The following is a 143,244-nucleotide window of genomic DNA, read 5'->3' on the forward strand; positions in this document are numbered from 1 at the left end:
CGAGGGATTTTAGTCGGGTCTTCTTGCCTTGCGGGCATTTTCTTTACCGTCTGAACCACCAGAACTTCCAGCTGACAATTTAAAAATATCAAGATTCTGTAATATAAAAAAACAAAACAAAACACCCAAACTTAGTAACGGTTCTTTTCAGTGGATGTTCCTCACAGATATTTCACGGACACACGGAACGCTGAAGTTGGAACAAGCCTTAGAAACCATTTAATCTACCGGGTATCCTCCCAAAGGCAGAGTGCTACGCGGCCCGCACCCCGCCCACTCGCCGCCGCGCGGTTCAGGAGCGAGTCGCGTCTCGCTGACGTCATCAGAGTGCGCCCCCGCCGCTGCCGTTTCCCCGGCGTGCGAGTCTGGTAGTTTCAGCTTCTCTTCGGGTCGGCCCTGCGGTAATTGCGGTCGTTCAGGTCCCGAGATCCTCAGCGTCACAGGCTCGGCGACATGTCGATGCTGGCTGAGCGTGAGTGTTGGGCGCGGAGGCTCGACCGGGCCCGAGGGTGAAGGTTCTGGGTGACACGGTGGCCATAGACGGCGCGGGTCCCCGACGCGCAGTGGGCCGGAGGTTGCCGGGGGCGGGTGTCCTGGAAGCCCATCTCGGCTCTCCCTGGCTGCCGCGGATATTTCCCGGCTCAGCCTTCCTCGAAAGTTAGCTGCAGGCCTGCTGATGAGACCGAGTGTCCACTTGGGACTCTTGTCCCCGCTCTCAAACCTGGACACGTGGGCGGTGGGTTCCAGTGAGGGGTCAGGACTCTGGTTTTGGGAACCTGACCTCTTACTTCCCCAGGCCTCAGAGTCCTTTGGCTAAAAAGAAGTTGTTGGGCCAGCAGTGAAAGCCCGTCCTTGAAGATGTATTGACTCAAGAAAAAGAAAAGCCAAGAGCTTAGAAGCAGTAAACACTGGAAGTTAGTGTTTTTAAGGGGAAGCAGGGCTAATGAGTGATTCTAAATAAAATCGCGGTGGGTGTGACTTTGGTAGTTGAAATTAGTAACAGTCTTTGAGAGGCGTGTTGGCCGCAACGCTCGAGGTGCCTGTTTGCCTTTGACATTCACTATTATTTTGTGAAGTTCGTCAATTTCCTTCCTTTGGAGCGGCTTTTAACTTTTGAATGGCACCTGTAGTTAAGGCTACTGGCCACCAGAGGGCAGTCGTGCTTTGGTCCTGAAAAGCGGGCCGGTCACTTTGAAAGTGTTTGGTGAACAAGGACCAAAACCAGCTTATTTAACAGACCAACAGCAACTACACAGGGACTCCATGAAATAAATGCTGTCGGCATCCTCTCATCTAAAGAGATGGAGGATTGGGAGCACAAAACTAAGTGGGTAAGACACTGTAAGTTTTACAGGGACAGAAGTTGAGATTCAGAGGAAATAATTCACCCCAAGTCGTTGAGGTAGAAAGTGACAAAATTGATCTAGTTGTCGCTGTTTCTTTACGTTCTTGTCACTAGGGTCAGCAGACCACTATTGGTTTTTAAATAAGAACTTCCAGATCGGAGTATGTATGTGTTAGTGTGACCCTGTGGGCTAACCAGCGTGGCTAAATCTCTCCTGGTTTTAATATTCTCTGATGTACACTTAGTTCAGCATGTACCTGGAAACATTAGCCCTAGTTCTGCTATTCATTTATGTCTCTTTCCATGATCCGTTTCTCTGGGGCTATTAAAAACATCTTTGATTATGGTCATCACTAGGTTGCCTTAAAAAAGTCAGTGAGATGGTGAATGTGAAAACAGTTCAAAACACGGATGCGCGGTGCTATCTGCGGACATCAGTAATTCAGACTGCAGGATTTCAAGAGAGGATTTTCAGTTCTCCCCCCATCCCCATGTCTCCAGATTTTCAAATCTTTGACATAATAATAGATAACATTGGGTTGGCCAGAAAGTTCACTCAAGTTTTTTCCATACCCTATACTTTGGCCAACCCAATATTCTGTGTTGCCTTGTAATATGATTTACTAAATTAGTGGCATCCCCTGATATTAGACACTTAGGACTGGTGTTCTAATTTTAGAAGTGAGAAAACAGAAGCTTAGAGAAATCCCAGTTCGCCATTTCACTACCCAGCAGTTATTTTCTCTGATAGTTTGTAAAATTGTAATAATTCTGTAGATACAGTTTTGTAACCTACTTTTTTCCGCTGATTAACCTTCAGTTACTATTTTCACTACAGTAAGTACACTGTTTCCTTCGTTTTCCCTTGCCATATGGACTAGATTGTGTTCTCTTTTATCTTCACAGGCATCTATCCTGTTTTAAAAATGTAGCACTTTTCTTTATGTTTCTCAAAAACATCCTTTATCCTGCATTTCTCTAATTGTCAAATATATTTTATTGACTTCCCCTATTTAAGGTAAGAAATCTAGCCTACTGAAACATAAGAGAAAATTTTCATTTATCACTCTCACTTCTCAATCCTTATTTAATTTGGAGTCTTAGACGCACATTTTATTAGGACCAGTGTTTGACACTTGCAATTATTACATTTTCTAATCAAATGACAGTGCTATCATTAACGGATTTTAGTGGTCATTGCATTACAATTTTATGCTGCTGTTCCCTTAATCTTGACTCTATTTCAGAATTAATCTATGCCTTAATCTATGTCTCAAAAAATGTTTTAATAAGAATACATGGGTGGGGGATATATTTTTTGAGGTCTTGAATATCTGAAAGTGTCTTTGGCCAAAAAAAAAAAAAAAGAGAGAGAAAACTTTTGCCCCTGGCTCTTGGCACTCAAAACACTTCCCAGAGTAAGCTGAATCCTGGCATAAACTTTGTGGTCCTGGGCGTGGAGTGATTAGTCCTGGCACCTCTTGTGTGCACGGTTGTTTGTTAGGGTTACCCTGAAAATATCTGGCTAGATCTCCATATAGGAGGAGTCCCTGCTAGAGGATGGTTACCCCCTTCATCCCAAAGAGTGATTCTGCAGATTCAGGACACTCTATCCTGAGTCCTCCCCTGCATTTAACATCCTTACTTGGGAAATACTGGCCTACTGCATTGCTTCCCAGGTGGTACACTGGTGAAGAATCTGCCTGCAGTGCAGGAGACACAAGAGATGCAGGTTTGATCCTTGGGTTGGGAAGATCGCCTGGAGAAGGAAATGGCATCCTACCCCAGTATTCTTGCCTGGGAAATCCACTGGACAGAGGAGCCTGGCGGGCTACAGTGCAAGGGGTCACAAAGAGTCGGACACGACTGAGCACATATGTGTGCACTCTGTTGGTTGGAGATACCTGCCATTTCCCTGGGGAAGCAAAGCTGACTTCGGCTGACTCTCTAGTCTCTTGTGCCAGCATTATAGTATATGGGTTTGTGACATAAACTCAATGCCATCTTTATTGCAGAGGGTGGGCACACACATTCTCAAAAATGTCTCTTTCACACAAGCCCCAGTCAGAGGCCCCTGGCCGACGCTAGTTTGGAGACATGGCTCCAACATGCACCTGGAAGCAGCCTTGCAGAGAGAGCCCTATTTAGCCAGGCTCATCTCTTAAGCTCTTCGTTAGCAGAGGCAACGTGAGGCTGTGTATTTACTAAGATAAGTAAGTGGTAACTTAGTCACCTTAGTAGCGTTTTGGGGTCCCCCTTTCCCTGCGAAACACGATAAATCTAAGCCCAGCTCATTTTCCTTTTTCAGTCGTCTTTTTCTGCCTGCATGCCTGTAAAGGTTTACCTATTGCTACAGTGTGGATAGTTAAAAATCTCTTAATTGGTTTTACGTGCGGTAAATCAATTAGGACACTGCTGACGCATGAGCCGCTGTTGGTACTCTGCTTCCATTGGTGCGACAGATAAATGATGATGGCATTTGACCTTCAGATTTTCCACTTGGCCACCGTTTACTTTGGGTTTCATGTGCTTGTGTAATAAACTTCTGGAGTCCTTTTTCTCTGCTGTAAGTTTCCTTAAAAGTGTAGCAGTAAGTTTGAGTTTCTAATGGTCAGTTAGTTCAGTTCAGTTCAGTCATGTCCGACCCCATGAACCGCAGCACGCCAGGCCTCCCTGTCCATCACCAACTCCCGGAGTCCACCCAAACCCATGTCCATTGAGTTGGTGATGCCATCCAACCATCTCATCCTCTGTCGTCCCCTTCTCCTGCCCTCAACCTTTCCCAGCATCAGGGTCAGTTAGTTATATACATTAAAAAACAAAAACAACTTGTAGGGACTCAAAGCAGTTTCCTCAATTCAATTATCTTCCTTTTTTCCCTTTCCCCTTTTCTTGTCGCCTTTCTTCTTCCTTCCCTCCTTTTTTTTGTTTCTCAGTCATTCATATATTCAATCATGTTTTTTCCTGAATGCCTGCTATGGGCAAATACAATGAAGCATAAGAAAGAATAAGAACATAGATGTGAGCCTTAAAGAGCTTATGGCAGCAAACATAAGAGATGGATGTAAACAACCGTAATACAGAGGAATGTTAAATAAATGCCAAAGAAAAGAAACAGGTAATTTATCGTGTAAGTTCAGAGAAGGGGTCATATATGGCTGTAGGGTGTTTCAGTGAGATTAGTATCTGTAGGTCGTGTGGAGGTTGATTCTCCCCAAGTTCATGACAGCTGTGTGCCATGGATTAAGAATGTGAGCTTTGGAGTTGGTAGGACCTTGGTTTGTATAAAGACTCTGGTCTTTGGGGGTATTAGGCGTATGCCTCCTGAAGGCCTCAGATTTTCTCATCTGAAAAGCAGAGATCAGACTGTCTCCCCTCATTGGGTTACTATGGAAACTGAGAGCATATGGATGCATTTGGCACTTCCCATGTGTGTGTAATGACGGGTGATGGCGACCTTGGTGTCCCAGGGGCCTTACATTGCTGCCAATCGCTGAATGGAAGGCCCGACTGATGCTGCATCATGTATTTCGATTTGTCACATTTGGAGGAAACATTTTTATTTCACTTTTACAAGATCAGTTTGTATGTTCAGATTATAGAGTTTTTGGGGAAACTAGGATGAATGATCCAAGCTGATATTATGTCCCAGTGGATGCCGCATCTGACATCTGTATCTAATAAAACTGTATGTTGCATTTATAGAAGTGTTGTGTGTGTGCCATAGGTGTGTGTGTGTGTTTGTGAGGTGTTTTCAGACTTGAAAGACAAGCTGCTCATGTGATACTTTGTCATTGACAGGTCGGCGGAAGCAGAAGTGGGCTGTGGACCCAAGAAACACTGCATGGAGTAATGATGACTCCAAGTTTGGCCAGAGGATGCTGGAGAAGATGGGGTGGTCTAAAGGAAAGGTACCTCGGAGAAGAGCACAGGAATTGGAGCCAGCCAGAGAGATTATAGATCAGGAGATTGTATCTTTCTTAGACTGGGAGAATTTATTTTGGATCAATAAGTGATTTTAGAAAAGTAACTAAGTTTTAAAGACGTTGTGATAGTAAAATTAGAATTGAACATACGTGCCAGCTGTCTTTGTTAATCGTTTAACCTGCTCTGATATTCGTAGATGGTGCCTTTTAGTTGGTTGCATTTGGAATCACACTTAACCATCAGAGTTTTACGTTGCTTAGAGTAAAGCTTTATTCACCCTTATAACTGGACTACACATTTTCTCCTTTTCCTCACATTTCATTTATTCCTTACTCAAATGGGGCTTCTGCTGACGTCTCTATACTTAAACGGTTCTTGCCAAGGTCTTTAAAGATCTTGTTTCCAAACCCAATGGATCCTTTTTTGGTTCTCACATCACTTCATCCCTTAGCAGCTTTGGATGTCATCAACCACCCCTGCTTGAAGTACCTCTGTCTTGGCTTCCACAATACTGCCCTCTGTCCTGGTTTTCCCCTCTGCTTTACTAACCACCCCAAAATGTGTTGCTGGCTCTTCCTCCTCTAGACTCTTGAGCTTTGGAATTCCTTGGGATTCAGCCCCAGGCCCTTTTCTGTCCTCTGCTTGGGTGAACTCATTCATTCCATGCCATGCTTTGAATTATCTAACTTCTGAGAGTTGTCACTTTTCTATCTAGTCCAGATTCAAGCCTGTCCTTTGAGCTCCAAGGTTATAAATTCATCAGCCTGCTTGGCATTTTCACTTGAGTTAGCATCTTAAGTTGATTATTTTTATTATAAAACTTTTTGATCCCTCCCAAATCTTTTTCTTCTCAAGTTTCCCTCGTTTTTGCAAACATACCCTGTCAAGGGTTTCTTTACCTAAGCCGGAAGCCTGGAGGTGGTGCTGGCCCCACCCCTCACTCACTCCCCATGCCCCCAGTCATGACTGCTCTCTGCGCGGGCCTGTCCTGGACCAGCCACCGCCACCGCCTGTCCTGACCGACACAGCGGCCTCTCAGCTGTTTACCTGCCCCCCTTCTTTTCCTTCTCTGGGCATTTGCCTTACAGCAGCCGTTGTGAGCTTTTAAAGTATAGAAATTCGATCATGTCTTCCTTTGCTTCAAAGTTCAGTGATTTCCCATTGTTTTAAAGAAATAAAATCTGGAAATTGCATGGCAGTCCTTGATTAGGACTCCGCACTTTCACTGTCACAGGCACGGGTTCAGTCCCTGTCTGGGGAACTAAGATCCTGCAAACCAGGGGGCATGGCCAAAAAAACAAAAAAATAATAGAATCCAAATTCCTCCCATAATGTCCAGGGTCCTTGAGATCTAGTCCCTTTTTATCTCTTATTTTTTTCCTCCATCCACTCTACTAGAGCCACCTCAGTGACTTTTAGTACACCAGGTGCTCAGGGACACCTTACAAATGACTGTTAATGATGCGCGGGACTTGGGGTCCCCTTCCTCAGGGTTGTTTTGTAGAATTATTTAATGGAAAGTGCCACAGACTTGTAATGCCTCTGATGGGCTTCTGTTAGTTTGGTAGTAGCATTCTGCTTTTGCGCATCAGGAAAAGGCACGTTCTCTTCAGTATTTTCATGGTCTTTAAAGCGAGCCTCAGGTTGAAGAATTGGCATTCATTACTCTGAGTGCAGGGCTTCCCAGGTGGCGCTAGTGGTCAAGAACTTGCCTGCCAAAGCCAGGGACATGAGACACAGGTCTGATATCTGGGTTGAAAGATCCCCTGGAGGAGGTCCTGGCAACCCACTCCAGTATTCTCGCCTGGAGAATCCCATGGACAGAGGAGCCCGGTGGGCTACAGTCCACAGGTTCTCAAAGAGTCGGACATGGCTAAAGCAACTTACGCAGCACCACACTGTAAGCGCATCCTTGGTGTTACAGACATATCTGAAAGAACCCACTAGACTGTCCTCTTTGAGGACAAGGATGGAGCCTCCTAATGTGAGTGATGAATCGGTTAATGAAGGAAGAGAGAGGTAATTTCTTTCCTACCTGATGAAAATGCTAACTCTCTTTATGTTTAATCTCCACAGGGTTTAGGGGCTCAGGAGCAAGGAGCCACTGATCATATCAAAGTTCAAGTCAAAAATAACCACCTGGGACTAGGAGCTACTATCAATAACGAAGTGAGCAACAGCGTGTCTGCTGGGGGGTTTCCTTGCATCGTTGTTATTTTTGTCAGTGTAAAAACAAATTAATCCAGTCAAATTGATTGATCAGTTTTAAGCTATTCAAGAGTGTGCAGTCCATGTTTTGGATAACAAGCCAGTGACTAAGCTGCTGTGCATCATGGAACATGCAATCATTTTGCCTTATTGCTTATGCATAAAAGATTCCAGGTAGCCTTATTGCTGAACTTTGCAAAAAGTGGTGTTTTTTTTTTTTTTTTGCACTTCAGGACAGAGAGGAATTTTCATCTTGACCTCTGTTGGACTATTAGCTTATATTGCTAAAATTGGTGGCATTTTGTTTTGGAAATACTGCAAGAGAGTACCGTTCTTTTCTTGTCCATTGTCTGTTTCTGACTGTTGGTGTATAGCAGTTGAGATAATTCACATTTCCTAGTAAACACCAACACTGTGAAAATATGACCCTGTAATTAAAAGTTCATGGCTTGCCCTGCCTTTCATTTTCAGTATCGTTGCTCACTGTAGGAAAGCATCTAAACTGAAAGCTTTGTTCTTACATTTTTGCAGCCAACAGAATCTGGTAGAAAATCTGGAGAATTACTTTAGGTGAACTGGATGACTTTGCTTTGTTCCGTAGCTCTGAGTGGTAGACTGGAGCAGCTAAGATTGTTTGGGCTAACAGCTGAAAGCTTAAACCTCTAAAGGAAGAGTTTATACATTTGTCAAATGATCATGTTGTACACCTGAAACTAATACAATGTTTTATGTCAGTTATATCAATAAAACTGAAACAAATGCTGTAACTGACAAAATCTAAGACCAGTACTTCAGAAGGTTCACAGTGCACACACTTAGTAGATGCAATGTGTAGCGATATCTTCTGTATTTTCATCAATTAATAAACACACCGTAGACAATTTTTTAAAAAGAGTTTGCATAAGGTTGATTTTTGCAGGTAGCTTCTTAGAGGTGGATATATAGATATACTTAATTTTTTAGGAGAAACATTGCCTATTTAATAGGCTTTAGCATTTTCAAAAATAACATATTTAAGCATTCTTTGAAAAGTATCTATGAGGCAACTTCCTAAAGGGAAACCCTGCTCCCTACATGTTGATATTATTCTGAAGATGCTCATTCTGTTTTAAGTGAGACTCTGTTATGATGAACTTACTAACTGAGCACCTTACCAGTGGGCACTTGTTGACTTGGGGGACTTGGAGCCCTTCCCTCACCCTCCCCAGTGGTGGTTTCTCACATTGGGATGGTTGTAAGCAAATAGAATTGGCATGCAGGCTCTAAAAAGTGAAGCAAAGCCCTCAAATCTATCCCTGCTTTTTCCCTTTAACCTACATAATTTTCCCTTAGTGTGAAAAAAACATTTTTTGTTTTGCTTTATTTTAATATTTAGCACAAAGGTTGCCTGCTGTTTATTTGACTATTAGTTGACTTGATAAGTTACCCACATTTGAAATCAGGGCTTAAGCTTCCAAGATGCTCAGTGGCTCAGTAGAAAAGAATTTGCCTGCAAGGCAGGAGACTGGGGTTTGATCCCTGGGTCGAGAAGATCCCCTGGAGAAGGAGATGGCAACCCACTCCAGTATTCTTGCCTGGGAAATCCCATGGACAGAGGAGCCTGGTGGGCTACAGTCCATGGGGTCGCAAAAGAGTCAGACACAACAACAAATAGATAAATACAGTTCAAATTTATACTATTTCTTCTTCATTCAAATTTATAAAGTAATGTTTCGGTAAAACATTTAAAAATTCAGATTTCCTTGATTGCAGTATATATCTTATCTCAGTGTAGGTAGATAACAGGTTTGCCTCTAATTGATTTTTTGGTATTTTTCAGGACAACTGGATTGCTCATCAAGATGATTTTAACCAGCTTCTGGCCCAGCTGAACACTTGCCATGGGCAGGAAACAACAGGTGGGGAAACCTTTGCTTTTTATCCATTAGACGCAACTGAGTGACTGAACTGAACTGAATCTCAATATAAAATATTTTTATCAACTTTTTTTTTTTTTTTACTGTTAGTGTCATATCTGAAAGTTAATTGATTGTAGCTATCACAAATAGTCTGTTTACATTTCCGGGTACTCGCATTGAATTAACATTAGTCATAAGCAGAGGCTTTTTTTCCCTGTTAAGAGTTTGAGAATGACAAGATCAGTTTATTCAGTTTACATTTCTCTGCTGCAGTTCCCTTATCCCAGCCTTACAGTGTCCGGGGCCCTGCAGTTCAGGCCTGGCCCTTTTTCATCTCTCATCTGCACTCAGTATGCCATCCGGCCTCCCAGGGGTGGGGTGCCCATTGCCACACTTCTCGCTACTGCTCCCCCCTGTCTCCTGGATCCCAGACTTGTATTGAGCCCCCTGCTCAGCATCCTCATCAGGGTTTCCTCGACTTCCGGAACTCAACATGTCCAGACTTCAATTCTGCACCTCCCCAACTCCCACCCTGCAAACTGTTGGGCCCGCATACCCTACAACCTGTTTTATCCACCATCTTCCCCATTTCAGGTGATGTCAGCTTCATCCTTCTAGTTGTTCCAGTGAAAGAGCTGTTGTCAGTTCTGCCTTTAAAATCTATTCAGACCCTGACTTCCTCTTGTCACCTACACTGTAACCAACGTGGTCTGAGCAGCTGGTATTTCCTGTGGATCATTGCGAGAGCCTGTAAAGCCTTTCTCAGCCATGGCACTGCTAATGTTTTGGGCCAGATCATTCTTTGCTATGAGGCATGTCCTCTGCATTTAGGATGATTAGCAGCATCCTTGAGCGCTATCCACTGGACACCATTTGCACCCTCTCCCTAGTTGTGACAATCAAAAATATCTCCTGATATCGCCTCATGTCCCCTGGGCACGATGCCCCAACTCTGAACTTGTCCACCCGTGGATTCACCTCAAGACCACTAGAGGGCGCTGTCTCCCTGTGATAGGTATGGTGCTATTAGCTCTGTCTCCAGGACAGTTCAAACCAGGCCTTGCTACTGCCAGTCCCAGTCATGAAAAGCCTTTAAATATTCCTTTAAGGGAAAACCTGGCCAGGGACCTGGAGAGCTGAGATCATTTTTCTGCCAGATCATCTCTGGTAAATACAATATCTTCATCCAGATGAATTTTTGGTCATATTACTTGAATTAAAGCTGATAGGATAACCTAGTAACCTATTTTTCTGCTATAATATTTTTAGTTCTTTAAGATTGCTTACCTAATTACACAGTTTGCCTGTCAACTAAACAGATTCCAAACTATTTTCTTCATAGAATCTTGCAAAAATTTTAGAAATAACCCTTATTTCCTTGTGGGACACGAGAAAACTCTATAGTCTTTAATTTAAATTTTTATTTTTAAAAATTATCCTATCTCAAGTAGTTAACGTATGACTCAGCTTGGCTTTTTGGTGGACTTACCTCATGGTTTTAAGAAATGCTTTTTACTTCTATTAGATATTTTGTTCCTTGTGATTTTAAATATTTTTGGAAATAAACTGGGATGCTGATAGCCTGTCATCCACAGAGGTGTGGTTTAGGACAAGGATCTTCAAGTTTTTTTGCTCCCAGAGCCTCTGAGGCAATTTGAAAAACAGTAAAAGACACTTACTCCTTGGAAGGAAAGTTATGACCAACCTAGACAGCATATTAAAAAGCAGAGACATTACTTTGCCAACAAAGGTCCGTCTAGTCAAGGCTATGGTTTTCCCAGTGATCATGTATGGATGTGAGAGTTGGACTATAAAGAAAGCTGAGCACCCAAGAATTGATGCTTTTGAACTGTGGTGTTGGAGAAGACTCTTGAGAGTCCCTTGGACTGCAAGGAGATCCAACCAGTCCATCCTAAAGGAGATCAGTCCTGGGTGTTCATTGGAAGGACTGATGCTGAAGCTGAAACTCCAATACTTTGGCCACCTGATGCGAAGAACTGACTCATTTGAAAAGACCTTGATGTTGAGAGAGATTGAAGGCGGGAGGAGAAGGGGATGGCAGAGGATGAGATGGTTGGATGGCACCACTGACTCAATAGACATGAGTTTGAGTAAACTCTGGGAGTTGGTGATGGACAGGGAGGCCTGGCGTGCTGCAGTCCATGGGATCGCAAAGAGTCGGACACAACTGAGTGACTGAACTGAACTGATACTCTGTCTCACATTTTTAGATTGATGGCTATAATGTTTTTAATCATAGTTTTAAATAGTTGCAAAGAATGTGTATCTGGCCTATTTGGGAAATATCGACTTTTGAAAATAAGAGCTTTTCATTAGTCCCAAATGTGTTCAATAGGTATTTAATACTAGGGCAGTTTGATATCCGTGGCCTTCTGTTTAGAAATAGAAAAGCAAGTCCTTTAACACTGAGCAATACTATATTTTCTAGTTTTTTTCCTCTGAAATAATTCCATTGCATGTACCCCATGATATTTTGTATTAATGTATTTTTTGCTTGAATTTAAAAAACTTATCACCTTGTCATGTTTCTCTGCTACAAAACAAATACATATACATTTTTGGTTTATTTCTAGTAACCTCAAGGCCTCCGTGTAAATATTTTTCCTTTGGATTCAGTTGTCATTACTGATTAGTAGGTTATAACTAGTAAACTAGTATTTTGGTCATCTGATGCAAACACCTCATTGGAAAAGACCCTGATGCTAGGAAAGATTGAGGGCAGAAGGAAAAGAAGGCATCAGAAGATGAGACAGCTGGAAGGCGTCACCGATGCAATGAACTTGAACTTGGGCAAACTCCAGGAGATGGTAAGGGAGAGAGAGGCCCGGCGTGTTGTAGCCCATGGGGCCGCAAAGAGTCAGACACAACTGGGTAACTGAACAACAATTAACAAAACCAGGAAATGCAAGTTTTGATAAACAATTGTTAGAATGGTAAAACCTTTCTGGAACTGCATCTCTTGATGAGATAGATAGGGTGGGGAGGGGACTGGCTCTGATGAAAGGAGCCCTCGCTCACACCAGCACTGCAGCTTGTTCCTTATTGATCCTGGTGCAAGGAGACCTGTGCTCCTCTGGTGTAAAGTGGGAGGAGGACGCAGAGGAGAAGCGAAGGAGGAGGACCAGAGTGATGCGTCTTCACAGAACAGAGCAGCTTTAGGTGGGCGTGCGTGTGGACAGGTAGGTAGAAACTGGTGCCCTGGGACATGTCAGGGCTCAGGTTTGCTCTGGGAAGGTGGTGAGGCTCCCAGGAGGTTCTCCCCTCCCCTAAGTGAGCACAGCTCTGCGGGGATAAGTGCACATGTTAAGGATGCACTCTCAGACGTATCTGCCTGGCTTCCAGTTCCCTCACAGCCACCTCATCAGTGGGTCTTATTTTACCCCCCATGCTTCGGTGTCCTGTGAGGTGGTTTAATAGTCACAGCAGCTATCTTCCAGGGTGGTTGTGAGATGAAATGCAGGAATGCATAGAAAGCTTAGCCCAGCACCTAGGACTTAATAAGCCTTCCATTGGTAAAAAGTACTTCAATCTGGTACGTTACTTGGTGATTTGTGTTTGGAACATCAAAATAGAGACTGTAATGTGGTATATGAAATTTTTTGCCTGCAAAAAGAGCAGAAGAAATTTACGGGTAGGATGTCTTTGAAAGAAGTTGCAAGTTGTTCTTGGAAGTGATCATGGAGAATGTTTCAGGCTGTTAATGTGATTAAGCCATGCTTAATCTGAAAACTTGAAGCATCTACCTTTATGTTGTTTGGAGACTTACTGTGTAATTTCCTGGGAAGAATTACAGTCAGTTAACATGTTTAATCATGTTAAACAACCATGCGCTTGTTTTCCTTCAGTATTAAAGTGGAAATTTCTTTTTTTCCTCCTTTCTCTAATGTCATGTTTGTGTATTTCCTTATGACATAACTATAGGAAAATTCAGTCTCTTTTCTACCTATGACGTTCTCTTTCTGCTACTTGAATTTGACAAATAGATAAAGATGAGGGCATACAGGCAGCTCGCTAGAATCCTGTCACTAACTCTCACCCCAGATCTCCTTGCTTTGGTATTTCGGGCGAGGGACTGCATTCTGCCCCCCATTTTCCTCTTTCGTCAGAGGAGTATAACCACTGCCTTCATTCCTCAGTGACTTGTTTTTGTTGCTGCTTTACCCCGGAAGGTGAGCCTCCAGCTGAGTCTGCAGTGTGAGGCGGTGGCTCAGTGCCAGCTGTGCTCCTCATCTCACCTCTGATCTGTGTTTGGATCATCATTGGTCTGTCTTACTTTTACTCACTTTTTAAAAGAACTTTTTATTTTGAAACAATTTTAGGCTTACAGGAAGTTGCAAAAATAGTTGTAGAAAGGGTGCTGAATACCTTTCATCCAGTTTCTCCAACGATGACATCTAATAGAGCCATAGCATGGTATCAAAACTAGGAAATTGACTCTGGTGTTGACTGTTAACTGGACCACAGTTCTTATTCAGCTTTCACCAGTTTTTGGGTTTTTTAGCCTTCATTTAATTGTGTGTGTGTAGTTCCGGTGCAGCTTTATCACATGTATAGATTCATGTAGCTACCACCACATTCAGGACACAGGATTGCTTTATCACCACAAAAGAGCTGTCTCATGCTGCCTTTCTGTATCTGTACCCACCTTACCCCTCCAGCTTCCAAAATCCACTTTCATCTTTGTCCCCTGTAAACCTCTCGCTGTTCTCCATCTCTGTAGTTTTTCCTTTCCAGCATGTCTGAGTGGACCGTTGAGTATGTAGATTGACTTTTTCTCTTAAGCATGATGCCCGCCAGTGAAGGCCATCCCGATTGTCACTCAGTATCAGTATCTCCTTCCTCTTTATCTGGAGTAATGCTCCCGTGTAGGGGAGTACCAGAATTTGCTTAGCCATTCACCCACTGAAGGCATTTTGGTTTATTTCCAGTATCTTATGGTCACAAATAAGACTGTCATGAACATTCACGTGGAGGTTTTGTGTGAACACAGATTTTCATTTCTCGTCTTTCAGGATGTTATAAGTTTCTGGAAAATAGCCTTGCCTGATCCATAGTACATAGTTTAAGAATATTTCTAATTTTTGGTTACAGTTCAGTAATAAATGATAAGGCTCCTAAGGGTTTTATTTCTATAAGACTGTGTCACCGTAGGGGATTGAGAATGGAATGCAGAGTTTAACATAATGCTTTTCATCCTTTTCTTTTAAAAGACTCCCCAGACAACAGGGAAAAGAAGTCTTTCAGTCTTGAGGAGAAGTCCAAAGTCTCCAAAAACCGTGTTCACTATATGAAATTCACAAAAGGTAAAATTGCATGTTTCTTTATTTGTTTTAAATCTCTGTGTTCACATCTGGGTTTCTTAGCGCATTTTTAGCTCTTCGCCAGCATCACTTGCCTTATGTACAGATTGGAAAAGGAGGGACCCCCTGACCGGCTTGATCCATAGCAGTGCTGAGGTGTCCGCACTTGTGAGTCAGCGGGGGTCTTGTTAGAGTGCAGACGCAGCCTCACTCCTGGGCCCCAGATTCGCCCTCTGACTGTATGCAAGTCCTCTGGCAAAGCTGGGCGCGGAAGTTAACTTGATATTAATATTTAGAGGAGAAAACAGACTTTTATGTGGCTAAATTTATCATCGCTCAGTACTTTTAGTTACATTCCTCTTAGTTGCATTAAGCTTTTTTTAGAGTTTAATTTTGGTGTTGAACAGCTCTTGAAATGGACCCATTTAGAGAATCATATAGAATCTATATGAGATTCATAAATATTCATGAAGTGGTCTCTGTATTGAGTTCTCTAGTATGAAAGATCTCACTCCTGAGTTGACTCTTCTATTGTTCCACACCGTTTCTCTGTTTCACGTAGTGCAAACTTAACTGTTCCATGGTCATTGCAAAGGTAGTGTTAGTCTTCCTCCATCGCCACCTCCCGACTCCGGTTCCAGGGCTGTACATGTCAGTCGTGGGTGCAGCTGTCCTCTTTAACCAGGAGGTGGCAGTCTTGTATTGGAGAGAAACCATTTAACTTGCACTCCTCAACTCCCCAGATGTTTTCCCAATGTTATGTATTATGCATACTTCCCAGGTACAAAACCCTGTTTATTATATTAATATACTTAAAGTATAAGTATGATGATAATTATGTTATCTAGTCACCATGTGATGGTTCATCTATGGAAGACTGGATGTGTATTTCTACCTCTATATGGCGAGAAAAGCACATCTCTTTGCTTTAGTCTTGTTGACGTGATTGGGAATTCCCTGACTCCTAGAACCCCCTGAGGGGCAGTAGGAGCTGGAGTTTCCACTGCTCTAAACTGTTCACGGTGGTTCTCATTTGGAGCAGGACCCCACAAGATAGACTGGGCTCAGTGTGAGGGAGGGCTCCTGGCAGAGCTGATTAGTTTTGGGGACGTGTGCAGAGAGAGACTGGGGCTCCCCCCTTCCGTCTCCCAGCAGGCATGGTCATCTAGCTCATCAGGTTGGCCCCTCTTCTTTCTCCCAGGATAGAACCTTCTCTGTCATTCTCCTGTATGGCTTCTGAGCAGGGGTTCTCTCCACGCCTGACCTGCTGCAGGACAGAAAACAGTCCTTGGTGGCCCCTCAGTCCTTTTCAGGAGGGGCTAAATGCTCACTTCATCCCCATCCCTGAAATAACCTTCCTTTTCATTAGACCCTATAGAGAAAAAAAAAAAAAGATACAGCAGAAGGGTGCCGGGCAAACAAATGAAATTAAAAGTGCCCTGTGACTTTTGGATCGCATGGCAGCCTTTTAAGCTTTCACTTTTGCAAATAGAATCTTCTTATTTTCCTTTGGTGGTAGCCTGCATGCATGATTTCACCTGAAGCATTTGCTGAAGCCGGAATAAACCTCTTCGATCTGCTTTAATCTATGGATGCCGGGAATATCTTCTATTTTTAGTTAAGCCATCCCCTTGCCAGTTCACCCTGTCAGCCTGCTTGGTGTGTTATTCCTTCTTTTTGTCTCTTTTGAAATGAAGTTTGTGGGACTTCCCTGGTGGTCCGGTGGTTAAGACTTCGCTTTCATATGCAGGGGGTGCAGGTTCATTCACTGGTCAGGCAGTTAGGATCCCACATGCCTCAGGACCAAAAAACAAAACAGAAGCAATATTGTAACAAATTCAATTGAAGACTTCAAAAAAAATTCTTAAAAATAAAATAATATGAGGTTTGCTTATTTATTAGCTTTGTTTGGGGAGAAGGGAGGATTGGTATGCAGGGATGATAATTCAAGATATATTACAAAGGTAGCAGAGAAGATTGAGCGGGAAAACAGAGGAAAAGCAGAGTGGGAATCAGTAGAAAACACAAAGGAGGCAGAAATCCAGGTAGTGAGGAAGTAATCAGTTGCCATCTATTTTAACAGTCCACAGTGTAAGTTTATTTTAAAGTTCTTTAATTTATTGAAAGAAGTCTTCCTTGCAGAGCAACTGTTGTCACTGCATGTGAATGATAAACTCTGTTTCCTCCATGGCAGACTATCTTAGGTCACAGGAAACTGGGTTCTGGCTGTGACTCTCTCAGACAAATCACTTAACCTCTTGCCTTCTGTCAGCCTCAGTTTCCTTTTTTGTGAAATGAAAGATCTTTTTAAGTCATTGTTGAGTTCTAAAGTAGGTTCTTTTTTAGAATTTATCAGAAATGATGCCATTATGTGGAAATCATGGGTGTTCAGCATAATGGATGATAAGGATTTTAGCTCAGGGATCTGCTCTTAGTTACAATAACTCACTCATTGGATGAGGAGGGTTCATATTGTAGCTCCATCAGTGGTCCAGAAAACCAAAACACTAGAAGGTAGCATTTTATTTAGCTTGGTGTGAAGAGTGAAGATAAAAATTTCACTGCAGAGAGATTACAGCAGCAAAATTTGTTACTGTTTAAATATTGGCTGTAGCATTTTAGTTCTGATACATAATTATTCCTTTCTCTCATCCTAAGTTTATAATTTAAATTTGACATAATTTATTACGTAATTCCAAGATGTTAATTCCATCCATATTTGTTTAAGGGCCTAAACTCAGTGGTAGTTTCTTTTAATCTAAAAAACATTCGGTGAGGCTGTATCTGCAAAGAAAAGAAAATTACGGAAGATGTCAATTTCTCCAAAGCTGCTTTTGGGGTTTTAAATGTTTAACAGGGAGACCTTGTCCAGAGAGCCCAGCTTTTTGCTCCCGGTCGTGCGGTGGCTGAGTGGGTGGAAGGTTGTGTAGACATTACTTGTGCAGCTTCATGTATTTAGACTTCTTTTTCCTGCAACAGTCTGTGATACTTCACTCCTTAAATAAGGAAAGTGCTTGCACTCCTCTTGCGTGTCCCCGTGGTCAGCTGCTCGTCCGACACTGACTTTAGTGTCCTGACGAGGCTGGCTCCCTGCAGTCAGACTCTGCTAGAGGTGGGTGTTCTGCTGCTTCTGGCTCTTTGCACATTTAAGTGTAAAAGGAGCACCATTGCGGGCTTTAAAAAATATTCCAGCTGTCTTAGCAGTTGTGAGGATCTCATTTCACCCCCTGTTTCGATTCTTTCAGGTTTCCTGATTTTCTCACAATATTACCCTTTCAGAGAAGTTTTCTAATCTTCCATTCCTTGGCTTATTAGCAGTTCTATATGTTTTCATTAAAAAACAAAGTCAAAATATAATATCATCTGTTTTATCCTTCTTGATTGGGGAATGCAAATTTTTGAAGCAAGTGAAGCTAGCTACCTATATAACGCTTCAGTATTTTTTATTTAACTGGTGTATTTTTCAACCTGCATTTCCTTTCCCATGTGCCTTTACTATGAGTAGAAAAACTCAGCTTTTTGCGCTCTGGTTATAACACAGTGCTCACTTGTTGGGCTCTATGACTTTTGCCCTTAAGCTAAGAGAGGCTCTGCAGCTCCATGATTCTGAGGTTCTTGTGCTGGTTTTTTACAGTTTCACATGCTTCCACATGGACTTCTTGGTGTTGAAAGTGAGTCTGGCTGTAGTGGTCACATTCTTCTCTCCAAATTGCTACACTGATAGAACACCTGAAAGTCCTCATTATTAGAAAAACAGCTAAAATGATCATAAGTAAAGTGCTGTTCTCTGAAAGAATCAGATCATCCTTTCATGACTTTGTTACATCAGCTTGGCTACTGGAATCTCTTTTTTCCTTGATTCTTGGAATATTGTGGCCAGTTGAAGACTAGTGGGGACAGAAACCAAATCCAGGCAGATGTCATATATTTCCTATTCTGTTCAATTTTTTGATGTCCTTTTCTCTAAGAGAGAAGTTCATCAACAGTATTTGCTGTGATTTGACCATGATTGAGAATGGAGACCAGTAACTTTCAAACTCATTTTTAATATACATATTGTATTCAAAACTGGCCATAATTTTATAACATTTATAAACTATTCAACCAGGACGATTAACTAATAACTATTTCAATATCACTTCCATCTTCACAGTTTTATCTACCTTTAAGTTCCTTTCCTTTGGTCTCTGACTCTTAATTCTTCTCTGTGTTTTGTTTTCCAGATCAAATCCAGAGCAAGGCCTGTAACAGTCCTGGTTTCCACATTTGCTTAAGTGAACTTTGCTAAAGGATAAGCATTTCTGATACAAGAACCCGTCACCAAAACTTTAGAGACACTTGCACCTTCATTGGTACATTCTCTTATTAGCTTGACAGCTTTCCCTTTGATTTTTAGCTTCATTTTTCATCTCTGCGTGTTCATGTTTTGACATCCTGTTTTAGAACTGTGATCTTGCATGCTCGCCCCCCGCCCCCCGCCAATCCCTCGAGCATTCTTTTTAGTTCAGTTGTTGTAAAAGTGATTGTCATTTGCATTTCTTTTAGGGTGTCTGTTCCGTTTCAGAAGCTAGCTTAGGGCTGGGTGGCCACTACATATTTTGATCCCAGTACAACTCCTTTTTCTGAAATAGAAGCTGCCGCCCTGAATGTTCTCTGCAGTGTGGAATGGGTTACACTGAGGACTAAGCTCAGAACAGACCGCAGGCCTCCTGAGGGTTGTGCACGTCTCCCCTCAGTGGCCAGATTTATTCTCCACTCTCCTGGTTCATTGTCTGCGTTCCCATCTGGGAGGCTTCATTTTGCTCACGAGTAGGCTTGCTCTGGGGTCACCTGTCTGGGCTCTGTGGACTAACCGGCTAGAAGCAGGAAGCTATCTTTACTCCCAGCTCAGAGGAGAGGTGAACGCAGTGCAGAGCCCGCCTTCCAGGTGGGAGCAGGCCGCGCCGACTGGACTCGCGAGCCTGGGACGGCAGCCTCGGAGACAGGTTTTGGCACCTGGTTTTGCATTACATTGCAGGGTGTTTTTTTTTTTTTTTTTTTTTAATTTCATGGAGTCACTGAGCAATATCACATTTGAATGCCCCAGCGATAGCCAGTGAACTGGAACCCTTCTGGGTCACGACAGTTCTGTGCCAAGTCAGGTTGCTGCAGGAAGCCAAGAAGATAACTGAGCCCCTGACAGTGCACTCAGGTTTCCAACTCAAAGCACAGATTCCTGTGTATAACCCAGAGCCTCACTCCCCCAGAGCTTTCAGACTTATACATCTACCACGAAATTGACAAATGGGAATAGATTTGGTTGGCTGCTCAAACAGTATTGTTGGTAAAAGTGGAAATTCCATAGAAGTGAATTTTAAATTAGTTGCTTTGTGGGTTTGAAATTAAGTTAAAGAGTTTAGTGTTTTTAATAAGAATCAAGGATCCTTTGGATACCATTTTTGCCAGAAGCCATTTAATTTCCTACTCATTAATTATCCTTTTATTTAAAATGATAGCACTATTACAGTGAAAAAAACAAAAAAAGTCTGAAATCTTTTCACCCTAATGCAGCAATTTTTATTTGCATTTATTAAAAAAGTTCATACATTCAATTAATTACTGAGCTTGTATGTGTCAACATAGGGTGTTCTCATTCCTGTGCACAGGTGGGGTTTTGGAGCTATGTATCTTAGCAGCATATTTTTATTCTAGAGTTTGTAACCCTCATGGAGTATAACTTCTGTCTCCTTGAAGTAAAGGAATTTTACTGTTTACTAAGGGAACCCAGAGGCCCAGAAATTATACCTTGAAAGTGTACCAGTAGTAGAGCTAGCTTGAGAATTTAGTTTTCCTCTCCACCTGCGTGCTCAGGCTTGTTTGTACCATTAAGAGGAAGTCAGGGGTTCTGGTTCACTTGTTTGATTTTTAAGTTTAATTAATTGTATTTACTGATTAAACAGTGTGACCCTGATGCTGGAAAAGATTGAAGGCAAAAGGAGAAGGGGGCAGCAGAGGATGAGATGGTTGGATTTTGCATCACTGACTCAATGGACATGAATTTGGGCAAACTCTGGGAGATAGTGAGGGACAGGGAAGTCTGGCCTGTTGCAGTCCATGGGGTTGCAAGGAATCAGACAAAACTTAGCAACTGAACAACAACAAAAATCTGTGAAAGGGAAAGAGAAAGTTGGTCGTTTACAAAATTGTTTATTTATTTTCCAAAACCCAGTTTCATAGTTTATATTTGTGCTCCTTATTCTAGAATGTATTACTGAAGGCATCATGTTTTTCTAGGGAAGGATCTCTCATCTCGGAGCCAAACAGATCTTGACTGCATTTTTGGAAAAAGACAGAAGAAGAAGACTCCTGAGGTATTAAACTGCCGACGATTGATGCATTGTGTCTCAACACTGATTTTCAGCTGTGTATAGAGCTATTTATGTTTATTACTAATAGTACTTTCCAGACAAAGTTACCAAAAAAATTTTAGAGGCTTCATACAAAGGCTAAATGTGATCCCCTTAATAATAAATTGATAGGTGATAATAACAGTTGAACAAGGAGCCTTAAAAAGAATGTGTATTATCTGGAGTTTTTTCCTCCTTGTGTGTGGACTAGACTAACCTCAGGGAAGAACTCCCGTTGCCAAAAGCCTGAGCCAGAGGCGTGCTGTTTAGAGAAACAGAGCAGGAATGCTGGGGGCACACTCTCGATCCTCTGTGTGGTTTAGGAGTATTTTCTCTAGTGATAAGGCTGAAACAGGAAACAAGCTGGATAGCGGAAGGAAACTGGAAACGTGGGGGAGGGAAAAATTGAGAGAAGGAAAAAAAAAAAGAAAGGAGTATCAGGAAGTTCAACCAGATAGGAACTAAATGGAAATAGTTTTTTAGTGTCTCTCATTTCTTGCTGATTGTCAAATCTGAAAACTAACTTCCAAGCAGACATTTTTTTGGTTGGTTAAATTAAAAAAAAAAAAGAATTATTGATTGATTAACTGATTTCACATGAAATCTTTAGTTGCAGCATGTGGGATCTAGTTCCCTGACCAGGGATGGAAACCCGGGCCCCTGCATTGGAAGCCCGGCATCTTAGCCACTGGACAACCAGGGAAGTCCCTGGTTGGTTGGTTGTTCCTCATTAGTTCTAAATTTTCATGTTCTTTTTTGTGAATTGGGTTGAGTCTTGTGAGTGGTTTGCTAGATGTGGACTCTTGAATTTGAATTTCCCTTCCTCCTACAAGTCTCTGTCACTCTGCCTCCCCCTCCTCACCCGGACCTGGCATCACCATTCATGAGTTGAGCTGCTTTCCCAGCCTAGAGTTTGCTAAGGTCATTTTACTAGGAAGCACCTTTTGGTTAGCAGTAAATTTAAACTAAGCCCACAAACAAGCTCATTAACACATTTTAGGTCTGTATTTTTTTGCCAGCAGTGATGACTTCAGTAATTTTTATCAGCATGTTGACCATTGATTTTGAATCAAGATTCATAATAATTTCTCTGAGCTGGTACATTTGACCAAAGCCAGATAGATCAAATTTTGTGAAGATGTGTAAAATCTAATTGAATCTTTGAAAAGAACTCATCTGAATGAGAATTAACTTAGAGGCTGGGAACATGTAAACTGACCACAAGTTTGACCTAAGTCAAAATAAGAAATGCAGTGTGGCAACTGTCCTGAGTTCAGGCTTGGGCTGCTTTAAAAGCAACTGGAAGCAACAGATGTTGGGGGTGTTTTCTGCACTGGTGACTGGGTGCTGTATTTTATAAGAATGTGTTCAGAGTGTGGCAGTTGGGCCAAAGATACCTGGAAAGCAAGTTTTGCACAGGAATTAGCAGATGAGCAGTTAGGAGATTCTGCCTGGACTACAGAGAGACCCTGACTTTGAACATTTGAATGGTTTCAGGGGTCCTCTAGGAAAGGAACAGATTGGTTTGGTAAACTTCAGAGGACAGACTAGTACTGGTGGACGAAATTCATAGAAAGATTTCTTCTCAGAGAAAGGAAACAGTGTGGGCTGGCAGAGCGGGCCAGCTGGGCAGGGTGTACCGCGTGGTTACATTCCTGGAGGGATTCTTGTAATAGGTGAGCATGAACTGTGTGCATGGGAGCACTCGGGTCCAAGGTTCTCTGATTCTGGAGGAAAGTGAGCACACGAAATGTGCACATCTGAAATGGTATTTGACTTGAAGGTTTACCTTTTCCTAGACCGCCAAGGAGGGACCATTACTCCAAATGCTCTTCCTTAACTTCAGGTGTGTGGGCAGTTTTGACTATCTACTTATGTCCTTTTTCCAGGAGATGAGTGTGAATTGTTTGATGTGTTTAAAGAAGAAATCAAATGAGGTTGAGGTGAAATAGCAGGTTGCCCTCACAGGGGCCTGAAGCCCTGCGTGACCAGCCCTCCCAGGTCTCACTCACCCTCGCGCTCACTGTCATCCTCAGCTGGTTCTCCCTGCGGCTCTGCCCGTCACTCTGGCTTCCAGTTCCTCCAGCACTTCAGGAGGGTTCCTGCCTTGACTTTCAGCATTGGTGGCCCCTCTGCATGGAGTGCTTGTCCCCAACTCACATTTTTGTGCAAATGTCGCCTCAGCTGGCCTTCCTTGACACCCTAATTTATAATAGCAGAAAATACAAACAATAACAACAAAACTCTCTGATACTCTCGTCCCCTCTCCTTTGCTTTATTTTTCTCCATAGCAGTTATCACCGTCTGAGGTACTAAATAGTTTGCTTGTACCATCTGTGTTTCCTCAGTAGACTGGAACCTCCATGAGGGCAGCAGTTTTTACCATCTAGAATCAGGCCCGCCATGGAGTAGGTTCTCAATGAAGTTTTTGTTGAATTGAATTCAGCTGTTGATGTACACTTTAATCCTTGGGGGAACAGCACAGACTAGGGCATCATCAACACTACTACTGGAGAAGTTAGAAACAGCTACAGAGAAAACTGATGATTGACCTGGGCCCAAAGGGCAGGAGTCTCTGAATGGACAAAGCACAAAAAAGAATATGTACCATGAGTAACAGCTCTTCCCAGGCCTCAAACTCAAGTGCCAGTGGGTCCAGGCATGTGACTGGAAATGTGTGAGTAGTCTGACTTTAAGATAACAGAGAATCAGGGAAACTCATAGCCTGGTCTGAAAGTGTGCAAGATTCACAAAATAATAACCATGATGATGGTGTCGGTGATCTCACCGGACGCAGACTGCTAGTTTGTAATCCTTCACTTACCTGCAAGTGAGACAGCTGGGCAGTGTTATGTACACAGGAGTGGAACTGCGTGGTGGAGACTAGCTGCTTGGACTGTCTTGTTGAGAATGTGTGGCAGTGTGTACTGAGCATGGGTAAGATGTACTTCCTGTCTCCTGATATGTGAATGCTCATATCTGTCCTCTGGAGGAGCTTGTGTTCCTCTGATGCTCCAAGTTCTCCTCCATGCTTTGCCTGTCAAGGGCACAGAGAAGGGTAAGAAGCTTAGGGAACGTGGAGCACAGTGGGCAGCTGCCTGTCTGCAGGGGTATAAATAGTGCCTTCAATCAGGTTCCTCGCTGGCCTCGTCTAATTCAGAGTGCGGGTGAAATCGTTCCAAGTGAGGAAGAAGCATTGCAGAGCGAGATTTTCTATTGAACACAGCTTTTCATAAAAGCAAGAAGAGCTAGGTATTGACTTTTTGGTGCCTGTTCTATCAGTAGTCTGTTAATCAACAGAGGATAAATTATTGCTCTTCAGAAGCAGGAAAGGATCCCCCTTGGCTTGAAGGCATTTCCACCCTTCTTTTCTTTGTTTTTTTCTCTATTGGTAGAGGATCTTTCCTCCAGCCATTTGCTCCTTGGGGGTTTTGTTAAGGACTGAAGGGAAACTGAAGGGAGCTCTTTTGATTTATCTTCTATCCTTTCCTTTTGGTCACTCCACGGGGCTAAAATAGCCGAGTTGGCTTTAATATGTTGCCATTAGAGACCAAACATTAGCTGGAATAAACCATCATGCCTCACAATGAAAAATGTCCCCTGATTGGCTAATTAATCAGTCAAAGGGGAATGACATGGCTCTCGGCTTGAGGGACTCTGCTGGAGAGAAACAGGCTGTTGATAAATGGTTTTCCAACAAATTCATATATCAAGGAAACTTAGTCATTTTTTAACTATAGTTTGTGTGACTGCAATTTTTTCCAACTTTTCCTTTTCTGCTGCTCTGGCTGTTTAGGCTGTATTTTCTGTTGCTGTTGATAGAAAAATATAGGATTTTAGATATGAGAAAATAAATGCTTTCTCCTTACTCGTGTCTGTTAGCCTGATTGCTTTTGATTGTCTAGGCTTATCAGGAGGTGAAAGAAAATCAGATAGCTGTCTCCAAAATAATTGATGGATTATAAATTTTCCTGCCTTCTTTCAAAGTTAAGATCTCCAGATTTAGGTCCACACTGTCTGAATTTGAATCCTGCTTCCAAAGTAATATATGCACATAGATTTAAAAAATTAAGCTGCAGTAAACATCACAAAAAACAACATTCCTCAGTCATACCCGTCACCTCTTTGTCTCCTAAGCCTGTTTCTTATAGCACCTTCATTTTTTACATGGTATCTTATATGGTATTTATCTTTACATTTAAAGCACAGATCTTACATTGACTCTCTTCATGTCTTAGTTCCTGATGTTATCTGGACTTTCATTTTGGTAGGTTAGGATTTAGGCCTTTTACCACAAAATGCTGATGCGTTATTCTTATTATAGCGTTATTTTAGTGTTTGGTGTTTATATTTTTATGACTATGTAAATAGTGTTCCCTGCTAAGCCAAGTAGTGTACCCTCACGACGTTTCTTTTCACACTCTTGTGACGTTTTCTGTGGGGGAGTGAGGTGTAACTGTGTAATGTCCCCGTACCGTCTGCTGGCCACAGCGTACAGAACTTTCTGCTGTGTCATTTATGTCTGACGGTCTGTCAGCTCGGTGTTTTCCCCAGGCCCCCGCCCTCCTCAGACTCCCTCGGCTGCTCACTCTGGATTGGCTGTTGGATTTGCCTTGTTCACTGTAGACGGTCCACTCTGCCTTGCTCCTCTTACCTGCTCTGGCCTGCATCCCGTGTCTGTCTGCTCGCCCGTCTTCCAGCAGCTTTCTGAGAAGCCCTGCAGTTCTGAAAATCTCTGTCAGAATATCATGGCACATTGTGTGGGTATAGAATTCTGGACTGAACATTATTTGCTTTCAGAATTTAGAGGATGTTGCTCTAGTGTCTTCTGATATCCATTGGTACCCTTCTTATTTCTCTCCATGACACATATTTATTTTCTTTATTTTGTCTTAAAGACTTTTTAGAATCTTCTTATTCTTGGATTTCTAAAATCTTGTGGAAATGTCAATTTTTGCATATTTTTATTCATCAGACTCTTGCTAGGCCTCCCAGTGTGAAGATTCATGTTATTCTATCAGTTCTGAAAAATTACTTTTTATTCTTTGATTCTTTTTTTTTTCTCTTTTATCTGGAATCATTAGGTAAGTGGTGGACATCAGGTTATTCCTCAGATTTTTCTTATCTTTTGCCTCCTATTTTGTTCTTCTTTTGGGGAGATTTTCTTGATTTTTAAAAAAAATTTTCTTGACTTTTATCTTCCAATTTTTCTGTTAATTTTGAGTTTTGCTCTCATATTTTTAATTTCCCCGAGCTATTTTTCATCAGCTGATTGTCCCTTTTTATTTATCTTTATCTTTAAATAGCATCTTCTTATTTCATGGATTCCATACATGTCCCCTTGTCTCTGAATGCATGATGTTATGAGACGTACAGGTTGTTTTCTGTCTTTGTCCCCGGGCTCCTTTTCTCTCTCAGTTTTGACTCGTTTCTTCGGTGCCGGGGGAGGTCCGCACTGTCTGATGCTCCTTCGCTCTGCGCTTTAAGAGTCCGTCAGTGAGCAGCGGATCGAGGGCCCAGTCTGCCTAGGCGGCACCGCTCAGCGGCTGAGTTGTGCTGTGGAGTGGTCATGGCGAGTTGGCTTTTTCCTTAGGGAACCCCCAGATGTCAGAATTCTCGCAGGTCTTTTCTTCAGCGGGTTCGGTTCCTCCGGAAAGGCACTCTTGCCCCAGGGGGCGCCTGGGGCGGGAGGTCCCTGCACGCATGCGCGGTCTTCTGCCCTCGTGGGTGGCTGTCTTCCCTGCCCTCCGGCCGCGGCCTAGCGGAGCCACTCAAGCTCAGTCTCCCTGAAAGAGTAAGCCTGTGTCTCCTCACACGTTTTTATTTTAGGGGGAAAAATTGTCTATTCCTCATTCTGTAAGTGGATAGGGACATTCAGCTAATAGTTACTAAAGGAAAGAGGGTTAGAAACTGAGAAAGCCCTTTCGCATCAAAAGAAAACTTTAGTTCAAAATTTAACAACCCTTTTCCTCATTTATCAGTTCCAAATTGTAAACTGTTCTATCTCAAAAGACTTGGGTAGAGGTGTTGTTTTCATATCCTGGCCCCAGCATTTTTCTGATTCTAAAACAAAAAACCAAAATCTTGCTTTATTTGCTGCTCAGATTTTCTTCCTTATATGAAGTATCTTTAAACAGGGTTGGTCTAGAAATAATTTAAACTGTAAGTTGTCCCTGGCCTCTCCTGTGGACTTCCTCTTCCTGCTCCCCATCCTCTTGAGTATCTTCTGCTCCCACCTTCAGAACATGAACCTGGTAAGTTCATGGTAAGAACATGAAAAAACTCCCACTTCGAAGTGAAGGAGTTTGTGTATTTTTCGTTACTCTTCTTTCCCTCGGCTCTAATGAAAATGAAAGTCGCTCAGTCGTGTCTGACTCTTTGCACCTTCATGGACTGTAATTCTGTAGTCCAGAATACTGGAGAGGGTAGCCTTTTCCTTCTCCAGGAGATCTTCCCAACCCAGGGATTGAACCCAGGTCTCCTGCATTACTCAGCTGGTAAAGAATCCGCCTGCAATGTGGGAGACCCCGGTTCGGTTCCTGGGTTGGGAAGATCCACTAGAGAAGGGATAGGCTACCCACTCCAGTATTCTTGGGCTTCCCTTATGGCTCAGCTGGTAAAGAATCAGCTCTAATATTCACCTTTGTTATGAAATTTAGCACAACGCAGTCGCTGAGCTCCTCGGTTGTCTATAGCATGTCTTGAAAATGTGCAGTTCCTAACTCAGCCCATAGTGGCGTGTGAGTGGGTTGCAGAAAGTACTCGGAGCGTCCAGAAGTACACTGTTGTTGCTGTGAGTCCAGCGCGGAAGCCTCTTAGGCTGATTCCTATAGCCGGCCAGCTGCCTCTTGTGTGTGTTCTCCATGCACACGTGGGAGGCCATGGGTCATGTCTCTGGCCCTGGCTCCATTTTCCTTTCCTGCAGAAAGAATGTGCGGTGTTCTGCTGGAAGACAGGAGCCTCACCTGCTGCAGATGTGCCTTTCTCAGAATTATCATTGCTTCGTTGGGAGAGATGCGTGGACACTAGTCATGATGCCGAAGTGGAAGTGGTCATGAGCTGAGTGACAAGAGAGTCTCCTCTTTAGTCTCAGGGCACCCTTGTGGCCCCAAGCCAAGCTTTTAACTTCTCTGGTCCTGAGTTTAGATGGAGGCATTGGCAGGGTCATTCCAGGTGAGAACAACTATGAGTAGATGAAACATGTACCCCAAGTTACAGGGGGAATAACCTAAGAGCATGAAGCATCTTTTTCATCGTTGTGGATCATACTTACCCGATGCAGTCGGATAGTGAACTTGAGGATAATATTTGATTTGCTTCTTTCCTTTAACCTTCATATCCTGTCAGACATCACCAACTCTGTTGATTTTGTATGTTTAACATAGCTACTGCATTCTTCCTGGTTTTCCATGTTTACTGATGTCCTGATCATGATTGCCCCTGAATTTCTCTCGGAACTGGCCTCCCTGACCTCAGTTTTTCTTCTTTTCAGAGTGTCCTATTGTCATCTGTTCTCTCAAAATCTCTCTCTCGTAGTATCAGCGTCTTCTCAGTCATCGCCTACGTCCCCCCCACACACTCCCTCACTGACTCCCTGTCACCAGCTCACCAGAGCCTCCACCATCTCACCCTGCTGTCTGTCCTGGTGCAAATGCCTGCTTCTCCGAGCTGCAGAGCACCGCCCCGCACCAAGGATGGCCCCCTGCGGCCCCGGGCAGCTTCTCCTCCCGCATCTTCGTGCCCCCACATCACCGCCTCCACTTTCATTGCCCTTGCCTGCTCCGCCCTGCCTGTCCGAGTCCTTCCAGTGCAGCTCTAGTCCTGCTTCCTGCCATCGAGGAAGTAAGAGGGGACACACAGTTGTTCGGTTGAGCAAGCACTGGACTTAAAGTCCTGGCTCATTCATGTCAGCAGGCTTTGACTAAATGCCTCTTTGCTGGGCACTAGTGATGCAGCCGTGGCAAAGCAGACAGGGAGTGCTGCCCTCGGGGCCTGCGTCACAGCTGCACCTTCAGGAAAGGATTCCTCGCGGCGGCCTCTCTCTTCACCCGCCTCTGCAGCTGTTTGAATTTGCTCTCCCTAAGGTGCTGCCTTAGCGAGGCACCTCTTCATTTTCCTCTTCATCGTGTCTGTCTCACTTCTCTCTTTAACTTTTTTTTTAATTTTAAGATTTTTTTTTTCATGTGGACCATTTTTGAAGTCTGTATTAAATTTATTACAATATTGTTTCTGGGGTTTTTTTGTTGTTGTTGTTGTTTATGTTTTGGTTTCTTGGCCATGAGTCCCGTGTAATCTCAGCTCCCCAGCCAGGGATAGAACCTGCACCTTTGCACTGGAAGGCGATCTCAACCACTGGACCACCTGGGGAGTCCCTGTCTTACCCCATTAGACCATGGCCATGACTTCTGTTCATTCATAGGCCCTAGCCCACTGTCTCTAATAGTTGCTTCCTAAGAAACCAGATAACTGTGAGTTAATTGGTATAATTAAATGCTTAGATAGACTGAACTTTTTTTTTAATACTCATGGGAATCCAAATGTATCATTTTAGTTACAGGTTAATTTTCCTGTTTCTTGATTGATAACTGTACATAAGAATTGATAAGCTTCTGGTTACTGCTTTAAAAATTACATTAGCAAAAAAAAAATAAATAAATTACATTAGCAAAGAACAAAAGAATGAAGTAATGATGTGACAAAATCTTGCTAGACATTGACAGAAATATTGGGAGTTCATCAATTTTGTATATATCTGAAAGTTCTCATAACACAAAATCTGTCAACGAACCCAGAATAGTTGTAATATTCTTTAATGTTTATTTCACTCTGCTCAAAGAATAGTTGAATTATTTTCATGGTAGTTCAAAATGTCATGGTCATTCTTCAAGTGCAAGGTTGTTAGCGCCCAGTTTATTTTTGTCATAATGTGTCCTAGTTTGCTCCTCCCTTAAATCCTTTCAATAAGTCTTCTTGTCATCTATGTTAATATTAATAGAAATCAAGGATGGACGCCAGTGGAGACAGGGAATAAAGGTGGATGAAGGATGCATGCCACCAGAGAATAGGTATTTTGATTCTTTCACTGAATATGATTTGCCTGTTCTCTGAGCACTTCCTTCCCCCGTACCTGGAGTTCTGCCACGGTCCTTACTTACAGTCCATCCTCCTGATGGCGTGGCACAGAGATGAGGTGTAGAGACAGCAGAGTCCTTGGTTCCTCCTGGGTCCACTGTCCTCTGCCTGTCTGTGCCTGCTTGGGAAATCTAGATCTGGGAGTAACAAGCAGGAAGAAAGATATAGGAGCATAGGGTAACTCATAGGTTTTTGTCATCATTTGGGCTCTGGCAAAGAGACTTTAGTCCCAGAATGGGAACAAGTTCAAAAAATGGTGGTTTTATTATCAGACTTAGGAGTGGAATGCAAAGCTTTTCCAGGCCTACAACATCCAGATATGATTACTGATTCCCAAGTGCAGGAAACCCTGGCTCAATTCCTGGGTCGGGAAAATCCACTGGAGAAGGGATAGGCTACCCACTCCAAGATTCTTGGGCTTTGCTTGTGGCTCAGCAGGTCAAGAATCTGCCTGGAATGCGGGAGACCTGGATCTGATCCCTGGGTTGGGAAGATCCTCTGCAGAAGGGAAAGGCTACCCTCTCCAGTATTCTGACCTGGAAAATTCCATGGGCTGTATAGTGCATGGGGTTGCAAAGAGTCAGACACGACTGGGCAACTTTCACTTTCATTTTCCACGAGTGAAAGTTGTTTTCAGAGTGAAGTTTACCCTTGTCCGTGCAGTGAAAAATTCAGAGGGAATTGTCTTTGACTCGTGAGTTACTCACTGCGTGAAGTCTCAGAGGTTTGTCTCACCAGCCCAGGGGACTGAGGTGTCGGCTCCCTGAGCTTACTCCTGAAGCTGTTCTGTGTGCTGCTGGGGAGGGAGTTCCTCCGATTTATGACTTGTTCCTCTGGTCCCCCGTCCCTCAAGCTCTTTATTTGCTCATTTCTCTGCTATCTTTGGGTTCCTTTCCTTATCTTCACTGTGCATTTTCAGCGTATTCATAGGACAGAGTCATGACTTGTCAGGCATTTAATACATCTCTTACTTCCTTTTCACGTTGGAGGGACAGTGTTGTAAGTTGGCTTCATTTCAGTGGCTCCCTTGCAAGATGCGATGTTTTCTTTACCACTCTTAGTCTATGACCAGCAGGGTCTCTTGTGGGGCTATGATGAAATCCACGATCCATAATAGAAGTGCTTTTATCTTTTAGGCAAACTTGTTTGGCTGGTAGTTAGGATTCTTGAGTTACTGATCACAGGCTTCAAACATCCAGGATCAGATTAGAAGGACAATGGATGTTCTATTTATTAGAAGGGGCTTGGCATAGTTCAGTGAGTATTGATTCTGTCAAAAGCCAGAAAACTTAGGTACAAATCCCAGTTGTGTCACTTAACCCTCTGTGTGACTTTTAGCGAGTTGTAGGGTTTTGGAACAGAAACGGACCATCTAGTTCTCCCCTTAACTTTCAGAAAAGGAAACCAGAGTCTGTAGAGGTTGGGCTCAACCACAGGCTGGGTGAGAGGATTCCATTCTTCACTTGTGGTTGAGGGACTACACCGTTATCTGGCTACTTTATTGCCCTTTGCTTCTGCTTCCTCCTCTGCACAGTATGGATGAAATTGTGTGTGTGTGTGTGTGTGTGTGTGTGTGTAAGAGAGAGAGAGAGCATTTCTTTCCGACGGAAAGCAAATGTAAAGAGTGTCATTATCTTTCAAATGATAGGAAGTAAGTACAAACAAATAACCTGGATCATATTCATTTTCTTCTACTTTAGCATATGAGAAATTGAGTTTGGGGTGCAGTTGTGTGAGTCTTCAGTCTTTATTCCCACCTTACTTCTCTTTCTGTAGGATGAGGCCAGATTAATCTGTGATATTAGGAAGAATTCACTTAAGTTTTTGTGTGTTCTAGCATTCTATTTTTAGTAGCAGTTATGTACATAAAATGTATTTGTCTCTATTTTGCTGAGTTTGTGATACTAAAATGTAGCAGACCTCTGCCACAGATCCAGCAGGGCCACTACGTCAGCATAGGCAGAGTGCAGAGAGGAGAGTTGGACAGATTTATTGTCCACATGCTTTGTTACTGGGTTCTGCTGAGCGCTCGCCTGGGGAAGTGTGGGGGGGAGGCTGTGGGGGGCAAGGACAAGAGAGCGGTGGCCTTTCCTTTTGAGGCTCGTGTCACCTTAAGAATGTGCACTTTACTCTCAACCTGCACGTGTAGATGAACTCCATCCCATTGTTTTAGTTAACCATGACCAAGAGAAACCCAGTTTACTCATAACAGCGCTTGCAGTCCCACTGACATTGTGTCGTTGTTGACACTGTATAGAACTCTGCAGTGACAGCCAGTTGCATCGGTGTAGTTTAGTGACAGTGTTGTGTTGTTTGTCACTCAGTCCTGTCTGGCTCTTTGCAGTCCATGCACTGTAACCCGCCAGGCTCCTCTGTCCACGGGATTCTCCAGGCAAGAATACTAGAGTGGGTAGCCATTCCCTTCTCCAGGGAATCTTCCCACCCCAGGGATTGAACCCAGATCTCCTGCATTCCAGGCGGATTCTTTACTGTTTGAGCCATCAGGGAAGCCCAGTTTAGTGCAGGGTCACCCTTCAATTGGCCAGTGCCTTCATACGTTTCCAGTGTCAAAGCAGCCGCGAAACCCTAAGGCTCCTACCGAATAACAGAGTCTTACTAGGTAATGTGCCTGCACCCAGGGTCTCGCTCTGTGGCAGGACAGTGTCAGCAGAAAATGTAATTTAAACTAAAACTAAGACGAACAGAAATCTTAAAGAACAGAGGTAACAAATGGAAGAGCGGTGTGGGGTAGCAGATGAGGTACAGGCTTGCTGCAGACCTGGGTCTCAGTCTTGACTCAGCCCTGTGAGTTCTCCGACCTTCAGCAGGAATTTTGCCAGCTTTCCAGGAGGCAGGTGGTGACAGATAGCCCAGCCAAGACTACCTAGACTCCAATTTGGAACAGGTTCCCTCTTCAGCTTTGTTAGAAGTTACCCTACCTTGGGGAAAAAGAACCTACTTTTCCCAATAAAATTTCTAAGATCCATGTTCAAACCCATACTCCTTGAACATTGTCCTCTGACCCTGTGAGCTGACTTCTCCTCTCCTGGCCCCCGTGCATGCTCAGGTGCATGCAGACATCTTGTTCTGTTCACTGCACCCGAGCTGAAAGTGGCAGTGGGTGACACCAAACGGCTGTGGGCTGCTTGCCCATTTGGCTTTGGCTCAAGTATTTGTGCTTCTTCCTGCATACTTCCTCTGGGCTAGTCACTCACCTGTGCATTTCGGATCCCATCAAAGATGGACTTCCATAAGCCAGGCACATGTGGTGGGAATGACCTGGAATCTTTCATAGCAGCTGTAGAATGCAGAGTAAGGTGAGTAGCGGAGCCAGACTGGGGAAAAGTTAAAACAAGAGCAGACAGGTCCATTCATCTCCCCAGCAACTGCCAGGCTTCTGGGGCTTGAAGGGAACTGTTTATTCTGTAACGTAAAAGCAACAACACTGAAATGCTTCAGGCGTGAACACACGTTTCAAACTCTTGTCAGTTTTACTGAGACTATCTTACACTGATAATGTATTCAAATACAGTTAACAGTATAAAACATAAATGCAGGTCTGTTGTATATTTATCTAGGCCTACCATTTTCTGAATTTTTTTCTTCTGTCCAAATAGTAGAATAGATTCCAAATGCACTGAAACTTAAAATATGGACAAACAGAAAACCTTTCTCAAATCCTGTAGTTTATTCAAACAAATCTTAAACATCATGCTCCACTTATTTTCTAAAAAAATAGGAAGAGTCCTCATCTCTAATTTCTTTTCTGTAAAAGTGTTTTTAGGTACAAGCTCTCACTTTCTTACAATACGTGTGTGATGGAAGGGGCAGCTTTCCTTAGAGTAGAAAGTGAGGCGCAGGCAACATGTGTAACTCAGCACAGATAATCCCTAACCAAATGAACAGCCGAGGAGAGGGGAGGGTTTTCTCACTGAGGCAAGCCTTTGGGGCGGGGGTGATGGTTGTTTTCCTAATATCAAATAATTGCTTCTTGTGCCTAATTTGGGAAAACCATTATTTTCTGAAAAAAGCTGACACTAGAGGGAGCTACTGAGCAGTGACTTATTCACAGCCCCCGGACCCCCACCATGTTAGTTGCAAAAGTAATTGATAATGATGTGGAAGGGTTTCAGTTTCCAGCAGCTTACTGCCAAAGGACTTCTCCTAAATACCCACCCAGCACAGCTTTCTAATTTCCTGGTTGACTTTTCATAAATCAGGAGTCCCAGCTGCAAGCTTGAGTGATAATAAGAAATTTTATTTTTTCTCTTCTTTGATAATTTCCATTTTATGGTTTTCTTTTATAAATATATATCAGTTGAAAGTATACCTTCATATTGACTTTTCCTTTTTGAACCACCTGCTATTTAAAAGCTGGTTAAAAAAAATGTCAGCCATACTACCTCCTTCACTGGTTATGTGTGGGGCAAATGGATGTGGGAAGGCCTGAAAGCCATCTTTAAATAAGGCCTTGGTGCTGACCACTATGCTGCTGTCAGTATTCTAGCCCTACACACGTGCACACACTTTAGTGGGCTTTGAAAGCTTTACCCAGATCACATATACTCCAGGAGAAGTTGATCAATATACAGAAACCTACATTTCTATACACTAGTAATGAGCAATGAGAAAGAGAAATTAAGAAACAGTCCCACTTATAACTGCCTGAATAAGAATAAAATACCTAGGAACTTTATAACTAGAATAAATTTAACCAAGGAAGTGAAAGACCTATAGTCTAAAAACTATAAAACATTGATGAAAGAAGCCGAAGACAATACATTTAAATGGGAAGATATACTGCACTCATGAATTGGAAGAATTAATATTGTTAGAGTCTTTATACCACCCAAAGCAATCTATAGATTTAATGCAACCACTCTCAAAATACAGAACTGTAACTAGTAATCCTAAAATTTCTGTGTATCTACGAAAGACCCCAAATGGCTCAAACACTCTTAAAAAAAAACAACGAAGCTGAAGGTATCATGCTCCCTGATTTCAGCCATACTACAAACTGTAGGACTGTAGTCATCAAAACCAGTATGGTATTGGCACAAACACAGACACATAGATCAGTGGAACAGAATATAGAGCCCAGAAGCAAACCCATGTTTATATTGTCAATTAATTTATCACAAAGGAGCCAAGATTATACTATACACTGAGGAAAAGACAGTCTCATCAATAGTGTTGGGAAAATTGGTTAGCTGTATGCAAAAGAATCAAACTGGACTACTTTCTTACACCAGATACCAAAATAAACTCAAAATTGATTAAAGACTTAAATGTGAGACCTAAAGACTAAGTAGAGTGGCAGCTGTTGTTTTGGCTTAATTCATCATTTATAGTTTTAACACATTTTAGGATGACTGAGATTCTTCTGACATTGATGTGTTAATGCAGATTTCTTCTCTCCATCAGAAACTGAAAAGACATTAGTTACAATTGTCCCATTTTGTAATTACCAAATAATTATGAATTTCTCTGTGACTGAAAGTATGCTACTAGTTTACTGTTTCTTTAAATTGTTAGAAATTACCAAAAGATGTCTTTGGAGCTTTTCATCGTGATGATGAAACGCTAGGAATAAAAGTGAGTTTCAGATATCTTTGATCCCGGGCATCTATGATTTAGATTTCTTTTCTGTATCTCTGACTCAGAGGTTCTCTTTTTATTTTGAATAAAATATTTGTGTGCTAATACTCTCAGACTGCAGTAATCTACATGACTCAGACGTGCTTTTGTCTTTAGAAAGTCTCTGTTGTTGTGAGTTTTACTGTTGTCATTTGGATAGGAATTATATTGCCTGCTGTAACCAGACACGGGTTCAAAGCTTTCACTGAGATCAGTAGAACCACTATTGACTGGTTTAGACTCTCCCTGGCAGGTCTGAACTAAATACAGAAGGTCCAGGAGTTGTTTTTGTCATTACAACAACAGTTAATAATAATGCCTTATTTTTTATGGCGCTTTTGGGTTAGCAAGTACAGTCTCAATATTGTTTCATTCTACATCATGAGATACCAACTCTGAGAGGTGGGCAGGGCAGGTGTTGAATATGAGGACAATTCAGAGATTTTATTACTTTGTTGAGGATTCAAACAAGCGTCAGGACCTGTGCCGTAAAACAGGGATTTCGATTTGAACTCAGCAGCATCCGTGCTGTAGTTCAGCCTCCTGGTGCTCTGTGCAGATTGACCTAGGGGAGCTGTGCTGAGGGTCGGAGAGAGACCGAATCAGCCTCAGTTCACACCTTGGTGCTGTTTCTTGTGGTTGGGTCTTACTGTCAACATTGCTGTCAGGGAGGGATCCCCCCAAAGATGTTCCTCAAAACACGAGACCATGTTAGTAGATATTTGACGGTGGGAGTTGATGATTGTTGTGTCACATGTTTGAATACATTTGGGAAATACCTGATGAAACATATAATTACATAAGTTTTTATATGTAGTTTTAGTTTATATGTTTTATGTAGTTTTTTTTACTGCATTCTTAAAATTCTTTATGTGGTAATAAGCATATTTTGAAGATATATCTTCAAAGCTTCTGTTACTATTTGACTGTGGACACCTCTTTTTGAAAAACCACCTGTTTATGCCTCTTGCAGAAAGTTGAGGAACACTGCTCTAGGTCACTAAAAGAAGAAATTTCCCATAAAGAAGTCTAGGCAGAGCAACAGATTTTTATGGTCTACCTGAAGTTAAACAAGTTAGTTTTCTAGAACTTTCCTATGTCCTAAACATTGTATGCTTAGAGGAAAATTTATTACCAGGATAAAACTAAACAAATAGGACAGCAGTGGACAAGGCATGCCTCACTCACTGGGTCTTCTGTATAACAGAGAATTACGGTCATTTCTTTTCCTGTTCTGTTTTCTGGAGTGTGATTTGATGGCCAAGTGAATATTAGGATGGAGGCTGTAATGTAAGTTTGAAAGTTTCTGACTCACTGGATTTCTTACAGATTGTCTTCACTCTGGTGGAAATTAACCAAATCAAAATTGCCGGCAGCTCCGTCTGGGCGGGGGACAGCACCTGTGCCCCTCACCTGCCTGCGGCCCTCTGACTTCAGAGGGGAGCCCTCCTGCAGGCTGCCCAGCACCTAGTTTTTGCATCCAGTTCCGTAGAAGTCTTATCAGTGCGAACAGGCTGCTTCATGCACTCAGTGGTCATTAGATACGCTTTGCAGCGTTAGAAACCTTCCATCTCATTCTTTTCTGAGCCCACTATTTCTCTGGATCGCTGAGCTCTTTTACCACTTGGCATCCCAAGTCATCAGCTAATTCTCTTTATGGAGTATCTTTACCTTTCTTCTGTGTGGATAATAGTTTTGCTTAAACCGCAACTGGCAATTAAAGGAGTATCTGTATTTTATTCACCCATACAAATTCTATGTTCAGTTGAAAGGAAGGAATGGTAGGCAGTGTGAAAAGGATTCAAGTAATATTTGTGGATGGGGCCTTTTTAGTTGGTTTTTGTGACTGTCATAATATTTGAAACTCCCTATCATAGACTTGAATTTTAAAAACTGTGGGATCACCTTAATTTTAACTTTACCAATTTAGGTATGATTTGGGAGTCTTGATTTTTTTTTTTTTTAAATAAGTAGTGACTATGAAGTGTGTCACAAAGTTACAAGGTAAAGACTTTCTTTTACTTAAGGTGACATTGATTGTTGAAAATGTTTGTTGGCACCTTTAGAAGGGACCCTTTCTACCTCTTGATTATAGCAGCTGAGAAAGAAAGCATACGGGAGTGAGCCAAGTTCTTTGTAACCAGGTCAGAGGAATTCTGTGAGCTTACTTGGCTGAGGAGGAAGCTTGATAACCCCTAGCCCTGTGGGTCTGGTGATATTTTTTTCCTTTGATATTAGCACTTTACCCCCGTCCAAGTGATTGTTGTTGCTGCTGTTGGGTGCATTAATCTTAGACTTTTTCACTTTTAAAATCAAGAAACTTGAATTTTCTCATTCTCTAAATGAATGCCCACTTTTTAAGTGGGCAGAACATTGACCCTCTGTAAATATTTGGAAATGTGTGATGTGCTTTTTCTGACTTCCACCTCCTTTATCACTGTTTCTCTTCTACAGTGATGTTAAAGTTCCCATTCTGACACACACAAGAAAGCTTGTCCTGAATAAATACAGTAAATAAATGGTCTTTCTCTTCCTGAGAAGAATTCAGAGCACTTTTTGTTTTGATGTCGCAACACAAAAAATGCCATCTTAAAAATACTGGTGCAGTTGGATTTTAGTTTTGAATTCCAAAAGTCTAATTTGAAAGCATACATTATTTTTCCACTCATTTTAAAGCTAGTAATAGGGACTTCCCTGATGGTCCAGTGGTTACGACTCTGTACTTCCACTGCAGGGGGTACAAGTTCAATCCCTGGTCAGGAACTAAGATCCCACATGTAGCACAGCTGAACAAAAGCAAAAGTAATAATAGGCAAAAGGTTTGATGCTTTTTACTTCGCCATATTGCTTCAGCCTTAAGCAAGTATATAACAAAGCTACTTCTTATGAGAAAACAAAAGTTCCTTTTCTTCTTAAAGGAGGTGTATGTGTGAATGTGTACAGAAGCTATATATTTGTAATTACAGATTTTAATTGGTGACAGATTACCAATCAGTGAGCATTGGTAACTTTGGTTCTTATGAGACCGTTCCTAGAAATACACCCTCACGGCTCTTGCGTTGCATTTTTATTCCTGAACAGAAAAGTCAATGAAGAGAGTTATTATAGTAATTGACAAACAACTACTAGGCCACTAGCAAATCCATTTTAACAGTTTACATTTGTTCAAATTCCTAAACCTTTGGATGTAGTTTTCTTGTACAAAAGCTGTGCTGGACTGCGTAGCTTTCACCACACCCTGTTTGAGTTATCTTGCTTCTTGTTTCAATATGTTAATGGATACTCATTGCAATAATATTTGTTTTAAGTTTATCTTAAGTCAGATCTCCACAGGTAATAAGGAACACACTGAAATGACTCATGTTACCATGATTTGTTATAACAACATTCATTAACTGTATTTATGTTGCTGCTTTTTGACAGAGGTCCCTGAGGCTAAATGACTTGTAAACTTACTCTACTTTTATTTTTGAAGATAGACTCCTTTTTGTTTGGTTATTAAAACTAATGACCTTTCGCCATAAAAGTTAAAGCAAGTGCCGACGTTCCAGTGGATCTCTGAGTGCTTCCCTTAGCATTAGCCCATTAGGAGCTCTTGAGTGGGAAATAATCGTCTGGCACAAGACATTTGAACAGACCAGGCTCAGGAACATAATTCTTGGCTCAGAAAACTCTTGTGTCATAAATAATCATTTGGCCGGACAGTTTTTACAGACCAGCTAATAGAGGATTATATAGACACTTGCTCGTTAAAATAGTTTAGGAAATGCAAGCAAGAGTGGATACACATTTGAGGGCAGGAACTACTCGAGCTTATGCTTCTAGAAAGTCCTCAAGGCAGATCTCCACCTCTAGCAAAGTCTTGGCACGCAGCAGGCACGCCGCAGATGGTGTAAGGGTTGGAGGTGTGCGTGCACTGAGATCCACCGCCAGGGGAGCATGACTGGCGAAGAAGACTATGGAACGAGGCTAGGAGTGTCAGCATCTCCCTGGGCATGGGAGATGCCTCCCTGGGGAAGAGGTGGGCAGTGACCTGGGACAGCCTGTAAGATGGGAGTCTCCAGTGAAAAACGGGTTTATTTTGTTCAGTTGTACATATGATATATTATAACTGTATGTAATTGAGAGTCCCGTGGACTGCAAGGAGATCCGACCAGTCCATCCTAAAGGAGATCAGTCCTGGATGTTCATTCGAAGGACTGATGTTGAAGCTGAAACTCCAGTACTTTGGCCACCTGATGCAAAGAGCTGATTCATTGGAAAAGACCCTGATGCTGGGGAAGATTGAGGGCAGGAGGAGAAGGGTACGACAGAGGATAAAATGGTTGGATGACATCACCAACTCAATGGACTTGGGTTTGGGTGGACTCCGGAAGTTGGTGATGACAGGGAGGCCTGGCGTGCTGCGGTTCATGTGGTCTCAAAGAGTCGGACACGACTGAGTGACTGAACTGAACTGAATATACATTATGACATAAGTAATATCACAAGTTGTAACTACATCATATATACGTGTGTTGTCTGTATACACACATGCATACAGTAGAATGCCATTTGTTGCTAATCCAGGTAATATACACTGTGGGCCGTGTGTCACACACAGAGCGAGCCTGTCCTATCCCTGTTCACGCTCAGTTGCTTGAGTCGTGTCTGCCTCTTTGTGACCTATGGACTGTAGCCCGCCAGGCTCACCTGTCCATCGGATTCTCCAGGCAAGAATACTGGACTGGGTTGCTATGCCCTCCTCCAGGGGATCTTCCTGACACAGGAATCGAACCCACATCTCCGGCGTCTCCCGCATTTCAGGCAGGTTCTTTACCCACTGAGCCACCCGGGAAGCCCACCGGAAGCACTTAATTGGTGCTTGTTCCCTGTTGTGTTCACCTGTTGATAAACTGTTAGTCTGAAGGTCCTAAAATATCACTAAACCTTATATGAGTCCCTCGTCTGCATATGGCATGCCATTTGCAAATCCCTCATAAATCCATTCTAAGACTGTCTTACTGTGAATCTGCTTTACTTCTTTCATTAATTATGAGCAACTCCTGAGGCTGCCGTGTGCCAGGCACTCTTCAATGCAGGCATACTGGAGACAGGCCTCCAGGGAACCCTGTGCAGACATGCGCCGGGAACTCAGCGCTGGGAACGCTGCATGCACTTGGAGCAACTGAGGGCACACAAAGGGCATGATCATTTCTGCAATTTAGAAAGATCCCTTGGCTGCAGGAGATATGGGAAGAAGGGTGCAGGCGGGAGGGGGCAAGACTAAACAGACCCCTCAGTGGAGAGGCTGTTGTTCCAGAGGGATCAGGAAGGCCTGGGCCAAGCTGGAGAGAAAGGAGCAGGTTTGAGTGATCCTGGAGGGCAGGATGGATGCCCCAGGACTTGGGGTCTGACTCAGCTAGGCAGCCGCACGAGTGGACGGTAGTGTGGTTCCCGGGGATGAGGAGTACTGAGCTAGGAACAGATCTGGGCTGCTGATCAGCGCAGCAGTGAAGTACTAGCTCAGCACGTGTGCGTGTCATTCTGGGCCTTCCCTGCTGTCACACGTTTTTCTTTGTTCCCACTCACTATGCATTCACTTGCCTCTCATTTCCTTGCTGTTACTGTTGTTTTTGCTCACCTTTCACCTGATGCCATGAGGTCCTTTTTCTGTGGACCCATCCACGTCTGCCAAAGCCTCTCTTCCCTTGAGCCATGTCTTCCTGCTGATCCTCCTTCCTTGTCACTGGGCTTCTTTCTCCTATCACTTCATGTGATTGAAGGCATTCTCCCTTGGGTCTCATGAGAGTCCCTGTAGACACAAGCTGGTGGGTTTGAGGGGGAGGGGCCTCGAGAGAGGCATAGGGACTCCCCTGGAGGTGCGGGGATGTGGGAGGGAGCTGAGCGAGTGGCAGAGGAAACTCAGAAGATGCTCCTGGGGTTATTAGTTCAGAGTCAAGGCTATACCTGCCTCTTGGGATGACAGTAGTCTGCCCTAAGTGTGATTATCCTGGAGGAAAGAGCACTCTGCCCTAAGCTTGTGGGCTTGTTTTTTTTTTTCCTGTTTGTGTGTGTGTGTAAATTTCAAATGATCTCTTTATTATAAAAGTGGTAAATATTCACTGTAGAAAAACTACTGCCTATAGGTATGGATTTAGAAGTGGAAAAAAGCCATGATCCAGGGACTTCCCTGGTGGTCTGGTAGTTAAGACTGCACCTTCACTGCAGAGGGTGTGGGTTTGATCCCTGGTCAGGGAACTAAGATCCCCCATGCTCTATGGCAAAAAAAAAAAAAAGACTTTCTCATTAAATTGAGGGTAAGGAAAAAAGGAAGAAAGCCATGATCCAAACACCCAGAGATAACCCTAATTAAACCTCAGAATGCAGAGGAGTGTGGGCATGCTGGAGGCGGTGTCTACCACCTCCTGGCGTCTCGAAAGCAGGATCACAGTGTACATACCCTGGTGCAGCTTTTAAAAAATGTGCACATGTCTCTTTGGGAGCTTGTGATTTTAGCCACTGAGCCTGAGAAGCATGCTGCTTACGGGCCCCATACTTCCTGGCCAGTTCCTGAAGGCACCCCCCCCCCCCCCCCCGACAAGTGTTCTTTCTACAGGGAGAGTGACCTGCCGCCCCATCGTTAGCCTACTGTTCTTCTCTTTCCCTAGGATCCCCTTAGTTCTGCTTGTTAGCTATGGAGAAGAGAGGCTTTTTCACTCCCCCATCATGTTCCCCCCCCACCAAGTGACCCCCACACCCTATCATGTTTTGATGGCCTAAAAGTTGCATGGTAATCCAGGGAGTGAAGGAGCTGGCTGGAAGGGGTGAGGCAGGCAGGAAGCTGTCCCGGGCTGGGCCCCTTTCACGAGCCCACCAGCAGTTTCCATTCCCCGCCTCCACCTTCATCCTGTGCTGTTCTCTCCCCCTCATCCTGCTTTTCCCAGTCTCCTCAGTTCCCTGGAATTACATAATATTCCTGTTAGAATCAGTTCCTGTTTTGCTAGCGAAGAGGAATTGTGACTCTTTCAGGGAAAAACCCTGTTCTAACATTAGTAGTGACTGTCGGTGGCCAATCCATGATCTCACATGGGAAGCACACCACCATGCTGGCCTCTGTGTTCCCGTCTGAGTCAGCACGTATGTGGGATTACCGCTCGGCCACGGTCGGGTTCCCCTCTGCTTTATCCCTTCTTGGAGCCCTAAGTGATGTCTCTTAGGATGATGGAACCACCAGCTTCAGTTAGGCCACTTAGATAGTGATCACTTTTACTCACCAGTAGATGCCTTGGCTTACTCACTCTACTCCAGGGACAATTCTCCTTATATACCGGCATTCACTTTTTTAAATATTTTATTATGCAAAACTTAACATGTAAAAATGCAGAATAATCAGAGTCCCTACCTATCTGTTCCCAGCTCAATCCTCAGTGATCAGTTCAGTGGCCAATATTGTGTCAGCTGTACTCCACCCACTTTTCTCTCCAGTTATTGAAGCAATTCCTAGACATCATATCACTTTATCTTATTATCGGATTTTAGCATTTCATTATTACTTCTCTAACAGATAAGGACTCTTAAACACACCACCCCAGCACCATTATCACACCTAAATATTGAACCACAATTTCTGAATGGCATTAGATCCAGTCAGTATTCAAAAATGTTCCCAGTTGCCTTGTAATTTTTTAGTTAGTGTGTGTGTTTGAATCAGGATCCTAACAAGATTTGTATATTGCAGTTAAATGATAATATCTTTAGACTCTTCTAACCTATAGGTTCTAATTCCTCCTTTCTTTTTTCCTTGTACTTTATTGTTGAAGAAACCTTGAGTTCCTTGTCCTACAGGCTTTTTCTGTATGCTGGATCTTGTTGACTTCATCTACATCCTTTAATATATTGACTACATTCACTTTTTAAGTCCCACAATGAATCCTTTTACAGCATAAATCACCATGCCTGCTGACACCCCTCTTGTATCGTAACAGAGCAACTTGCCTGGCTCTTTACCAGGTGAATGGTTCTTGCCTTCATGGGACACAGTATATTCTGAAAGACAGTAGTTAATATCGTAAGCTCTTCCAAAGTACCAGTGTCCAGAAATAAATATTATAAAGCATAATGTCAAATATAGGCGTCTCTGTTAAAACACAATGTGTGTGTTCTTGAAAAATGTTATATTTTGCAGAATTCCATGTTAAAAATAATAGAGTTTGTGGGGAACCTCAGGTAAGAGGTAAACTGCTGAAATCTATGCAGTTTTGTAACCAAGACCACACACGTTGGCCTCTCCACCCCACCTTTCCCCACCCTCCCCCCACCACACACACAGTGTTGCCTCATGAAATAATTCACTCAGACCAAGGAGGCTACTAGGGGCGATCTTTAAAACTCAAAAACAGTAGCCTGAACATATTGGCTTGTAGGTGCTAAGTTACTAAGGATGGAAGTGGAGCTCTGAACTATGGGAACACCATTAAGCCTGGTTCCCCGGGAAGCAGACTCTCAAATGGACATTAATTAGCATGAAGGAAATATATTGCGAGGTGCTGTGTGGAGACTTCGCTTTGAGGGGTGCTCAGGGGGAGGAAACGGGATCAGGCAGGGAGAGCAGCTGGGCCTCCATGATGTAGTCAAGTCCTCAGCTGGCTCCCCAGGACTTCCTCAGAATCCCTCCAGATCTTTGCAGGAGCTGGGCCTTCATGGCCCTGCAGTGAGCAGTCACTGGGGCCAGGCCCCTGTCCCCCAGGAATGGGAGTGTGACCTTAGGTCAGGGGGCTGCTCCCAGGAGGACTGACCCAGGAACAAACCCTTCAGTCCTAAAGGGCAGGTCTGGGGATGCAGCACGGGAGTTGCTGCCAGAGCTCATTTTAATTTTCTGAAAATAGAGCCAAAAGGGTTCTGCCTGAGCAACAGCCAGACTGAGAGGTTTGGGGGGTGTTTTCCTTTCCTTCAGGAAGCATGTTTCTGCACACGCTGTCCTGGCTCCCCTAGCCTAGGAAAAATCACACAGCTTCCATATTTTACCATGACTCTTCCCCTGCTCACCTGTGCCAGACAAACTGCTTGTTGTTACAGATACAGCTGTTGTCACACTACAAGCTAGGCAAGAGAAGAGAAAAGGAATAATTCCAAGGCCTCTTCACCTTTTTATTGACTTGAGAAAGTGTCGCCATCCACAGACTTGTTCTTGGTGATATTATCAGGCTTAATGCCCTGAAAAACTCACCTAGAATGTAAGGCTCCTGCCAGGGCAGCAGGTGATCAGCGGTGTCTGACTTAGGCATCCTCTCCCACCAGATGTCACAGCACAGGCTTACATGGTTAGTTACTGCAGAACAGCGGAGCAACTGAGAAAGGAGTCGTTTTTCTGGCCATCAAAACTCTCAGCTGGCTAATTCCTCTCAATGACTCTTCACGTATGTTGACAAAGAAACAAGTGATGAAGGGCTGATTCTATAGCATTGCAAGGATTAATGAAAATGTGAAAAAAACGACCAGGGTCATGAACTCCAAATGGCTTTTCAACAAGTGCTTAGTTTTATGTGTCTGACTTCAACAACCTCGATTTGGTGAGGTTTCTGTTTCTATAAACAGGGAAGCTACTTTACCTAAGCACAGTCTGAACGTTGTGTGTCCCGTGGAACCTATGCATCTTCAGTGGGAAAATGGATGGCCTCGTCTTTCCGCACAGCATGTCCTAGTTCTGCCAGGTTAACCACACAAAAGCCCTTCATCTCCTAGCCATGGCACCAGCCCAGGATCTTTTAGGTAACCAGTCCTTCCATGTTTAATTTGATTCCCCTGGCAACAAATCACTCCTTGTTTTGCTAAGGAGGAAAGAACTTTTCACAGTACATTGCCGTATTCCTTTTAGGATGCATGACTCTATCCTCACGTGGAGAATGTATACCCACATATTGATATAGAGAAAGATATAGAGAGTCGTATATCACAACGTGTATTCATAAACTGGTTATTTAAAAATTGCTGTTTCAACACTGGCTTGTTCAGTGTTGTTTAAATAAGTATTTCTCTTAGGCACTCTTTGTAATTTGGACTATTTTGTCATTAAGTCTTTTGGAGAATTGATCACTGAAGCACTGTTGGATGAAGTGTAAGAATCTTGTCTTCTGTAGACTTTGGCTGGAAAGTATTAAGGAGGATTCTGATTTGTTAATTTGCTAGGCCATAGAGATAATGGGAGAAGCTTAAACTCAGCCCTAAATTAGTAGGATTTCACCAGGAGCTCTTAGTGTAGTTTAATGGAATTCTCAATGCTTATCAGTCATTACATCATAATCCTAAGTAATTCCACTGGATCTACTTTTTAACAGCCAAAAAATTCTGTTTAAAACAGAAAATCTTTAACCTAAAGCTTTACAGGAATTTGCTGGATAATTTTTTTCTTCCATAAGATTTAAATGATAAATTCTCTGTGTTTATTGGGAGTCAGAGTTCTGGTAGGCCTTTCTTTTTTGATATTATAATGGTATTCTGTTATTTTAATTGGAGTGTATTGCTTTACAATTTTGTGATGGTTTCTGCTGAACAACAAAGTGAATTAGCTATATGTATGCATATATCTCCTCCCTCTTGGACCTCCCCCCCACCCCCCATTCCACTCCTCTAGGTCCTCACAGAGCACTGAGCCAAGCTCCTGTGCGTTACACGGGCTCCCACGAGCTTTCTGTTTTACACATGGTAGTGTCTATATGTCAACCCTAATCTCCCATTTCATCCCACCATAAAATGGTACTTCTGTTGGTCAGGGTTCTGTTACTTCTTAACTAAAACCCAGTGAGCTGCTAGGAAATTCACCCAGCTTTTTTTTTCTTCAAACAGCACTCAGTCTCTGCAAATAGCTCAAGGCCAAAGTGGCTGGGTTTTGTTTTGTCATCTGTTGCCTTTCTGATGTTTTCTGCATTAGGAAGAGTCATTTTAAGCAATGTAGTAGCTGTAGTGACAGTCAGCCTGCTCACTTGCATCCCCTGACATTTGTCCAGGGCTCCTTTTGTAATTCTCATCTCAACTCTCAAAATCACATGGAGGGTCTTGACCCTCAGTTTTACTTGACCAATTTTGAAACGTTTTGTGGGCCTGAACTTTCAGTTCAGTTCAGTCGCTCAGTCGTGTCCGACTCTGCGACCCCATGAATCGCAGCACGCCAGGCCTCCCTGTCCATCACCAAGTCCCGGAGTTTACTCAAACTCATGTCCATCGAGTCGGTGATGCCATCCAGCCATCTCATACTCTGTTGTCCCCTTCTCCTTCTACCCCCAATCCCTCCCAGCATCAGGGTCTTTTCCAGTGAGTCAACTCTTCACATGAGGTGGCCAAAGTATTGGAGTTTCAGCTTCAGCATCAGACCTTCCAATGAACACCCAGGACTGATCTCCTTTAGGATGGACTGGTTGGATGATTTAATTAGCCTTAAAATGCATTTTATGTCTGGATTTCTGTAACCTAGATTAGATGGGGTTTCAAACACGGAAGCTGACCGGAGGAAGCTGCTTTCCCTAAGTACGATCTGAACATTCTTGCCGGTGCTCTTTCTAAAAGGAAGCCTGTAGGCTTCCCTGGTGGCTCAGTGGTAAAAATCCACCTGTCAATGCAGGAGACACAGGTTCAATCCCTAGTCCAGGAAGATCTCACATGCCTCGGAGCAACTAAGCCCATGCGCCACAACTCCTGAGCCTGTGCTGTAGAGCCCGGGAGCTGCAACTGTGAGCCCACGTGCTGCAGCTACCGAAGCCTGTGCGTCTAGGGCCCTTGCTCCACAGCAACACAGGCCACTGCAGTGAGAAGCCGGCACACCACAGCTGGAGAGGGGCCCCACTGCCCACAGCTAGAGGAAGCCCGTGCTCAGCAACGGCGGCCCAGCACAGCCAAAAGTCAGTAAATGAAGTTATTAAATAAATAAAAGGAGGCCTATAATAGAGTGCCAGTTTTAGATAGTCATCTAATTCTTATTCCAAAATTATTAAAGTTTCAGATTGGACGTTGTTTACCCGCTTACTTTGTGATCCTAAGAAATTCTTTTTAAAAAGTGTGTGATGTACTTTTAAAACAGTGACATTATTCATTTAGTTAAATCAGTCATCTAATTTTAGATTATCACACCCCATGCTCATCCCAGCCCTTCCTCCTTGTTACCATGATAAACATGTTTTTATGGAGGCAAAAGCTTGGCATTCACACTATTCTGTTTTTTAATGGGCCCCAGTTACTTGGGATTGGATTAATCATGATGTATGACACATTATCATTGGTTACCATGTATCTTAGACTCTTTTTTAGAGATCCCAAGAAAAATCTAGGACTATTAGGCTGATATCTTGGAGGCACCTTCTTAAAATTATTGGATAAAAGCAGCTGTCTTTGAGTTGAAGTTACAAGTGAACTTCAGAGCCCGCTTTCTAGTCATTTAGGCTCAGCCTGGATCTTATAGTTTAGCCAATACTGTATAACAGGCTGTGTATAAAGAGGCTCCAGGGATGGTCACAACTCCCTGCAGTATAATCTCTCATTATTTCATCATTCTTCTTCTGAGTAACGTTATTTTAATTGCTTTCTTCCTTTCTAGTTCCCTTGATCCAGACCCTTCCAATTCCTTTTTCTTCTTAACTCAGATATTTCTCCTTGCCATCCAAGAGCATTGTTGAATGACAGATGATTAAACAAATAAGACACAACCCTTTTTGAATGATAAAGTATATCATGAGTTTATATTCACATTGCTCATTCAAATTCAGGACCACAAGACTTAATGTCATTAATCTTTTATTTTTATTTAGCCACAGTAAGAAATCTAGGAATTTCTCAATTTTAGAAATAAAAGCATTTAAATGACACGTTATTCATTTGCTTATTTCCCATTGAATATATAGTAGTCACAGAATAACATCAATAACTTGATTATCAAAAAAAAAAAAAAGAAAAAGTAGGTTGAGGTGTTTTTAAAAAACTATTTTTGGCAATTCTTTTTGTCCCTTATGGTACATCTATTAGGTTATGTACAGTCAAATTGCAGTGTTTCAAAGTCATTTGGAATTTTGTTCTGTAAAAGGATTCAATTGACTGGTTGCAAAATCAAGTTCATTTCATTTTATTTTTTTATTTTTGACTGTCTTGGTCTTTGTTGCTGTGTGCAGACTTTCTCTAGTTGTGGGGAATGGAGGCTACTCTCTTGCTGGGGTGCTAGGCTTCTCATTGCAGTGGCTTTGCTTATTGTGGCTCCCGGACTCAAGTTCAGGTTCAGTAGTTGTGGTGCATGGGCTTAATTACTCCACGGCATATGGGATCCTCCAGGACCAGGGATAGAACCTGTGTCTTCTGCATTGGCAGGCAGATTCTTTACCACTGAGCCACCAGGGAAGCCTTCATTTTATTTTTAGAAATTGCATTCTTAAATTTTAATTTTGTTATTTGTCTACTGATTCCTGATTATATTCTCCATTTTTATTCTCTTATGTTGTGAATTATTCACTTCTGTAATTTAAATTCTGCACAGACTTTTTGCATGGAGCCTGATTCCAAGATCTTTCTTCTTTACCTGGTTATCCCACTGGTCAGGCCGTGCAGCTCTTACTGCCCGCACATAATCCCCAAAAGAAACACTGGTTCTAAATGAAGACATGTCTACTGTACAGTAGAAACCTACACAACATTATAAAGCAACTGGACTCCAAGAAAAATTAACTTAGAAGTCAAATAAGTGGAGGCACATGTGCCCATAGAAACCATTCTGTCTGCAGCCTCTAGTTCACAGGCCTCCCGCCGTGTGCCCCCCATCCCTCCCCTTCCCCCGCCAGGCAGAGCGTCGACAGGCAGACAGGCAGATCAGACTTGTGCTACGTGCCCGGAAGCCAGTAGCACAAAGCAGTTAGGGGCAGGGCTCGGAGCAAGGAAGGTGGTAATGCATTCCAACCAGAGAGGAAGTTCTTATAAAAACGTCTACCCCTGTTGCTGCAGTTTTAGCAAAGTGAGATGTAAAATATGGGTATTTGTACCTTTTTTTTTAAGGCAATTTTATTTGGACCGAACCATTTTGAGATATATTACAAACCTCATATCTTTTCTTCATTCTGCACCCCTTCCTACCTCCCTCCCTCCAATCCCCAAGCTGCCCGCCACCCAGCCCCTGCTTAGGCTAGTTTATTGCCAGTCATGGTGCTCTCCACTCTGGAAAGTAGCAGGAAGAGCTGATAAGGTGCCGAGGACAGAAATCTCTGGTCTTATCTCTCTCCAGCACACGGTGCCGAGAGTGCGTCCTTTTCCTGTCCTCAGACAAGAGACATAAACCGACCATCTCCTGGCAGCAAGGACTTCAAACAGGGCTCGGGAGCCTGCCTCTACTTTCTGTAAGGCCAGAAAGGAGAAAGTGGGTCATCACTTTTTTGAAGATTGTTTTAGTACCACTAAAAATGTGTGTCGTCTTCCAGATCAACAAACATAACTTCATAATAAGACACGAATGAAAAAAAGCAGAAGGAAAGAAAAAGCAGCGAGGGCTGAGGGAAAGGGCTACCAAAACAGCCAGAGCTACAAGTCCCTGGGCTGTTTTGTTTGGTTAGACTTTTGCCAGGACATAGGTTTGGCCTGAAAGGATTAGATTTGGCTTTTTGTTTGTTGACAGATCAAACAAAAGGTTTAAAAGCTTTTGTGATATTAAGAAATCGACACATAGATGGCCCAGTGTTGGAGGAGACGAGTGAAATATTGACACATTTTTCCTTTGCTCCCTCTGGCTGGAAAGTAGAAATAACATTCTCTCTGAGATCTCCATCCTGTGCTGTAATGAAAATAGGATGAAGAGGAACCTTCCTTTGGGTTAGGGCACAGCTAGTGGCTAGTGAGGCGGCGCTTTGCTTGTCTTGCTGTAGTCTGAAGTGACTGGTGGGGCACTGGTGACGCAGGTCTACGAGTTAACCATTTCTCCTCTGGGTCCTCTTTGGAGCCACGCTAGGTAGGAGGCGGTCAACCTTGACTTCATCCTCAGTCATCTAGACCCTCAGCGTCTAGTTTGCAGCTTAAGACTTTACACCATCAAAGAGACCAGGTTTGGTACTTTGCTACCACTTTTGGAAGACATTGGTCACTGGCCAGTGCTCACAAACAGCCAATTGTTGGAATTCCAAAAGTTATTAACACCTTAAGAATTGTACTTATTAGGTAATGGTAAATGTCCAATTTTATTCTTGAAAGCTTCTTAGCCTCCTGTTACTGAGTGCTGTGAAATTATCTAGGCTACAATGAACATTAAAATTGTAATGGACCTGAGCAATAGCTGTTGCTTTTCAAACTGTATTCCATAGAGCACTGAGTTTGTCAAGGGCCTGACAAGGGGAGAGGAGGTATGTGAGCTCTGGTTTTCCCCAGTGACACCTCAACCACAGTTCCCCTCAGGTGTTAGACACTAACCTTCTGTTTAAGATTTTGCTTGGAGAAAGGCACACACTGCTAAAACCGTGTTTAAAGAAAGTCACTGAGTAGCCCTCCTTGCTTGTTTTGCAGACGATTTGCTTTGAGGTCCAAAAGGACAGATTTCTTGACACCTAGGTCATTGCCATTTCTATTGTACCAAACTCAGCACCTTTCTTTCCTTTGAATATTTTATACCAGTGCCACTCAAAGTATGGCCAGCTTGTGACAGGGCAAGAAATTGAGAGTAAGCATTTAGAAACTTTTATAATAGTGTGATATTAAGTTTTAGAAATTGGAACTTGCGTTTTATGTGTCTTTTTGAAATTTTGTTTTCCTAGTAATTTTTATTTTTATTTTAAACAAAAATCTTGGCCAGCAATGGATTGGAGATTTTAAAAAGAAAAAAAAGTAAAATAAAAAATGGTCCTTCTCCTTTGGTAGTTTGGGAAGTGCTGTTCTGTAGGCATTGAGTTGAGCCAGTCAGGGGTCTACAAACAAGCGGCAGCTCTTGCTTTAGGAACTTTTAGGATTCTGAACAAACAGGGAGGCAGTATATTACTTGTTCTTTCTCCCTAATAATTTTTTGGTTATAAAATAAAATTATAGTTTATGTGAAACTAAGAGATTATATATTTACATTATATGTATGATGATGTATAAGAGAAGGATTATATATTTAATAGCAGTAATAATGTTTTCTTTTTTAATGAACTCTCTGGAATTGTAATCTCAGTTTAATTGGTTAGAGGTTTTGTTGAATGGAGTTGTGTTGTAGTTAGTTTTCTTGTTTAGTTTCTGTCCTAAAAAATAAATTCTCCTGATGTATTATTAAAAAAAAATTTTATTGTGGTAAGAATACTTACATGAGATCTCAGACCATTCCCCCCCCCACCCGGCTTTTTTTTAAACTGTGTGTCTCCCCGAGGTGGGAGCTCCTTTCTGGGCCCTGGCCCTGGTCAAGTAAGCAGTAGCCACTCTAGCTGCTCCAGGAAGGGCTGGATGGCCACGTTTTTGGTCCTCAGTCTCTCTCCTTTTATTTGTATAATTCACTTTTGTTGCATGATTCAAGGACTTCAGAATTTTGTCTAATTTACTCTTACTAACTGTGCATGTGTGCTCAGTCGTGTCTGACTCTTGGCAACCCTGTGGACTGTCGCCCTGCGGGCTCCACTGTCCATGGGATTTCCCAGGCAAGAGTACTGGAGTGGGTTGCCATTTCCTCCTCCAAGGGATCTTCCCAACCCAAGGATCAAACCCACGTCTCCTGTGTCTCTTGCACTGGCAGGAAGAAGGTGCCACTGAGGCACCTTAAATATCCTTTAAACACAGAATTATTTTGCCCTTCCATATTTACTCCTCGAAGTATTTTAGAAATATTTTCATTTGCTATTTTAATTTCTGGTCAATTAAAAAGAGGTCTATAGTAGAGATTGTCATACTGAGTGAAGTAAATCAGAGAAAGACAAGTATGACATCACTTATATGTAGAATCTAAAGAAATGATACACATGAACTTATTTACAAAACAGAAGTTGAATCACAGATGTAGAAAACAAATTTGTGGTTATGGGGCGGAGGGGATAAATTGGAAGATTGGGAATGACATATACACAGTACTATATTTAAAATAGATAATAATAACCTACTGTATAGCACAGGAAGCTTTATTCAGTACTCTGTAATAACCTATATGGGAAGAAAATCTAAAAAACAGTGGATGCACATATATATACAGTGGATACACACATATAAAACTGACTTCACTGTGCATCAGAAAGTAACGTAACATTGTAAATCAACTCTACTCCAATAAAAAATTTAAAAAGAGGTCTATATGATAATTAATCTTATATAGTACACAAGAACAGAGGGAGAGGACTTAATAATAACTTCGTTCACCTAAATTAATTTATCTTTCTCTTCTTAATAATTGTGACTCTTCCAAATAACTGTTCATATTCTATTCCTTGTTTCAAAATACTAGATTCTCTAGCATCTTCATAAGATGCTATGCTTTCTATAATAAGAGGCCTAAATTTGAGTTGTTATGATTCTTAAGCAATTTTCAAGTCAGTGGAGTAAGGAAGGAGGAGACAGACCCTTCGTTAGCTGCTGTGTCTGCTTTTGGAGGTCCCAGCACAAGCCTTCAACCACTTATCAAAGCTATTTGTCCTGCCTCCAGAGAGCAGGGAACGGAACCAGTTGACCTAGAATTATAAAATACAGTCAACTTGGATTATTTTTAGGCTTCATTCAAAGCAGTTGGTACCTATGTCACATTGATCATTTCTAGCTTTGGAGGAGCCTCGTTTATCTTGTAACGGTCAGTGTGTTGTGAGCTGTTGCCACATGGATCACTGCAACTTTCCAAGCCTTGAGACCTTTCAGAGAGGCTGGAAAACCTGCTCCTTTCTTCTTTCCCCAGAGGCTGCATGACTCTTATCAGGAGCTCTGATGTCAGTTACTTGAGAGGAGTTGTCATAGAGAACCATCCTTTTAAAATATGTTTATGTTGGCTTTTCTTAATGAGTGGTCATTTGAGCAGCTGATGAGGCAAGTGGAAAAACAAAATGAACAGCTTTGTTAGCGTTGACCTTCCTATGAGGAATTTGGCGTTATTTGTATTTCTCTGCTGTTGTCCAGGGAAAAGCAAGATACTTTGTCCCTTCCAGTTCCCATTATCTTCTCTGAGATGTCCAGTTCATTTCTCTGAGTCTGTAGGTTCCAGGCAGTGTTCCAGCGTTTTAACATTAGAGAGGTGTCTGCCTGCTTACAGGGGGTCGTGAGTTCTCTTTAATATCAGATCACTTCATAACCAAACTTCTTCCTTGTCTGTCAGAAATCAAATGGCAAATAGCGGCCCTCTCTAGCACTCACCAGTATAATTCAGTAAAGTAGCAAGAGACTAAAATTAGAACTTCATCGAAGCCTCAAGCCCTCCAACTCCGTATGTGTGTGTGTATGTGTGTGCGTGTATGTACTTCACATGCATCTAACATTTCCAAATAGCAGATTATATTTCACAATCAGTTCATTCATTCAGTAGGTATTTCCTTAGCTTAGTTACTTAGTTTACTTATATACTGGAGAAAAAACACATTTCCACAATTTTTTTTTTCTGATGAAATTCAAAACTTTAAGTTTGAAATTCACATAATTTTCACATGTCATGAAATAGTCTTCCTTTGATTTTTCTTTTCCCCCTGAACTATTTATAATGTAAAAACCGTTCTTAGCACACCGTGAGGTGTGCAAAGATCTGCAGCGGTTGGATTTGGCCCTTGGGCTGTTCTCTGCTTGCCCTGTTCTAGAAAGAGCCCTCCTGGAGACTTCCCTGGTGGTCCAGTGCTTAAGACTCTGCACTTCCAACATGGGGATGAGGGGCACTGGTTTGATCTCTGGTTAGGGAACTGATATTACATGTCCCGTATGTTACATGTTGTGTGCTGCGGCAAAAAAGAGAGAACTCGAGCCTTCCTGGAACCCCTGCACAGGCCCTAGAACCTGTTTGCATGACAGATACACATTACACACACACACATAAAGTTAAGAGGTGCTGCATAATTCTAGTCCCATTGTACTTTTTTATTTTTAACCCCTCTTCAAATCAAACCTTCCCTCCGGTCAGTAGAGTCTTGTATTTGTTTTTAACTCTTGCGATACTTGCCCACCTGAAAGTGATTGTGTCTTCCAGGCAGATTCCACAAGGCTGGTTATTTCCTGAGATGTTTAGCCTAACTTTGTATGTTTAGCCTAACTCCAGATGTGAGTAAATGATAATCTTGAAAAAAAAAAACCCAAAAACAAAACACGCAAGATTTCACACTTGCGTAAACTTCTTGTGAGTGCAGAAATAGCTCTTTGTCAGTGAAACACTGTTTTCAATCATATGGAAACCAAAAAGATGCCATAGAAGGCAAGAGAAGAGGTGTCGACAGAGTCACACTGTCCGTATTTTCTAACCAGCGTGTTGATCACTTTTGAGCTTAACCTTTGGAGACAAACCATTCTGATGACTGCCTGCAGTCAGCAGCCTCACCAGTTGTGTGATCAGCTCAAGACAACCTGCAGGCTGCTGTCAACGTGGGGCTTCTCATGGAACTTGACCTGACTGTTTGTCTTCTCAGAATGTCTCCTACCTTTGCCTCTGTACCCTAGAACTCTCTTGCTTTCCAGTCTCTTCTTTTGATGGCAAGAACAGTTAGCTTAAACCTCGCAGGTTATTTTATTGCTTGTGTTCAGCTCACCACACATCATGCCTGTGACAATACCCCTACAACACACCACCTCATTTTGCTGATTTATTAATACCTAATTTTCTGGAAGGTGGTGTGATAACAAGTGGAATAACAGACCAGAGGAGACATGAGTGGATCATTTGGCAGAACTGTGCATTGCTCAGGGCCACAGGGAGTAACCAGCTGATCACATTAAAAAGGCACTGGGATGTACCTGCAGTAGCCCCAAGAGGCAAGGTGGCATCTGATTAGAGGAGCATGGTTTCATCCTGTAGGAAGAACAGCCACCTCAGAATGCCAGCTCTGTCTTTCCTTCCCACTCTTCCATACACCTTCTAGTCATTAGCCCTGCCTGGCTTGCAGGGGACCCTGAGCCAGCAGACACAGAGCTTCCGGTGCAGTGGGGGTGGTGGGAGCACGTCCCAGCCTTGATCTGCCGGGGTTGGTGCTTTCCTGGAACCCGCACTATGTCTTTGCTTTTCTTGAGAGGCTTGCTACGATGAAAGAGCAATGGTTCCTGCCTTCAGGGGACTTACAGTTTCCATGGGAAGATGCTTAGAAAGCAGACTGTACAAGACCAGAAGGTAAAAGTAACAAATTGCTAGTCACAGGTAGTAAACAGGAGAGGTCGTTCCCCAAGGGACCAGCTTCTGGGGGGAGGCGCTTTTGTACTTGATCTTTAAGGAAGTGATGCCTGTGGCTGCATACGGAGGGTCTGAAGAGCATTGCAGGGAACACAGTGGATGACCCCAGCAGTGTCCTCTGCCCCCTCTGTCGGCAAAGCGTTTTGTGCTCCCACAGTCAGGCACCGCCCTCACCTCAGCTCTGCCCTCCTCTTGATGGGACATGAAATCGCTTCTGACCTGAATTCATCACTGTCCTAAGTGGATGGGTGCAATTTCTACCTCCCACGATGACATCAAGACGTAATTAATTTGTGTTTGTCAGAACTGTCCCTCTGGAGAGCTTAGAAAATATGCCAAGTGTTCTTTCGAACTCGTCACTTGCCAAGCTCTCTTAACTCTTCCCAGACGGATCCAGCGCAAGCTGACGACAGGCCAGGGTGGAAGTGAGCTTTTGTTCTTCACAAGCCACAGCACTCAGAGCTAATGACCCCACTGCCGAGTCTATCACCCTGGAGCGCTGGTGTCTGCTTTTCCTTTCAGTGAGAAAAGCTCACTGAAGGATTACTGTTGCACCGTGATCTCTGTGTCTTGGTGTGGAAATCAAAAGGCTTCAATCATCTTGTCACTTAAGATCAGCAGTGACACATGAGAAAGGCTGGGTTGCAAAGTTTTGCCTTTAAACTTCATCCTGGACTGTAAGCTTATCACAAGTAAGATTTTAGGTTTAAGGTGCATCTGCCGTTAAACTTCTCTCTAAATTCTCCATCCAGACTGCTGTGTTTCCCTGCCTCAGACGTTACTAACAACAGTCTTCTGAGAATAATAAAGAGAACGCTCTTTATTTGGTCCTTTTACTGTTAATCCATCTGATGGGGTATTTGAGTGGCACGGAGGACAGGGAACGTCCTCCAGAGAGGCTGAGCACGTGGCTCATGGAGCTGGCAGCCTCTAGAGAGAGCACCTGACAAAAGCAAAGGACAGCCTCTTCTGAGAAAGGGTGACGGGCATCTTTCAGGCACCCAAGATGCTTGTGGGATGTGGGTGTGCGCGATTGCTCAGTTGTGTCCGACTCTTTATGACACCATGGACTGTAGCCTGCCAGTCTCCTCTGTCCATGGGATTTCACGCTCCCAATGCAGGGGGCCCAGGTTTGATCCCTGGTCAGGGAACTAGATCCCACATGCTGTAGCTAACACGTGGCACGCCTCCGTTTAGACTGTGTGTGCTAAGTTGCTTCACTCGTGTCCAACTCTGTGCGACCCTCTGGACTGCAGCCTGCCAGGCTCCTCAGTCCATGGGATTCTCCAGGCAAGAATCCTTGAGTGGGTTGTTGTGCCCTCTTCCAGGGGATCTTCCTGACCCAGGGATTGAACCCACATCTCTTATGTCTACCTACGTTGGCAGGTGGGTTCTTTACCACTAGCGCCACCTGGGAAGCCTGCAACTAAGACAAGATGCAGCCAAATAAATAAATAATAATAATTAAAAAAAAAAACAAAACAACCCTTAAGTACAAAATGGGATTGCTATTTTAAAAGTTACAGCTTCTTACCACCTTTTTTTAGAAACATTGGAGTGATTTCCAGGAAGTAAGTTTAAAATAGATTCATATTCCAGTTAATAGTCAACCCCAGTTTCTTGCTTTTATTGATTTTAGCTTCTAATATATAGTGTTAATTCTTTTAAATGTATTCTTTACAAATTATTCAGTGCAAATAGTATTTGACCCCTTCTGCTCTCCTAAGTGGATTACTAGATCTGCTCTCTGGCAGATGGTTGGTATAAAATATTTTTATACAGGTGGTTAGTATAAAATATTTTTCTGTGCATGGACTTGTGAGTGCATCGCTAGCACTTCTGCATCTTGATTTGGCAGTTGGGGTGCTCGTCCTCTCTGAGCTGAGCTCATCCTGCTGCTTGCTTCTCCGGCCCCACTCTCCCTCCTCTGCTCTCGGTGGCCCAGAGGAATGGCTGCCCCGAATATCATTTCAGAGTTCAGTAACCTTTAGACTTTCAAGTTGAATCTAATCTACTTATTTCACTTGCTTAGTAACTGAGACCCAGAGACGTTATGGGATTTATCTAAGGCTCTCCATTAGTTAATAGCAGAAATTGGAATTTTAAAAGAAGAGGTTTCCTAAATCCCTGAGGTTAATCAAATATTTGGTAAAATCATTAGTTAGCCATACCTCCCTTGCTAGTATTTTGTATGAACCAGGAAGTTTTCCAGTTAAACTTACTTTACTCATTTTTAGAACACTGCTAGCAAATTGGGATTCTCAAAGTTTATGAAGTAGTGTGAGTCACATCTGGTATTACAGAATTTATTTTTTTGAGGTTGCATTATGTGTTTAGTGGAAACCTGGGAAGAAGCAAGTGGATTCTATCTCAGTACTAAAAAGTATCTAGCGCGTTTCTCAGTACTTATTTACTTTGAAGAAGCAACTAGATATGAAAAGTATTAGTTTTCTTGAAGAAGTGTGCATTTTTCACATTTGTGGCTGAGAATATAGAAACAAGAACTGTAATCACTGCAGTAAAATTGGGTGTTGGATCTGTAAAAGCATGAAATATGAGACCAGGGCCTTCCTCGCTTCCACAGCATTCAGATTTGCAACCTGTCCCTCCTTCGTGTCCATGGTGTTTAAATCAGATACACTCTTGGAGTGTGGGAGGCTGCCCCTGGCATTCCCCAGCTCTCCCCGAAAGTCATTGTCTTGCCCACACTCTCCTCGGGATCAACAGCATTTGGGTGCCGGCACCTCTGGCTTGTCTCCATGCCCTGCTGAGCTTGATGTGCAGTGGCCCGTGATTATCAAAATCCTCATCACCAGAGGAGTTGATTATGAGCAGAGTTATTTTCTGGGACTAGAAAGGCCCACTGAATTCAATAAGTGATTCAAAAATGATCTTGTATTTTCTAGTAACTAAAAGTGTGATTAACACCAGTAATTAGTTCCTGTGATTTAACTGTTAAAAGCAGGAATTCAGAAGGTAATAAATGAGTGAACAAGGTAAGGAGCTATAGGATATGACTTGAATTTGAGCTCCTAAGACACAGAGACGCTCCAGAGGAGTTGGCCCACATAAAACAAACTCCTTTAATACTGTGAAACTAAATAAGCCCTGTTTTATATAAACAGGCCGCCTTCATACTGACTTGCTGTGTGTGGCTGTGTGCCCTTACTTCATGGAAGGCAGGACCTTTCTTGTCCATGAGACTGGGATTGGCTGGGATCAAGAGAGTCTTAAGATTTTTCATCCTGTTCTGCAAAACTTCAGATCTTTTTCAACATTTGAGGAACCAGAAGACAAAGTGACCTTGTTTTTGGCTCCTGTGCAGCTAATTTTAAATTTTCCTCAAAATTACTTCTTGGGCTTCCAGGCAAAATCGAATACTGATAGATAACATTTATTTATTTATTTATTTTGATAGATAACATTTAAAAAGCTCAGTTGGTTGATTCCACCTTGGTTAAAAGTGTTCTACATTTTACCTTTTGAAATTTAAAAAACTGACTACATGATTTTGTGTTTTTAGCCCTGAGTAAAATTAGGTTTGTATTGATCAAATAAGTTTGCTGTTGTTGGTAAGGTATCTTTGGTTACAACTCTCTGGGGCAATGGCCATTCAAAGCCCCACTGCCCACTGAAATAATACTGAGTCAGTCAGAGCTTCAGGCTGGAGGCCACTGGGCTGGGTCTGCAGTGTTGCTGTAACAAGAAGATATGTAGTTCAGTTATATGTGTTGGTTGTAATAAAGTTAGCTGCATGAACAGAGTTTTGCCCGCCAAGTTCTGAATAATTTGTGGACTCCAATTGGAAATGGATTTATTTAGAAAACTGTTTTCCAACCTGGAAAGGGTTGGACAACCAATCTCTTCCTCTGTGAATAAGTGAATATGAAGGAAGAACCCAGGTAATTATGAAAACCTAAGTTTAGCTTAATTGCTTAATGGCTTATTTTAAAAGACTGTGGGCAAAATTATTCCAGACACTGACTTTACTTAAAACACAGTCCTTATATTCTTCCACTTGAAGGTACTTCCTTTTTTACACACACCTTTTCATCTCCTTACTACCAGCCAGCCACAACCTATATGGTGTGATACTAGCATTTCATTTTTTCCCCAACCTATTAAGTTAGGGTTTTTTTTTCTCTTCTCAAGCTTTACAACTGGGAGTGTATTTATTTAAAATTAAAATGTAAACCGCAGTTAATCCCAGTGGTTACGAGTGAGTAATTCCTCCATTTAGAAGCAGAACGGACACAGCCATGAGTGTCTAGGTCACGGCAGTTGGGGGGCGGGAGGGGACATCTCCTGTCTCCCAGCCCTGGCACCTCCTCCCCTGAGTGGCTGCCAGAGGGCCACGCTTTGCCTTTGGAGGGAAAAGAAGGTGCCCTGGACACACCAGGGTCCAGGTTGGCACGTGGCTTCTGGGGTTTACATATACACGGTTTCTAAGCTTGTGGGTCAGGGCACAAAAGCCTGTGTATCCACAGCGAGCTGAAGGAGGTGTCTTGATGAAACCACAAAGCTCCGGGCTTTCAGGGTCTTTGTTTCTGAGCCTCTAGGACTTTTGTTGCCATTTATCGTGTTGTTGCCAAGGAGCTGTTCACTGAGAATTCCGTCCAGGTGACTTGCCATCTACCTTGTGAAGTTAGCGTCTTCCTGTCCGGCCTCCGGCCTGTGCAGTCCTCAGCCGGTGCACCTGGCCGCCTTGTTCCGTGTTGCGCAGCTCGGCTCTGGCCAGCAAGGAGGAGGAGACGAGGGGAGACCTGGTCCCCTAGCCTGGTCTCCGGGCTGCCAAGTGTGTGGGGCTCCGGGTGGAGGCCTCCTGGATGTGGTGAGGCGTAATTAGCTGGTAAATAACCGTTTTTCACTCTTCCCCACCCCAGGACCACCCCAGCCCGTCTGCCACGGAGGAGACGGACACCTCCCGCACGACCACCAGCGCCTTCACCATCCGCGAGTACTTTGCCAGGCGCATGGCGGAGCGGAACAGCAAGGCACAAGGCGTAGCTGCAGGGCCCAAGGCTTCAGAGACCCCAGTGGAAAGGAAAGGGAGGAAGAAGAGAAAGAAAGAGGCAAAAGATAAAAATGCGGACAACGACATCCAACCTAAGGCCAAGAAGAAGAGAAACCAAGTGGAATGTGAGCTGGGAGACCCTCGCTGGGACGAGAATCCTGGGGCTTCAGCTGGGGCTGGAGAGGGTCGCGTGGGGCCACTCGATGAGCAGGACTCCCCGCCAAAGCCCAAGAAAAGGAGAGAAAAGGAAAAGGGACCAGAGCAAGTTGAGGCAGCAGTGGGTAGTACGCTAGATGAAACACCAGTGAAAAGGAAGAAAAAGAAGAAAGGTTCCAAGTAAGTTCTCTGGGGCAGTGCCTCCCAGCTCCTCTGTGTCGGGGCGCTGCCGGGACAGACTCCCGGCCGGGCGTCAGCTGGGTTCACCCGGGGGGCCACGCCACCTCCGACATGCCTGGCCCCTGCCACGTCTCGCCCACACCATGTTTTCCCAAATCCTGTTCCCAGAACGTTTCAATGTTCCAAGTCATGGCTGTCACAGACAAATAAATTTCTCACTGGACTCTGAGTCCTTTGGCACATTTATTCACCTTCGTGTGAGCACAGCGTTATATGCACACACGCGTGTGTGTCTCTCACTGTCTGTATTTGCTCTTGGTTTCCTTCAGTAACAATGAACTGTGCTTGCTTCTGAAGGACTTAGTCTAATTAAAGGATTAAAAGGCATCCAGAGAGTTCTTTTTGTTCTATAGCCAACCCACGTGTCTCTGCCAAGTTGGTTTTATATGATTACATTCCCAAATCAGAGAGTTGCTTTGGTCTGGTTTGGTGGTGATGGGGAAATTGCGCTAATGCTCGCTCTCCCACTGAGCAGTGACAGCCGTGTATTTTGAAGTCTTCTTCCTCAAGACTGCAGATTGGAAGCAGTGAGGTGACAGTGAAGACAGTTTAACTTCCCGGCTCTCACAGGAGGCCTCTCGCAGTTCCTTAGCGGGAGTCGGAGGTCAGATACGTATCCATTTGGGGTCCCTGAGGACAGATCCCCTAGGGAGAGCTCCTCTTCACCTCTGACCATCAGGAGATCCTCAGGAGGCTAAACAAAACAAAACAATGAGACTCTTAAGTTTATGAAGTTAATTTCATCACGATTGAGACTCCCGTAATAGTAATAAAATAAATGAATATTACATAAAGTGTAAAAGATACCTTCAGCCTTGCTCACACCAACTGGTGTCACCTCCTGTGTTTATACCCGCCCCGACACACCCTGTCTGCCTGTGTGATGGTTCAACTCTCCACACTCGGGTTTCCCCAGAAAACTGCAGACACCGTAACACCTCTTTGGGACACAGAATGAAAAAGAAAAGTGCAGCGGGTTTTGAGGTCCAGCGCTGTGGTTTCCTCTCTTCCGCTCTCTTTGTTCTCTTGACCTCTGCCTTCTCTTCTGCATCCTTTCACCCTTGCACTCCCTCCTCCCTGCTCCCCTCTTATTTTCCGTTCCCGGTTTTCCTCTTAGCCCTTGCTGGCTGCCTGCTCCCCATCCTGCAGACCTGTCTGGAGCCGCGGGGCTGTGACACGCGGGCGGGCAGTGTGCTGCCTTCCTCCTGATTTGTAGATATGCTCCTGGATAAGAGGAATGAAAACTCAAACCACCACCTGATGAACTCATGCCCTTGATTTAAACCCCTGGGGTCACACATTATATATGAAGAAGCATGGCCCTGAGATTCTTAAAACGGAGAAAGTGTATGAAGTATGTTTGATTTTAGTCTCCTAATACTCTGAATGATGCTAACTGCTTAAAAGTATACACACACACCCCACAGGGAAAATTCTTATGAGGTCTAGTTTCTGAGTTTATCGTGGCCCTCAGCGTTTAGAATTCCAAGCAAGGTCCGGTATAATAAAGCACCAAAGATTTTTAAAGTCACTTTTCTTCCCAGAAGGCACATGCCCAAGTTATCTCTGCTTGTCCTGTCTTGTTATGGAACTAGAATTTCAGAAGGGAGTGGCCATGTAGAAAACCTAAAGATAATTATCTTTGTATGTATATAGACTGGGGTGGGTTTGTCTCTTTTTTGCCTTTTGTTTACTTTAACTTCCTTTACCAATAAAAATGAAGAGTCAGGAGAATATGCTGAACTGTGTGCAGGAGGAGGAAGTGAATGGGCATTTAGGGAGCAGCTAAGTGCACACCAGTCATCTGGGGTTCAGGGGGTGTGGGAAGACCAGAGGAGGGAGGGGTTGCGGGGCGCTCCCAGAGCTGGAAGCCCAGGGCAGTGACATCGCGAGGCTAGGTAAGTGTGGCTCTCACGGAGAGCACCTGTAGACTGTGATGATGATTTCAGTGGGCCACAGAAAGAACCAGATGACTTTAATAATCGAGAGGGTAGCCTGAGAAAAAGGCACACACGCAGCAAAGAGCAGACAGTGTGACCATTTGCTTTGACACAGAATCTTTTATTTTTCTCTAGAAATGCTCAGCTTCCATTTTTCCGAAGTGTCTCTTTCTCAGGCCACTTCGTTTTCCGGATCTAAGGTGGAATTTAGAACAATGAAGTGCATGTGGACACCTGAATTTCATAGGCGTGATATTTTAAAAACAGTTAATATATGAGCCATGTTTTTTGCATTAGGTTATCTCACTAGGTGAAAATATGTTAATACTGTAGCTGTTAATGCTTTCTTTGGCATCCTTCAATTTTAAGAGGGGAATGTAGGTGTCCAGGAAAATCTCTCTGCCATTAAGAGGTTCTTAAATGTTGTCGGTAATGCCCTTCTTTCCTTTACTGTTAATTGTAATAGAAAATAATATTACTACATGTGGTCTTATGTGCCCAGCCTTGTTCCAAGCACTTTAAATAAATCAACTCATTTAGTCTTCAAACAACCCAGTAAGATAACTATTATTGTTATCCCCTTTTATGGGTAAACTGTATTTTATAAAAGGACCTCTTTCAATTTTTATCACTAGGTTGATGGTGCTCCCAGGGAACCAGCGATGCTCCAGTCCCTTCTCTTCCCTGGCCACACACCCACGATTTTTTATTTAGTCCTCACCCTTGTGACATCACCTGTCCTAGCAAAAAAATTCTTTTTTTTTTTTTTTGTGGCCATGCGACATGCGGGATCTTAGCAAAGTTTTCTATGGCTGATGCTCTTCACATGCCCTAGTTACTTTTAAATGAGAATATATTTGAAAGCAGCTGGCAAACTGCAAAGAGTTTTACAGTTAACTTGAGTTAGTATTGTTTATACAAACCGGAAAATACTTTTGGGTTCATGGCATGTTAGAAATTCTCAATAGGTTTTTCTTTTCCATCGTGGTCAAGAGGTTGGTGGGATATTGTGTGAGTAACTCAGCTTCCTAAGACCTGTTTGCCAGTCTATGAAACAAAGATGGAATTCCTTCCAATTTGTAGCAAATACTCATGCTACTGAAAGGTGAAATCAAAACGAGCAGTTGTTTCATCCCACGGTGCGTATCTCTGCTCTACTCACCTGCTGGCTGACCCTGGCAGGACAAGCCGGGACCTGCGTTTTTTAGGAACAACATCAGAGAAATGTGTCAGCACCGTCTGCCCCAGCGATCTCAGCCTCTGGTCCGGCCAGCAGCGCCTTCCTTGGATTTGAGTAAGAAATTCCCCGCCGTCACCCTGTCTGTCTCGCAGGTTCTGCAGCCACTGCAGTTTGGAGCCTGTTGCACTGGCTTGTGGAGCTGGCCAGGTCAGATTGGATGCTCTGATACCAGGTTTTATAGCGCTCAGTTATTACTGAGCAAATTAGTATCGTGTCCTCATAAAGAGGATGACTAGACTCCTTGAGGAAAATATGCTCTTCACTTAGGAAATCCTGATTACACTCAGAAGCCACGCTCAAAGCCTTGATGGGGTCAGTGCAGGGGATGCAGACAGAGGCAGTGCATAGGAAAGGGTAGGGAGGAATGGGCGTTTGGGTTGCCAGCGAGGGGTGATGGCAGGGTGCCTTCCTCCCACCTGAGCTGAACATTTGCAGAAGCGTTGCTGTTTAATCACTAAATTGTGTCCGATTCTTTGCAACCTCATGGACTGGAGCCAGCCCGCCAGGCTCCTCTGTCCATGGGATTCTCCAGGCCAGTATACTGGAGTGGGTTGCCATTTCCTTCTCCAGAAGATCTTCCAGACCCAGGGATCAAACCCACATGTCCTACATTGCAGGGAGATTTTTTACCGCCACATAAGTAGTCAACTTTTAAGGAAAACTACAGCACAGTGAATTATTTGACCAAAGGAAGAATTTTGTAACCAGTTTCATCTTAAATTTTCTGTTGGTATGTCCCATGTCGCATTTCCTCAGAGAAAAGTACATGGTTGCTGAAAGACATTTATTAGTTCTGAAAACGTCTACTGAGCCCCAACCTCAGGCTGCGCCCAGGCCAGTTCAGGACAGAGAAACAAATTTAGTACAGGGTCCACCCACCCTCAAGACCTACCAACTTGTGTCATTGGGAATGCGTTGCCGTGCCCTGGGACATACTCTGTGGGCCATACCTGAGACCTGGCTACGTTTACACAGGCTTGATGGTGCTGCACCTTCCTCAGCTGTCATGTGGGCGTTATCAAGTTGGGTGGTGAGCTTCGGGAAGTTCTTTGCTGACTCATTTGACCTGAACCTGAAGAGTGACTTTCTCCTACAATCTCCCTTATTAACAACATTTTTAACTCTGTGATAAATAGGCAGAATTATATGCACATTCCTCCATATGCGTGTGTGCTCAGTAGTATCTCTTAGTGACCCCATAGACGGTAGCCCACCAGGCTCCTATGTCTGTGGGATTTCCCAGGCACGAATACTGGGGTGGGCTGCCATTTCCTCCTCCAGGGGATCTTCCCAACCCACGGATCAAACCCGTGTCTCCTGCATTGGCAGGTGGATTCTTTCCCACTATGCCACCTGAGAAGCCACATCCCTCCATATAGAGTAATCTAGAAATGTGTTTTGTGTAAGTGGGGAGTGTGAGAAAGACCCCAGCTTCTATCTCAACCTCCCCTTCCCCTTGTCCCTCCTGTCACGAGTGCATCAGCTGAGGGAACCAGGTGTGGAAGAACTAGAGCGGGTGGCCTTCAGGTAGCCTCCCTTCACCTAACAGCCGGGACACCCTTTGAACCCAGATGGAACAAAAGCCTATTAACAGGACTTCCCTGGTGGCGCAGTGGATAAGAATCCCCCTGCTGACACAGGGAACATGGATTCAAGCCCTGATTCGGGAAGATTCCACGAGCCACAGGCCACAGGGCAACTAAAGGCGTGTGCCACAACTGCTGAGCCTGCACTCTGTAGCCAGTCCTCTGCGGCAACAGACACCGCCGCAGCGAGAGGTCGGCATCACAGCAGAGAGCCGCCAGCCCTGCTCAAGGAAGCTAGAGAAAGCCTACACGCAGCGAGGAAAAGCCAGCACAGTCAGAAGTAAACAAACAAACAAAAGAACAAACATTTGTTAAGAAAATAGAAAACAGCTGAAGGCAGATCCCAACTCCATCCAGCCTTCAGAACCTGGGGAAATGAAGGTGTGAGAACTCAGGGGCGATGCCCAGCACCTTGGCTGGCAGAAGAGTCCCCTTCTCCCTCATCCTCGAGGCTTCCCCTGGTGAGGGGCTGCATTGGGACCCCACGGACTGTAGCCCGCCACGCTCCTCCGTCCATGGGGTTTCCCAGGCAAGAATACTGGAGTGGGTTGCGATTTCTTTCTCCAGGGGATCTTCCCAACCCAGGGATAGAGCCCATGTCTCTTGCATTGGCAGGCAGATTCTTTACACAAGTGCCACCTGGGAAGCCCTGTGTTACAACTTTGGGATGTATCATTTTCCCCATTCAGGTGGAGGGCCTCTGGAGGCAGAGTTAATCTTTGTATTCCTGGAGCTCCCAGGACAGTGCCTGGTGCACCGCAGATTCAGGACGACTCTTAAATGAAGAAGCAAATGAAGAGACCACAGCGGGTACCGCGCCTTGAAGGCCTGAAGTGTATCCCGAGATGAAGATGCTCAATCAGGGCTGCATCGCCGTAGCCACAGCCCCAACTTGGGAGTTCCTTCCGATTCTCAACACGAGAACCCCTATGTCTGAGACCTCCACACCCAGCCTGGGGGCTTGATCATGAACTTCTCCCCAGTTTACCCCCACGCCTTCCTTGTCACCTCGCCACTGGGAGCTCAAATGGCCCCTCTCAGGGCCCCATTCTCAAGGCTTCCTTCCTCCAGTGGTGGCTGTGGGATTAAATGAAAAAAGGACCTAGTGAAACACCTGCAGAAGACTCTCAGTGCAGTCTGTCTCTTCCTCTGAGCACAAGAGGAGAATGAGAGTAAGAGCTGCCTACAGGACACCCCGCGGACAGACAAGCCTGGCGGGTTACAGTCCACGGGGTCACAAGAGTTGGACACAACTCAGCAACTAAGTCAGGCTTCCCTGGTGGCTCAGCTGGTAAAAAAAATCCACCTGCAATGTGAGAGACCTGAGTTCGATCCCTGGGTTGGGAAGATCCTCTGGAGAAGGGAAAGGCTACCCACTCCAGTATCCTGGCCTGGAGAATTCCCGCAGAGGATTGAGTGACTTATCACTTTCACTTCACTTTAGCAACTAACTCACCACACGAAGTGGGGACCCCAGTCATGGGAAGGCACTGGTGGCCCCTCAGAAGAGGACGTACTGGCAGCAGGGCCAGCTCCCTGTCACCGGGGGCTCCCGAACCCCTTCGTGGGGGACCAGCTCTGGGTGCAGCAGAGGAAGGTGTGGCCAGGTCATCCTGAAAACAGAAGAGTCCCAGGAAGGCTTAGCACTCCCACTGGGAGGCGAGCTGTGGGCTGGGCCCTGAGGCAGGCCGGGTGTGGTCACATTGACTCAGATTTCTCAGGTGGCAGACTCCGGATCCTGCCCTCCCTGGGTCTCCTTGGTGGGCTGAGTCGAGCAAGTTGTTGCAATTCAGCCTGGAGGGATTACAACATCCTGCTGTGATGGGGCGAGGTGCTGCCAACCCGAGATGAACGCACAGTGCGAGCCGGTGCCGGCAGAGGCGCGACAAGTGTCCTTGGGCTTCCAAACCAGAGGACCCTTCCAAATTGCCATCCCCGAGAACAGCGATTCTGCTCTCCTCAACGCCGCGAGAGCCACCCTACGACATTCCCATCTTGAAGACGAAGAAAGAGGTTCAGAGTTTCTGAGTATCTTGACCAAGGTCGTCAGTTCACAAAGTGCCCATTGGAATGGTGTCTCCCCAGGCCCAACCCTTTTTTGATCCTGGAAAGGTTATGGGTACTACATTTGATTTTTGTTTTGAATAGTTGAATTAATTTTGCTCAAGATGTAACTTAGTCCATTTGGGCATGGAAGCCTGAGTACTACATTTGATTTTTGTTTTGAATAGTTGAATTAATTTTGCTCAAGATGTAACTTAGTCCATTTGGGCATGGAAGCCTGGGTTGGGAAGATCCCTCGAAAAAGGAAACGGCAACCCACTCTCGTATTCTTGCCTGGGAAATCCCATGGACAGAGGAGCCTGGCAGGCTACAGTCCATGGGGTTGCACAGAATCAGACATGGCTGAGTGACTAACATTTTACAGCTTTTGTAGTTGAATCACCGTTCTTGAATATACTGTTTCTTTTTTTTTTTTTTTGGTCTTTTTTCTCTTTGCTTTTCAATTTGGGGCATTTTTATTGACATGTCCTCGAGCTCACTGCAGAGAAGGCAATGGCACCCCACTCCAGTTCTCTTGCCTGGAAAATCCCATGGATGGAGGAGCCTGGTGGGCTGCAGTCCATGGGGTCACGAAGAGTTGGACATGACTGAGCTGCTTCACTTTCACTTTTCATTTTCATGCATTGGAGAAGGAAATGGCAACCCACTCCAGTGTTCTTGCCTGGAGAATCCCAGGGACGGGGGAGCCTGGTGGGCTGCCGTCTATGGGGTCGCACAGAGTCGGACACGACTGAAGTGACTTGGCAGCAGCAGCAGCAGCAAGCTCACTGACTCTTTGCTCAGCTGTGTGCAGTCTACTAATGAACCCATAAGGCATTCTTCACTTCTGTGACGGTGTTTTTGATTTTGAGCATCTCTTTTTTACTCTTTCCTGGAATTCCCATCTCCCTGCTTACATTACCCATCTGTTCTTGCATGTTGTCTAGTTTTCCCACTAGACCTTTAGCAATTTAATCATAGAGATTTTTCTCTGTTTTTTGGTCACACCGCAAGGCTTGTGGGGTCTTAGTTCCCAGATCAGGGACTGAACCCATGCCCTTTCAGTGGAAGTGAGGAGTCCTAACTACTGGACTGCCAGGGAATTACTGATCACAATTAAAATTCCCAGTCTGATAACCACAACATCCATGTCATATCTGAATTTACTCTGATACTTGCTCCTTCTTTTCAAACTGTGTGGTTTGCCCTTTAGTATAATTTGTAAATTTTTTTGTTGAAAGCCAGACATGATGTACTGGGTAAAAAGGAGCCTGGTGCTGCTTCCTGAGGAGGTTTATCCTCATGGTTTGTCCTCTGGTAAGTTGCCCTTCTTCCGTATCCATCTGTATCTCTCCAGTCTTGGGAGCATCAGCTTGTCCTGTGTTTAGACAAAACCTCAGTTTTTGTCTTTTGAATGGCAGGGGGTGGCGGTGTTGCGAGGAAGCAAACAGACCAGTTCTTCCCTACTGTATGTTTCTTCCCTATGACTCTCCTTCACTAACTCAGACAAAACACTTCATTTCTGGTCACCAAATGTGTGGTTTTTCACTGACCAATTTTCTGCAATACCACCTGGGTGTTCTACAATTTAACTCAGTTCTGATGCCATCTACCCGGAGATAGCATTAAGGATTCAGTCTCAAAAGACTGCCCCACCGGGGGCCCCCTGCTCCACTTCAGACCCCAGCTGCAAGCCCAGGTTGTCACCTGCTTCTGACCAACAAATTACAGATCAGAGGTTCCAGTACCCACCTCCTGGGGTGTGATCAAATTGCAAGAACTCAGGGAAACTCTTCCTTACACTTAACAGTTTATTAAAGCATGTAATAAAGGATACACATGAGTAGTCAGATGAAGAGATATACAGGTCAGAGGTCGGGGAGGGTCCCCAGCACAGGAACTTCTGTCCCCTGAAGCTGGGGGCCCATCGCCCTCCTGATGTGGATGCGTTCACCATCTTGAAGGCTCTCTGGATACTGTACTTCAGGATTTTTATGGAGTTTTTTTCATGCATGATTAACTCTATTTTCAGCCCCTTTCCCTTCTCAGAAGGATGGAGGGTGGGGCTGAAAATTCCAAGCTTCTAATTATGCTTTGGTCTTTCTGGTGACCAGCCCCTGTCCAGATGCCCACCCAGAGTCACCTCAATAGAACAAAAGATGCCCCTAGTGCTCTTATCACTTAGGAATTTACAAGGGCTTCAGGAACTCTGTGCCAGGAACCAGAGGCAGAGACCAGTATATATTTTCTATTATCTCACATCCTGTGACCTAATTCTCTGATGGATCTAAGAAGATTGTTGATTTTTGGTTTGTTCATCTTTTTTTTCTTGTTGTTAGAATGTGACTTGGCTGGTTTAAAACTCAACATTCAAAAAACTAAGATCACGGCATCTGGTCCCATCACTTCATGGCAAATAGAAGGGGAAAAAGTGGAAACAGTGACTGATTTTATACTCTTGGGCTCCAAAATCACTGCAGACGGTGACTGTAGCCATGAAATTAAAAGATGTTTGCTCCTTGGAAGAAAAGCTATGACAAATCTAGACAGCATATTAAAAAGCAGAGACATCACTTTGCCAATAAAGATCCATATAGTCAAAGCTATGGTTTTTCCAGTAGTCACATACAGATATAAGACTTGGACCATAAAGAAAGCTGAGTGCCAAAGAATTGAGGCTTTTGAACTGTGGTGTTGGAGAAGACTCTTGAGAGTCCCTTGGACTGCAAGGAGATCAAACCAGTCAATTCTAAAGGAAATCAGCCCTGAATACTCATTGGAAGGACTTTGGCCACCTGATACAGAGAGCTAACTCACTGAAAAAGACCCTGATGCTGGAAAAGATTGAAGGCAAAAGAAGAGGGCAGCGGAGGATCAGATGGTTGGATGGCATTACTGACTCAGTGGACATGAATTTGAGCAAACTCCGGGAGACACTGAAGGACAGGTAAGCCTGGCACGCTGCAGTCCATGGGGTTGCAAACAGTTGCACATAACTTGAGTGAACAACACAAATGTGACTGATAACTTCTAAGCCCCTTGCATGGCAAACTAGAAACCAGAATTCCCATTCTTTTACTTTTAATTCATCTGTGTCTTCGTGTTTAAAGTGGATTTCTTTACAGTCACCATGCAGTTGAGTCTTGCTTCTTTTTATCCGATCTGACAATTGCTGCCTTTTAAATGGAGTAGCTAGGTCATAAATGCTTAATGTAATCGTTGATATGGTTGGGTTTTAATCTAACACCCTATTGTGTTTTCTACTTTGTCCCATATGTTTTTTGTTTGTTTGTTTCTTTTTTCCTCTTCTCCTGTCTTGTATAAATTGGATTAATTGATTTTTTTATGATACAGTATTACAGAATGACACCCAGTCCCTGCCCTAAAGGAATTTCAAAGTTGGTGGCGGTGGCAGCAGCATTCTGTCACATGATGTGAGCACTGCTTAACGCGGGTGTGGTCCCCTGGGAAATCTCTGCCAGCACGCACGTCTGTGCACTTCTCCGTGGGTACACTGAACCTCAGCGAGCATCTGATTAAAAAACCAAACACAAAATAATGGTAGCTTGAAACCCACCCATTAAAGCAATCACACAGAGCCAAACAAATAAGAAGTATCCTTGGTTTCTCACACCAGAATTGCTGACTGATGACAGAGTGGCCCGTGATGAGATCGCTATCAGTCCTGCCTCATCATGTCACTCATTATCCTGACACGTGTACACATAGGCTCAGAAAAGACATATTTCCCATTTTGTATTAATTATAGGTGATTCCTAGTCAGTCTCTCTTCTTCCTCTGAGATATTTGAAAAGAAGAGGCAATAGGATTGAAGAGACAGAAACATACCTCCTTGAACCAGTTGTTAGTTTTTCTTGCCATTTGCTGGTTTTCCATTTAAATTTGTCTGAGAGTTTAGCTTCTGACCAATTAAAGATCATTTCAGGGACTTTCCCTGGCGGTCCAGTTGCTAAGACTCCACGCTCCCAATGCAGCAGGCCCGGAGTCGATCCCTGGTCAGAGAACTAGATCCCAAGTGACACAGCTAAGAGTTCGCCTGCTGCAACTAAAGGTCCCTGCTTGCTGCAATGTAGACCCAGTACAACCAACCACACACACACACACATAAATAAATAAACATTAAAAAAAAAAAAAAAAGATCATTTCAGTGCAGTCATTCTACATGCATGCTTCCCTACAGAAGGAAATCTGATCATTGTTCAGAGTGGAGCAGGAGAAAATTAATGTAGAAAACGTCTGTTCTTGACATGGAACTCTCCTGGCCCTCAGTGCTAGGGAGGGGGCAGACACAGATCCCGGGATGAGCACCGCTTACCTGGGCGCTGTCTTGGGCATGCACACAGCACAGGCAAGCCCCTCAGCGCTTCCCTGGGCCTCCGAGGCTGCCTACCCTGTTTGCTGGCTGAGAGACTCACTCAGATGTGCACAGATGGGACTGGACTTGCAGCTCTAAGTCAGGATCTGTCCCCCATTCGCTGAGAGACGTGACTGATCAGACATAAACACACACATGTAGAGGGGGCATTCTGTAGTAACCAGAGAGTCTGATCTGGGAAACCCCAAGTTTCTCTACCCCAGTGTTTTGTTACTCTCAAATCCAAACATCAAGGGTTTTGATGTTACCAGGCACCTCCACTACCCGCACTCAGGAGCAGTGTCATCTGAAAATCCTATTCCCACCTCCCCCAGGTGCCCTGTAGAGCAGCTGTCACATCTAGGATGCTGTGGGACTCTGTCCAGCTGTCCTTGTGTCCACTGAGGTGGTCCTCCATGTCTATCATACATCTCTGCTGTCTGGTTTAATCCCCCCAAATTATTCTAAATCCAAGAACATGATGCATTTCTCCTAAACTTCTGACTGTGAGGAGATTTCTTTTGGCTGAAAGAGGGGAACTCTGTTTCTGAGAGGGAAGTCAGGCCTGCGGAGGGGGCGAGGAGGAAGGAGAAGGCAGCCAGCAGGCCTGGACCAGGTCTCCCGCCTCTCCAGCATGCACCTTCCCTGTAGGCAACAGGGTTTACCCATTTGCTTTTTGCCTTACCTTGAACTTCAAGTGCCCTTTGGAGGAGGAAAGGTCCAGTGGAACTTGAGCGATACATGTGGAGAGGGTAGACAAGCAGGGGTTAGAAGCACTTACGCTCTGATTAGAAGCATCAGGACTGGCACTAACCATCTGTGCTCGTTAGAAGCACTCTGTCTGCTGTGGGGCTCTGATCTGAGTCAGAAGCCGATACAGGGAAGCCCCAGAACTGAGGAGCAGAGACCCGAGGATGAGAGATGTGTGTTCAGGTCTCTGCTCTGCCACCTGCCTTATCTGGGAATTAATACTACCGTCTGGGCTGCCTAATTCACAGAGGGTTGTATGGAGGCAAGGACAACCTGGGAATGACCTTTGCAAGGGCGGTCAGTGGAGTCCAGATAAATCAGTGTGAGCAAAGATGACCATCCTGGTGATGATGACTTCAACCTCCAGCCTGTGTGAGGGACAGAAAGCCCCAGTAAGACACATGCACAAAACCACAGCGGGGAGGGCTGGGGGCCACGGCAGCCCCAGCTCAGCATGGCCAGCCAGCACGTGCTCCTGGGCAGAGTCCAGGGTCAGGAGCCAGGCCTGCTGCCTCAAGGCAGAGATGTGTGCCCGCCTCCCTTCTCTCTCCTTCTAGAATCACCAGAACTCTTCAGTTGGGAATAGAATTCAGGGAAGCTCCTCGAGGGGAAAGTTTTGTGGGCTGAACCCTATTAATTTTATATTTAAGGTTCCATCCATTCATTATTATATAACATTTCACAGTTATTTAAGGTGCATGTTCAGTTCAGTCTCTTAGTCATGTCCGACTCTTTGCGACCCCGTGAGCCACAGCACGCCAGGCCTCCCTGTCCATCACCAACTCCCAGAGTCCACTCAAACCCATGTCCATCGAGTCAGTGATGCCATCCAATCATCTCATCTTCTGTTGTCCTCTTCTCCTCCTGCCCTCAATCTTGCCCAGCATCAGGGTCTTTTCAAATGATTCAGCTCTTCGCATCAGGTGGCCAAAGTATTGGAGTTTCAGCTTCAACATCAGTCCTTCCAATGAACACTCAGGACTGATCTCCTTTAGGATGGACTGGTTGGATCTCCTTGCAGTCCAAGGGACTCTCAAGAGTCTTCTCCAACACCACAGTTCAAAAGCATCAATTCTTTGGTGCTCAGCTTTCTTTATGGTCCAACTCTCACATCCATACATGACTACTGGTAAAACCATAGCCTTGACTAGATGAACCTCTGTTGGCAAAGGAATGTCTCTGCTTTTTAATATGCTGTCTAGGTTGGTCATAACTTTCCTTCCAAGGAGTAAGCATCTTTTAATTTCATGGCTGCAGTCACCATCTGCAGTGATTTTGGAGCCCAGAAAAACTAAGCCAGCCACTGTTTCCACTGTTTCCCCATCTATCTGCCATGAAGTGATGGGACCGGATGCCTGAGGTTCTTTCAAAAACACTATGTCAGGATATCCTGTATTATCCCCATTTCACTGGCGAAGAAATTGAGGCTGAGATCGGGTGAATGAACTATCATCACACCACTAGTAACTTGAAGCAACCATTTCTGACTTCAAGTCCTGTGTTCCTGTAAATGCTGTTCAGTGAACTACAACAAACCTAAAGGAAGATGAGAGGGAGGGGAGATGGGAGAGGAGAGGGGAGGAAGGAGAGAGGGGAAGTAGGAGAAAGGGGAAGGAGGAGAGGGGGGAGACTAGGAAGGGAAGGAGGTGAGCAGCGAAGCAGGGGAGGAGGAAAGGAAAAAGGGAAGAAGGAAAAAAGTCATTTGAGAGAGGGTAGAGTTTGCACAATATACACCGCAAGAGTAAGGCTCAGTCTGTGAGCAGACAGGTCCACTGTCCCCCTGAATCGTCACATGGCAAGCCCTCAGCTCTACTCTCCAAGGCTTCAGAAACACCCATCCCATCCCGAGGCGGTCCAAGCGCCCGCAGGCCCCGGCACCGCAGACTTATACATCTCAGTCCTTCTTGGCATAGTTGCCCTGAATGCACCTCGCCATCTCCACAGATGAACCTCTGCCAACAACTGGTCAGACAGGTCCCGGGCCCAGCGCTGCTCAGACAAGTATCGGGGATGCCTCGGACGGGGCACGCCAGTCCTGGACCCTCTCGCTCAGCCCTCTGAGCCCCGGGCTTTGGGAACGCTTGAGCTCCATGCGGAGCTCAGGCACTGAAGGTCCGAGAGGCAGCTGGGGTCACAGCTACCCAGCAACCCTGAGCGCCGCCCGCACCAGGGCGCTTTTGCATAAAGTTGCCCAGGTGAATCAATGCGTAGATGCAAATCAATGAAGAAATAAAGAAAGGGAGAGAGCTAGAGAGCCCGAGTTCCTGGGTGCTCACAGCTCACGCGCTCGGAGCGGAGCCCCTGTTGGCAACGCGTCGTTTAACGCCCAGGTCCTGCACAATCCAGGCTCGCGCGCTCTGTCCGGACGAAATGCCAGAAATAATTATTGTAGACAACAACCGCAACACCTATTTTCTCTGCCCTCGCCGTTTCCTCCATCTGCTGTCGGACTTTGGAATCCTTCTGGACAGCCCTGCGCTCCCCGGCGCCCGAGCATCTTCCTCACCTGGTGCTTGAATGCGGGCACTCTCTGCTCCGGAACCGCGCGCTGGGAGCGCGAGAGGCTGCAGGCGGGGAAGGGGACGCCCGCGGCCGGCAAGGGGGCGCTGTCTCCTAGAGGCTTCTGATCCTGCGGACCATCGTCCCGTCCTGGAGAGGCAGTGCGGTTAGAAAGGGTAGAGTCCTTCCAGGGGGGCTGCCGCGCAAATACACCTGCGGGGATCCCGTCTCTCTCTCCACAGCTAGGGCCACCCCCGGCCAGGCGCGGCCGTAGCTCCCCGAGGTTCCCGGAGCATTCCGGTCTGGGGATTTTAGTTGAGAGATTTCTGGTAGAGGAGTTCAACAGGGGCAACGGCCTAGGCTTCCCCAAATAGGGAAGTCCACCTAGACCGCGGACACATTCACTACGCAAATCACCCCCTTCCTTCCCGGTCCCCGGTGCCAGCCAGCTCCGCCCGCTCCACCCCGGCTTCCAAGATGCTCTCTCCGCTCCGGCATCCACTGTCCAGCCAGGGCTGCTCCCCGTCCTTTGCTGTTCATCTGGGGCCCGCGAGAGCGAAGGGGTGGAGAGCCTAGGGTGCTGCCTCTGGGTCCCGGCTGGAGGAGGGAGGAAAAGTAGGCAATCTACTCTACATGTAAAGTCCGGGGCGCTGTAGGTTGAAGGTGGGACTTGAGAAGTTGCATTTTTCCATCTGCTTACCAGGTCTTAGCCCTGGCTCTGCTTCCGGAGGGTATGTTGCCCACAGAGGCACCCGTGAAGTCAGTCACTGCAAGCAGGGACCCTGAAGTGCAGGCTTAGAATTTACCGGCTGCATGTGAAGTTATATTAACATCAACCGTCATGTATGCATGGAGTTTCAGCTTTCACACACAGCCCTGTGAGGTCAGTCTTATCCTCCTCCTCATTTCCGACTGGGAGAAGAGCCCTGAGTCATGCATTAGGTAACCCAGCACTGAAGACCGGTCCTACCTCCAGACCCAATCCCACGGTCCTCTCAAAATGCCGGTGCTTTCAGGGTCACCTCTGCGGAGCCCTGCACGGCGATGGCTGCTCAGTAAATACTCTGTGGATCGGATTCCAGGATCGGATTCCTCACGACTTCCCTGTTTTATATAGTAGCGTGTGTCTAAGCCATATCTGCTCACTCATTTATTCATCCACTTATTCGGCCTTTCCTGACCACCTACTGTGTGCTGGTGCTCAAGTGAGGAACAGCCCTATTCACAAGATGAAGCAGGATGAGGAGCTGTCCTCTAAGCAGGGCTTTATGTGCCCCACAGAGGGCCCTGAGCTTCCAGCCCGCAAGCCTTCCAGTGGAGCGCAGGCCCAATCTGGTCTAGGGTGAGGGGGGTGGTGTGAGGAGGAGGGGAACTCGGGAGCCCGCTTTGTGCCAAAGCCTAGGATAGTCAGACGGCAGGGGTGGAGGGACAGAAGGACTCTGCTCTGAGAAGCAGGACTGATGGTCGGCAAAGAACAGAGAAGACAGGAAAAGGGAATTTCGCGAGAGAAAGGCTGGAGGCGAGGGAACTGGAGGCTGGGACGCCAGAGACCAGGGTGGGGTGGGGGTAGAGGTGTAAAAAGAGAGACATCAGAGGCCAGGGTGAATGAGAGAACTGAGGCCGAAGGCGTGCTCTCTGAAGAGCCAGGGAGCTGCTGAGCGTCGAGGGGACCCTCCAGTGGGTGCCACGGAGAACCCGAAACGGGATCCAGCCCCGCCTCCAGTCTCTTTGCCTGCCCAAGTTGGCTGGGGGTGGGGGGCGAGATTGTGGCCGCCCAGGTCATTTACAAAAGCACAGGTGTGTTCTATCAAGAAGAGTTCACAGGCCGGGTGTCATGGCCAAAACTCACTCGTGCCCGGCCATTCCCAGAGAAACCTGTTTGGCTTCTATTCTCCGTAGGATTCCACGCACGGGAGGAGCTGGCGGAACCTGGCCCTGGGAGGCCGCAGCCAGTCGGACGAGGGGCTGGAGGCCGACTCCCGCTCCCGGGCCCCGCGATCACAGGCGGCTCCCGCCTCCCGGCCGGAGGCACCTGCGCTGGGAGCTGGCGGGCGGAGGGGCGCCCCGGGGCTTCGGGGCACTGATCCCCGGGAACCACCGGGGAGACGGAGGGGCGGGCCGGGGGCGGGCACACGCTGGGGAAGCGGCCCGCCTCCCGCCTCTCCTCCCCGCAGGTCCGAGCCGGGACGCGGCGGCCCGGGACGCTGGGAGGGGGCCCGCGTCGTGAAGGGGGGAGGGGCCGCGCCGCCTTCGAGAGTCATTGGAGGACGCGGCCTCTCGAAGCTGATAAATAAGGGGCCGGGCCGCGGCTGCCGGCCAAGTTGGACGCCGCAACCGGTGCGAGGGCCAGGTCAGCGCCGGCCCGACGACGCGAAGCGAGGCGACCCCCGTGCGGCCATGGCCTCGCTGCTAGGAACTTACCCGTGGCCCGAGGGTCTCGAGTGCCCGGCCCTGGAAGCCGAGCTGTCGGACGGGCTGTCGCCGCCGGCCGCCCCCCGCCCGCCGGGGGACAAGGGCTCGGAGAGCCGTATCCGGCGGCCCATGAACGCCTTCATGGTGTGGGCCAAGGACGAGAGGAAACGTCTGGCGGTGCAGAACCCGGACCTGCACAACGCCGAGCTCAGCAAGATGCTGGGTGAGTGAGCGGGCGGGGCGCGGCCCGAAGTCGGCGGGCGGGGGTCTGGGGGCTGGAGGCCGGGCGGGTGCAGTGAGGGCGCGCGGGGCGGGGGTGGGACAGACTCGGCGTGGGGGACGCACGGGGGCGCGCACCGTGCCCGCGAGGTTGGGCATCTGGGCGAGCGTGGGTGTGCGCGCGGGGACTGGGATTCCGCGCAGGGACGCGTGGATCAGGCCCAGACTGAACCGGCACTGCCCGCCGGGGTGGCCGGGGAGGCCCACTGGAAGGGACGGGATCCGAGTTAGGGGCCCTGGGGCACGGGCTGGTCTGAGCTGCGGCCTGGTGCGGGGGACCCGGCTTCGGAGATCCTCGCGTGCACGGACAGGTCCGGTGTAAGGCAACAGGAAAACCCATCATCCGCTGAACTTCACCACGGGCACAATCACAGAAGGAGGTCGTACCTCTCATTAACGAATATTCCTGAAGAGAGACCTTGCGGTGGCCTATTCCTGCTTTAACTTAATTATCAAACCAACAGCAAAATGGACTTGATTCGAGCCTCTTTCTCAGTCGCAGGAGTGTAGAAAATTTGATTCGGATGCTTAGGACGGCCTGTGCGGGTATGTCCCAGAACCCGGCCGATTCCCTGGGGCTGCCCCGCGGACCCAGGCCCAGACGCTGGGCTGGGGACAAGTCAGGCCAATAGAGAAAGGATGTTCTGGAGGTCGGGGGTTTCTTCTCTCTCCACTGTCAGAAGCTGGGCACTATATCAGCTCCAGCCAACGCCTAACCTCTTTGCCCTTCGTGGTAGTTTTTATTCATTTTGACGGATGGGAATCTTTCAAAGCACTTTGTGTGCCCAGCAGGCGCCAGGCCCTGTGAAAAAGGACAGTGTGTGGTCACCTGAGGCTGGCCCTGCCCCCAGCAACCCCACCCGGACCAGCTTGGAGCCTTTTCTTTTTCCTTTTTCCGCTGGAGCTTGGGGCTCCTTCCCCAGATCGGTGGAATGAGGCCTGACACCCCTCTTTGTGCTGTCTAAAGCCACAGGCCCTCTGGCAGAAAGGGTCCTCTTGGAGTTTGAGTGCCCTTTCAAAGCAGCTGATAGAGTGCTGGTTTCAAAGAGCCTCCCACCCTCTGCCCAGCCCCTTGGCTAGCTGTTCCCAGGACGAGTTAGTGAGCCAGTGTGTCTTAGCGAGCCCTGTCCCAGATAAAAAAATACTTAAAAATCATACTTTATACTGTGTTGGCATAAAGAAAAATATATTAAGATATACAATAATAAAACAGTTTCTTCAAGCAGAAAGTTTATATTTTTCTTGAGATTTCTAAAGCAATGAAAATACTTTTTTTTTGGTGAGCTCCTAAACGTATTTTTTTGGTGTGACCCAGGTGCTATGCCTGTTACCCAAGCACAGCTCCTGTGAGGAGGATAGAGCAGGCCCAGCCAAGGGTGGGAGAACTCAGGTTGGAGAGCCTTGCAGGATTGGGGCTGCCTGCTCCCAGGGAAAGGACAGGCAAAGGGACTTGGGTAACAAATGCCTCCTGTAAGCTGGTTCCTATTGGCAGTTGGCACTTAGGCTTCTAGAGGTTACAGTGCATTTTGCAGGAAAGATATGGATTCCTTCCTGCTTAACCACACAGCCCCTGGCACTAGGCAAAGGAAACTGACCTAGTGTTGCTTTGAAAAATGTGGATTTTCTACACCTGCTGAAGGGGAGGGGGCAGCAGGATGATCTATTTCCATCCCAAGCCCATGATCTTGCCCAGCCCTTTCCTTTCTGACTTAGGAAAGGGAAAAGGCTGAATGCGAGAGCCCAGACTTTTTTGACTATTAGCTCTCCAGTCTTTGACTCTAAAAACATCACACAGTAGCACTCATGTATGTTATGAATGAGAAAGCAGGTAAAGACAGTTATACATTTAGTGGTTTTAAAAATGAACCTATATTTTATGAATACTACAATATCTTGGTACACTCAGAAACTTTGAGTCACATTTTACATTCAGTCCACAGTCAGGGTGTGGGTGTGTCTGGGTCTTGGGCCTCTTGCCACAACTTGTGGCCTTAACCACAGGCTGGAAACTAATGGCCAACTCCAAATCTGGAGTTCCTGACAGTGCTCGCTTTGGCGGCACATATACTAAAATTGGAGTTCCTGACACTTTTAAAGTTGTCTTTTCAACTGAGAGCTAATTGTATTAATTGACAACATCACTGGAATAGTGTTATATACTTTCATCCAAATGGTACTGGATGATCACCTTCCTCCAGCCTCCTCAGTATATCTGACACCCAGTGCCAGCCAGCACCCCCATGAAGGGCAGCCACGCACATAGCTCTGGACTTGGCCCTGTGCCGAGTGCTCTGGGTGGGAGATGCGGCCCCTTTCCTTCCAAGGTTTGGGGCAGGGGGCTGCCCTCTGGGCTAGTTTGTCTCAGACTTCAGGGTACAGTAGAGTCATAGGGGAACTTAAGTTCCCAAGCCTACCCTAGGAGGTAACCATCTAAGGTGTCCAGAAGTGACCTTTAGAAAACCTGCAGCGGGATGGGCAATGTGCTTTAAGAAAGAAAGAGACACTAAAGTAATCTACGCAATTACACACAAGTGAAAAGGATGAACAGAAAATACACATGAGAGCAGCATTTGTGCACCAGTGGGACACAATTGTGAGATGCTTCTTCAGACGAGAGTTTTGGTTTACTGCGGGGAAAACAAAGATCCGGGGAAGGTAAGGGGTTTACTTCTGTATAGAGAGTCTGGCTGATAAGGTGCCCTCTGCCATGGGCACAGTAGACAGTTAGAAGCCATAGCTTGTGTGTGTGTGTGTGTGTGTGTGTGTGTGTGTGTGTTTGTGGCATGAAGATTTTTGTTTGACCTTCAAATGTAAGGGCTAATCCTCTGTTGCCATAAGTGAGACCCTGTAGTTTACATCTTGTAATTTACCTCCATCTGTGAAGCTGCTGACTGATCCTGAGTTCCCTCACAAGAAAACCTGTGATAGACGTATGCCACAAATAAATAATATAGTGTCACTTCCCGAAGGGCAGCGATAACCCAGGAAGGCAGAGTTTTCATTAGGATGCACAAATGATAAGAGCTGACCCTCTGAGGGTAAAGGGAGCCCAAATCAATGTTGTGGTCTACATATTTTTGTCCTGTGGGTGACATTGGGTTAGGTGGACCCTTCACTGAGAATCTCACACTGTTTACACATTCGTGTTGTCTGGTGGCTTTGATAGGAGAGGTGCCATGATTGTGTTTGTGTGTTTGTCTTTTGCATGAATGCCTTGGAGCATGCAAGTGGGAGAGGTTGGTTTGGCCTTACTGCGCGTGCAGGATGTGGGCTGAGGGTGCGAGGAGTGTGGGGCGCCTTGTGTGAAGAGGGGGCACTGGGGTGGGGGGAGGGACAGGGGACCCGAGGCAGCAAGCCTGTGCGATGCTCGGCAGCCCCAGAGACAGTTGCACGGGGGCGCCCCGAGCCGCGCAGAGACTGACGGCGGCCTTGTCTGACTTGTGTGAGCAGGAAAGTCGTGGAAGGCGCTGACGCTGTCCCAGAAGAGGCCCTACGTGGACGAAGCGGAGCGGCTGCGACTCCAGCACATGCAGGACTACCCCAACTACAAGTACCGGCCGCGCAGGAAGAAGCAGGCCAAGCGCCTGTGCAAGCGCGTGGACCCAGGCTTCCTGCTCAGCTCGCTCTCCCGCGACCAGAACTCCCTGCCCGAGAAGCGGGGCGGCGGCCGGGGGGCGCCGGGGGAGAAGGAGGACCGGGGTGAGTACTCCCCGGGCTCCGCGCTGCCCGGCCTGCGGGGCTGCTTCCACGACGGCCCAGCCGGCGGCAGCAGCGGAGGCGGCGGCACCCCGGGCAGCGTGGACGCGTACCCCTACGGGCTGCCCACCCCGCCGGAGATGTCACCCTTGGACGTGCTGGAGCCGGAGCAGACCTTCTTCTCCTCCCCATGCCAGGAGGACCATGCGCACTCCCGCCGCATCGCCCACCTGCCCGGGCCCCCCTACTCCCCGGAGTACGCCCCCAACCCCCTCCACTGCGGCCACCCCCTGGGCTCCCTGACCCTCGGTCAGTCCTCGGGCGTCTCCATGATGTCCACCGTGCCTGGCTGTCCCGCGTCTCCAGCCTATTACTCCCAGGCCGCCTACCCGCCTCTCCACTCCAACCTGCACGCCCACCTGGGCCAGCTCTCCCCGCCTCCCGAGCATCCCGGCTTCGACGCCCTGGATCAGCTGAGCCAGGTGGAACTCCTGGGGGACATGGATCGCAATGAATTCGACCAGTACTTGAACACTCCCGGCCACCCAGACTCTGCCGCCGGGGCCCTCAGCGGGCAGGGCGCGGCGGTCTCCGAGGTGACACCGACGGGCCCCACAGAGACCAGCCTCATTTCCGTGCTGGCTGACGCCACGGCCACGTACTACAACAGCTACAGCGTGTCCTAGAGCCCGGGCGGCCCGTCCGGCCCGGCCTCGCCGCCGCCGGGCCCTCCCGCGCCGAGCGCAGCGCCCCGGGGTGGGCGCGCACTTCCACCCGCCGCCCGCCGACCGGCTCTGCGGGTCCGGGGCCCCGCCCCCCGCCCCTGCCCCTCCGCCCCGCCCGCCTGCGGCCGGCGTTCGGAGTGTATTCCTTCAAAGGAGTTTCCACTGGCTCCACCCTGGGAATCAGGCGCGGTCGTTGCTGAGGACGCTATTTCCCGGTAGAGTTTTCACTGACCTCTCCTCTCAGTCTTCAATCCGGAAACAAATTTGGGAAAGCCCAGCAACATTCGCACCCCTGCCGCTTCTGACACAGCCGCAGGGGTCCTGCCGTCCTGACCTTTGTTTGGTCTTCCAGGTGAGGGGAGCCCTGGGCTAAGATTCGGGGCGCTGGCGGTCCAATCCCAGTTCTGCCTCCGGGGGCTGGGGAGACCCGACTCCCCTTGCCTCCCCTTCCAGCCCATCCCCCCCATCTGCGGAGTGAGGGACAGACTCCGTATCTTAGGTACCCTCCACTCCAGGGTTTTCTGATTTAGGATTCTCTCCAAAGGAAGCTGAAGCTGGCCTCAGTGAACTCATTCACGTGCAACCTGGTGAGGATTCCGTGCACTGCCCAAGGACGCCAGGCTGCTGCCCTTGGTCACCATCTTCCAGTATGAATGATCCTAGTCTTCCAAAAGGACCCTTTATGAGTTTGAGAAAAAACACTCATCGTGATTTGGGGAATTAACGCCGGGGGTTAACTGCATCACTGACAATGAAATTGAATTCAAGCTGCTTTTTTAAAAACATACTTTTTTTTTTTTAAGATAAGTTCTTTGATAGCTCAGTTGGTAAAGAATCTGCCTGTAATGCAGGAGACCCTGGTTTGATTCCTGGGTCAGGAAGATCTGCTGGATAAGGGATAGGCTACCCCCTCCAGTTTTTTGGGGCTTCCCTTGTGGCTCAGCTGGTAAAGAATCCACCTGCAATGTGGGAGACCTGGGTTCGATCCCTGGGTTGGGAAGATCCCCTGGAGAAGGGAAAGGCTACCCACTCCAGTTTCTGGCCTGGAGAATTCCATGGACTGTATAATCAGACCTGACTGAGTGACTTTCACTTTCTTTTCACTTTCATACATTTCAAAACAAAATACATGCCTGAATATTTACAGTGTGTATGAGACACACACAACATATACACCTTCATGCTCAGCCTGAATCAGATACAGTTTGCTGACCTTGGCAACTTCTTGTCAGCCTTCCGTTCCTAATGAACCAAAGAGCAGGGAGTTGGAAAGAGTTTCAGCACCGTGGCATCAGTTTCTTCCAATCTGATTGTGCTGATTTCTTGAGCAAAATTTCACCATGCTCTCCCTTCTGCAGATGCAAAGTGATCTTCCTTTCCTGAAATTTCTTTTTTCTCTTCTTTTCTGTTCTTTCTCCACCCCTGAATTGGCTACTGATTCAAAGATCCCTTGACTTAAAAATCCCAGGCATGATTCCTATGGCAGAAATGGGAATTTGTTCTCCTCACCAGCCCTCTGGTTCTTCAGGTAACATCTTCAGCCAACACATCAAAGCAACTTCCCTTTATTATACTTACTTCCCAAAGAATAGAAATGCACTGTGATTCAGAAAATATTTCTGAGCCCTGACCCCATCCCAAAAACATTTCTATCCTTCCTCCAAATCTCCGTTGAAGGAACATACCTATCAGACATAAAAGACAGTTGTCTTATGATTTCAGCATTTTATTGCCTGTATGAAATATGTAAGTGTTTTTATATATTCTCCTATTATTTTCACCTTATATTTTGTATTGTTGAAAGATCCTTTTTTTTTTTTTTTTTTTTTGCTTCCAAGGAATTCTCTTGTAAAATCACTTATAAGATATGATTAATCTTTATGCTATTACTGTATGTGACTTTTGGTAATAAATAGTAAACCATGGACAATATGATTGGTGCAGTCCAGAATGTGTATTAATAATCTTATAAAACAGTATCACAGACATTAAGCTAAACTGTTCCATTTTCTGTAGGAACTATATATGCTTTGGAATGGTTGTAGATATTGGTTTGCCTAAAATATTTAATTTAAATAAACATTTTTGTACCACGATCATTCTATCATTTGAAATACAGTTTGGTGAAAGAAAAAGTTTTCAAGTGAGGCGTAGATATTTATGCCAGTTCTCCTTCTGGTGTTGGTCAAAATGTTCTCTTCATCATCTTTTTTTTTTTTTTAAAGTTATCTTGTTGGAGTGGTTGATTGGTTGATTTTATTAATTATGGTAAAGAGATAAAGCCTAATTTTACACCTTAGAAACAGTGTCATTCTTCTTGATATTGAAAGAAAAGAAAATTCATAGCCTAGTTGTGAAACAATTTTCTCCTCGGAAAGGATGACTTCACACTTGTAAGGTGGAATGCAGTGGTTCTCAGGCTGTCTCAGGATGGGAAGTGGGGCCCAAGTATTTGCTTCCTTAAGGGGAAACTCCATTTTCCCCTTCTTTTTGAAATCATCTTTTGAAGACTACTTAGATTGTCCTCTATGCATCTATGCATCTAGGGATGTGGTCTTACAAGAATCATGTGTTCTCAAAGCTCCCTGGAACGTTGCAGAGAAGACAGGGCAGCACAAGGGTGGGTAATTAAAGGATGTAATATCTTGTTAGGGTTTAGGATGAAAATCCCAGCCAAACAGTGTCAGGAAAAAAGTGATGATTCCTCAGTCCCCAGGCCATTCACTACATCTGGCTCCTCTCTGTGGGAAAGCTGTTGTAACTTGTTCATGTCAATAGAAGCCCTGTGTTCTTCCAGGGCCTCTGGGCCAAGGAGTAGGTCTTGGGAGGGTCTGATTGGGCAGACGTTCTTTCTGCAAATTGGATCGTAATCTCTAGTCATTACTTTAATAGCACTTTATAGATATAGGGAGTTTTACAGCAAGTTTTATGGTCTGTTTCTCATTCCCAACCCCAGATGGGGCCCGTCATCACTCCACCCCATTGCACAGTCAGGAACACTGAGGCCCAGGGAGGGAGGTGGCACCCTGGGGTCACCCTACTCAACTGGTGGAGGCTGGGTTTTCAGCACTTCAAATACATTTGCTGGCATTGACAGTCTCCCAGTTTGAAGGCTCATGCCTTTTCTAGAGACTCACCAGACATGGGGTTACATCCGGCCCATTTTTACCTCTCACATCCCAGGGAAAAAGGATGAACAAAGGGGAAATGACAAGGCTAGCGTTAGATGACACCCGAATTCCGTGCTGCCTAGGCCCGCCACCGTGGCCAGCTGACAGTGAACGCCTGCAGTGTCATCCGCTGGCAGGAGAGCTTGTCCTGCAACGTCCACTGGTCGTATCTGGGTGTCAGCGTCGGCGTCCGGCCCTGGACGGTGCCAGAGGGGCGTGTTTCACTCTGGCCACGCTGTGGGGGCGAGGGTGGTGTCCCCCGCCTTCGGGAGGGCAGGAAACTGGCCGGCGACAGGGTGCTTTCTCACTTTTGCTCAGCTGTGAGTGAAACGGTCATGCCCGGAAGCCAGGGGTATTTTAGAGATTTAGCCGCCCCTCCCAGGTACCCAGCTCTCCTGCCTGCCCCTCCCAGGACACGCGTACTTCTGGCTTTGGCTGATGAGAATTGATGCGTGTGCCCCGTTTTATGGGCTGTTTTCCTAAAACATGAGCGTTACCACGTCACACTTCCTTAAGACACTTCGGTGCCTGTGCGTCGCCCATGGCACACAGGGTGAGTGCAGAGGTGGGTCCCCAGGGGCCCTGCGAGGTTCATGGGTCCGGGGAGGGGCCCTGGTACTGTGTTCACATGGCCAGCCCCCACCCCCTGCCCCTTCCCCACAGTGTACCCATGGCACGGAAAGCCTATTGTTCTCTGAAAATGCTTTCTTTCCCCAGGCTTTTGTGCGTGTCCCAGCACTATTCCCCGACCAGGGAGACCCTCACTCTCACGGCCTGTCTGATGACATCTGACCCACTGTCCAAATCCAGCTCCGACACTCCCATTTGTGCTGGCTCGGGGGTGGGGGGAAGCGGGTCACTCTCCTCTCTGAGCTCCAGCAGGACTTGATGGGATCTAGCACTTACAGCTGGTGTTGGTGTCATCCATTTGTGTGAGTCTTCCCCAGCAGGGCAGATAGTAGCTGCTCAACAAGTAAGTGGATGAATAAATGAATAAGGTAAACATCTGAGAAGTCCTGTAGGTGTTGCAGTGAGTCCTGGTGCTAAAGACCTGAAATCTTCTGGGTCCCTAATCTCCTCACTCATCTCTGGAAACCCAGACCCTGGAACCCTTGTGTGTGCGGTTCTCGGGGCTCTGAGACAGAATCTGATGCAGCCGTGGCCAGATACCCTCCCCTGTTACAGGAGTAAACGTCAGGAGGTGGGCACAGGGGACCCAAGCATCTCCTCTCCCGTCTCATCCTAGAGTACCAGAATACAGCTGAGGGCAGATGATTTGTAGCATTTGTAACTTCCTACCTTTCTTTTGGAAAGCCTGTGCTGTTGATGTCATCCTAGTGAAAGGGATTTGGACAGAAAGAAGGAAGGAAGGGAACGAAATATTTATCTGCGTATCATCTATCCATCCGTTGAACCCATCCACCCACTTCACTTACCCATTGATCATCTTTCTACCCATTCATCCACCCACTTAGCCATTTATTATCTATCTAGCTATCATCTACTGATACTTTAATTTTCAGAAGAAACATAGTCTTTGTAGAAAGCTTAGGAAAAAATAACATCATAGGGAAAAAATTAAGTCATCTATGGTCAACAACTTAGCAACGTTACTGGTAATTTTTTTATACACATCAGTGCTTTTATTTGTTTACTCATGCCAGCCCTGTTTTGTTTGTCTAGCTCTCCAGAGACACATGTGTTTTATGATAGGCATTTTTATTCATTAATATTAAATAAATGTTTTCTTATGTCCTTAAGCTTTATTTTTCTGCTAAGAGTGTTGAAAAGGGCAGTTGAAAAATCAACATGAAAAAAATATTAGAAAAAAAGAAAAATTACACACTCCATGACCTTGACATAACTGGTTCATTTTTGTATACTCAACTCCCCATGCGTTCGAGATATAGATACCATTGGTATTTGGTTTTATCCTTCCAACATCTTATTATAGAAATTGTGCCACATTGATAGCTGTCTGCATGTTTATCACTTTTGATGACGACACAGTACTTCAGTGCAGGACTGTGGCTTAATTTACTTGGTACTAAATAACTAAGTTGTTCCATTTTCATTTTTTGCCATTATAAATAGCACGGCAGTGAACATTTACTTGTTTCTGCCTTTGGCTGCATTCACAGTCGGGTATCGCAGGTCTAAGCTATGAGTAAGTTTACAGCTTTTCATCGAGGCACAAAATGACTCCATGCAATCAATCCCCAGAATGAACTCTTTCCTACCAGGAAGAAGGAAGGCTCCTGAAGACAGTCTACACTTGGTTCCAATCTGCTCATGCTCAGTGGCTTTCCCCTGTCACGGCAGCTCGTCTTCCTAAGGACCAGTTATGAGCTTGCCACTGGCTTTACTGACGCACTGGAGGTATTCCATTCCTCAGTCACCACGGTAGACAGCACACCCTTCCTGAAGCATCATCAGTTTACTCTACGGAAGACAGGCTTCCCCTGCCAGTCAGTGTGGGAACCGAACTGGTCCTCAGAGTCCCCCAGGGCACAGGGCAGCTGGCTGCATTCAGAGGGCACTCAGAGCTCCGGGGAGCAGGAGAGGGTCTGGAAAGACCTGGGAACTAGGGCAGGAGTGACCTCCCCACATCCCTGGATTTTGATTGGAACTTGGGCTAATGTCTGGACCTCTTCTCTCATCTGGGACAGATAGTTAGTGAATTTCTGGGCTCGTGAGAAATTGTAAAGCTTTTATACACACGTACAGAATAGCTGTTGTCTCCTTCACATCTCTTTAAACAAATTTTATTTCTTTTAGACCTGGAGGCTGGTACTAGTTTAAAGAGCCTGGAGCTATGTGTTAGTCAGTTTATCACACTGAGACGGATTGTGTAATAGACCTCACGATGCTGGAGAGGGGCTTGTAGAGAGGAACCCTCTGTTTCCTTGTCTGGCCCTGAGCTGGGATTGACAGAGACAGTCTGGGTCATTCAGTCCACTCCCTTGTCTATACTGAGGACTGAGTCTTAGCCATTCTTCTTCAGACGGGTTTCTAATTGATTTGAGTCCTCTACAGAAAGGGGTTTTTCTCTCTTAAGAGAGTCTAATGAGTTCCATCATCAAAAGTTCTTTCTCAGGACTTCCTTGGCGATCCAGGAAGATCCTTGACTTGTTAAGACTCTGAGCTTCCACTCCAGGAGGTGCAGATTTGATCTCTGGACAGGGAACAAGATCCCGTATGCTGCACAGTGCGGCCAAAAAGTTTTTAAAAAGTTCTATCTTGTACCTTCTTGTACCTCGCCTAAATCCCTCCTGCTCAGTTTCAATCCATGTACACTTAATGTCATCTGCAGAAATTAACGGGACTTTTCCTCAAGTGGTCCTCCCCCTGGAGGCTGGTGGTCATGCTCTTCCCCTCTTCATCATGAGACCATGTAGAGGCCCCGATGCAGCCTGGATTTCCTCCAGGTCCTCTCAGGCCTGCCTTCTCTTGAACTGGAGGGACATGGGATTAGGGTGGGGGTGACAAGGAAGGTCCCCCTGTTATACAAACCATGAGCGAGGAAGGCGGGGGATCACCCAAGACTGGGAGAGGACTCTGTGGGCACTTCTGGGATGTTCTACGTGTAGGCCTGGGGTGTAGCCATCTCTCAGAGGGTCACATCTGGGCCAGAATGTGAGTCCCCTAGCTCTGCTCACTGTCCTTTCACTGGTCACTCACCTTCCATCCATCTAAGGGGCCTTGGGGAGGCACAGTTCTGGGACAAATTGGGGAACCTTAAAACAAGGAACGTAAGCCCCTGGATTCTGGAAAAATCAGTGGATTCTGATGAGTGAAATATCTTTGCAGCAGGGGCCTCAGGGCCACTGTGTCTTAGAGGTTCTGTTGATGAGACCTGAGAGATGTGGTCAGCTTCCACAGGCGGGGGTCCTCCCATGAGGACGGGTGCCCCAGGGTGTCCACATGCTCCACACGTGTGTCCATGTGCTCCACAAGCATGCTGGCTTGTCCTTGTCACATCAGAGAACCCAAGAGAGCTGTGTAGCTCCTCCGCTCCAACTTTGACAAGCCTTATGACTTCCTTTTTCTTTATCCCCTTTCCTGAAAAGTAGAAGCACCAGCTGCCCCATTCAGGGTGCTGTGAAGCTTCAGGAAAGCATGTGTAACGTCCTTAAGATCTGCAAGACAGGGTATAATAAGCTAGATTGATTTGTTCCAATGAGGACCATCAATCGAATGAGGTGTCCTCATGTAAACAAAGCAGTTACATTTTTACTGGAAAGAATTCTCATCCTAGCTCTGTGACCTTGAACAAAATGAGAGGTCAGAGCTGGAAGGAATTTTTTTTTTTGCTTTATTTATTTATTGTTTATTTACTTTTGACTCACTGGATCTATGCTGCTGCACACAGGCTCTCTCTGGCTGCAGGGTGTGGGGACTATTTTCTCACGGTGCACAGGCTTCTCACCGTGGTGGCCTCTCCTATTGTAGAGCACAGGCTCAGCAGCTGTGGGATATAGGCTCCTTGGCACGTGGGATCTTCCTAGGCCAGGAATTGAACCTGTGTTCCCTGCACTGGCAGGCAGATTCTTATCCACTGGGCCACCAGGGAACCCCAGGAACTGTTATCTTGCTGTCAATCCCCAGATTTGATGAAAAAGGAATTGGAGGCCAGGAGAGGTCAAGGGATTCACTTGAGAGGGAGCATCTTGGAGCAGAAACTGGTGAAGGGCCTTGAGTGGGGAGCTGTGAAGGGGAGGGGCCAGGAGGGGCCCCGCCCCTCAGGACCCAGCCTGGCCAGTCATCCTCAGCAGTGCTGGCCCAGGAGGCTGGCTGGGACAGGGCTGGGGGAGAACGCCACCTCCGTGGCCTCTCTGCTGGATGAGGGGCGTCTCAGCCTTGAGCGGGGGTAGGGGGGTGGGGGGCTGGCTAGTGGCACAGCAAGGACACAGGGGATGGGACAAAGTGTTCCTCGGAATGCAGACGGTAGGGGATGCAGGAGCCTGTGAGTGGGCATGACCAGGAGACTTCCCCAGAAGCTTCTTCCTGGATTCCTGCAGCCTCCGGGTGCTGACACAGGAGAGGGAGGCTGGGGATGAGTGTCCTGGGAAGGGAGAGCCTCCGTGTGCTCTGGTGGGAGGTGGGCACCCGGCCCTCGGCTCCCTGGCCCTTCTGGGAATGGTGGAGGGGGGCACAGAAGGACCCGGACATCTCTGGGAGCCTGGGCCCTTTTGTAGTGTTTCTGCCACCCCCGCCTGCCCCCTCTGTGACCAGGCTGCCAGCGCCCAAAAAAAGTAGTAGGTGGTTCAGGGTTGGCAGAGGGGCTGGGAAGCCGGGGCAGAACCCCGAAGTGGCCATCACAACCCAGCATGGTCTGCCTCCCTGGAGGCTGGGGGACCGAGAGGAGGACGAAGGCCTGCAGGAGGGGCCCGGAGAGGGCGGAGGAGCAGCCTGGTGCCGAGTGTTTTCCTGCCCCTGGGAGCTGCTGTGACCAGGAGGAGGAGGATGTGGCCTGAGCCCAGTGTTTCCTGCCTGATAAGCCGGCCCCTCCCTGGGAGCCACAGCCAGGCCACCTTCGCGCCCAGAGCCCTGCCCAGGGAGGGGCCGGCCGAGGAGGAAAATCACTTCTCCAGATTAGCTAGCCCAGGCCGAGCCTTCCTCCCCCGCCCCGTACTGAAGCAGCCACAGGAAACGGGGCTGGGGCCAGCACGCCCAGAGGTCCCCACCTTCAGAGCACTCAGGCTCCAGGCCCAGGGACTCCGGCCTGTCTTGGGGCCTCAGAGGCCACGTCCCCCGAGAGCGGACGCCTTCCTGCTCCAAAGTCAATCCTCTCCAAGGAGGGCAGGGACTGCAAATCTTTTAATGTGTTTGTCAGATCTCATGCCTGGGGTTCAGGCTGCAAAGCTGGTCCATTTCTTGTCAGTCCACGCACTGGCCCCCTCCCACCTGGCCGCCATCCGAGGGCAGAGGGCGGACAGTGGTGGGCTTGGCAGGCCCGACGCCAGGCTGGCGCAGAGGGAGGGGCCCGGGCTGCCCGGGGCCCCAGCTGCTGCCCTGCTCTGCCCTAATGGGCTGTGTGGCTGGAGTGAGGTCCCGACCCTTTCTGAGCCCTGCTCCCTTCTAACTGGAAGGGTGAGGAGCAGCAGCCACACAGGAGCAGAGGGTCTCCCTCCCAGGGACTTGGGGAGCTGCATGGGCAGTGACCACCCCCCTGAGAAGGGCTGGCTCTCAGAGAGCAGCCCGTCCCCATGGAGGGAGGGAAGGAGCGCCTGGAGGGGCAGCGCCTGCTCATTAATGTCACCTTGAGCTGACTTGCCCCTGCTCTGCTTTCCTCTCCCATAGAGAACATCCTCTCTGGTCTCGCTCCCGCCATCCCGTCCCTGGGCCCGGTCTCCTCCCTGGGAGTCAGGATACTTGGGATTCCAGGTTGGGGGCAAGGATTATGCCTAGGACCCCAAGGCAGGCAAGAGGGGGCTTCTCAGAGACACCAGTCCTGGAGAGGGTAGGCGGCTGCTCAGACACACAGCCATCAATGGGGACCCCACCAGGACCGCAGGCTGCCAACATCCAGGCATGCTCCCTGCCAACCCAGCAGCTGGCCCTCTCACAGGCCCTCTGCTCTGGGCACTCTGCCCTCAAACTGGGGTGCACCTCCTCCCTCAAGCCCAGACCTGCTCCCCAGGCCCCTGATAAAGGCACCCCCTCCACCCTCAGCAGGAAGCCAGTTCTTGGTCATTAAAGTGTGCAGAGGGAGAATTTAATGCCCAGCACAGGTGAACATGTGCTTGCCTTGCAGAAGACATGTGCCTAGGTATTGGCGGACATCCTAGTGGGCACGTGCATGAGGAGACGTGGGCAGCACTCTGCCCTTCACACTTGGGGGCACTGTCTACAAAGCGCTTCTGATGAATGGTGTCTCCCGTGACCATGGCAGCCATCCCAATGCAGGTATGATTATACCCTTTCACAGGTGGAACTGATGCTCAGGTGAGGCAAAGCAGGGCTGAGTCAGGTCCCGTCGCTTAGAGACGGGGATCCCGCCGATGGAGCAGGAGACAAACGTACCCTCCCTGGTTCCTGCCTCAGAGGATGGACTGATTCTTGGCTGTGCCTGGGGTGAGCGTCCACCCATCACAGCTGACCCTGAACAGCTGGTGGGCAGCGGAGAGGAAGGTGGGGAATTCCCTGGGCTGCTAGTCAGCTCGCAGCCTGGCTGATGGTGCAGGGCCACGCGAGCTGCCTGGGCTGTGCTGTCCCCTGATCTGGGGTCGCCTGGTCATGGGAGGCCTGTAGATAGGAGAGGTGGGTGGAGGAAGGAAACTGTATTCTAAGCCTTTCCATTTTATGCTCTGCAGAGCTGGCTCAGCCACTTGTCTGCTGTGTGACTTTGGGCAAGTTACTTTCCCTCTCTGGGCCTCTGTAAATTAGAAATCTGGACTTGAGAGTCTCTGGAGGCTAGAATACCCTGGTTCTCTGAACCTGTGAAAAGGAGCAAGAAGAAGAGGTGTTCCCTTCCTCTCTACTCCTGGCCTCAGCCTGGGAGTGGTCTCTAGGGAGGTGGCAGTCATGGGGGGGGTCCCTGGGTGGGGTCCCCCTGAGCTGCACACACCTGTGCTGGGGGTGTGGCTCCCACGTTCAGGCCCTGAACACATCCTTCCTCATCATCCCTCCTTGCCCAGCTGCCTTGGGCTCTCACCCAGCCTTGTCGCCAGGCCACGGCCTAAGGCCCCCAGACGCCTGGCTGGGCCCCTTTCTATGTGTCACCAGCCCTTGGCACCACCTCCTTGGAACTCTGCCTCACCTTGCCCAAGTCACCTGATCCGTCTCCCTTTCCGCAGAGGGTATTTGGCCTGACGAGATGAGGCAAGAGGCCTCTGCTGTCAGAGCCCAGCCTGGTAGGTCCTCACGTAACTCTGATACCCAGGAGCGTCCCTCCCGTCAGGCGGGACCAAGGGAAGGCTGCAGCTGGGCCCTCCGTGGTCAAGGGGGACTCCAGGACTCCACCCTCCCAAGCCCACAAGTGCTGTCCACTCCCGGGCCTCCCCACAGTCACTTGATTATGGTCCTGAGTCCAGCCAGAGGGGCCCATAACGTCTGCAAATGTCGCTTTGGGGCAAGCTTCTGCCTGCCTGCTACCACCAGCAAGGTGAGGCCCGGACCTCTCTGAGGGATGCTCAGGCCCCAGCCCAGCTGGCAGCCTCCTCTTCCCTGACTCACTGCCCACAGCGCGCCCTGTGTTCTGGGCACAGCAGATTTCCAAACGGGGCTTGTTTCCTCATTCCCCCCTGCCTTTGCTTAGGCTGTTCCCTCAGGCTGAGATGCCCTTCCCCGCATCTTCACTTGGACTCCTACCCATGTCTCAGGACGCAGCTCAGATGTTTCTCCTCTCAGAAAGCCTCCTCCAAGCACTCTCCACCCATCCGACCCACCTCCCCCAGCCCACGCCCCCAGAGCGTGTGTGCATGTCCCCCCAGCCTCTCATGCAGTACCGAGCACGTGATAATGCCTCTGTTTTCCAGCCTGTGTCCTCCTGCTAGTCTAGGAATGGATTTATCTGGGAAAAGCATCGTCTTTATCTTTGATTCCATGGGACCTGCTTCGTGCCAGGCACACAGTAGGTGCCACCTCAGCGTCTGCTGGATGATAGAAGCTGCTCAGGGCTCCAACACTTCTGGTCTGCCTTCTGCTCAGTGTTTGACCTTAGACGAGTCGCTTCATTTTTCTCTGGGACTCGGTTTTTCTACTTGTAAATCGGTCAGTACTCGCTTATGTTGAGAGATTTCAGATTACGGTAATTAAAAATCGAAACTCAGGAGATGATCGATGGTGAAGTTTACATTCATAATGCAATCTCTCTCTCTCTCTTTTTTTTAAACGTGGCTGCGCTGGGTCTTTGTTGCTGTTGGGGCTTTCTGTAGTTGGGGAGCAGTGGGCTGCTCATTGTGGTGGCTCTTCTTGTTGCGGAGCACAGGCTTCACTAGTTGCAGCATGCAGGCTCACTACCGCTTCACTAGTTGCAGTAATTGTGGTGCATGGGCTTAGTTACTCCTCAGCATGAGGAATCACCCTGATCCAGGGATCGAACCTGTGTCCCCTGCATTGGCAGGCAGATTCTTATCCACTGTACCCCCACAGAAGTCCCACAATCACCTTTTGATGATCACTGGAAAATTTTAATTCTACACTGGCTGTCTGCCACCTTTTAGCCTGCGTCTGTACCCCACCCTTGGCCGTCTGTCAGGAATGAAAACTATTTGTAATGTCCCCACAGGAGCAGGTCAGGAAGAAAATCAGTGCTACATATGGGGAGATGATACATACACATATATATTACACAAACTCCTATATATACATATATTACACACACATATGTATTACATACACATATATTATATACCTGTACACACATATATTGCACATAATCACTTATACATAAATACATACTGCATGCATATACACACATATCATGACTTTCCAAGGCCTGATACAAAAGACTTTGGGCCAGCTTACTCTCCCACCCCAATGGGGCCAATCCAAGCAGCTGGCTCTAAAGATTCCTGTTGCTATTGTTCAGTTGCTCAGTTGTGTCCAACTGTTTGTGACCCCATGGACTGCAGCACGCTAGGCTTCCCTGTCCCTCACTATCTCCCAGATTTTGTTCAAACTCATGTCCATTGAGTCGATGATGCCATCCAACCATCTCATCCTCTGTCACCCTCTTGTCCTCCCGCCCTCAATCTTTCCCAGCATCAGGGTCTTTTCCAATGAGTCAGCTCTTCACATCAGGTGGCCAAAGGTGTTGGAGCTTCAGCTTCAATGTCACTCCTTCCAATGAATATTCAGGACTGATCTCCTTTAGGATTAACTGGTTGGATCTCCTTGCAGCCCAAGGGACTCTCAAGAGTCTTCTCCAGCACCACAGTTTAAAAGCATCAATTCTGTGGTGCTCAACCTTCAAAGTAAGGAGTTGGCTGCTAATTCTATAGTAATAAGGATGTACGTTCACTTTGGAAGCAAATTTAGCCCCTTGCTAAGTTATCTTTTCCAGGTCTAATTTAAAAATCTTTTATTATTTTTTGCTGTAGTCCTTCTAGAGTTTTCTCATCCTAGGTTTATGTATGTGTTTACCCATATATTTTTAAATTTTATTTTAGGATATTGGGATTACATTGTTTTGTAAATTCGCTTTTGTAAAAAGTGAAAATGTAGCCTGAATACATTTTTACAGTAGTGCGGGCCTCTGAACAGGTGATGAACTCTGTTGTGGGCTCTTCTAGAAATCACGTTTCCGATCCCCATGTTACGGAACCCCACGAATGCCCCAGTTTGCTGACGAAGCCTGAACTGCCGTAAATGAGAACCTACTTCCTCGACCAGAGAGTTGACCTGCCAGTCCCACTGAGGAGCAAGGTGTACAACCGCAATCTTTGGTGTACCTCAGCCTTCAGAGAGGCCCCCTATGCAGAAGCCATCTCACCTCAGGGCTCTCTCCTGAACATATTCCCATTGCCCAAAGAGTGTGTGGGGCTTTCTTGCCACAAAGATAAGGAGGCACATGTTCACTTTCTAAATGTGGGTTCTGGGACTTCCCCGGTGATCCAGTGGTTAAGACTCTATGCTTCCAATGCAGGGGGTGCAGTTTCGATCCCTGGTCCAGGAACTAAGATCCCACCTGCTGGGGGGCTAAATAAATAAATGTGGGTTTTAGTTGCCATTGAATGTCTATTCTCGAATGATGTGTTCCATACTCCCCCGAGTCATCCACCAGCCGGCTCTCAGAGTAAGGCCCCTAGGGCCCAGGTGCAGGCTGCAAGGATGCCCACCTGCAAGGCCAGGCTGGGCACCCAGAGGGAAGTGACTTGTCCGCGGCTTCGCGGTGAGTCAGCAGCTTGGCCCGGCTGCCCTGAGTGCTGGGAACCAGCCCGGGGCCCAGCACAGCCGCCCGGCCTCTGACGTGCACCGTCTTGCTCAGGGCGGAAACCTCTCTTCCTGGGAAGGAGGGTAAAGGCCCAGGGGTGACCAGGCTTGGAGGTGCCTCCTCTGCTAGAAACGGCCCAGTGACTTTGGGGTGACCTTTTCCTGTGCATGTCTCCTCGGTCCAGGTTGACTGTGACTGTGCAGGACATGGTCTTCCTGTCTCCCCGATATTGGGGAAGAGAATGCCCAGAGGGCAGGGCTCCCCCTCTTGCTGCCTGTGGGGCCTGGGGTGAGTCACTCACTTCCTCCAGCCTCAGTTTCCTTAGCTGGAAGAACACAGATCCTGAGGCCCCCCTCACTGGGTGGGAGGGTGGATTGCGATTCCAGTTTCTCATCAAATGACTCAAAAGTGGTGCTTAATAAATACACGCTTTTCTTTTGGTTTCATCTTGTTACTGCCCATCTGGGGACACGACTCACACTGGGGGCCCTTTCCCATAGTCCCTCCCAATCCTGGTCTGCACCAGTCTGGCTTGGTGGACGGTGCCTGGGTGCACAGAAATTAAAATACAAGAGGGTCACTGTGCAAATGCAAATTCAAGGTAGGCTCCCTTATTTCCCTTTAAACCTGGACTCTAGGAGGCCCCCAGCACCCCTCTATACACAGACATCCTGAGCTCCAGATTCCACCAGCCAGCCTGTCCTCCGCCACCACCACCCACCCTAACCATCACCCTCCTCCCAGCAGGAGCCCTTACTCAAGCTCCACCTGCCCCTGAGGCCTCCCTTCTGGCACCCTCCTGACCTGTGTGCCTGTGGGCTGTCACCCACGGTCACACGTGCTCTATGGACAAGGTACCAGCTCCTGTGGGGCTCACCTCTAGCTCCAGCCTCCTAGAAGGGAGGGGCTGCATTGATGTGACACCTGGTTTAGGGAGAAGAGTGGACACTTAGGGTTAGGTGTGAGGGGCATAGGTTCAAAACCCAGCAGGTCACTTATTAGCTTGGGAATGGTAGATGAGTTCTCTGACTCCTCTGAACTTCAGTGTTCTCATCTGTAAAATGAGGGTATTGAAATAAGGTGTCTGGCACCTGGTAGTTACTTGGTATTAAGTTAGAGATGACCTTCACTGTGCTATTTTTTGCAGTCTTCTCTGTGTCTCATTCATTCTGGGGGTTCCACAAATGCTCTTTGAATGGAGTAGCAGCCAGCATGCTTGGCTGGGTTGTGTGCCAGTGATGGTCACGAACGTGGAACAAGCAAAGCTCTTCCCGGAGGCCTTTTCGGTTCTAATCTGAGCCCCTTCCCCGGGTTGATACCCTCAGCCCTTTCACAGGCTCCCTCCTGTGCTGCACGTTTGAAAAGTTTTCAATAGCTGTTCACAATAGATCTGAGTGTGGGATTTTCGGGGACAAAGACTTGGTGGCAGGGAGAAGGCAGCCCCTCTGGCACCCTTCCACCCAGCATTCCAGGTATTTGAGCCCTGAGTTGGTGTCATCACCAAAGACCACGATGGTGACCTTGGGCAATTCCCTTTCTCTCCCTGGTACTCATTCTCCTCCGCTGTACTGCAAGGTGGCTAAAGTGGGTACCCCGAGGATCCCTTCATCTCTGCTGTTCTACAACTCTGAGGTAAAAAAATCCTCCTTGTCTCAAATAAAAGTAGTATTTTATTCTCAAATTTCAGATAGAATGACAGTAGCCATATGGGTTGCAGGGGATAGTAATTGTTGAGTATTGGTGGGTAGCATTAATGAATTTGCTTCTGTAATTAACAATTTACTTAACTCTTCATTTATCCTGTGTTCTGTGTCAGTGTGGCAGATCAAAGTTGGTTAAAAATGCTTTGTCACTCCTTGCCCTGAAAGGCATGTCTATTTTTCCACTCCCTTGATTCTGAGCTGGATCTAGCACTGCTTTGACCAATAGAACAATAGTATGCAGTTGAAGTGATGCTCTGCTTTAAGAGGTTTATCACCTTCTGTTTCCTACTGCTTGGAACCTGGTTGCCATGTTGTGAGGAAGCCCAAGCAACCATACAGAGAACCCACATGGAAGGTCAGGGCTCCAAGTCAACAGTCTCAGCTGAGCTCCCAGCCAGCCACCAGTACCAACATACCTGCTAGCCATGCAAGTCAAGCATCTTTGAAGTGGCTCCTTCAGCCCAAGTTGAGCCATGTGGAGCCATGTGGAGCAGAGACAAGCAGTCCATATGAACCCTGCCCAGGTAGAATGATTCTGATTGTTGTTATTTTAAGCCATTAATTTTGGAGATAGTTTGTTACTCAGCAATAGTCACTGAAACTTCAGAGCTAGCATTGGTATGGTGGTGGTGGTGGTGATGGTTCAGTTTCTCAGCAGTGTCCAACTCTTATGACCTCCATGGACTATAGCCCACCAGGCTCCTCTGTCCATGGAATTCTCCAGGCAAGAATAATGGAGTGGGTAGCCATTTCATTCTCCAGGAGTGCTGGTATGTGGGAACCCAAAGATAAATTCATGTTTTAGCCTATGTTCCTTTTAAAACCAGAACCTAAGATAAAGGCTTGCTTGCAGCATATAGTTTCTTTGAGAAGTGACCTCAAAAAGCAGAAATGAAGCCCAAACAGGGAAGACAGAGGGGGGAAAGCCAGTACTTAGGTGTGTCTCTGAGTTGTCCACTACTGTGGGCAACTAGTGCTTGATCCCATGGGACCTTCTGAGGAGCCCCATAGATGGTGTCTCACTTAGAATGGTCTGCCTGAGAGATGAAAGGAAGAAGTATTTAGCCACCAGCCCCCTCCCATTGGCTGGAGTGTGCTATGGGATGTTAGGGCCCCCCGCACTTCCAGAATGTGCATGGTCCCTGACAGTGCCTCAGGCTGTGACAGGAGCAATGTCCCCCGGCAGGAAGCGGGGGACATTTGGCAAACATTGGAGTAAGGATTGGCAGTACGGAATGGACAAAATCGGCACGGAGCAGTTACTGCAGACGTGGCTAGAATCTGAGGTGAGGCCCTGAGAATGGGAGGTGGCCCACAAGAAACGCCTGGGATGACATGGCCCTTTGAGAAGTGGAACAGCTGGTGCCCTTCTTAGCGCATGCCCTGTGGCTCCTCCGTGAAGCTGTCGGTTTCTCTCAGTTGCACCTGCAGGCTGGTGATAATTCTGGGCTCTGAGTCCCGATCACCAGCAACCTCCTGGTTCAGAGTTTGAAAGCGAGTCTCCTCAGGACACTAAGACGTCCAACTGGCTTTGTCCTGGAGGCAGTAGCTGCTGGCCCATGTTAGTGCTTCTTGCAAAGAAGAACCTTGAGCAGCGCTGCCCACCTTCCAGCAATAGCTCTATCCTTTTGCTAAGAGAGCTCCAAAGCTTTTGTTCACCCATCTGGCCTAAATTATTCGCAACAATGTTAGAGGCACTGGGAGTCTTCCGGAAGAAAACACCTAAGTCCGGTTTACAGAAGAGACTCTTTCTAGCTGTACCACTTCTTTTGGACGGGGATCATGGAGGCGGCATTCCCAGGCTGTGCTGGAAATCTGAAATCCACAGGAAGGACAGCCTCCCAGGACACTCTTCCGGGATGATGGCGCCTGGAGAATACCGTCCTTTTTTTTGCAATTGGAGTATAGTTGCTTTACAGTGCTGTGTTAGTCTCTGCTGTCCAAAAACGTGAATCAGCCATAAGTGTACACAGGTCCCCTCCCTCCTGGGTCTCCCTCCCACTCTTCATCCCACCCCTCTAGGTCATCACAGGGCACCCAGTTGAGCTTCTTGCACTATACAGCAGCCTCCTGCTAGCTATCTATTTTACACATGGTAGTGTATACGTGTCAATATTGTAGCAAGTTCAGAAAACTGTCTCTGCCCTCATTCTGTCTTGGAACCTAGGCTGGGAGCTACGTGGCCAAGTTATCAGAAGATTGGAGTAGGCGGGATCCTCAGATGGTAAAGAACCCACCTGCCAATGCAGGACATATAAGAGACACGGGTTTGATCCCTGGGTTGGGAAGATACCCTGGAGGAGGGCATGGCAGCCCACTCCAGTATTCTGGCCTGGAGAATCCCATGGACAGAGGAGCCTAGCGGGCTACAGTCCGTGGAGTCACAAAGAGTTGGACGTGACTGAATGACTAACACTTTCACTTTCAGAAAGGTTACAAGGGTTACCTTGCTCCTCATTTCAAAAATGTGGGAACTGGGGATGGTCTCTGTTTAATCAACCTTTGGAGCTGGTATGAAAGAACTTTACAGAAAATGTCAGGAAGTCCTGGGGTCCTTTGGAGGACATTTTAAAAGTACCATCACAGGGAGTTATAATAATAAAGCATGAATGGTTGACAGAAGTTTGGACTTAATGAATTTTATAGCAGAGACTACTGAATGAACAGGGTATGATGACATTACTGTTGGGGTGAATGTTTTCTGCAGAGGGAATGATAATGATGGATAAAGTCAGGTCATCAGTTCAGTTCAGTCGCTCAGCTGTGTCCAACTCTTTGCTACCCCATGAAATGCAGCACGCCAGGACCCCTGTCCATCACCAACTCCCAGAGTCCACCCAAACTCATGTCCATTGAGTCAGTGATGCCATCCAAGCATCTCATCCTCTGTTGTCCCCTTCTCCTCCTGCCCTCAATCTTTCCCAGCATTGGGGTCTTCTCAAATGAGACAGCTCTTCAGATCAGGTGGCCAAAGTATTGGAGTTTCAGCTTCAACATCAGTCCTTCCAATGAACACCCATGACTAATCTCCCTTAGGATGGACTGGTTGGATCTCCTTGCAGTCCAAGCGGCTCTCAGGAGTCTTCTCCAACACCACAGTTCAAAAGCATCAATTTTTCGGCACTCAGCTTTCTTTATAGTCCAACTCTCACATCCATACATGACCACTAGAAAAGCCACAGCCTTGACTAGACGGACCTTTGTTGACAAAGTAATGTCTCTGCTCTTCAATATGCTGTTTAGGTTGGTCATAACTTTCCTTCCAAGGAGTAAGCATCTTTTAAATTCATGGCTGCTGTCACCATCTGCAGTGATTTTGGAGCTCCCCAAAATAAAGTCAGCCACTTTTCCCACTGTTTCCCCATCTATTTGCCATGAAGTGAGGGAACCGGATGTCGTGATCTTAGTTTTATGAATGTTGAGCTTTAAGCCAACTTTTTCACTCTCCTCTTTTACTTTCATCAAGAGGCTCTTTAGTTCCTCTTCACTTTCTGCCATAAGGGTGGTGTCATCTGCATATCTGAGGTTATTGATATTTCTCCCAGAAATCTTGATTCCAGCTTGTGCTTCCTCCAGCCCAGCGTTTCTCATGATGTACTCTGCATATGAGTCAGGTCAGCATTGCTCAAATCACCCATTTGACTTTAAAAGTGCAAGTTCCCATAGAAGAGACTATCCAGGTTCTGTCCCCTGGCCCCTGAATAGTCTTCCATCTAAGAGTGGATACTGTGGTCTGGCTCAGAGTCCAGAACAAAAAGTGTGGCTTAAACCCAGGTGTCATTACACATTCAGGGAGGGTGGTGGTCTTGGCTACAGGGCCCCTGCCTTTTGAGACAGTAGAGAAGACAAAAGCTCTCATCTAGAGGTTGGAGCTCTGGATGCGTCTGTCATGACTTCACCCCCCGCCCCCATTAGTCAAGTGACCTTGAGTAATCATTTCACCTGTGTGAGCCTCAGTTTCTTCATCTGTCATGGGAGAAGCATTCCCTGCCTTGCCAGCTTACTGACATCAATCAAGTAATGGGTGTGCGGCTCAAACCACTGACAGGGTGGAGCTCCCTCTCAGGCGACTGGATTAAGGAGCAACCTCTCTTCTGTCTCTTCTGCTCCCCTTTGCGTGGTGTCTTCCTTCTCTCAGCTTGGAATCTTAACTGCTAGAATATCAGTCTCCTAGAATCCTTATAGCCTCCCACCAAAAGGGAGGGAGCCCTGGCAGCTCTAAGCAGAAAAACACCTGAATCAATCACCAGGGCTGGAGGTGGGGTAGGTGGGGTGACTATGGAGCATTTTGATTGGTCTAGCTCGGGTCATGTGCCCATGCCTGGCCCAATCACTTTGGCCCAGCGCAATGGTGTCCTAGTACTGGTCCACAATGTGCTCTTCCTTTGGCCAGGGAGGGAGGCATTAAGGCTGAGAGCCTCCATCAGAACCCTCTGGTTGGGGCAGGCAGTGGAGACCAGTTTTTCAAAGAAGTTGTTGATCTGAGCAGTCAAAACCGTAAGTGTTCACTGAGGTGTAGGGCTACTTTGTAAGCCTATAGGTGCCGGGTCCCTGTAAAGTAATGTCAGTATTTCTGTTGTTAGCCCTGTACCTGCGTTTCTGCGAGGATGACCGGGAACTGAGACCCTGCTCCAGTCTGAGTATCCTGGCCAAGAAGGTTGAGGACTTGACTTATCACCTATTAATGAAAATTCCATGTCGTATTGATAAAACAGTTCTCTCATTTAAAAACAGAGAACACTGTGAGTGCCTTTAAAGGACTTCTCCCACCGTGGTTTTCTTTTTCTACTCTATCCACACAGCCGCATTTTGCTGAACTGGTGATTTTTGGCAATGCTCTCCAGTCTACACCCATACAATGTGCCTGACACCGTCTGATGATCTAAGAAGACATCACAGATGTACAATGACTCCTGGCTCTCAAAGGAGTTGTAGGCTGGCAGGAGTTGCAAATGAGGACCAGGAGCGCAAAATGATGAGTGCTCAGGAGCTGTTGGAGTGGAGGAGAGGAGGGAGGCTGAGGGACTCAGGATGTCTGGTCTGGGGAGAGGGAGGCCCCTGCTTCTGGACTTCTCCCCACCCCCTGCCGTTGCCAGGCCACCGATACTTGAAAGGCAGTAAAATGGGGAGGCGAAGAATACTATCTATATCTAGCCTCCCTGGTGTTTTTTTAGCCCCTGCTCATCAGCTTTCTCATCTGTAGAACGGTGATGGTAATAATAGTACCCACCTCATAGGATTGTCATGAAAATAAAATGTTACTACACATCAAGTGCTTACAAGAGTACCTAGCACACAGTATATGTTCAACTCATGTAACTTGTCATCATGTTACATCAAATATTTGCTCGTTAATTCACTGACTTTCTCTCATCCCATGAGATTATAAACTTCATGAGCAGGGGCTCTTTTTTGACTGTTTGGTGCAGTATTCTCAAGGCTCAGAATAGCTGCTAGCGCACAGTAAGTACTTACTAAATATTTGTGTACTACATACCTGATAGTTAATATTATACTTGGCTTGAATTATTTTAATAGCTCCCTTCCTGGTCTCCCCTCTTCCAGCCTCTATATCCCTCCAATCATTTTGCTCTTACTCAAGAGGTTTTGGTTTATTAAAGGGTTTTGGTTTATTAAGCCTTCAACTGATTGGACAAGGCCCACCCACATTAGGGAAGGCAATCTGCTTTACTTTGAATCTACAGATTCAAATGTTAATCTCATCCAAAAAACACCCTGTCAGAAACATGCAGAATAATGTTTGGCCAGGACTTTAGACAGTCTTTTGAGTTACATGCTGATGATCCTAGAGCAGATTTTTGTATTATTTTCAGGAATACCAGTATGGTTCTCAGGGTGGTTGGTAAATGCAGAGAATCATTTGCATTAACTTTCTTGAAAAAGAGGAAGTCTAGATCCTTACATTTTCACAACTCAGGCACTTTCTCGTTGAACTCATTGCTGCTATAGGTGTATTGAAAAATGAAAATTCAATTGCAAACACCAAGATAAATAGTTGCAGGTTTACACCCTCCAGTAAGTGGCAAAGTTGCTGCAGCAAGTCTGCTCCAACTACTGCCTCTGAGCCCTTCTACAAGATTCCTGCCTTGGAGGTCCTGCACGTCACGAATATACCCTTCGCCTGCCACTCCCGCTTCCCCACTGGCCTTCCGGTGGCCCGGTGGCCTCGTGACTCTTACAGGCCTGGCACCACTGGCTAGAGCAGCAACAGTCCGTCCCTTTGCCCATCCCAGAGCAGGAGTCAGCTCTCCTGAGTTGCTTGTACCCGCCAGAATTCCAGCATCCCAGGGAGAGCTGCACACTCTGTCTTTGAGAGGGTTACGCCAAGGCAGGAAAAGCTTGGGAAGGAGACAGAGGTCAAGCCTTGTCATCTTCCGGTTTTAGCCTCAAGTTTACTGAAAACTCACTCACTGTCCATGTGACTCACAAACTAGGAAGCTGGCAGGAGCTGAAGTCCAAGTGGAGGGGTGTCGGTCTCATCCTGGCTTCTTGTAGAGAGATTCCGAATAACACTCCATTGAACAATGACACACCAGGCAAGACTCCAGGACAATAAAAGTCAACCAGGACCGTCCCAGACCAACTGGAGCGGGTGGTCACCGCGCCTCTGGAGCGCTTTATTCTTGGGCTCTCAGGGGTGATTCGTCTCTCGCTGAGGATGTTAGTGTGGGAGTGGGACTTCCGAGCGCTGGGCTCAGAGACGGAAGGGACATGGTCAAGATCACAGATGCCAACAGTGCTGGGTGCAACGCTGGGTCTCTGGCCTCCAGGATGGTGCCCGTTCTCCTGTCTCAGGCTAAATAAGATGGATTCTCACAGAAAGAAGCATTTTCCAGAGGTGTGGGCTCTGCGCCCTCCAGCAGGAAAGCCTCTAGGTACGGCAGGCTGCATGTGGTAGATCCTCAGAGAGGAAGGGGTCCCAGCATCTGTTCCCCGGACGGTGCTGCAGGTCTTCCTTGGGGGACAGGACCACCCTCCCTCTTTCCTGTTGAGACCTTCTCGGGGCTGTTGTGTTGTTCGTGTCTGTTGTCTGAGCTCAGACTTAGTCACCAGTGGTGTCTGACTGGCCTCATGGGACAGCCCTCTCCCGTCCTGCAGGGAAAATCTATTTGGATTGGATTTTCAGGTGGTGAAAGATGGTGTCCAGCAAGAAGATACATAACATGCAATAAGTGTTGTGTTTTCCCTGTCCCCACCTCCTTCACCCACGTAACTCAGTTACACATGAAACAGACACTCAACAAGTACTGCAGCCAGGACTTATGTGTGTTTCTTTTAATCACTAGACATCTCTGACCTATAGGGTGCTGAGCACATCACATAATCCTTTCATCATTGAAAATGGTTCTTCCTCAGAGTCTTCAGACTGTAGACATCAGGGGCCTTCTACTTCTTTGCTTTTGCTTTCTTCCTTTTGTTGGTTTTGGACAACTGAAGAGCTTCGTCTTGGCCTGACTGACCAGCAAAGGGGACCAAGGGAGGGATGGGAGCGTTGAGGTTTAGAGTCTTCTTCTGAAGTTTCAGGTCCAAAATATCAAAGGTTATCTGTATCTCATACTGCAGCAGCTCCTTGAGGCACTCTATCTGGATGTGAATGGCCTCATTGATGAGTTTCTCTAGCTCCTGGAAGAAACAGAACGTGGCTGGTGAACAGGGCCTGGGGAAAGCTGAGGCCGCCTGCAGGCAGAGTCCCACCACAGGTGCCACTCCTCAACCCAGCAGCCTCCTTGCTCAGTGTGCTGGGGCCTTGCATCCCCTGCTCCCCAGACTTACTCTCTATCCATCTCTACCCTACTCTATGCCCCAGGAGGTGACTTTTAGGAGCTGCATCAACCAGCTCCCTTGACCTGTCACTACCGACTGGGTTCAGCCAATGGGAGGCCCTGGTTAGGAGATCAGAGGGCAAGGACGGGATGAAACCTCCATGGCCCTTCCTTCACTCTCAGGCCTCCATGAATGCCAGCTCTGTAGGCAGACAGGGCACTGTGAGAGTCTATGGTGGTTTGGAAACTGGGGGCTCCTTTGGTGGAATCTGTGCTAGAAAGAACTTGGACTTGGGGGTCAACCAGACCTCAGTCCAAATGTAAACTCGACCACATGCCAGCTCGGGGACCTTGGGCAAATCAGTTAAACCCTCTGAGCCTCAGCCATCTCATCACTAAAATGGGGACATGAATTATACATCTGAGGGATGTTTCATGAAACATGTGCACAAAACCTGACCCCTCCTGCGCCCTCCCAGGTGTGAGAACCCCAGGGTCCCACCCGCAGGTTCTCTTGGCGGGAAGGGACATAGGCTGGGGCAGGCAAGCCTCCCCCTGCCCCACGGGCCCCTCTCACTTCTCTCTTCAGAGCCTGGTGCCGCCGCCCCGGCAGCTCGGAGAATGTCTCCTGCAGCAGATGCTGCTGCTCCAGGCGCAAGGCCCCCTTCAGCAGCAGCATGTTGGTCCGCTTCTGCACCTCGGCCGTTCTCAGCTCCTCCAGCTGCTGCTTGTGCTTCCAGACTTCCCGGTCCTTGCCCTCAGCCAGTGGGAGCGGCTGGGGCGGCGTGCACACCTCCAGGTCAGCAACAGTCAGGTTGACATCCTGGTCCTGGCCCAGGACGTACTGGTAGAGTTTGTAGTGGCGGATGAAGGTGTTGTGGAAGTAGTCACACAGGGCCAGCAGGTGGGTGGTGTTGAACTGCCCCTGGTAATCTCTGAGCTTGTTCCCCAGGATTGTCACAACCTCGGTGATGGAGCAGCCTGTGGGCACAGAAGGGCCGGGTAGCAAGTATGAACCGGACCAAAGTGGCAGGGATAGCTGATCAATATCTGCTAACTCCAGAGACCATGTCCTACCAACTGTTGTATGTCACCATTTTTTAGATCAAGAAAGTCATGGAGTGTATCATATTTCCCTTTTTCCCTTGGCTCCTGGGAAGCTCAGGGGCAAATTTATGCAGTAACTTATTTATCCTATTTTTCTCTTATATGGTTATCCCACTCCTTGCCTATATTTTGACATTTAGCTCTTGTTTTAAAGGCTTATTTCAGTTGTGCTTTATGCTGTTTCCACTTCAGACCCTTCAGGAATGAAGTGAGGGTATCAAAGCGATTCTGATATGAGTGGAGTGTGAGACGGTTGCAGAGACAGAGACATTATACTGGCCACTTGGGTCACTGACTTAGGCAAGTATTCTTTAGACCGTGTAGAGATCAGCCCTGAGGGTAGCACTGGGCAATGCTCCTTGGAGGATAAACCATCTTCTCCCATCTTCTTCCTTTCACATCTCACTCTTTTTTAATTTGTTTACTTTTCAGCCGCACTGTGTGGCATACAGGATCTTAGTTCCCTGACCAGGGATCGAACTCATGCCCCCTGCAACGGAAGTACATATTCTTAACCACTGGACCACCAGAGAAGTCCGCCTTTCATGCTTCTGGCTCACAACTCCATCAGAGGCTCAGGGTAAGTCCTGACCAGGAGGGCAGGACTCTCCCGAGCATGTGATTGCGTCTCAGAACAGAGGTGGTTCAGTAAAGGGTCTCGCTGAGTGAGGTGTGTGCCCTGTGGACAGATCTCTGGCAGGGAGAGGACAGGACAAGTGACAGAGAAGGACCCTGGACCCTCACACAGGTGCCACCCTCTAGGGGCGCCGTGAGCTCAGCCATGTCTCTCTCGCCCCCTGACTCATTGTCAGCTCTGCAGGACAAGAGCTTGGGCACAGACAGGGGGATTCCACAGCTCCCTCTATGTAGACAGAGACCAGGGAGCCTCCTGGGGTGGAGGCCAGCCTGCTTGCAGATCCCCCAACCTGGTGACCACCCTCTTCAGGGCCCTGCCAGAGTGCCCCTGGGGCCTTCAGGAGGGGCTGTCTCTGCCCGGCCCATAGGGCTGTTTTTCAAGCCCTCCCCACCCACTGATTCTGGCTTCACTTTGGCTCCTCAGTCTTGGCTCTGCATGGGTGTTTTAACCTAACTCTCCCCAGAGTCTGAGAGAGCAGGGCTTACAGAAATATTAGCACATGGAGCATTGCTCCACCTTGAGCCTCAGTAGAAAGTGCTGTGAAGTGTCACTAAGATTTAGGCTTTAGTCTCACAGGGGAGGTCAAACCCATCCATCCTAAAGGAAATCAACCCTGAATGTTCATTGAAAAGCCTGCTGCTGAAGCTGAAGCTCCAATACTTTGGCCACCTGACACGAAGAGCTAACTCCTTGGAAAAGACCCTGATGCTAGGAAAGATTGAGGGCAGAAGGAGAAGAGGGTGACAGAGGATGAGATGGTTGGATGGCATCACTCATTCAATGGACATGAATTTGTGTAAACTCCAAGAGATAGAGAAGGACAGGGAAGCCGGGTGTGCTCCGGTCCGTGGGGTCACAGAGTCAGACACAACTGAGCGACTGAACAACAGCAACTCCTGGGGGAAGGGAGCGGGGAGCCTCTCCACTGTGCAGAATTAAAGGTTAGTGGGCTGTGTTTTCCCTTCCTTTCAAGGCAAATCAGCAACTCCACGGTCCAAGACAGTAGCCTGTCTCAGGATAGGGTAGGGGAGGGTGCTGGGCCTACATGATGGACACAACTCTGTCTCCTCCTAGTTGTGACTCTTGGACCACCATTCCCTCAAATGTAAAATGGGGAATAGTCATGTTTACTTCACAGGATTGCTAGGGGGATCAAATGGGATGGTGTGTCCAAGTGCCTTATACAGAGCCCACGACAAGGTAGTAGTCAATGAATGCTGCAGGAAAAGAAGTGTTTGTTTCTGCACTGTGAGAAAACTCTCCAGGCCACATCTTTGTGTCTCTCCATAGGTCTTGTCATTTATCCATCCCTCTCTCCATCCATCTGTCCATCATCTGAATATTCACTCATCATCCATTCATCCATCTCTCCATTCACCTATCATCCATTCACTCATTATTCATTCATCCATCTCTCCACCCAACCATCTTTCCATCCATGCATGCTTGCATCCATCTATTTATCCATCCACAATTAATTTGTCAAGCTGTTACTGAGGGCCTATTAATTGCTAGGCATTATGCTAAGTTCTAGCAACATCATGATGTGTCTTACTAGACACATCTCTTGCCTTCAAAGTTCACACAGGAGAGATACACAAGCTGATATTGACACATGTGTAAAGAGGAACAGAATCAGGTGATAGGGAATGCTCAGAAGAGGATATGGGTTCTCCTGGAGAAGATGAGGCATAAGCGACATCTCAGAGGCTGAGTGGGGCTGAGCCAGGAAAGATTGAGGGGGAGGCACGGCATGGGTGCGGCCTGAGCGAGATCTGAGGGGCAAGGAGCCACATGGCCCGGGTGGGAAACAAGACTGAGTTTGTTGTCGTTGGCACCTATCGGTAGAGGCAGAAAACAGCATGTTGAGTGGAGAGGTGGGAGGAAGGCAGATGGGAGGGCCTTGAGTGCTGTGTTGGAAGCCAGCACTTGTACTCCAGGCAGCCCAGGGCCTGCCCAGGGAGACTCTGGTCACGTGGTGGCCTGTGGGGAGACTTCGGCCCAGTCCAGACAGGACTCATGTGGCTTGAGAGTGCCAGGTCAGCAGGCACGGGCAGCAAGGACAGATTTGAGTGGCAGGACCAACGGTCGGGTGTGGAGGGGGATAGAGGCCTGCCTGACTCACAGCCTTTTCCTGGGGACCCTTAAGGGGCAGGACGGCCACCACGATAATATGACACACGTGGAATGTAAGTCTGTTGTGACCCCTGCCCTCAGAGCGCTTCCAGTCTGGGGAAGAGGAGACAGCTGGACAGATGACATCCCCTCTTTTTCTCTCAGCCCCCAGCTCAGGGCTCTGTGCTCAGTGAGGGTCAATACATATCTAGTGAGTCAATGGACAAATTGTGACATGTGAAGTGTAGTGATGGAGCTATTCATTTATCCCTTCAACAAGGATTCATTAGGGACCTTCCTTCCATGGGCCAAGAACTCACCTATGGTCCAGGAAGGTGGTGAAGTGCTGGGGGAAACACACACAGTATAATCCTGCTCAGGGCTACTTAGTGCTGGGTGGGCAGACCGTAGAAAGAAGGGACTTTCTCAAGGAAGTCAGGGAGCAGGTCCCTGAGGAAGTGGGGAAGGACGGGGGATGGGCTGTGTCAGAGGGAATCACTGAGCAAAGACAGGCGGAAAAGGGGGAAGCAGGGGAAACAGCATGCACAAAGGCCACATGGCTGGAGAAAATGTGGCTCATCTGAGGAATAGAAATGCTGAGGATTGGGGGTTGGCGGGCTGGAGAGCAGCCAGCGGGACCCCTGGTTCTCACAGAGGTCTCCTAGATCACCCACCCCACATCTCTTATCAACTGGTTCAGCTCAGTTCAGTTCAGTGTCAGTTTAGTCACTCAGTCATGTCTGACTCTTTGCGACCCCATGAATCACAGCATACCAGGCCTCCCTGTCCACCACCAACTCCCGGAGTCCACCCAAACTCATGCCCATCGAGTCAGTGATGCCACCCAACCATCTCATCCTCTGTCATCCCCTTCTCCTCCTGCCCCCAACCCCTCCCAGCATCAGGGTCTTTTCCAATGAGTCAACTCTTCACATGAGGTGGCCAAAGTCAACTGGTTACCTCGCTGTATTAAGCAACAGTTGAAAGTTAAATTTACTGAAAATAATTTTAAGGAATTAATTTTGTCCATTGTTTTCCAAGGAAAATAACAGTTTTGAATGACATTTTAAGAATTGTTTGCATTGCTCTTGTCATATTTATATAGTTTCTTTGCTTATATAATTTGACAATTACAAATTAGGTACATAAATAAGCCACATTAAAAGTTACTCAGAAAGTACAGTTAAGTTTGATGTTAATAGTTTTTCAATTTTCAATTTAATTTTAAAATGTTATTTATTCATCTTTAACCTTGCATTGAATATAAAGAGTAAGTTTTATAATGTATAAAGCAGATATACATATAGTATGTAATCATACATACAGAATACTTATGTTATTGAAATTTGATGAGGTTGGGCAATTAGGGAAAAAAAGCTCTAAAATGGCTTCTCAAAGGCTCCAGCAATCCCATTTCGGAGTATACATCCAAAGAAATTAAACCAAGATCTTGAAGCTGTAGCTGTATCCCCATGTTATTCACAAGAGCCAAGGTATGGAAACAGCCTGTGCCTGTCAGGTCTGTTGATGGATGAATGGTTAAATAAACTATGATACACACACACACACACACAATGGAATACTATTTAGCCTTAAAAAGAAGGAAATGCTGTCATTTGCAACAACATGGATGGACCTGAAGGACATTATGCTAATTGAAATAAGCAAGACAGAGAAGGACAAATACTGCATGATCTCACTCGTAGTTGGAATCTAAAAAAGGTGGAACTCGTAGTCGCAGAGGGGGACATGCGGAGCTGTGAGTCAAGGACAGAGCTTCAGTTATACAGGACGAGAAAGCGCTGGAGACGGACCACAGAGGACGTCCCCACAGCCAACAACACCGCTCTGTGTATTTGAAATGTGCTACAAGTGTTCTGGCTACAAACTGAAGTGGTGACTCTGTGAGGTAGTGGATGAGGAAATCATTGGGGTGTAAGTTCAGCACTTATTTCTCAATTATTGACAAATGGATACATTTTATTTGTCAGGAGACTCATGTTCAATCCCTGGGTTGGGAAGATCCCCTGGAGAAGCAAATAGCAACCCACTCCAGTATTCTTGCCTGGAGAATCCCATGGATAGAGGAGCCTAGAGAGCTACAGTCCGTGAGGATCACAAAAGAGTAGGATATGACTTAGCAACTAAACAACAAACAACCACCCAGAAAAATAAATAAATATGACAGCTTCTCAGGGAAATGATAGTGATAAAACTACGTGGGTGGAGACACAGCTCCGGCAGCTCCAGAACAACGCACTTTCCTCCTGTTTCTGATTGAGCCTCATAGCTTCCCACCTGTGTCACAGAGACCAGTGACCCATTCATTCCTTGGACTGTCTCTTGTGCCAGGAAATAAGCTGGCTGCTGATTCTGGGGTCTCAACCCCTGAACCTGTGCCCCAGGGACCAGCGGGAGCCCTGGGTTCCATCACCACCCAGAGCTTTCTAAAAATACAGCACCTTCCTCCCCATATACACATACTCCCAACCATCTCAGGAAAAGAACCACTGACTCCACGATGGGGTCTGACTCCACGATGACTGCTGCCTGACTTCCATCAGAGTTATGAGGCAGATTGAGCCAGAGAACTCAGACTTTCATACCCAGGGGCCATCACGAATTGACCAACTGGTAGAAGGATGGTGCCAAAGCCCCATAACACTCTTCTCTGCCAAGAGAAGCCCCTGATGACTCAGAAAGCTAAGGATTAAGTCTCTGGGAGAAGTCTCCGGCTGCCAGGCGGCCAGATCTGTCCTTGCAAGTTGCTCTTCAATTTACAGGGAGTGTCTGGCTTCATTTGCATTTGGCTGCTGGGAACTTCCTGAAGACGGTCCCCAAGGGCCTGGAGGCCAGCACCTGCGCAAAGCTGGTGGGAGTGGGGAGGGGAGCTTGGGGATAGCGTGGGTGGGATGACAGCCTAGATGCTCCAGAATCAGGGCAAAGGGACCCAGGGCCTGGACCAGGTGGGCCGGGCTCCCTCCCTTCCTCCCACCCAGACTGTAGGATCTGGGGCTGGACAATGGGGAGCACATGGAAGGAGGGGGGGTTGGGAAAGGAGAAGAGGGGCTGCTCCTTTTGGGTGGGCATGAGGGGGAGAATCCAGGTGCTACTGGTGGCCCCTGACAAACCAGTTTGGTTGCCCCCGCCTTGGCTGCGAGGGGAGGAAACCCGTCAGGCTGCAGCCTGACCTGCCTTACAGTTCCCAATGCCTGAGCTCCTGCCAGGGCAACCTGGGACGCTGGGAAAGCAGAGGAAAGCCAGGACCCTCCACCCCACCCCCATTCGGGGGTCCCGAATGCTGCCCCCAATGACCCCCTTTGTGCCCTTGAAAAGGTTCTGCCAAACTCATCCGCCCCAGGGTGCTGGTGCCAGCTCAGAAGAGGGTGTGTGTTTTCTTTGGGGCAAGAGAGGACTCTTATTCAGGGAGCTCCCTTTGTTGGCCCGCGTGCCCTGGGTCATCTCAGGCGCCGCCCAAGGCCTCCCGGCAAGGTGAGCAGGTGGAACCGCCAGCCCCACTTTACCTGTGAGAGAACCTGAGGCTCCAAGAGGTCAAGGGATATGCCGCAGGGCACACAGGTGGCCCTAGTGGTAAAGAAGCAGCCTGCCAACGCAGAAGACATAAGAAACGCAAGTTCCATCCCTGGGTCCAGAAGATCCCCTGGAGGAGGGCATGGAAACTCACTCCAGTATTTTTGCCTGGAGAAGCCCATGGACAGAGGAGCCTGGTGGGCTACGGCCCAGAGTGGCGAAAGAGTTGGACACGATGACTGAAGTGACTTAGCACGCATGAACACACACAGCTGAAGAGTTGCAGAGCCAGAGTTCCAACCCCAGCCTGACCTGGGGAGGCCTCTTTCAGCATCCAGACTGCAGTGGCTTGGACTTGCTTTGTAAACCCTGGAGATGGACACTGGAAGGGGCCCCCAACACTCTCGGTCACAGTTTTCCAAAGGTGGTTTTGCAACAGGTATTACACAGAAATGCGTGGCCTTGAATACAGGTTGGAGCCAGGGAAATTAAACAGGTGTCCTTAACATGCTCATGAGCACAGCAGAATATGCTAATAGGCTCAGCAAATGGCCAGAAAGGGTTGAGTCTATGCAATATTTCTTAGATGTATTGGAGGCAAACACATGTAGACCTTGGAGGTATATCAAGTTCAGTTGCAGACCACTGCAATGAAGCGAACTTTGCAATAAAGTGAGTCACCTGAATTTTTTGGTTTCCCAGTGCTCATGAACGTTACACTTACACTATATGTAGTCTTAAGTGTACAATAGCACTCTGTCTAAAAAATATTGTGCAACCCTTTTAAAAAAATTATTTACTTCTGAAAATGCTAACCATCACCGAACCTTCAGGGAGGTGTCATCTTTTTGCTGGTGGAGAGTCTTGCCTCCATGCTGATGGCTGCTGCCTGACCAACACCAAGACCACAGTACCCAGGATCCACTCGCTCTGCACCTTGCCAACCATGTGCTCTGTTCTCAGCCACCATTCAGAGTTTCGAGGAGGCCACCAGGGAGCCCAGGGCAGCCCCCTGGCCTGAAGACGGCCTCGACGCTGGGGCCATGCCTCAGAGCTTTCTGTGGTTGTAAGAGCACAGACTGGGAATTCAGGCAGCTGTGGGCTCCTAGCCTGTTTCCGCTTCTTAGCTACTTGCATGAGTTATTTTGCCCAGGCACCACTGTTCTCATGTGTAAAATGGAGGCAGTAAAGACAGCTGACTCGTAGGGTTAGATGTGCGCATAGGGGACAGAGCTCCCACAGTGCTTGGTACACTGCGTGCGTGCATACTTCAGTGCATGTTTCACTTCAGTTGCGCCTGGCTCTTTGCGACCCTATGGACTGTAGCCTGACATGCTCCTCTGTCCATGGGATTCTCCCAGGTAAGAATACTGGAGTGGGTTGCCATGGCCACCTTCAGGGGATCTTCCTGACCCAGGGATCGAACCTGCGTCTCTTACATCTCCTGTATTGGCAGGTGGGCTCTTTACCACTAGTGCCACCTGGGAAACCTTGGTACACAGTGGCACTCAGTAAATCACATGGTTGTCATCATTGTCGTCATGACGATTCCAGGCATCCCCACTCCCTGGGGGCTGTGGGCTGTACTGGGATAAACCCGTCTTCCCCAAGGACTCCACAGGCCCCTAGGGCAATGAGTTCCTAGAGGCTGGTTTTCCTCAGTCCACTCACCTCGGAGAGACTCTCTCTCCCTTGCTGGGGTCGGCATGGGATGCAGATGTGCCTTCTCTCCTGCCCACACCAGCTGCTAAGGGCAAAGGATGGCTGGGGGTTGGCTGTCTCCAGCTAGAGGCTTGCAGAGGACAGAAGAAGAGGCAAGCCTTCTTCTGGTCAGACCATGTAGTGAGGACCCAGTAGTTCACAGCTCTCCCCAGATCTCTGGAGTGTTCTCTTCTCTCCCTGCTACTGTGAACTTCTCAGCACCTGCTGGAAGGACTCGATTTCTCATTTCCAAAAGATCTTTCCAAAAAGCTCTGGACATGGAGTTGCTGGCCAGTATTCAGCTCTTAGTAAATAATAATACAAGCAGCCTGCACGGGTGTGCTACTTTACAGGTTTAAAGCATTTAATTATCCATCAATTTATTTAATTGGTCACAACCAACCTATGAAAGAGGTAATTGCTGCCATTTAACACATGAGGAAATTGAGGTTTAGTGTATGCAAGCAGAATCAGGACTCAAACCCATGTTCTCCAGCTCCAAGAAGTACGCCTCAGCTACAGGGGTATTTTTAAAATGTGAGCAGAAGACATGGACTGAACAGAACTACAGTACTCCCACTAGAACTTCTTAAATTTTATTGTGGTAAAATACACACAACATAAAATTTACCTTTTTACCATTTTTATGTGTACAGTTCCACAGTTCATTGTGATCCACACAGCCAAAGGCTTTGGCATAGTCAATAAAGCAGAAGTAGGTGTTTTTCTGGAACTCTCTTGCTTTTTCGATGATCCAGCAGATGTTGGCAATTTGACCTCTTGTTCCTCTGCCTTTTCTAAAACCAGCTTGAACATCTGGAAGTTCACGGTTCACGTATTGCTGAAGCCTGGCTTAGAGAATTTTGAGCATTACTTTACTAGCGTGTGAGATGAGTGCAATCGTGCAGTAGTTTGAGCATTCTTTGGCATTGCCTTTCTTTGGGATTGGAATGAAAACTGACCTTTTCCAGTCCTGTGGCCACTGCTGAGTTTTCCAAATTTGCTGGCATATTGAATGCAGCACTTTCACAGCGTCATCTTTTAGGATTTGAAATAGCTCAACTGGAATTCCATCACCTCTACTAGCTTTGTTCGTAGTGATGCCTTCTAAGCCCCACTTGATTTCACATTCCAGGATGTCTGGCTCTAGGTGAGTGATCACACCATCGTGACTATCTGGGTCGTGAAGAACTTTTTTGTACAGTTCTTCTTTGTATTCTTGCCACCTCTTCTTAATATCTTCTTCTTCTGTTAGGTCCATACCATTTCTGTCCTTTATCGAACCCATTTTTGCATGAAATGTTCCCTTGGTGTCTCTAATTTTCTTGAAGAGATCTCTAGTATTTCCCATTTTATTATTTTCCTCTATTTCTTTACATTGATTGCTGAGGAAGGCTTTCTTATCTCTCCTGGCTATTCTTTGGAACTCTGCATTCAAATGGGAATATCTCTCCTTTTCTCCTATGCTTTTTGCTTCTCTTCTTTTCACAGGTATTTGCAAGGCCTCCTCAGACAGTCATTTTGCCTTTTTGCATTTCTTTTCCATGGGGATGGTCTTGATCCCTGTCTCCTGTACAATGTCACGAACCTCTGCCCATAGTTCATCAGGCACTCTGTCTATCAGATCTAGTCCCTTAAATTTATTTCTCACTTCCACTGTATAGTCACAAGGGATTTGATTTAGGTCACACCTGAATGGTCTAGTGTTTTTCTCTACTTTCTTCAGTTTAAGTCTGAATTTGGCAATAAGGATCCTTGTTCATGATCTGAGCCACAGTCAGCTCCTGTTCTTGTTTTTGCTGACTGTATAGAGCTTCTCCATCTTTGGCTGCAAAGAATGTAATCAATCTGATTTTGGTGTTGACCATCTGGTGATGTCCATCAGATGTAGAAAATTCTGAAAGAGATGGGATACCAGACCAGTGACCTGCCTCTTGAGAAACCTATATGCAGGTCAGGAAGCAACAGTTAGAACTGGACATGTAACAACAGACTGGTTCCAAATAGGAAAAGGAGTACGTCAAGGCTGTATATTGTCACCCTGCTTATTTAACTTATATGCAGAGTACATCATGAGAAACGCTGGGCTGGAAGAAGCCCAAGCTGGAATCAAGATTTCCGGGAGAAATATCAATAACCTCAGATATGCATATGATACCACCCTTATGGCAGAAAGTGAAGAGGAACTAAAAAGCCTCTTGATGAAAGTGAAAGAGGAGAGTGAAAACGTTGGCTTAAAGCTCAACATTCAGAAAACTAAGATCATGGCATCTGGTCCCATCACCTCATGGGAAATAGATGGGGAGGCAGTGGAAACAGTGTCAGACTTTATTTTTTTGGGCTCCAAAATCACTGCAGATGGTGATTGCAGCCATGAAACTAAAAGATGCTTACTCCTTGGAAGGAAAGTTATGATCAACCTAGACAGCATATTAAAAAGCAGAGACATTACTTTGCCAACAAAAGTCTGTCTAATCAAGGCTATGGTTTTTCCAGTAGTGATGTATGGATGTGAGAGTTGGACTGTGAAGAAAGCTGAGTGCCGAAGAATTGATGCTTTTGAACTGTGGTGTTGGAGAAGACTCTTGAGAGCCCCTTGGACTGGAAGGAGATCCAACCAGTCCATCCTAAAGGAGATCAGTCCTGGGTGTTCATTGTAAAGACTGATGCTGAAGCTGAAACTCCAATACTTTGGCTACCTCATGCGAGAAGTTGACTCATTGGAAAAGACCCTGATGGTGGGAGGGATGGGAGGCAGGAGGAGAAGGGGAAGAGAGAGGATGAGATGGTTGGATGGCATCACTGACTCAGTGGACATGAGTTTGAGTAAACTCTAGGAGTTGGTGATGGACAGGGAGGCCTGGCATGCTGCCATTCATGGGGTCGCAAAGAGTCGGCCACGACTGAGTGACTGAACTGACCTGATGTGGCACTAAATCCATTTGCATTGCTGTGGAACGATCACCATCATCCGCCTCCAGGACTTTTTTCATCTTGCAAAACTGAAACTCTGTATTCATTAAACACTTCCTTTCTATTTCCCCTCCTCAGTCCCCTGCAAATCCTTTTCTATTTTCTGTCTCTACAGATTTGATCACCCTAGGCACCTTACATAAGTGGAATCATACAGTATTTGTCTTTTTGTGATTGGTTTCTTTCCTTTAGCAGAAGGTCCTTAAAGTTCATCCATACTGAAGCCTGTATCAGAATTTCCTTTCTTTTAAAGGCTGAATAATATTCTATTTTATGTATAGACCACATTTTGTTTATCCATTTGTCTGTTGATGGGTTACTTCCACCGTCTGGTCATTGCTGCTGTGAATGTGGGTGTACAAATATCTGTTCCAGTCCCTGCTTTCACTTCTTTTGGGTATATCCCCAGAAGTGGAATTGCTGGAACATAGGTAATTCTATGGGTGGGTTAATTCCATGTTTAATTTTTTGAGCGAGTGCCTTAATGTTTTCCCATTCACTGTTTTTGTGTCTATCTTAAAGAAAAACCAACAGTCCCATTAAGAAAAAATCTACCCAAACATTAGGATTTATAAAGATTTTGTTGTCCTTATAGAGATTTCTTCCCTGTTCACTTTCTTGCAACTCAAGGAGCAAACACAGGATCAGGTATTTTAAAGATTGTTATGAGCTTTTGCCTAAGCTCTTCTCTTTGTCCATAGTGGTCCTCTTGCCTTTTCTGCTCAGCAAATACACCCTTCACCATCCCTCACCCCTAGTCCTTGAGAAGCTGGCTAATGCTAAAGAGCTTTGGCAGGAAGGACAGACTCTGGTGCCAGGCAATCTCGAGGTTAATGCTGGTATTATTTTTCGCTGTGTGACTATTTGCAAGTTACCTAACCTCTCTGAACCTCAGTTGCATCATTGTGAAATGGGGACAATAGTAGCCACCCAACAGAGCTTGGTGTGAACATTAAATGAGGTGATCCAGGTGGAGAGCTTGCGCATCACGACTGCTGAGTGATGTTTGCTCTTCTCCACCTACTGCTGCAGAGCTCTGCCAGTGCTGGCCAGAGGATGGCTGAGTGAGTGGAGCAAGGATTAAGCTGATTTGGACAGGTTCAGAGGTCAGAACAGGAACCATCAGATGGAAGCCTCAGAGAGAAAGATTTCAGTTCAACAAGGGAGAACTTTCTAGAAGTGAGAGCTTTATCAGTGGAGGAGTGAGCAGGCAGTTAGCTGGGAAGAGCATTCCTGAGTGTGTGGTGGTGGTGGGAGGGAGGGAGGGTTGAATCGGGTGACTTTTTGGATCCTTTTGATTCTAAGCAGCCATGGTCCCACATTCTAGGGTGAGGTGGGTGCCTCCTGCAGCTGTCTCAAGTTTGGTGAAGGGCCACTGACTTTGGATCTTCATCCTATTGTTCATCACCCCCAAGGCGAAAATGACCACGTAATCTCACTGTCTCAGGGACAGGGCACGGTACCAAGACTAAAACTTGGTGACTTCATACCATCCTTTGTCCCCTCTGCTGATGGGGGACTCAGAGACTGACCAAAATGTCCAACCAACTGAGGAAAGACACGGGAAGTTAGAGGTAGGGCAGGGATCACTCCAAAGGGCCAGAAGTCTGGTCCCAAGGACGCTAGTACCACCCCCCGCCCCACACGGGGAGCGCATCCATGCCAAAACACATCAGCTGATGGTGAGGGCGCAGTCTCACTCCTGGACATACACCCTGAGAAATCCTCGATTCAAAGAGACACATGCACCCCATTGTTCATTATAACACTATTCAGAACAGCCAAGTCATAGAACAACCTAAATGCCCATAGACAGACGAATGGATAAAGAAAATGTAGTACATGTATATAATGGCATACTACTCAGCCATAAAAAGGGATGAAACTGGGTCATTTGTAGAGACATGGATGGACCTCAGACTGTCACACAGACTGAAGTAAGTCAGAAAGAGAAAAACAAATATCGTACATTAATGCACATATGTGGAATCTGAAAAATGGTACAGATGAACCTTTTTGCAGGGCATGAATAGAGAGACAGATGTAGAGACTAGACGTGTGGATTCGGGATGGGGAAAGCTGGGTGGGATGAATAAGGAGATTAGGATTTACCATAGACACTGCCATGTGTAAAACAGGTGGCTAGTGGGAACCTTCTGTGGACCACAGGGGGCTCAACTGTGACGACCCAGCGGGGTGGGTGGGAGGAAGGTTCAAGAAGGAGGGGATTTGTGTATATATACAGCTGACTCACTTCATTATATGGCAGGAACCAACACAACATTGTAAAGCAATTATATTCCAATTAAAACAAATAATGTCTATGACACAAGGTCACAGTGAGGCTTACAGATGCTACGTGTGAAAACGCTGAGATTTCTGTACCTTCCTCTGCAGCAGGTGCAGCCCCTCAGGAAAGGTTCCAGTGGCCCCTTGATTTCTGGCTGGCTGGCTGGTTCAGCCCCACCTGGTGGTCTGTGACCTCTCTCAGCATCATGGGCTGTATTAACTCAGGGTTCCCCCCTCCCCTATTCATACGTGGAAGTCCTCACCCCCAGGACCCCAGAATATGACTGTACTTGGAGACAGGGTCTTTACAGAGGTTATTAAGTTTAAATGAGGTCATGAGGTGGCCCTAATCGGCTATGACTGATGTGTTTATAAGAAGAGATTAGGGCACAGACACTCACAAGAGAGGCCGCGTGCGGTATATAGTGAGGAGATGGCCATCTGCAAAGCCCGAGAAGCCTTGGAAGAACGCAATCTTGCTCACACCTTGATCTTGGACTTCCAACCTCCATAACTAGAGAAAATACATTTTTGCCGTCGAAGCGGCCCAGTCTGGGGAACTTCATTATAGCAGCCAGGGCAAACGAATACAGTCAGGGGAAGATCTCTGGGCTAAGAGTTGCCCCTTTGATAGGGAGTTTGAGATGGATGTGCACACACTGCCATATTTAAAGTGGATAACCAACAAGGACTTAGTGTATAGCACAAGAAACTCTGTTCGACATCGTGTGGCAGCCTGGATGGGAGGGGGTTGGGGGAGAAAGGATACATGTGTATGTATGTCTGAGTCCCTTCCCTGTACACTGGAAATGTCACACAACAATGTCACAACATTGTTAATCGACTATATGCCAATACAAAATAAAAAGTTAAAAAAAAAAAAAGAGTTGCTTCTTTGCCCCAAGAGATGGTCTCCTAGGGTCTCAATTAGTGCCTTCAGGGGGAACTTCCATTCTCCTTCAGCAAAGTTGTCTCCGAGGGTTTAGTCCGAGGGGTGTTCTATTTGAGCTGCCCAGGAGAGAGCCGCTAGACAGACAGGCTCTCAGGAAGGCAGAAGGGCACCTGCTTTCTGCAGCGCTGGTCCTGAGTCAGTGGAGGCTCCCCCATGTCAGCGGATGCTCAGGGGCTGGCGGGGTGGCCCCTGGGCATGGCTGCGAGTGCGCTGGGAGGGAGCATTCATGCAGGGAGCTTGGGGGAGTCATTGGCTCCTGCCAGCCCCCTTCTACCCTACAGCTGCCTGGATGACATTTCCTGGAGAGTCAGGAGTGGCTGTGGGTGGGACCACAGATGCCAGGGCCGTGACGCAGTTCACTGGACCCTCGCCTGGCTGCCTCTTGCCTCCACTGACTGGTCATCAAGGCCCACTTCCTCACAGACTCATGATTTGGGGGCCAGGTCAGCAGGAAAGGGGTCTTCCCCAGCCCAGAGGTGCAGACGGAGCCCCAGAGGAGGCCAGTGCCCACCAGATGTTGATGATGACAAGAGGCGGAAGCTGCAAAGTGGCTCCAGGGATGGTGGGCAGGTGTTCCCAGGTCCCAGGTGAGCATCTGAGCTGGTTTGGGTGCCTCCAGCCCTCAGTTCCCCGCTGAGCGAAGCCTGAGTCAGGAGGCTACCCCCCTGCTCCCCCTCTCCTGCTGCTATGGGCCCGCTGGAGATAGGAAGCTTGGGGTCTCCCCGGCACTCTGCATTTCTGCAGCTCCCTGAGGTCCCCAAATGCCCCAGTCTCTCTCCCCTCCTCTCCCAGAGCTGAGGTAGGGTGTGCAAAATCTGCCACTTCCTACGGTTTCCTCCCACCAGGCCGGAGCTGGCAGGCTTCTGTCCCTCTGTGCCGAGAGTGGTGACTTCACCCTGGGCCCCAAGGACGCGGCAGGATAGGATCTGCCCGGGGCTTCCCAGAGCCTGGTAGAGGAGGGGCCAACACAAGGACTCTTTCTTCTGGCTTGGAGCTGAGACTCGAACATGCCGGTGAGCCGTTTGTTGGAGTGGAATCAGCTTCTGCTTTTGAATAAAGGGCCACCCTTTCCCTCTCGGTTCTGGGGCCCGATTGGGCCCGGAGATAAGCTGAACAGGCGGCCAGCCTGGCGGAGCTCTGAATCACTGCTGTGCAAACATGACCCTCCTTAGAGGCTGCCGGCCAACTTTGTTACCTTGTCTGCAAACAGAACTCAACCACCACGGTCTGGGATTAACTAAACAAAAACAAACAAAAAATCATCCTAAGAGAAGCTCCCTTCCAAGAAGAGTGACAGCCCCATGTGGACTTTAGCCGAAACGGAAGCTTGAAGGTGAGCTGATAGCCAGTGGGAACCCTGGCTGTTGGCATCTCACACCTCACAACCTGTGACGGGTGGACCAGGCCTGGGGGCCGGAGCCAGGCAGGAGATGAGATGAGGCCGGAGGTGAGAAGGACCACAGCTCATTTGGAATCTGACCTGCCTGCCCCTCACTGCCTGGGTCCCCTAACAAGGGGAACGAGTGGTGAGCACTGCGGTCTCCTCGCCTGCGTGCCATGGGCAGGGCAGCTGCCTCACGGGCCAGTCTGGACCTCCCTTCCCCCGGCCCCTGACTTGAACCCAGCTGCAGCCCTGCCTGTGAGGAAGGAGGAGACAAGAAATGGGCCAGACAGTGAGCCCCCCACTCTCAGGGGTGGGGAGAGGGAGAAGCGTGAAGCAACCTCTGGTCCTGGACCACCAGTCTCTGCTGTGTGACCCGCTTCACCTCCACGCCTGGTTGGGGGGTCTGACCTTTGCCAAGCACTTCCTCTCTGTCACTCCATCATCCTCTGCAGGCCTGTGTCTTTAATTTTTCCAACCCCACTGTGAGTTGGAACTCTTATGGCCCTCATTTTAGAGATTAGGAACTGCAGGTCCAGAGAAAATGATGTTTTCAAGGTTGCACAGTAATACATGCTGGAGATGGACTTGAACCCAGGTCTACAGACTGCAGAGTTCGGTGCCTCCTGGTTCTGCTGTGTGGCCTTTGGCCTGGCTCAGCCTGGGCCTGGAGCTGATGCAGAGTGAGAAGGAGTGCCCTGGGGAGGAAGGCACCCCCTGCCTCAGAGGATTGAGGTGCTTGTTCATGCCCTTGAGTGTCCTGGGGATGGGGTTCTGGGAGGCAGTATGGACATAGCCTGATGTCTGGGCTGGCCTGGCAGGTATCATCTGGTTGGCGCCATGGCAGGGCTCGAGTGCATGGACCCAGCTCAGGAGGCGGAGTTCTAGGGTGGCTCCCACTCTTGGGGTTCCCTGCTGCACCCCACTGTCTGCACCCTCCAAGCCAGAGTCGGCCCTCATGGCGGGTCAGTTTCCTGGGACCGTCTTTTCTGCCTCCTTCCTTGCACTCACTTCGGGAGTGAGTCTGCCGTTTACTTTACCTCTAGGTCCTCTGCCCACTGTCCTGTCCCCTTTTCTCTGATGCATCTGAGGAGAAAGGGTCCCGGGGCCATCTCTGCTCCTCCTGAGAAAGGGCTGATGACTTCAGTGTGTTTGGAGGTTGATGAGAAGCAGGTTCCGCATGAAGCATGCCTGGCCGCGCTTGATCAGGCCATCTCAGAATCACATCACCTACCTTGAGGCTCTGGGTCTTTGTCCCTGTGGTCCCTCCTGAAAATAAGAGCCAGTCCTCACTGAACCCCTCCATGCATCAAGAGCCATGCTGTGGGCTTCATCTTCATAACCTCAATCCTACAAATTGGGTGCTCTTTTTTAAAATTTCCTTTTGATGTGTAATCAGAGGCTCAGCGGTGGTGTGGCTGCCCAGGACCACGCATCCTACAAGGGACAGAATTAGGATTTGAGTCTTCCGTCTGGGCTCGGAGCCTCCAGATGACTGATAGCTTCAGCAAGTCCAATTTCAGGTACTGGGAGCCCTCCCAAGAGCTTGCTCCTACTTGATATTTGTAACAATCAAGTTTCACAAACTTGGAGTGGATTTAAAAGTAAGAGAAAGATCTTGTAAGCTGGATGTCCCAGGATCAAGATTTAAAAGCTGCCAGGAGGAGGAAAAGACGGGTCAACAGTGACAAATGGAATCAGTGGGGATGATTGTAAAGTCCTGCATGTGTATTCCATATCGCTAAGTACAAGGGCAAGATGGGGAAGACAACTATGGGTGGTGCACTGCCTGCCCATTATGACTGTGACATTGATGCTAATAAAGTAAATGTGTCCATAAGCTATAGAAACAGGAGCATCACCACCAGGATAAGGAGGTGACGATAAAATCCCTTATCACTGCATCGATCAAATTGCAGGTTGTATCATGTTGGGATCTGGATGCCATATTTTGAGAATGACATTGACAAACACAAGGATGCTCAGAGAAGGGGACAGGATGAAGAGGTGGGGTGGAGGAAGGAAAGTGAAAGTGTTAGTCACTCAGGCCTGTCCAACTCTTTGTGACCCCATGGACTATAGTCCGCCAGGCTCCTCTGTCCATGGAATTCTCCAGGTAAGAATACTAGAATGGGTAGCCATTCCCTTCTCCAGGAAATCTTCCTGACCCATGGATCAAACCCAGCTCTCCTGCATTGCAAGAAAATTCTTTACCATCTGAGCTACCAGGGACGTCCGTGGGGTAGAGGGGTCTATGGAAATGACATCGTGGTAAGAATGATAAAATGCACTTGGGGGTGTCCAGTCGACATGTGAAGACATGACGATCAGAGTATATGAAGCCCATTAAGTATTTTCAGGGCCCACTCACTGCTCTATCTAGAGGATAGACTTTGGGCGTGTGAGTATTAATAGAAGGTGCCAGAGGAGGGTGTAACTAAATATGAGGAGGAATTTCTAATAACGAGAGTGGCTGTACAAAGGAATGACCTTCCTCAGAAGGAGGGAGCTCCCTGTTGCTTACAGTGCCATCAGAAGCTAGGAAAGCCTTGCTGGCTTGTTAAGGGGGAGTCCCTTCAGTAGAGGGAATTGAGTTTTCTGATCAAATCTCCTAGTAACTCTGAGGTTTAAGAGTCTAGAGACATAGATAGACCGTGTATTGGCAAGGTATGCAATAGCCAGAAATACTGAAAGCACCAGAGCGATCTAATCTCCTCAGTTTGGAGTTGGGTTTGCATCATCGTCGACTGTTTTTCAAGGGCTCAGCCTGTGGAAGGCTCTGATGGAAACTTGAAAGAGCCCGAGTTCCCACCTGCTTGAGGCTGACATTCTTCTCCTGCTCGTCAGTGTTTTTTCTGGCCATGAGCCACGGCAGAGCTCAAACCACAAGGCTGAACCTGGTACCCAGGCATCGCTGTGAGCAGCGGGGAGTGGGATCCAGAGGGATGCCAGGAAGGCTCCAAAGGGCGGGGGGTTGTCTGGGGTGCAATGAAATTTCCTAAGAATCCCTGAAACCAGCCCCTGAGGACTGCATGTCTTGCTTCAGCCTTTGGGCTGTGATCACTGGGTTGGAATGCTGGCTGGGAGGACAGACATGGAAGGGTGCCCACCTGACAGCCCCAGAAATAAAAAGAAAGGGCTGATGCAAGTGCGTGTAAGATATACAATAGGAACACTGAGTGGCTTGAAGTAGAGGAGTGATGGGATTTTACTTGTGTCTGAAAAGAATCATGGTGCAGTTTGGTCAACGGATGCACGATGTGAAAGCAGTGACGGGTTGAGAGATGGAGATAGGTTAGGAGGGTGGCAGACAAGGAGGGCGTGAACAGTGGTTAAGGCTGGATGCTGAGGTGCAAGACACCCTTCAGTAGGTGAATGAATATATCAGCTGTGACACATCCAAACAATGGAATATTACTCCGTCCTTAAATGAACTCCATGTCTTTACATGGAGGAAACTAAAATGTGTATTACTTGTGAAAGTAGTCAATCTGAAAAGGCTACAGACTGTAGGATTCCAACTATATGACAAAAGGCAAAACTACAGAGGCAGTGGAAACATCTACTTTCTACCAGTTGAGGGGGACGGAAGGATGATTAGATTGGACTTGGCGAATTCCTAGGGTAGTGAAAGCATTCTGTATGGTACTGTAATGACGGATGCATGTCATGACACATTTGTCAAAAGCCAAGAACGCATAACACCAGGTGCGAACCTTAATGTAAACTATGAACTTGAAGTGATAATCACGTATCAGTGTCGGCTCATCAATTAGAACACATGTACCCTCTCTGGAGGGGGATGTTGATAATGGGAAATACTGTGAGTGTGGGTTGAGGGAAGGCAGGGTTTCCATGGGGAATCTTTGTACCTTCTGCTCTATTTTACTGGGAACATAAAACTACTCTAAAAAAGAAAGTCTATTAAAAAATAGTACAACCTGAAATCATAAAACTCCTAGAAGAAAACAGGTGAAAGCTCCTTGACGTTAATCTTAGCAAATAATTTTTGGGATATGACACCAAAAGTAAAGGCAACAAGAGCAGAAACCAACAAAGGGGACGACATCAACCTGAAAGCTTCCGCACGGTAAAAGAAATGATCAACAAAATAAAAAAGGCCACCTAAAGAGACTTCCCTGGTAGTCCAGTGGTTAAGACTCTGTGCTTTCAACGAAGGGGGCATGGGTTTGATTCCTGGCTGAGGAACTAAGGAACCAAAAAAAAAAAAAAAAAAAAAAGCCAATATCATCATCACAATAAATATTTAAATAAATAAAAGCAACCTACAGAATGGGAAAAAAATATTTGCCAGTCATATGTCTGATAAGAGGTTAGTACCCAAAATATATTAAGAAATCATACAACTCAATAATAAACATTCAAATAACCCAAGTAAAAATGGGGAATGTACTTAAATATACTTTTTCCCAAAGAGGACATACAGGTGGCCAACAGGTACATGAAAAAGATGTTCAGCATGACTACCATAAGGAAATGCAAATCAAAACCACAATGAGGTTTCACGTCATACCTTTCAGTATGTTTATCATCAAAAAGACTAGAAATAACAAGTCCTGGAGAGGATGCAGACAAAAGGGCACACTTGTGCAATTTTGGTGGGACTGTAAATTGGTGCAGTCACTATGGAAAATAGTGTAGAGGTTCCTCAGTCAGTCAGTTCAGTCACTCAGTCGTGTCTGACTCTTTGCGACCCCATGGACTGCAGCACACCAGGCCTCCCTGTCCATCACCAACTCCCGGAGTTTACCCAAACTCATGTCCACTGAGTCGGTGATGCCATCCAACCATCTCATCCCCTGTCATCCCCTTCTCCTCCCACCTTCAATCTTTCCAGCATCAGGGTCTTCTCAAATGAGTCAGTTCTTCACATCAGGTGGCCAAAGTATTGGAGTTTCAGCTTCAGCATCAGTCCTGCCAATGAGTACCCGGGACTGATCTCCTTTAGCATGGACTGGTTGGATCTCCTTGCAGCCCAAGGGACTCTCAAGAGTCTTCTCCAACACCACAGCTCAAAAGCATCAATTCTTTGGCACCCAGCTTTCTTTATAGTCCAACTCTCACATCCATACATCACTACTGGAAAAACCATAGCTTTGACAAGATGGACCTTTGTTGTCAAAGTAATGTCTCTGCTTTTTAATATGCTGTCTAGGTTGGTCATGACTTTTCTTTCAAGGAGCAAGCGTCTTTTAATTTCATGGCTGCAGTCACCATCTGCAGTGATTTTGGAGCCCAAAGAAATAAAGTTTGTCACTGTTTCCACTGTTTCTCCATCTATTTGCCATGAAGTGAGGGGACCAGATGCCATGATCATAATTTTCTGAATGTTGAGTTTTAAGCCAACTTTTTCACTCTTCTCTTTCACTTATATCAAGAGGCTCTTTAGTTCCTCTTCACTATCTGCCATAAGGGTGGTGTCATCTGCATATCTGAGGTTATTGCTATTTCTTTTGGCAATCTTGATTCCAGCATGTGCTTCATCCAGCTCAGCATTTCTCATGATGTACTCTGCATATAAGTTAAATAAGCAGGGTGACAATATACAGCCCTGACTTACTCCTTTCCTGATTTGGAACCAGTCTGTTGTTCCATGTCTAGTTCTAACTGTTGCTTCTTGAACTGCAATACAGATCTCTCAGGAGGCAGGTCAGGTGATCTGGTATCCCCATCTCTTGAAGAATTTTTCCACAGTTTGTTGTGATCCACACAGTCAAAGGCTTTGGCATAGTCAATAAAGCAGAAGTAGATGTTTTTCTGGAACTCTCTTGCTTTTTCAATGATCCAACAGATGTTGGCAATTTGATCTCTGGTTTGTCTGCCTTTTCTAAATCCAGCTTGAACATCTGGAAGTTCACAGTACACATACTGTTGAAGCTTGACTTGGAGAATTTTGAATATTACTTTACTAGCGTGTGAGATGAGTGCAATTGTGCGGTAGTTTGAGCATTCTTTGGCATTGCCTTTCTTTGGGATTGAATGAAGATTGACCTTTTCCAGTCCTGTGGCCACTATGGGGTTTTCCAAATTTGCTGGCATATTGAGTGCAGCACTTTCACAGCATCATCTTTCAGGATTTGAAATAGCTCAACTGGAATTCCATCACATCCACTAGCTTTGTTCGTAGTGATGCTTCCTAAGCCCCACTTGACTTCCCATCCAGGATATCTGGCTCTAGGTGAGTGATCACACCAACGTGATTATCTGGGTTGTGAATATCTTTTTTGTACAGTTCTTCGTGTATTCTTGCCACCTCTTCTTAATATCTTCTTCTTCTGTTAGGTCCATACCATTTCTGTCCTTTATTGTGCCCATCTTTGCATGAAATGTTCCCTCAGGATCTCTAGTTTTCTTGAAGCAATCTCTAGTCTTTCCCATTCTATTGTTTTCCTCTATTTCTTTGCACTGATCACTGAGGAAGGCTTTCTTATCTCTCCTGGCTATTCTTTGGAACTCTGCATTCAAATGGGTATATCTTTCCTTTTCTCCCTTGCTTTTCACTTCTCTTCTTTTCATAGCTATTTGTAAGGCCTCCTCAGACGGCCATTTTGACTTTTTGCATTTCTTTTTCTTGGGGATGGTCTTGATCCCTGTCTCCTGTACAATGTCATGAACCTCCGCCCATAGTTCATCAGGCACTCTGTCTATCAAATCTAATCCCTTGAATCTATTCCTCAACAAATTACAAATAAAGCTACCACGTGATACAGTGGTCCCGTTTCTGGGTATATATTCAAAGGACATGAAATCACTCTCGAGGAGATGTCTGACGCCCATGTTTGGTGTGGGCTTCCCTGGTGGCTCAGATGGTAAAGAATCTGCCTGTGATGCAGGAGACCTGGGTTTGATTCCTGGATCAGGAAGATCCCCTGGAGAAGGGAATGACTACCCACTCCAGTATTCTTGCCTGGGAAATTCTGCAGAATCACCTGGTGGGCTACAGTCCATGGGGAGCAAAGAGTTGGACATGACTGAGTGACTAACACTAACATATATTCACTGTGGCATTATTCACAATAACCAATACAGAAATAACCCATGAATCAAATGACAGACAAGTGGATAAAGAAAATGTGAATATACACTATATATGTGGGTATGTATACATACATGCATACATGCGTATACATGCATGCACATACATAAAGTAATATTATTCAGCCATAGAAGAAGGAAATCTTAGCATTTGTAACAACATGATGAACTTTGAGGTCATTATGTGTCAAGTGAGAAAAGTCAGAGAAAGGCGAATACTGTATGATTTCACTTACATGTGGAATCAAAAAAACCCTGAACTTCATCATGGAAATAGTAAAGATAGGTGGTTGCCAGAAGCCATGGGTTGGTGCATGGGTGAAATAGGTGAAGGTGGCCAAAGGTACAAACTTCCAGTTATAAGATAATTAAGACCTGAGGATATAATGTAAAACATGATGACTATAATTAACAATATCATATTGTGTGTTTGAAAGTTGCCAGGAGAGTAGACCTTAAAAGTTATCATCTCAAGAAAAAAACCAGGTGAGGTGGTGTTCATTAAACTTATCATGCTATTTATTTCACAATATATACATATATCAAACCATGTTGCTTACATTAAACTTATACAATATTGTATGTCAATTATATCTCAATAAAGCTAGAAAAAAATAGTACAAAGAAAAATGTCCTGAACTACTTAAAGAAGAAGTGATCCACTTAATGCCCCATCAAGCAGGATCTTTTTGTGTGCATTTCCTACACAAGGACATTCACAACCACAACCACCAGAGTCCAGAGATCACCCTCAACACAACACTCGTGTCCAATACCCAGACCTGACCCAAGGCTCTCCAGTTGTCCCAGTGACATTCTTTACAGTAGAAGGACCCAAGTCGGGCCCCCCTGTCATGTTTAGCGGACACGTTGCCTCAGTGTCTCTCAGTTTGGAGCCGTTCCTCTGTCTTTCCTGGGTTCTCATGACCTTTGTGCTTTGAAGCTTACAGGAGAGGGACTTTGTGTAGTGCCCTAATTGGAAGTTTTTTCCAATGATGTCAGGCTCTGAAACTCTGCTAAAACCATCACAGAAGGATGCTGGCTGTTTCTTTTGCATCCCATTGGATGGCACGATAATCTGTGTCCTCTTGCTGATGGAGCATTGATTAAGGAGGTGTCCACCAGGTTCCCTCACCATAAACGTATTCTTTCCCCCTTTACCGTCAGTAATGACATTGTGGGGAGACTCTGAGGAAGTGTGTAAATATCCCATTTCCCATCAAGCACTCAGCCACTGATTTTAGCACCTACTGATGATTCTTGGTTGAGTATTACTACAATGGTGGTCATGGAGGGGATGCTCCATGTATCTGCTTAATGAATGAATCTGCATCTCAGACAAGGGTGGGAAGATGTGGCCACACCCCCTCGTGCTGTGGATCACAGCGAGAGATGCTTACCCTCTTCCCCTGCAGCCCAACACAGGGTAGCAGTGGGAGAACTGTTCTTCCATAACCTGACTCTGGTTCCCCCACCCCTGCCAGCAAGCTGACATCTATAGAGGATCCCTCCAAGACAGTCAGCAGAGCCAAAACAGACACTGGGAACAATTTGCAGTCTCTCAGGGGTACAATGGAAATTCAATGAAGGATTTTAAGCAGAACAGTGACACATTTAAGTTAAGCAGGACCAAAATAAAAATTCTGAATTATTATTATTTCTTCTCTCTTTTCTAAAACAAAAATTGACTCCTCTTGGACCCTACTCTCAACTAGCTGCCCCAGAGGTATAGGTTTAGTGATGAAGTTCATTGTTGTTGTTTATTTGCTAAGTTGTAACTGACTCTTTGCAACCCCATGGACTGTAGCCCACCAGGCTCCTCTGTCCATGGGATTCCCCAGGCAAGAATACTGGACTGGCTTGAAACTTCCTTCTCCAGGGGTCTTCCCAACTCAAGGATCGAATCAGTGTCTCTTGTGTCTCTTGCACTGGCAGGAGGATTCTTTACCATTGAGCCTCCAGGGAAACCCGATATAGTTCATACTAAAGTGTGAATGACTGGCTGAAAAAACAAACACCCCTGGTTGCTTTGTGAATAGCTTGGTGTGGTACAAGAGTTCCCACCAGGGTGATCAGGAACAAGACTCAGCAAGGACATTCTGTTTGTTCCACTTTCCAGAAAGTCTGGACAGGGCCCTGTTTGGGCCATGTGAAGAGGCTAAATCCCACAGAAAGAAAGCCAGTGGCTCCAGGCTGTTTGGAGGGCCCCTGGGGCTGTGAGCCCTCCCCAGGCCTCACTGACTCCTGCCCCGCCTGTCCTGTACCTTTGGTTTCCTTGAGCAGCTCTTCTGTGAACTTGACCACCTGGGCCACCTCCCCCCATGGGAAGCCTTTGCCCACAGCAAAGATGATGCTTTCATAGAGGGTGTCCAGCAGGATGCTTCTGCGGGAGTCTCTGAGCTCGTCAAACTCTTCCCAGTTCAACAGTCTCCGTAGGTGCTCCCGACCTTCTGGTTTCTGCAGGGTGTGATATGAGGGGTGGAGGGTGAGACTGAGGAATTGGGACATCATCATCACTGGGAGCCCATGCTGGGCCCCCAGGATCCTGAAGAGTGACCAGGACTAGGGGTACACTTGGGCAGAATTAGTCTTTCATTTTTGGACAGCTTTCCCTCACCTTTCTAGCCCCACTCCTAGAGGAATCTAGGAGTTTTCATCCTAGCTGCTGCAGCTCCAGGTTTCTACCCTGCCAGCAGCCCTCAAGTCCTGAATTAGTATGATCCGTGCTTCCTCTTCCCTCAAACAAAATTTGACTTCCCTCTGAGACTGCTCCAGAGATAGTGATATGACCATGAAATTCATACTAAAGTGTAAATGACTAGCCAAGAAGAAGCTTGATGAAGCAATGCTTTAGCAGAAGGAATGCATCTTGCTTGGTGAAGCTAAGGGATTAAGACTGGTTAAGGTACCTTTTATTCCTTTCTTTAGGTTAGAATTCATTTTACTTGAGAGTTCACTTGGCCTTTCTAGAAAGCTTCCTAGAGATCACCAACACATGTAGGAGAATCAAGTCCCTTTCAAGGAGGGGGTAAGAAAAGGTGTGGCATGAATGGGGATTCACTGAACACAGGAGTGTTGCTCCCCTGGGGCGAGGCGAGTGGGGAACTGATGGCAGATGTGCTTGAGGGAGGCCCAGAGCCTCGTCTCAGCCCCTGGAGATCCTCTACCCTCCCCCACAGCCCTTGTAGACCCCCTAGGTCAGCATCTGAAAGGACAGCTGGCTAGAAAATCCAGGAAAGATGATGAAAGCACCTGTCCTGGGCCAGGGCGGGAAGCCTCAGCTGGGGGCACCTTGCCTGCTGCCTCCCTGTCAGCTTGAGACTGCCGGTCGGAGGCTGACCTGTGCACACCGCTGGCCCGGGGTGGTCTTGCCTGAGTTCTACAGCAGAGCCTCTGCGGACAGACTGGAGGCCTGGGCCCTGTCGGCTAGATTCTCCTCAGTCCACAGGGGTTCACGTTGCTCATGCATTTTGGCCTCAGAAATGATTCTGAGCAACCGTTGAAATCTGCCCCCTTCTCTGCCCTAAGGACACAGACACCCCACCCCCCCGGCTCCCACCACACCCACAACCACACACATATTCCCTCCACACATTGGCCTACAATCCTGACGGGCTCACAGGGCCCGAGGGCTCTGGTGAAGGTGGCACCCCTGTGACCGGCCGCAGGGGCCTCCCAGGCTCCCCCTGGAGTGTAGGCGGGCACAGCACCTCCACGCCCACCTCCTCTGTCCTTCCATGTGGCCTCTGCTGCATCAGGGGCTCTCACCGCCGGCCTGGAAGATAGCCCCCCGCTCCAAAGACTGGACCAACTTTGGCCTGGCATTCCCTGGGCACACACCCGCCTGTCTCGGGCCTCTGAGCTGACACTCAGGGACAGGAGAGCTGTCCAGGCGTCCCTGGGAGGACAAACCTCCCTCTTAGACCAGCCGGAGCACACTTTCTTTTAAAAGTCATGTGTTCTCTTCACCTGAAATTGGAAGACTTTTTTCACTCCCTGGGGTGTTAGGAGTGCCATGGCCCCTGCATCCAGTTGCTAGGAGACCTAGCCAGGACTGCCTTGGAGCTTCAGGAACGCTGGGCTGAGGATGCCTGCTTTGTGAGGTCATGAAGACCCACGTGGATGTGGCTCTCCCAGCTTCCCTCCTCTGGTCCCTCTTCTCCAGCGGGCTCTGGGTCTCAGCCCCCCATACCTGCTCAGCAACCTGGAGCCCTTTCTTATTTCTCGCCCTACTCCTTGAAAGTTGTTCTCCTTCAGGCAGTGAGCCTTCTCAGGCTTTCCCATACACATACATATGGCCCCTCAGGTGCTACATCTTTCTAACCCAAGCCGAACTTTTCTCCTTCCTTCCATAGTTGGGGATTTTTCTCCATGGAGAAATTGACTTCCATATGCCATCCTCACCGACTCCTCGTCCCGCCAGGATCCGGTTTCTACCCACTTCTGCACTGGCCAGTGGAATTGTGACTTCTGGTTTAGTGCCACCCAGTTTTGTCTCGGGTACAGAAAACAGCTCTGTAGGGGTGTCCCTGTGCAGTGCCCAAACACCCCACATGTGGAGATTCGTGGGGATCCAGTCTCCTTCCTGGTTAGCCTTGCCTTGCTCTCTCCTGGAAGACCAGCTGGTGCCCCGCAGGTCGAGTCCTGATCCCCGCTCCCCCCTGCCTCCCTGCCTGTAAGCCCTGACTCCGTGCCCAGGAGCCGTCTGGGGAAAGCCTGGGATGCTGTGGGGAGTTGGTGTTTGAGCCCTCGGGTCCTGGGGCCACCCCCACTGGTACCTCCCCGGTCCCCTTGGCTCTTTGGTGGGTGAGAGGGGGTCCTGGCCAGACATGAGAGCTCCCAAAGTTCCCAACCACACAGAGCCATCATCCCCTTGGGCCATGTGACTCCACCTTCCTTGACCTTGTGGGCAACTCACTTAGGATCTCTGATTAGGAGATCTGATAACTCTGATATGTGAGTTATATTGTTACCTCTCTCTGCACACACAGACACGCATGCACTTAAAAATTAACTACGTCATAAATATTCAGGCAATTGTCTGTGAGTATATAGATATATGGAAAGATAATTGATAGATAATATGAAGTAACTTAATAAGAAAAAAACAAACATTAAAAAAAATTTAAAATAGGGTCATACTGCACATGCTTTAAAAATTCTATTCTTTATTATTTTTACTGATACACAATTGCAAAATACAATTAAATGTTTACATCAGAGTAAAAAAAATGGACTATGTCAATTTCTTGCTTTAAAACCTTTCACGGTTGTTCGTGGAGCAGCCCCCTTGTAGAAGACTACATGGGGCTTACAAGGCCCTCTGCGATCTGGGCCATTCCTTCTTCTCCAGCCCCATCCTCTCCCCCTTCCAGAACTTTACATGTACTGCTTCTCCTCCTGGAAGTTCTTCTAACCTCTCTCTGCCCTCATCCTTCTAGCGCCTCGTGTCTCAGCTTAATCATCTCTTTCCCAGGAAAACCTTTCCGGGTCCGTGTGACAGGGTCCATAGCCCTGAATGCATCATCGGCAGCACTTCACACTTTGTAAGTGTTCACTTAACCCTTTTGATGATTTGTTTTGATGCCTGTTTCCTCTAGGTTGTGAGACACGAGGGCATTTCCTTTTATTGATGACTTTTACTTACCACTTAACATGCCACAGTATGCTCCACTGTATGTTGAATGCCTGTGACTGTCTTTATCAAGCCCCTATGATGTGGCATTTCACCTTTAAAAAAATATATTTCTCTATTTGGCTGCATTAGGTCTTAGCTGTGGCCTGTAACTCTTAGATGCAACATGTGGGATCTAGTTCCCTGACTGGGGATTGAAGCCAGGCCCCTGGCATTGGGAGTGTGCAGTCTTAGCCTCTGGACCACCAGGCTAAAGATAAAGTGGCTATCTTTATCATGACCCTATGATGTGACATTTCACCTTTCTACTGAATGGATGCCTCCCCGTCCAGCCTACTTTTTCCTTGAGGGTGTGGACAATATCTTCTTCACCCCTGGGGCCCTGAGTCCTAGTGGACAGCCTGGATGGTGGCTGGCACTCAGTAAATTTTTGCTAAGTGAATAATTGGAAGCATCATAAAGTAATACCGATAGAATGAAAACAGGTTATGGACAGAGTCTACCTAGGCATTTGACTCATTTTTCCCACACCCAGGAGGCTTCCCCTGTGGCTCAAATGGTAAAGAAACTGCCTGCAATGTGGGAGACCCGAGTTCAGTCCCTGAATCAGGAAGATCCCCTGGAGAAGGTCATAGCAACCCACTCCAGTATTCTTGCCTGGAGAATCCCATGGACAGAAGAGCCTGGCGGGTTACAGTCCATGGGGTCACAAAGAATTGGACAGGATTGAGCAACTAACAGTTTCAGGGTTCTTTTATTAAAATGGACATCCTTGAATCTTGCTTGAGATCCATACAAAAGCCACATAGTCTGGCTTTGAACTTATTAACCTTTAAGGTATCTTTTTTATTTACCATTTGTGGAATGAATGTATATATTTCAGCTTACTTATCCTAAAGGGCTGTTTAGTCATAGAAACAAAACAAAAATCTCATGGAATTACCAAACAATGCTAAAGAGTGTTTTTAGTTAGTAAATAATGGACGTTATATTCCGGGAGTTTTAAATACATTTTCTCTTTTAATCCTCACAACAATTCCATGAGATCGATGTAATGATTATCATTCCCATTTGACAGACAAGGAGACTGAGTCCTAGAGCAATTGTGTATCTTGCACAAGATCAAAAACTAGTGCTGGAACCTTGGTCTTAACAATTGGCTATAATGAGGCTTCCCTGGTGGTTCAGTGGTTAGGACTCTGTGCTTCCACCGCAGAGGGCGCTCATTGGATCCCTGGTAGGGGAACTGAGATCCATATACAGTGCAGCCCCCAAAAAGAAAACCACGGTTGGCCATACTAAATGCTACTGCAGACTTCAAGACTCTTCTAGATAAGTTCAGAACATTCAGGCTTCATAGACTCTAGTTAATGCTCAAGTAGAACTGACTGAACTGCTTGCTTCAGTCTACTATATACATAATCACCACCAAGAGATTTTTGACTATCCTTGAATGATTCAGGGCAGATTTGGCCATTATTGTTTCTTTTTATCCTTTATCACCTTCATCAACTTTGGTTTTATTTTTTTATTTTTTATTTTACCGTCACCGTTTGACTCTCAGAACTTACTCATCACACAGCTTAAAGTCTGTACCCTTTTACCAACCTCTCCCTATCTCCCCCACTGCCCAGCCCCTGGTAACACTTTCTATTCTGTTTCTATGATTTGACTTTCTTTTTAGATTCCATATGTAAGTAGATACCATGCAGGGTTTGTCTTCTCACTTAGCATAATGCCGGTAAGTTCTGCCTGTGTAGTCAGAAATGGCAGGATTTTCTTCTTCCTAATGGCTGAATAATATTTCATTGTGTATATGTATCACTGATGGACACTTAGTTTGTTTCTGTATCTTGGCAGTTGTGAGAAATGCTGCAGTGAACATAGGGGTACAGATACCTCTTCAAAATCCTGTTTTCATTTCCTCTGGGTACAGACCCAGAAGTGGGATTGCTGGATCATACAGTAGTTCTATCTCTTAATTTTTTTGAGGAACCTCCATACTCCATAACATTGATTCTCATCAACATCATTTTTATCATCTTTGTCATCAGAAGTGAACCTCTACTAAGACATGAGTTTGGATGCAAGACATATACAAGAGTACATGCTCAGTTCAGTTCAGTTCAGTCACTCAGTCATATCTTTGCGACCCCATGGACTGCAGCATGCCAGGCTTCCCTGTCCATCACCAACTCCCAGAGTTTACTCAAACTCATGTCCACTGAGTCGGTAATGCTATCCTATCATCTCATCCTCTGTCGCCTCCTTCTCTTCCTGCCTTCAATCGTTCCCAGCATCAGGGTCTTTACCAAGGAGTCAGTTCTTCGCATCAGGGGACCAAAGTATTGGAGTTTCAGCTTCAGTATCAGTCCTTTCAGTAAATATTCAGGACTGATTTCCTTTAGAAATGACTGGTTTGATCTCCTTGCAGTCCAGGGGACTCACAAGAGTCTTTTCCAACACCATAGTTCAAAATCATCAATTCTTTGGCACTCAGCTTTCTTTACGGTCCAGCTCTCACATCCATATGTGACTACTGGAAAAGCCATTGCTTTGACTAGATGGACCTTTGTTAGCAAAGTAATGTTTCTGCTTTACAATATGATGTCTAGGTTGGTCATAGCTTTTCTTCCAAGGAGCAAGTGTCTTTTAATTTCATGGCTGCAGTCACCATCTGCAGTGATTTTGGAACCGAAAAACATAAAGTCTGTCATTGTTTCCCCATCTATTAGCCATGAAGTGATGGGACTGGATGCTATCATCTTCATTTTTTGAATGTTGAGTTTTAAACCAGCTTTTTCACTCTCCTCTTTCACTTTCATCAAGAGGCTCTTTAGTTTCTCTCCGCTTTCTGCCATAAGGGTGGTGTTATCTGCATATCTGAGGTTATTGAGACTTCTCCTGGAAATCTTGATTCCAGTTTGTGCTTCATTCAGCCCAGCAGTTTGCATGATGTACTCTGCATATAAGTTAAATAAGCAGGGTGACAACATACAGCCTTGACGTACTCATTTCCCAATTTGGAACCAGTTCATTGTTCCATGTCAGGTTCTAACTGTTGCTTCTTGACCTGCATATAGGTTTCTCAGGGTCAGATAAGGTGGTCTGGTATTCCAATCTCTTGAAGAATTTTCCAGTTTGTTGTGATCTACACAGTCAAAGGCTTTAGAGTAGTCAATAAGGCAGAAGTAGATGTTTTTCTGGAACTCTCTTGCTTTTTCTATGATCCAGCAGATGTTGCAATTTGATTTCTGGTTCTTCTGCCTTTTCTAAATCCATCTTGAACATCTGGAATTTCTTGGGTCATGTACTGTTGAAGCCTCACTTGGAGAATTTTGACCATTACTTTGCTAGCGTATGAGATGAGTGCAATTGATTGTGTGGTAGTTTGAAAATTCTTTGGCATTGCCTTTCTTTGGGAATGGAATGAAACTGATCCTTTCCAGTCCTGTGGCCATTGCTGAGTTTTCCAAATTTGCTAGCATATTGAGTGCAGCACTTTCACAGCATCATCTTTTAGGATTCGAAATAGCTCAACTGAAATTCCATCACCTGCACTAGCTTTGTTTGTAGTAATGCTTCCTGAGGACCACTTGACTTCGCACTCCAGGATGTCTGGCTCTAGGTGAGTGATCACACCATCGTGGTTATCTGGATCATGAAGATCTTTTTTGCATAGTTCTTCTGTGTATTCTTGCCACCTCTTCTTAATATCTTCTGCTTCTGTTAGGTCCATACCATTTACGTCTTTTATTGTGCCAATCTTTGCATGAAATATTCCCTTGGTATCTCTGATTTTCTTAAAGAGATCTCTAGTCTTTCCCATTCTATTGTTTTCCACTATTTCTTTGTGTTGATCACTTAGGAGGCTTTCTATCTCTTCTTGCTATTCTTTCTTTGGAACTCTGCATTCAGACGGGTGTATCTTTCCTTTTCTCCTTTGTCTTTAGCTTCTCTTCTTTTCTCAGGTTTGACCACTTCCAATTTACCTTGATTCATGGAACTAACACTCCAGGTTCCTATGCAATATTGTTCTTTACAGCCTCCACCTTTACTCGCATCACCATTCACATCCACAACTGGGTGTTGTTTTCGCTTTGGCTCCGTCTCTTCATTCTTTCTGGAGTTATTTCTGCACTCTTCTCTAGTAGCATATTGGGCACCTGCCTACCTGGGGAGTTCCTCTTTCAGTATCCCATCTTTTTGCCTTTTCATACTGTTCATGGGGTTCTTAAGGCAAGAATACTGAAGTGGTTTGCCATTCCTTTCTCCAAGGAACCATATTTTGTCAGAACTCTCCACCATGACCCGCCCATCTTGGGTGGCCCTACATGGCATGGCTCACTGGGCCCTGCATTGCATGTGGATTCTTTACCAGCTGAGTCACCAGGGAAACCTGTTTATCTATTTAGCTATCATTTAATCTGTCAGTCATCTATCAAATTATCCATCGATCATCTATCAATCTATTACATACCTACCGTCTGACTATCTATCTCCTACCTATCCCTCTATTATCTATCTTCTTGGTTTTGTTTCTCTGAAGACTCCTGTCTGATAACACCACCGTAAAGGTACTTGCGTGGCATGCATAGCTTTCTTTCACATATATGTTGTTGCTGTTTGTTTTTAAGTCACTCAGTCGTGTCTGACTTTGTGACCCTTTGGACTGTAGCTCACTAAGCTCCTCTGTCCATGAGATTTCCCGTGCAAGAATACTGGAGTGGGTTGACATTTCTTCCTCTATAGGATCTTTCTGATCCAGAGAGAGAACCCACATCTCCTGATTGACAGGTGGATTCTTTATCACTCACCAATGCAGGAGATGTGGGTTTGATCCCCAGGTCTGGAAGATCCCTTGGAGAAGGAAATGGCAATCCAGTCCAGTATTCTTGCCTGGGATAAATCCATGGACAGAGGAGCCTGGCAGGCTACAGTCCGTGGGGTCGCAAGAGTTGGTCACAACTTAGCGATTCAACAACAGCAACTGGGTCTCACAACACCTGTGGTCATGTTGCAAGCACATGGGTGGGAATCCCATCCTGGGGCCCCTGGTGATACAGCTGAGGTCTGCTGCACCAGCCACTGACCACTGACCTCAGGACTTTTTGTGATGTAAGAGGAAAAACCACCCACATCTTGGTGAAGCCACTGTTACTTGGGCTTAGAATTACGTGTAACTATATTCAGTCTCTCTGTGTATGGAGACTGATTTCTGAGCTCTAGTTGGGTCAAGCCAGGTCATAAGATGGACCAGGCAGAGAAACGTTCTTGTTCACAGAAGTAAAGTGATTTGCCAGAACCAGGAAGTGGGGGTGTTTTGGTTGCCGGATACGTCCCCTGGTCACCAAAGTGAGCTGCACGTCCAACTTCCTGGCAGGGCCCTGAGAAAGGGACAGTTTTGGGAGACTTTTCCAGGGCTGGGGAGAGTAGGAAGTCTGCTCATGAATAGAAAAGGAGCCTCGTGGAGGGCATATCGTGCTGGTGAAACAGGAGTCTACCCTAGTGGACACTTCTCCGAAGGCAGATTTAAGCCTTGGGAGTATGCAGCCCTTCAACAGATGGGGATCCTTGGATTCCCAGAGGAGGACCCCTGAAGGGATGGGCAGATGCACAGTTGACAAAGGTCATTTTTAAGACACCTCAGCCTGTTAATAAACTTCCATATGATTCTAAGTTTGGATCTTTCACTCAAAGACTGAATGGAGCACAGAAGAGCCGTCAGCCTGCTAAAAGTGTGAGATGCAGACACAGCCTCCAAAGTCTGCTCTAGCTCGGCTCTTGCCTCCCTCTCCCATCCTGTCTGCGCTCACTCTCCTTTACTTCATTTGCTCTGCTGGACTCTCTAGGCCTCGGTCACGCTCCTTCTCAGGGCTTTTGTATTTTTCTTGCCCCTGTCCTCGGGGTGGGGGGCAGCTCATCTCCCAGGGGCCTGTTTGGCCAGCTCACTTCACTTTGGCCTTAACACCACAGGACACAGCCCCAGAGATGCACCCTTTGACCCCGCCTTTAAAAGGCCCACTCCCCTGCTCTCTCTAGCCTCCGTACTGTGCTGTGCTTAATTACTGTTGTGTCCGACTCTTTGTGACACCATGGTCGGTAGCCCTCCAGGCTCTTCTCTCCATGGGATTCTCCAGGCAAGAATACTGGAGTGGGTTGCCGTGCCCTCTTCCAGGGCATCTTTCCAACCAAGGAATCGACCCAGGTCTCACACTGGAGGTGGATTCTTTACCAGCTGAGCCACCAGGGAAGCCCATGAATACTGGAGTGGGGATCCTTTTCCCAGGGGATCTTCCTGACCCAGGAATTGAACTGGGGTCTCCTGCATTGCAGGTGAATTTTTTACCAGCAGAACTACCAGGGAAGCCCTTCTAGCCTCTGGTCCTGCTTTGTTTTCCTCCCCAGCACTTACAACCACCTGACACATATGGATTTACTCTGCTCTCTCCCACAAGAACATAACCTCCGTGATGGCAGGGTCTTCGCTCTGTTCGCTCTGAGGACCCCGTGCCTAGAACCGGGTCTGTCATGTGGCAGATGCTCCATGCACATTTGTTGAAGGAATGGAGTCAGGACTTACCCACAGATGCTTCCTGTCTTGGGCAAGAGTGGACCAACAGAGCGACTGAAGTCATGCCCAAGGGCGCTAGACGGGTGCAGAGAGTTCTCAAGCCAGGAAGGGGTGATGGAATTGGGGAGGGTGGCTGTGGTTGGCTAAGGCTAAAGAAAGGAGGTGGGGGGAGAGAAAGAGCCAGAGCAGGACGGCCAGGCTGAGACTCCCGCCACAGGTCGAGGCTCCCAGAGTCGAGCCCGAAATGAGGGCCAAGTCCTGGGCAGTGAGCTGGTGATGTGGGGTGCAGATGCAGGGGGTTGAGTCAAGGGAACATGAGGCCAGGTTGTGGGCTGGATGCCACGCACATCCCAGTCTCATGGGATGGTGGCAGGATTGGAGTGGGAGGGAGAATCTCCATCACAGGTGCCCAAGAGGGGTCTTCCCTGGTGGTCCAGGGCTAAGACTCCACGCCCCCAATGCAGGGGGCCAGGGTTTGATACCTGGTTAGGGGATTAGACCCCACATGCCACAACTAAAAAAAAAAAATATTCTTCATACCGCAACTAATACCTTGCACAGCCAAATAAATAGATACCTGATTTTCTTTCTTTCTTTCTTTTTTATAAAATGTGCCTAAGGGGACTAAGAAAGAGAGTGCACAAGTCTGGATGGGATAGGT

At 46.7% G+C, this 143,244-nt stretch overlaps 3 protein-coding genes across 3 annotated transcripts; 2 read left to right on the forward strand and 1 right to left on the reverse strand.

Moving 5' to 3' along the window:
• Window positions 1-333: 333 nt before the first annotated feature.
• On the forward strand, window positions 334-61,714 carry PINX1 (PIN2 (TERF1) interacting telomerase inhibitor 1). Its single transcript, XM_061132357.1, has 7 exons — window positions 334-472; window positions 5,147-5,256; window positions 7,349-7,441; window positions 9,300-9,378; window positions 14,610-14,702; window positions 20,973-21,049; window positions 61,025-61,714. The coding sequence occupies exons 1-7, from the start codon at window positions 454-456 to the stop codon at window positions 61,493-61,495; spliced, it is 942 nt and encodes a 313-aa protein (XP_060988340.1). The 5' UTR covers window positions 334-453; the 3' UTR covers window positions 61,496-61,714.
• A 16,604-nt stretch (window positions 61,715-78,318) lies between these two features.
• SOX7 (SRY-box transcription factor 7) lies at window positions 78,319-83,104 on the forward strand. The gene is made up of 2 exons (XM_061132356.1): window positions 78,319-78,619; window positions 82,126-83,104. Exons 1-2 carry the CDS (start codon window positions 78,382-78,384, stop codon window positions 83,055-83,057), a joined length of 1,170 nt encoding a protein of 389 aa, XP_060988339.1. The 5' UTR covers window positions 78,319-78,381; the 3' UTR covers window positions 83,058-83,104.
• Window positions 83,105-106,255: 23,151 nt separating this feature from the next.
• On the reverse strand, window positions 106,256-134,391 carry C29H8orf74 (chromosome 29 C8orf74 homolog). The gene is made up of 4 exons (XM_061132462.1): window positions 134,344-134,391; window positions 132,639-132,831; window positions 107,210-107,613; window positions 106,256-106,492 (listed from the first exon to the last, which is right to left on the reverse strand). The coding sequence occupies exons 1-4, from the start codon at window positions 134,389-134,391 to the stop codon at window positions 106,256-106,258; spliced, it is 882 nt and encodes a 293-aa protein (XP_060988445.1).
• Window positions 134,392-143,244: the final 8,853 nt, after the last annotated feature.

This window comes from Dama dama, chromosome 29 (assembly GCF_033118175.1).
Source record: "Dama dama isolate Ldn47 chromosome 29, ASM3311817v1, whole genome shotgun sequence".
NCBI lineage: Eukaryota > Metazoa > Chordata > Mammalia > Artiodactyla > Cervidae > Dama > Dama dama.

Excerpts from the sequence above, each read along its gene's own strand:
- PINX1 (XM_061132357.1), top strand. Across the intron at positions 9,379-14,609 it reads CCATGGGCAGGAAACAACAG|ACTCCCCAGACAACAGGGAA; the intron begins GTGGGGAAACCT and ends TTCTTTTAAAAG. Across the intron at positions 14,703-20,972 it reads CTATATGAAATTCACAAAAG|GGAAGGATCTCTCATCTCGG; the intron begins GTAAAATTGCAT and ends ATGTTTTTCTAG.
- SOX7 (XM_061132356.1), top strand. The coding sequence starts at position 78,382 with ATGGCCTCGCTGCTAGGAACTTACCCGTGGCCCGAGGGTCTCGAGTGC. Across the intron at positions 78,620-82,125 it reads CGAGCTCAGCAAGATGCTGG|GAAAGTCGTGGAAGGCGCTG; the intron begins GTGAGTGAGCGG and ends TTGTGTGAGCAG.
- C29H8orf74 (XM_061132462.1), bottom strand. The coding sequence starts at position 134,391 with ATGGCACTCCTAACACCCCAGGGAGTGAAAAAAGTCTTCCAATTTCAG. Across the intron at positions 107,614-132,638 it reads GCTGCTCAAGGAAACCAAAG|GCTGCTCCATCACCGAGGTT; the intron begins GTACAGGACAGG and ends CTGTGCCCACAG. Across the intron at positions 106,493-107,209 it reads ACCAGGCTCTGAAGAGAGAA|GAGCTAGAGAAACTCATCAA; the intron begins GTGAGAGGGGCC and ends TGTTTCTTCCAG.